Source organism: Leptodactylus fuscus, chromosome 4 (genome assembly GCF_031893055.1).
Source record: "Leptodactylus fuscus isolate aLepFus1 chromosome 4, aLepFus1.hap2, whole genome shotgun sequence".
NCBI lineage: Eukaryota > Metazoa > Chordata > Amphibia > Anura > Leptodactylidae > Leptodactylus > Leptodactylus fuscus.
In genome coordinates this window covers 49040929-49185107 of record NC_134268.1, presented here as the reverse complement: position 1 = coordinate 49185107, position 144179 = coordinate 49040929, and the positions used below count along the sequence as shown (strand labels likewise).

The following is a 144179-nucleotide window of genomic DNA, read 5'->3' as shown; positions in this document are numbered from 1 at the left end:
ACAGTATTTACTAAAAGAGATGCGTCAAAACAATTAACATGTCCTCTGTAATTGTATGAAAACCTCCAGATCTTCAGAGAACCAGGCTTTTTTAGGTCTAAGGAATCCGAAATCTAAACAGATTATTCCTCTTGTCCTGTTTAGCATTCAGATGCCAGAGATCCTCCCCTTGTTTTTTGTATTTTATCAGATTTAATTAAAATCCTGGAAATGGATGGAAATGCCTCGATTTGCCCACCACGGAAAGCCCCAGGAAAAATCGCATTTTACAGTAATGGCAAAATGGATGAGTCTCTAGCGACTATGCCCACTTTACAGTAAAAAGTACAGTGCAGACATGCCGTAATTTCCAAAACCGACACGGTTTTGGAAATCGCAGCATGTCAATTATACCTACAGAAACGCTAGCGGTTTCCCCATAGGTATAATTGTAACAAAAACTCTGTGAAGGAAAACTGCAATCTTTCTGTCTAAAGCGCTGCGGAAAGAATTGCGATGTCTTGCCACCGCAATGTTTCCTGCACAGTTTTTTTTTTGCTGCAGGATGTCCCGTGGGGCCTTAGCCTAATAGGTGTTTACCAACATTTAGCATATTCAACTGCCACAACTGCATCACAGTGATAAATAACAAATCTCTGTTAGGCCAAGGTCCCATGTAGTGGGATAAAAAAAACTGAAATCGCTGCATGTCTGCTGCGGATTTTTTTCTGCAATGTATGGGTGGGATTAGCCAGAATCTCATCCACTTTGCAGGTACTGTAAAACATAGCCATTTTTGCTCCAGCGTTTCCACTGCAGTACAATCGTGCCATTTACGTTATGTGGGGCCCCGGCTTTACAGGGATTTTCCCACCAGCATATCTTTGTTTAGATTTGTAGACAATTACAGGTTTAACATTTTTGCAAATATAAATTATTAAACGTTTAAAATTTTCTCTCTTTCTCTAAAATGCATGAAAAAAACCTTTCCTAATTTCTAAAGCAGGTTTTTATAACTGTCTATAATTTTGAACATGGTTACTTTCATAGGAAAACTCCTTTAAGTGTGTCACTTTTGTAGACTTGGGGAAAAACAACTTTTGCAGTTTTGATGCAAATGAGGGAGTTGGTGCCCTGGGGGTGGGACTTCAGCCCTGGGGGCACTGCTCTTGCTGTTCAAGTAGCAGGGTGGTGGTATAGCCATGTGAGGTTCAACATTCACTGCACAGAGTGGCACAGGCAGGAGGTGATAGGTGTCTGAGTGGTAAGGACAGTGCTCCAGTGAGATGAAGGCCCGCCCCCAACTGCTTCATTTGTATAAGCATTCAAAATTGTTTGTCTCCAAAATTGGCATACCCAACAAAGATATATTATTTATCAGTAATGTGCTCTGTAACTTGATGGTACACAGATCCATACATTTATATAAAATTGTGTTCATTGATGGTGCATTTTCCATGTTTTTAACTCTTTGTATTAATATGCACTACTGCGCCCATTACTGCTAAAATGAAAAATAAGCCTCTGGGCCCCATGCACTCAAACATAAAAAATGACTGCGTAACTTTATTAACTTCTGTTACACAACTAATTTTAGAACAATTGGAGTTAGTGTGCACATACACATTTCAATTGTTGCAAATAACCTTTTTAACAGAATATCAAAAAACAGGCCATATCCAATTTTGTCCATTTTCACGAATGGTTGGACCAATTCTTGTTTATTGGGTACAATTTTAAAAATGAATTAGTGGACTGGGTAAAAAAAAAAAGGTCAGTGAAGTTCGTCCGTTTTGATAACTGACAGATAAAAATGGATGACAAATTTATAATAATAATAATAATAATAATAATACATTTTATTTATATAGCGCCAACATATTCCGCAGCGCTGTACAATTTGTAGGGTTCAAATACAGACAGAAAGATACATTACAAAGAAATAGTGACTTCACACAATGGCACTGTAAGCCCTGCTCGCAAGAGCTTACAATCTATGAGGTAGAAGGGGTGACACAAGAGGTAGCAGGGGCGATATTGCTTATACCGTATTCAGACAATTTTGTAATAGAGGTTACTGTCATTACACAAACAAAACTTTGAGCCATCACTAGTGGTGTCCTGTAACATGTGGATGAAGCTTGGACAAATAAAGTTAGCCTGAAAAGACATCATATCATGTGGGGTAATGTGGGAGCGGGGACAGAGGAGGGTTAAGTTTCGGGGATTCTAATTATAGTACGGAAGGGTTTACATTAGAAATTGTGATAGGCCTGTCTGAAAAGATGTGTCTTTAGTTTGCGTTTGAAACTGTAGAAATTGGGAGTTAATCTGATTGTCCGGGGTAGAGCATTCCAGAGAAGTGGTGCAATTCGGGAGAAGTCTTGTATACGAGCGTGGGAGGTTCTGATAATAGAGGATGTAAGTGTTAGGTCATTGAGTGAACGGAGAACACGGGTTGGGCGGTACACAGAGATGAGGGAGGAAATGTATGGAGGTGCGGCATTATGGAGAGCCTTGTGGATGAGTGTGATAACTTTATATTTTATTTTATAATGAATAGGCAGCCAATGTAGCGACTGGCACAGACCCGAGGCATCGCTGTAGCGTCTAGCCTGATAGATGAGCCTGGCCGCTGCATTCAGAATAGATTGTAGAGGGGAGAGTTTAGTAAGGGGAAGACCGATTTAGTAAGGAGTTACAGTAGTCAAGGCGAGAATGAATCAGAGAGACAATAAGTGTCTTTAGTGTATCTCTGGTGAGGAAAGGGCGTATTCTGGAGATGTTTTTGAAGTGGAGGTGACATGAACGTGCGAGTGATTCAATATGAGGGGTGAAGGAAAGGTCTGCATCAAACATGACCCCGAGGCAGCGGGCATACTGCCTAGGAGTTATAGTAAGGTCTGAGACTGCAATGGATATATCAGGGACAAATCTATTAGATGGTGGAAACAGTAGTAGTTCAGTCTTGGAGAGATTTAGTTTCAGATAGAGCGAGGACATGATATTTGAGACAGCAGAGAGACAGTTGCTGGTGTTCTGTATGAGTGCAGGGGTGATGTCACAGGAAGATGTGTATAATTGGGTGTCATCAGCATAAAGATGGTACCTGAAGCCAAATCTGGCGATGGTTTGTCCAATGGGGGCTGTGTAGAGAGAAAAGAGCAGGGGGCCGAGGACCGAGCCCTGAGGAACCCCAACAGCAAGGGAAAGAGGGGAGGAAACAGAGCCCGCAAATGATACACTGAAAGTGCGGTCTGAGAGATAAGGGGAGAACCAGGAGAGCGCAGTGTCATTGAGGCCAACTGAGCGGAGCATGGTGAGGAGGAGTTGATGGTCAACAGTGTCAAAAACTGCAGAGAGGTCCAGAAGAATAAGAAGAGAGAAGTCACCATTGGATTTAGCCATTAGGAGATCATTGGAGACTTTTGTGAGAGTCGTTTCAGTAGAGTGCAGAAAAAGAGGCATTAAAATTGGAGAGACAACCTTAAAACTGGTAAAGATTAAGTGACACACTTATGGAAAAAAGACTTTAAAAACTGACAGTTTCATTCGTTTTTAATGTTGTTGTCCAGGCTAAACTTTTAGGCTGAGGCCCCATGTTTCGGAAATGCAGCTTCTTTTGTACTTCTCCCTTCTGCTCAATCCAATCCTGGCTTTGGCTCAAAAAAATAGAACAAAATCTGCAACAAAAGAAGCTGCATTTCCGCAACCTGGGGCCTTAGCCTTAAAGTTTAAATTTGCTAGGGGCAGTGTAAAAAAAAAAAAAAAAAAACCCCATAAACACCTGTCCCAGTTGCTCTGTTGTCATCCCATGCCTCCCGGTTCATTTGCTTTCCCAGGTCTCTTCTGGTGTTGTGCTGAAGCCGCTGATTGACCTCAGCAGTCACATGACTGAATTTTTTTTTTTTTGTTTTTGTCACTGCCCCCTGCTCATTTAAGCTTTAAAAGGGTTGTGCATTTTTGCCTGGACAACCCCTTTAATGTACAGACGTAGCAAAGTTCAACATTACATCGATAACACTTTTCACTGTGATATCTTGTCACAGACAACAACAAATATTATTGAAGCTATTGAAAGTTAACACTCCGTGTCACAATGTAGTTCATGCACTATTTGTATGGTTAAACTTTGCTACATCTGTACATAAATAATTGTGTAAATGCTTTTCTGATGAACTTTTTATGTTTTTACCTTTTAAAAATATAAAATCTAAATTCAGATTTTGCCAGTAATCCAGTAATCCACCATTCTTGGTTCTCATGGCTGCGGAGATATTTACATACCTCAATGTTCATGCCGATTCAACATGTTTGTCAGTGACTTTCTACATGATAACCTTAACATCACAAATATTTCTTGGTCACTTCTGCCACTATGTCAAGTGCTCCAAATTCCCATAACAACATTTGCATTAGGAGGGTTTTCTGCCCACTCAGGGGACTTTCACAACAGCTGAAAGCTTTTCATGAGAATGTATAAATGGCAGAAGATTCTCTCATGACCTCCGCGGTGGAAATACTTCACAGCCGTCCACTTAAGATGCATGTGGAGAATACAGAATTGTTATCATATATCATACTGCACTAACACCTCTAAATAGGAATTTTTTTTACCTATATATTTAATGGGGGAAGGAAAAACTAAAGAAAAATGTAATGACAAATGCTTCAGAAATAAAAGCAAACTGTCTTAGCCTTGAGGTTTGTCCTTACTACTATTAAGTCAGAGGTTACCCTGGATGTAGCTTTTGATATAACCTATTATGACTTATTTACATGACCATGACGGACCATGAAAATTGGAAGAATCAGTATATTTTTAACCTATTTTGCACCAATTTTCATGGTCCGTCATGGACGTGTAAATAAGTCATAATAGGTTAAATATATTCCAATATTCGGTCCATGTCCTTATGTCCAATTTTTGATGGCCAAGCGTTATCCGTTTTGAGTTCAATGTTTCATTGTTTCTTTGTTTTTGTTTTCCCAATCCACAAATCCTTTTTTAATGAATGTAACTTTGATGTCAATCTGTTTTCATGTCAGTTAAAAATGGGCAAAATGATTTCAATTGGGTCCATGTGTCTATTTCGTTAGGGATTGTAAAACGCTGTGGTTTACGCCATGTGGGGCCTTGCCTAAAATAATTTTAAGTTAGCAATGCAGCCATAATAATCTACTTAGCTCTATTTCAGACCTGTGTGATCCTTGATCACAGCATAAAACCAGCAATTTAAAAATGTGAAGAGAAGTTTTTTTTTTCCACATTTTTTCCCTTTTTCGGGTGGAAACCCGGTGGACCCTATTATGGTCTATGGAGGGGATAGGGAACCTTCGGCTCTCCAGCTGCTGTGAAACTACAATTCCCATCATGCTCCATTCACTTCCATGGGGGTTCCAAGAACAGCAGAGCAAGTATGCATGCTGGGAGTTGTAGTTTTGCAACAGTTTGAGCGCCGTACGTTCCCAACCCCTGGTCTATGGGGTCCGTGGGTTTCCACGAGTAACCACTTTTTTAAGTGGATTAGGTTTCCGTTCGAGGGTCCCTGAATGGAAATCCGAAAGCAGGTGGGAACCTAGCGTAATTTTTTGTTATACATTTTTCTGCATATAAAGACAAAAATACCAAAAAAAAGGAAAAAAATATGCAACAATAAAAATAACATAAAAATAAAGTCCTATTTTTAAAATAAAATAAAAGACACAAAAAGTGTTAGAAAAATACATTAGAAAGAAAAGCTATAGCCCTCAAAACCACATGCACCAAAATACCCAAAAATGTGTCTGGTCCTGACGTGGTTAATTTGCTTAATGTACATAACAGCCATAACAGACAACTATCTTTTGTTGGAAGTTGGAAAATGAATGACCATATAATTTCTTGTATTTATAGATTGCTTTACTGTCACATAATATGGCAGAATTGGTTAATAACAAATTTGTGCCAAAACACTTTCTCATGAGTCTAAAATAAGAATGAGCAAAAATGTTCATTTGTAGAAATTAATCTTATTACACAGCTGCGCTGCATGGATCAACCACAAATCTTAATTTATAAGATAAAAAAAAAACAAATATCTTTCCCTTCATCCTAATTACATAACTTTTGTTAAAGGAGTCTATTACTTCCCCCAAGCGTATTCAGATGTCACCACTGGGTTACAGAACCTATTACAGATATAAACAACATACTTTAGTTATGTATGTCACTTTTGTAGATTTAGAGAAAATAAAATATTAATTCTTATGCAAATGAGACGGTTGGTGTTGTGGGGGTAGGCCTTCAACTTTCTGGAGCATTGCTCTTGCCCAGTGGCGTAACTAGCAATGGCGGGGCCCCATGGCGAACTCCTCCGCATTTCTGCACGCTCTATTATGCCCCATATAGGCCCCTTCACACAGTATTTTGCCCCATAGTGGCCCCTGCACATAGTATTATCCCCCATAGTGTCCCCTGCACACAGTATTATGTCCCACTGTGGACACCCATAAACAATTATTATACTCTGAGGTCTTTACAGACCTAAGAATATAATAATCGGAGACCCGGGGGAAAAAACCATAAAAAACTACTGTTTCTTACCTGTCCCCCGGCTCCTACGCTGTCGGCCTCCGCTGCCGTCCTTCTTCAATGACGTTGTACGTCACATGACCCGGGACACAGGCCGTGTTCATGTGACGTCAGAGACGTCAGTCAACTAGGAAGGAGGCCTGGCAGGATCGTGGAGAGGTAAGTAACAGTGTTTTTTTATGTTTCTTACCTCTCCCGGTCCGCCAATCATTATACTCGGGGGTCCGAAAAGACCCCCAAGTATAATGATAGCAGCGGTAGCGGCTGTTACTGGGCCCCTAATGTCCCAGGCCCTGGGGCAGCTGCCTCTGCTGCTATGGCGGTAGTTACACCACTGCTCTTGCCTCTCACACCCCTATCATCTTCTTCCTGTGCCAGTTGGTCTTCCCACTGCTATAACTTCACTCAGAGGACCAGAAGAACATAAAAAAGGACACCGTTGGGTCTGTGAAATGACATATACGAACAAAGATTAACTGACCCAATTTATTATAATGGGGTCTGCTGGGCGTCCATTTTTTTTAAGTGAAACTGCTGGTCAAAAAAGTCAGATCTAAAGAGGACCTTTCATGCCCTCAGACACATGCAGTTTTATAGATCACTAGACAGCCAACAGTGCGCTTTCCCGTTATGTGCCCCAGGGCAAAAAATATCAGTGCATTTACCGATACCTCTTCACTGTCAGAAGGACGTTTCTGTCTAGCCGGGCTGTGAGGAAGGCCCCCCTGACTGCACTGTCCATAGCCCTGTAGTGTCAGAGGGGACCTTCCTTACAGCCCAGCCATGACGCTGAGCTGTGAGGAACGCCCCCTCTTCCTGACAGTACTCATCCATACACTATTACTGGGGGGCAATCCTCACAGCTCAGCAACATGACTGGGTGGTAAGGAACACCCCCTCTGACACTACAAGGCTATGGACAGTACAATCGGGGGTAGGGGGCTTTCCTCACTGCCCAACTAGACTGTCAAAAACACCCTACTGACAGTGAAGAAGTATCAGTAAATGCAATGATATCTCTTGCCCCGGGGTACATAACGGGAAAGCTGACAGTGTGCTGAATTCAGCGCACTGTTGGCTTTCTAGCAGTATATAAAACTGCATGTGTCTGAGGACATGAAAGGTCCTCTTTAAATCATACCTCCAATTATAAACAACTTTTCATGAGTGAATAGTCCATTTGAATATTGCTACTTTTCTAGTCATGTAGTCATGACCCTTGTGTCAAAGAATTATATTGGCGGCCCTGTAATTGGACCTTAGTGGTCCCCAGGGCCCCTGATGACAAAGACAAGGCCTTAGAAGATGACTGAAGGGGAACATGTACTGGACACCATGAATAAGCCCAGGAGAAGTGAGAAAAGGTGAGTACCCATGTTTATTATTTTACTCCACCTACCTTGGCTTTCTACCGAAGAGGCTCTGTAGCATAATAAAAGCACTTTCGGCTTAAACTGAACAAGTTTGCTCCAAATTGAAACTGGCAAATATTGGCAAAATGAATTTTGCAAGGTTTGGCTATCTCTAGAATGGAGACCTTTCTTCATGCCACAAATGTCAACAATCTAATCTAAGGTTTTCTTTTGACTTTCCACCGATGACCACAATCCATGTTCCTTTGTTCGTTGTGAGGCACAATAACACCAGAGGTTTTCTATCTATCACCACAGGATCACTAACAATAGAGAGCTGATCCGTCATTACCATCCAGGAATTCTGCTTTTTCTCCCACTTCTGATTAAAGTTTTTAGTCACCATGTTTGGGAGAAGTTAACTGTTATGCGATACCATAGTATTTGGCCATTATTGGATTTATTTCCTCAGGAGACAGTGAAGAGGTTTTCTTCATAGCACTGATGAGGTTGATGCCTTTGACAGATGTTGACCTTAGATAAAGTTTACATCTTTCAATTACTTACAGAACCGAGCTCTCAATTATTCTGCAGGTGCAAAGTATTTATCTTGACTTATGGACAAGAGTCCGAAGATACAAGGGAATAAGGGTTATCTCAGATAGTAACAAAACCTCTAACAACAGTTACTAAATATTTTGTCATGTGTTTCTTCTCCTAAACTTTATTGGCTTGTTAAAATCCCTAAGGCTCCCCATACACATTAAGCTGTTCTATGCAGTTTTTGAAGCTAAATCTAGGACAGGGTTAAAAAAGCCTATCTATTCTTAATACTTTCTCACCTTTTAAGGTTCACACCTGGTTTTGGCTTCAAAATTGCATAAAAAGCCTGAATATACTCTGATCAAAAACTTACTGTGTATAGACACTATTGTTGGGCAAATCTTATGATATTTGTCTCTCAAATTTTTCACAAGCCTCATCTGCCAGTTTCATTTTAGTTTGGTCCAACACAAAACTGTTGTTGGACTCTCTTAAGACCCCAAAGTATAATAAGCTGAAGCCCCGGAGAGGTGATTAAACTTAACAAGTGTCAGCATGAAAACTGAACTAGAGAAGAAGGCATTTCATAGATCCACCTTTCCTTATCCTCTTCCACCATTACACCCAGATTATTTTTGAGGAGGCCCACATTATCAGTTTTTAGTCTTTTTATTAGCGTAGTTGAAAACTAATTTTAGATTATATTTATTTTCCTTGTCAATTATTCTCTCTACCTCGATCTTTACTGCCTTTTGCTTGACTTTTGCGCAATTTATTTTTCTCTTTATAATTTTATAATGCCATCTATCACTGCTTTCCTGTTTTAGTAATTTTTTTTTTTTTGCCCTCTTTTTATCGCTTGTTGTTCCTTTTTCGTTATCCTTATTAGGTTTCTATGATTTCTAACAAACTTAATCCCACAAGGTATATTTTTCATAGGTCCTATTTAGTATGTTATTGAAAATGGCCAATTTTTTTTTGTGTTCCCTTCTAGAGATGAGCAAACAGTAAAATGTTCGAGGTTCGATATTCGTTTCCAGTAGTGGGGGGAAAATGCTCGTTTCAGGGGTAGGCAACATTCGATCAAATTATACTTACCAAGTCCACGAGTGAGGGTCAGGCTGGATCCTCCGAGAAGTCTTCTCCGTGCAGCATCCCCGCAGCATCTTCCGGCTCTGAATTCACTCTGCCAGGCATCGGGCCTGGGCAGAGCCGACTGTGCATGGCCGCACACTACAAGCGGAGATGCACAGTCGGCTCTGCCCAGGCCCGATGCCTGGCAGAGTGAATGAAGAGCCGGAAGACGCCGCGGGGAAGCTGCACGGAGAAGACTTCTAAAGGTAGGAGAAGAACCAGCGTCGATTGGCCGACTGTATAGCATTCGGCCAATCAATGCTGGTTCTGCATCGAACTTTTACATTCGAATAGCGAGTGGTACTCGATCAAGTACGAGTATTTCAAATACCGTAGTATTCGATTGAATACCTACTTGATCGAGTACTACTCGCTCATCTCTATTCCCTTCCCTTTGAGGAAGTTGTCTCAGTTTATGTCATTGACGTGCTTCATTAGTTGGTGAAAATTGGTCTATCTGAATTTTTTATTTTACCCCCTCTAAATAATTGTACATATTATATTGTGGTCACTATTACCTAGATGACCCATAAACTCCACTTTTCTGTCTTGGTCTAAAACTGCCTTGCCTTTTATTAGGTCCTTCACTAGTTGTGAAAAGTAATTGTCATTTTAGTGTTTGCAAAAAAGTTACAAAAACCACTATCATTACTAATTTTTCCATCTTGTAAGCCATGGTTCTGCCATTGGTATACATCTACTTTGTGTTTTTCCTTATCCCTACTTGCTCTTTTCCCTTCAAAGGGAATGTTCACATAGGGTTTGTTTCAGATTTTTGAGGTGGGCCTCAAAAAACGCAAATTTCAATATATCTAGCCAAGATGAAAAAATAAGGAAGCATACATCTATAGCTTACAACAGAGATCTGGCTCTTGGAGTTATATTGGAAGGAATAAAGAAGCGTTGGTAAGTGTTTGAGTTCTGTTGCAAGGTTCCCAGAATGAAGTTAAAGGGGTTTTCCGCAAAAAAAAAAAAAATAATTTTAAAAAAGGTCTGTTATTAAGTTAATAACAGACCTTTTTTAAAATTAAATGTAATAATATTAATATTAAATGTCATAATATTAACCCATTGATAGCACAAAGTGCACCCAAATATCTTTTGCAGTGTTTTGAGTGATTTCTGGCTTTCTGTGGTGTCCCCTGCATTTGTTTACATGGGTAGCTTCCTGCTGTCTTAACCTACAAATACCATGATGCACTGCAGTTCACTCAGATCCACCTTTTACTTCCTCCCTCACACCCCCCTCGATTCCCTAGCTAGCCCAGGGACTACTAGCTATACCTACTAGCTGGCTAACTAACTCAGTCCCCCAACCCCCTCCCCACCCCATCATACTTACCTGTCTTGTCATCCTGGAGATGACTTTGGAGAGTCATTGTCCCCTCTTCTGTCCACACCTGGGATCCAGAACTGGGGCCTGCAAATTTGAATGCCTTCAGAAACCACGCATGCACAATAGAACATTGCTTCTTTTTGCTTCTACAGATATTCTATTGCACAGGTATGCTCCAGCTCACTTGTGAAGGAAGTTTTAATTTTTTGTCACTTAACAAAATGAAATTAATGAAAAAATAGAAAAATCTTAATCCAATCTATATTTGGTGTGACCACCTATTGCCTTGAAACAACATCAATTCTTCTAGGTACACTTGCAGACAGTTTTTGGGAAGGTTGTTTCTAACATCTTGGAGAACTTAGCACAGATCTTCTGTGGATGTAGGCTTGCTCAAATCCTTCTGTCTCTTCATGTAATCCCAGACAGACTGGATGATTGTGAGGTCAGGGCTCTGGGGAGGCCATATCATCACTTCCAGGACTCCTCCTCCAAAGGGTAAAGGTCACACTAAATATCGATTTGATTTAGATTTCTCTTGTTCATTCAGTTCATATTGTTAATTGACAAAAATAAACTATTAACAATTCTATTTTTGAAATCGTTCTTACTTTCCAACTTTTTTTTACATGTTTGCCTAATACTTTTGCACAGTATGTCAAAATGTTAAAAACTGCCCTCGTGTTGCCCTAGACACAGTACGTAAATATAACAAATGTTCAAGGGGCATATCAAATGTGACAGAATGTTAAGTTTTTACTGCCTTGATTTTACTAAAAGATGGGCTCAAACGCAAAACTGGCAAATTTTGAAAGCATTCCCACAGTGAACTGTCGGCTATTGTCTATGATGGAATGCGCTCTACCCCAGCCTCCGGTAAATAGGCATCCATGATTGATTAGGAACACTTTTAGGCATTCTTTTCTCAGTACAGTAACATTCACTCCAGAAACATGTGTCCTTCATTTCAAGCAATCTCCATGAACAACAGCTCATCAGATCTACATTTTTTATAAACAATGGAACTTTGGGTCCGATGTAGAAAAAAAAAATCACAGATGTGCAATAAATGAGGAAGCAACCCCGCAGTTACTAATGTAAAGAGCTAATTTTAACAAACAGTTATATGTCATGTCCTTAGTTCACACTCCCACGAGGCTTTCAGACTAATTCTCTAAAACTCAATTTCATTTATACATATTCCATAGAGGCTTCCAAAATATTAAGATCGCATTTTTTAGAACATTTTATTTTTGGAAGAATTAAGATGTTGATTAAAATCTAAGTGAGCACTTCCATGACTTGGATAGCAATATCAACATTCGGTATGACTGACATGTCGTCGATGGGTTCAAGTTTACAAAAGAAATGTTAATTGCAGGAATAAAAGATAAAGGAAAATAATTCTCCCCAATTTTTCAGGCATAAACCTAGTCAATTCACAGGTGGTGCAAACTTGGAAAGATTTATCATCCAGCAACAGACATTGTGATTGGCTCATTTTATATCTGTCTAGTCTATCTAGTAAATCTGCCCCAGTGTTTTGATGCTAAATTCGAGTGGACCAATCATAAGTAAGGAAGGAAAAAAAGAAGTTCAGGAAGGAAATAATAATAATAATAATAATAATTATAACAATAATAAATTAATTTAAAAAAAAGTGCAAGAGCCCTAGAGGGGTCCCTGAACCCACTCCCTCTTACTGTTCTACTATGGCTTCATCATGGTTTTTGGTCAGACAGTAAGACTCATGTGCTCCTTTTTGTCACGCACCAGATGCTCGGATCTTGTCGACTCTATGGTGATGTGCGGAATCTCTTCCATAATGTCGGCCCTATGACCCCAATCTCGGATAACCCAGACTTCCCTGCCACACTTCACTCTCTTTCCTCTTCCATGCTGGAGGACAGTCTATCCCTAGATCCCATTAAGTTCTTTCAGCCTCCTCCCTTGATCTGAGTTTCTCGATATGATCCCAAACCCTGATTCCATTGCCTCCCACTGGCAGTACGCCTAGCTTACCCAATTTTATAATACTCTTAAGATGTCTCATAAACTGCACAGAGCATCATTACCTTTTGAGTGTTTGTGCCTTTCACCTAGTGCTCTGACCCATGCTATCTCACTTATTTATTTAATTTATGGCTTGTTCATGGAGGATTCCACCAACAGTCTACCAGGATTCATGGTTAGTTGGGAAAGGGAATTGGGAATCTCGTTCTCATCTTTCTGGTCTTTGGCTTTCCAAGCATGTCACAACTTCTCTCTATCTTGCAAAGGACTAGAGCTGAACTATAAGATCCTATCCATGAGATTTGGCCCTGCACTTCAGACCGATGTTGGAAGTGTAATATCGACTGTGGCTGTCAGGACATAGAGTCGCCGCGGTCTCCTTGCTGCGTGGCGCCTTCCCTAGAGACGTGTTAAGAGTTCTGTTGGTTGCGCTTAGGTCATTAAGGGTTAAATCTTTTCCCTACTCTCAGTACTCATGCCATTAGCCATCATAGGTTTTGGGTGTGTTTTTCTCTGCTGTTATTTAAACCCCACCCAGGCTTGTATCCTTGCCAGCCATTCACTTTGCGTTCCCTGGTCTCCTGCTCTGTCAGATATCCTGTCTGTGTATCTTTCATTCTGTGTATTAGTTGCAGTGCACCCGGCTCGTATTTGACTATTCTCTGTCTTCTGATTTGGCACTTCATTCTGATATCCTGTTTTAAGCCTCTGCTTGTCCAACCTCGCTTTCTCTATTGAGTTTTCGCTGGGACTTGTTGTCCTCCCTGGTTCCATGCTATTTTGTCTTTTGTTTTGCATTGCATTTTACACTGTGCTTTCTGCTTAGGCGTGACCCTTGTTACTCCAGCCCCTAGCACTTTCAGGGCTTCCTCTTCCTTCACCCTAGCCGCCTGGACAGTAGCATAGGAGTCACGGCAGGCGCACTTCAATTAGGGAGTGCATTGGTCTGCCTCACCTCAGATATAACAGCATAGTTCTAGCCGCAGGGCCTATGACCCCTTTTGTCATTAGTTGCACAGTTTTGCATCCCAGCTGTGTCATCTCGCACTGCCTGACCCTGACTCCAATCCTTACAGTGGCACAATAGTGGGGATGTAAGCTCCTGCATCCCTTTTGGTTGAATGTCTGCCATATTATTTAGATGGTCACTTGTATTGATTTGGAAGATGACCTTGGTCCCCTGCTCCTGTCACTCTTCTAGCATAAGTTTAAGAAGCACTTCCGCATACTACTAGGTCTTCTGTTGATAGCAGCAAGATCCGTTTTCCCTAGACTGTGGAAATCCCCTACGCCCCCCCTTTCTGAGGTTTCGGCTACACGAGATATTATGCATACGCAGCATGGAAAGTCTGCTCGCAGAATTGCAACATGACGATAGAGCCCATCAACAAACATGGCTCCTCTGGAATCACTTTTACAACTCTGCTGAATTCCAGTCTGCCTTTCCCTGTCTGTCCACTTGATTTTCCCTTTCCCCAACTGCTTCTTTTACCTTCCTCTTTTCTTTTAGAAACTGATGCGAAATTTTATTTACCATTGTTCTTGTTCCTGGTTTACATATTTGACTCTACTGCACCAGAGCTTTTGTTTCCCTTCTCCCCCCTGTGTTTCTCCCTGCTTCTCACCTCCCAATTCTTGTTCTCATTACCATCCTCTCCATTCCCTAACCCTCCCTCCATCAAGTATACCATTTTGTTTGTTGATACATTGTTTCACTTGTTCTCTGTGGTAGTACTAAAATTTCGATAAGATTCTTAATGTCAAAAAAGTACAAGAACAAGGGGGCAGAGTTTGAAATTAATTGAGGGAAATATGATTTTGGGACTTAGAATAATTTTCCAATAGATGCGGTTCGGAAGTAAGTGAATTTAGGCATGCTTGGAAAACAACATATCTATCCTAAAGTAAAATGGAAATAATATAAGGGCAGACTAGATAGACCATGTGACCTTTTCCTGCCATCAATCTTCTCAATCTTCTTTGTTTCTTTGTCAGTAAATTCTGCAAAAACCATACCCACCAATGGGCTCAGAGCCAGAGTCAGTTATATAATAGGGCATGTGGGGTTATTGTCTTGCCTTTTTTAGTTGCAACTAAAGGTAGGAGACCCCTTTGGGATTCCAAAGGGTTTACTTACTTTTTCTTGGAACTGTAGAACCCTCAAACGCATCTCCTGTCACAGAGACACTACAGTCAAGAAACAATAATGACAGTAATTTAATTCTGAGCATCTGGATAACCTGAAAAACTGTTATAAGACTTCTAGAAATGTCCTGTGGACTGATGCTTTAAATTTAATTCAAGCATTTTGATAGTCCAAAGCTAGTGTCCCTGGGGAAAATATAAGAAATTGCAGGACTTGGCTGACAACATAGAGCAGTAGAACTAGCTGGTTAAATTTTATACAGTGCTGAGAGGTAGATCCCAGACACTGAAACATTTTCAGGGCTCGATCACATCTGCGCCCTTACTCCGTTCTGCAGGTTTCCGTTTCCTGCACAAAACAAGGGCAGGAGATGGAAACCTGCCAGCATGTTTCAATCCTATCCATTTGAATGGGCTTTTCATTTGAAAAGTCTCCGGCCGTGTGCGCCGGTGAGTGTTTTATGCGCTCCATGACAAAACCGTTTTTTTAAAACTGGACACAGAGTCGGAAATGCAGTACTCTGTGTCCGGTTTAAAAAGAAACGGTTTCACCACGGAGTGCATAAAAAGCTCACCGGCGCTCATGGCCGGACTTGGCATGACAGGTTTCTGTCTTCTGCAGACAGAAGACGGAAACCTCAGAACGGAGACCAGACACTGGTGTGAACCCAGCCTCAGCAGTATCACCTGCAAAGCCAGATGAATTTGTGCCAAGTTTGGAGCTCAAGTTATCATTATAGAAACTGGTAAAATAAATAAACACTCCACAATCTGAAGTCAAACCAGAACCCACAATAAACTTACAAAGGTGATCAAAACCAGGAGGCTGAATCAGGAGAGTGAATGAATCCATGCTAACAATAAGTTTTAGGGGTAATGTTAGAGCCAGAATCAGGAGACAAGTGAATTTCCAATAACAAGCCAAAGGTCAGTTCTGAGAGATAACATCATAGCCAAAATCAGGAGTCAAAAGGATTTCCAGTACCAAAGGTATAAAGCAGTCCAGCAAGATATGGAAGCTACACTAGGTACATCCTAATAGCAGACAGATGGATGAACAGGAACAGGGTTTAAATATCCCTCCTCAGCTGCTTGGATCAGCATAGGAGAGTTCTGAAGGTTGTAGAAGCTTCACATGTTGGCACGGTAGCCCTAAAGCAATGGCAGCAAAACTGAGATTCCTGAAATCTAGACTTCTGTGTTATTACTTCAATCTGACCTGCATGATTATTAACTAAGTAAGTTCAGTGCACATTGCATATAAGTTATACATGTATGTATATGTAACTGACATATAATGTCTAATTAGAAAAATTCCCCATAGTAAGAGGGGCTTAATACCTGAAAGCCAGATGACCATGCAAAATGTTGTATACTGGTGCTTGTGGGTTTGGATAAATATGCACTTTTTGGGGGTGCCTTTTTATTTTATTTATTTTTTTACTTTTCATTGTTTTATTTTATTTTTTTTTTTTTTTTTGAGATCTTACTTACAATGTGTTCACATTAAACCAATTTCCAATTTGTTCAAAGATTCTAATTTGTCTCAACATATAACATAATAGCTATTTTGTTGTTAAACCTTTATAGCATGGCCTCCCAGTTAACACTCATTGTCTCTATGATGGTGATAATGTTGAGAAAGGTCAAATGGCCAAAATGTCCGACTAATGTATATCTACTAATACGGTATCTGCTTTTGATGCTTATATGCCGGATGACATGGGATATTTACTACTAGAGATGAGTGAGTAGTATTATTCGATCAATCGAATACTACGGTATTCAAAATATTCGTACTCGATCGAATACTACTAGCTATTCGCAGTAAATATTCAATTCAGAGCCAGCATTGATTGGTCGAATGCTATACAGTGTATAGCATTCGGCAAATCAACACTGGTTCTGCAGCAGGCTTGCTAGGAGAAGGCAGCTTGCTTTTATGAACGAGTTTACTTTTCCTCATAGGAATGAATTGACCACCGTTGATTGGCCAGTGTACAGCATTCGGCCAATCAACGCTGGTTCTGCCGGAGGCTGGTCTGTGAGGAGGCGGAGTCTAAGATTGGACCACAGCAGTCTCCATTGTGGTCCGATAATGTGCTGATTATTAGATTCTTTGTCTGGTCCATGTATCCACAAAAATAACACAAATGGCATTAGTTTCATTGCTATGCAATCATAGGAGGCATGATAAATTATTAGTAATAAAAAAAAAATATGCATTCATATTAATAATTCAACTCCTAACATTTAGATAGGATATAACGTCTCTGTTTAACTTCTGCTGCCCACAAAACCCTCTTCTAAGTGTCTGTGTGGCCTGACAGATGCATTACAGACCTCGGAAGCTCTGCACCGTTTAACATCATTGGCACAGTTTTTGGAGTATGTCATTTTGAAAATATTTTTTGTGAGTGAGAGAATGTAAAAAGTGTTATCTACTGTCCATGGATTTGCTGGGAAGTGGTGCGGCTGCCATCTCTAAAGCCAGTAGAAAAATTAGGCATATTTCATTATAAAAATATCTGCCTTATAATTTATACACACGGCAACTTAAAGTGGTGTTTGAAAGTTTTTGAACTCTTTAGAATTTTGCCTATTTTTGCATAAATTTGACCTAAAGCTATCTATTTTAGGATTTGTATAAAAATCTGATAGAAAGAAAACCAAAATTAAAAAAAAGTCAAAAATATTAATTTTGGAGACTTATTTATAGAAGATAATAATACAATATCACGAATGGCAAAAATATGTGAACTTTTAGGCTTAGCATATAATGTAAAGGTGAAAATAGAGCCAGGGTTTTCAGTCACTGGGATGACGATAAGGTGGGCACAGTGCCGCACCTCTCATGAGGCGACCTGAAGCGACATTAAGCCTGGACTGGCTTAATGTCACCATCACCGAGCAGTGAATTGGGGTGGCCCTGTGGATGCAGTGCTGCTCCAGCGGCCACCCCTTACGCTTAGCAGAGAGAAGGTCCTCTCCCTGCCTGCTCTCTGCCTGCTAATGCCACCCGCTCCGCCCCCTCCGCTTTGCCCCTTCTGCTCCCCCCCCCCTTCCCCCGCTCAGCTCCTGACGTCCGCCTCAGGAAGCACAAAGACTAGGTTCACCCCTGGGTGGGCAACCTGCTTTTCTAAAGAACAGGGATCTATCAAAGTCTAATATTTAAAAAACATTTGTTGAAATGTGTCATGGCCTAAACAAAGGAGATTTCTGAGGACCTCACAAGAAGAGTTATTGATGTTTATCAGGCTGGGAAAGGTTACAAAACTATCCCGGTAGAGTTTGGACTCTACTGGGGTTGAGCCGATCTTGACATTTCAGGATCGTTTTTAAAATCCAATTTCCAATCATTTATCAGCCGATCCTGATCCCAATTCCAATCCTAATGCAAGTCAATGGGATTTTTTTTTCTAAGATCATTTTCGAAAGCTATGAAAAGTTACCAAAAAATACATACAAGTTCTTAGAATGCATAGAAAGAGTAAGGGAACACTTAAATGGCCATAAAACATTGTTTTTTAATCACTATACAGAGATGTTGTGCTTGGCTACTCTTCTGCTTCATCCCTGCTTTACCATATACTCAGATCTGCTACATCTCCATTACTGTACATTGACTCTTCTGCTTTGTCCCTGCTTTACCGTATTTTATACGTGGTTCTCTAGCCCATTGTCAGGGTAACGGGAAAGCGAAGCGGCCTGGTTCTGGAGCTGAAGCCTAACAGGAGATGGGAGAGAAGCAATAAGGAGGCCAGAGGGTAATAAATATAGAGCGGGGACTATGACTGGGACATAACATGTCACTAGGGTTGAGCAATCAGGATTGGAATTCCTGCCTTTTTTAGGCGGGATCGGAACCCGATCGCGATCGTGGAATTTACTCGTTCGCTGATTGGGATCCTATCTTTGCTGATCCCGATCGCTCAACCCTAGACTCTACCAATCCACAGTCAGATTGAGTTAAAATGGAGGAAATTCAAGAGCGTTATTACTCTTCCCAGGAGTGGTCAACAAATTAAGATTAAGTCAAGATTAAGGCATAAAATAGCCAGTGATGTCACAAGTAAACCCAAGGTAACTTCTAAGTAACAAAATACCTTTCTCAAATTAGCAAATGATAATGTTCATGAGTCCACCATCAGGGGCACACTGAATAACAATGGTTGTATTGCAAGGAGAAAGCTACATTGTTGCCATTACTGACAGTCTGTAGTTTGATGCGACACCTATATAAGTATGTCTATTGGGGATGTAACCAGGCTTTTCTAGGTGATTGTATAGATACATATAAGGCATGTACATAGATAGAACTCTCCCTCCAGGAAGGTGGATGCCCAGGAGCATATGCCCCTTTTATATATGCCCCATGTTATTCACTATAACCAGTAAATAAAGCATTGTTCCAGGAATTTGACAAAACTGTCTTGGCAATTGAATATCAATCAAAAATGTACAGTCATTTTGATTTTGGTCATATAACCAGTAGCTAGAGAACTGTTTTGGTTCCCTTGTATTTGGTTATTATAAGGCAACTAGGCTGGGCAATTCCAAATGATACTCGAGGATCATAGAATTTTCATAGTATATTCATATACTAGAATTTTAAGCGATTCACAATCTGAAGCATCTTTCTCATGTGAGTGATTTCCACCTGTGTGTTGTCCATTTATGTCTATTCAGATGATTTTTTTCCACGGATCATAATTCTGTAGGAAAAAATGAAAGCATGTACTAATACCTTTCTCTGTTTTTTCCATTCAAGTTAATGGATTGGATCCATATGCTGCCCGTGATTTTCACAGGCCATTACTAGGAGGCCATACTAAAAATGTCATCTGTGCAATAATGCAATCTTTTATTGGAGTAATCCAAAATCCTCCTTCTTTTGCATATGTGAGAAATGGATGATATATGGAGGATAAATAAAAGACAGCAAAATGGACAAATAATGGACATTCTCACAGATGAAACAGACACAGATGTGTGAATACAGTTGAAGTAAGAAGTAATATGGAAACCCTGGATGTCTTATCTAAAGAGACGGAACTATTAGTCAATCAAATGAAGTGACTTATGTGTATGCTAATATAAATTTCCTTCTCCCTCTTCCCCTTGCCTATTCTGCCCAGGTATTTAACCAGGGAAGTTTTTAATCCTAATTTCGTTAGTGCTTTAGTTATAACAACAGCTCATCAGCGGCCTCAGGAAGAGTCCCCGGGACGTCACCGATTGTGACATCACATGCCTTTTGCTGAGGCCGCTGATTGGCCTCAGTGGTCAAGTGCGACAGGAACTTCCACCAGAAGACAACAACAGAATGCGAGGACCAGACCACGCTGGAAGGCGTGTATGATTTTAGATTTATTTTTGTCAACACAGGAATAGAAGTTGAGGGACTTCCATAGCGGAAATAGATGCCAGTCCTAGCTCTGGGACTTGCACAACTCAGATATTTATGGCATAGACTTTAGATTTTCAGTGGGAATATACTTTATACCAAAAGCTCTAATTTTAGCATCATATTTATCAGTATTTCAAATATCAGTATTTTTTTCACTGTTTTCACTTTTTCTCAGATCCTGCACTTTAACTCACTGGTGTTATTAACATATTATACTTAGGTAATAATTAGGGTTGAGCGATCGGGATCGTAAATAGAGATGAGCGAACAGTGTTCTATCGAACTCATGTTCGATCGGATATTAGGCTGTTCGGCATGTTCGAATCGAATCGAACACCGCGTGGTAAAGTGCGCCATTACTCGATTCCCCTCCCACCTTCCCTGGCGCCTTTTTTGCTCCAATAACAGCGCAGGGTAGGTGGGACAGGAACTACGACACCGGTGACGTTGAGAAAAGTAGGCAAAACCCATTGGCTGCCGAAAACATGTGACCTCTAATTTAAAAGAACAGCGCCGCCCAGGTTCGCGTCATTCTGAGCTTGCAATTCACCGAGGACGGAGGTTTCCGTCCAGCTAGCTAGGGCTTAGATTCTGGGTAGGCAGGGACAGGCTAGGATAGGAAGGAGAAGACAACCAACAGCTCTTATAAGAGCTAAATTCCAGGGAGAAGCTTGTCAGTGTAACGTGGCACTGACGGGCTCAATCGCCGCAACCCAGCTTTCCCAGGATCCTGAATGGAATACACTGTCAGTGTATTCCCGTATACCCGATATATACCCCGATACCCGTTCCAACGGTGTGCCCCCCCACCTTCACCCCAGAAATACCCTGCAAGTCCCCTAGCAATAGAATTGGGGCTATATACACCCACAATTTTTACTACTGGTATACAGTGCCATTGTCTGACTGGGAATTCAAAGAATATATTGGGGTTATAAATACCCTCATTTCTTGCTACTGCCATATAGTGCCAGTTTCTGACTGGTAATTCAAAGAATATATTGGGGTTACGTGCACCCACAATTTTTACTACTGGTATACAGTGCCATTGTCTGACTGGGAATTCAAAGAATATATTGGGAATACAAATACCCTCATTTCTTGCTACTGCCATATAGTGCCAGTTTCTGACTGGTAATTCAAAGAATATATTGGGGTTACGTGCACCCACAATTTTTACTACTGGTATACAGTGCCATTGTCTGACTGGGAATTCAAAGAATATATTGGGGTTATAAATACCCTCATTTCTTGCTACTGCCATATAGTGCCAGTTTCTGACTGGTAATTCAAAGAATATATTGGGGTTACGTGCACCCACAATTTTTACTACTGGTATACAGTGCCATTGTCTGACTGGGAATTCAAAGAATATATTGGGAATACAAATACCCTCATTTCTTGCTACTGCCATATAGTGCCAGTGTCTGACTGGGAATTCAAAGAATATATTGGGGTTACGTGCACCCACAATTTTTACTACTGGTATACAGTGCCATTGTCTGACTGGGAATTCAAAGAATATATTGGGAATACAAATACCCTCATTTCTTGCTACTGCCATATAGTGCCAGTGTCTGACTGGTAATTCAAAGAATATATTGGGGTTACGTGCACCCACAATTTTTACTACTGGTATACAGTGCCATTGTCTGACTGGGAATTCAAAGAATATATTGGGAATACAAATACCCTCATTTCTTGCTACTGCCATATAGTGCCAGTGTCTGACTGGGAATTCAAAGAATATATTGGGGTTACGTGCACCCACAATTTTTACTACTGGTATACAGTGCCATTGTCTGACTGGGAATTCAAAGAATATATTGGGGTTATAAATACCCTCATTTCTTGCTACTGCCATATAGTGCCAGTTTCTGACTGGTAATTCAAAGAATATATTATGGTTACGTGCACCCACAATTTTTACTACTGGTATACAGTGCCATTGTCTGACTGGGAATCCAAAGAATATATTGGGAATACAAATACCCTCATTTCTTGCTACTGCCATATAGTGCCAGTTTCTGACTGGTAATTCAAAGAATATATTGGGGTTACGTGCACCCACAATTTTTACTACTGGTATACAGTGCCATTGTCTGACTGGGAATTCAAAGAATATATTGGGAATACAAATACCCTCATTTCTTGCTACTGCCATATAGTGCCAGTTTCTGACTGGTAATTCAAAGAATATATTGGGGTTACGTGCACCCACAATTTTTACTACTGGTATACAGTGCCATTGTCTGACTGGGAATTCAAAGAATATATTGGGGTTATAAATACCCTCATTTCTTGCTACTGCCATATAGTGCCAGTTTCTGACTGGTAATTCAAAGAATATATTGGGGTTACGTGCACCCACAATTTTTACTACTGGTATACAGTGCCATTGTCTGACTGGGAATTCAAAGAATATATTGGGAATACAAATACCCTCATTTCTTGCTACTGCCATATAGTGCCAGTGTCTGACTGGGAATTCAAAGAATATATTGGGGTTACGTGCACCCACAATTTTTACTACTGGTATACAGTGCCATTGTCTGACTGGGAATTCAAAGAATATATTGGGAATACAAATACCCTCATTTCTTGTTACTGCCATATAGTGCCAGTTTCTGACTGGTAATTCAAAGAATATATTGGGGTTACGTGCACCCACAATTTTTACTACTGGTATACAGTGCCATTGTCTGACTGGGAATTCAAAGAATATATTGGGAATACAAATACCCTCATTTCTTGCTACTGCCATATAGTGCCAGTGTCTGACTGGGAATTCAAAGAATATATTGGGGTTACGTGCACCCACAATTTTTACTACTGGTATACAGTGCCATTGTCTGACTGGGAATTCAAAGAATATATTGGGAATACAAATACCCTCATTTCTTGCTACTGCCATATAGTGCCAGTGTCTGACTGGGAATTCAAAGAATATATTGGGGTTACGTGCACCCACAATTTTTACTACTGGTATACAGTGCCATTGTCTGACTGGGAATTCAAAGAATATATTGGGAATACAAATACCCTCATTTCTTGCTACTGCCATATAGTGCCAGTGTCTGACTGGGAATTCAAAGAATATATTGGGGTTACGTGCACCCACAATTTTTACTACTGGTATACAGTGCCATTGTCTGACTGGGAATTCAAAGAATATATTGGGAATACAAATACCCTCATTTCTTGCTACTGCCATATAGTGCCAGTTTCTGACTGGTAATTCAAAGAATATATTGGGGTTACGTGCACCCACAATTTTTACTACTGGTATACAGTGCCAATTTCTAACTAGGAATTCAAAATGCGCAAGGCTCCCGGAAAGGGACGTGGACGAGGCCGTGGGCGAGGTCGGGGGAATGGTTCTGGGGAGCAAGGTAGCAGTGAAGCCACAGGGCGTCCCGTGCCTACTCCTGTGGGGCAGCAAGCATTGCGCCACTCCACAGTGCCAGGGTTGCTTGCCACATTAACTAAACTGCAGGGTACAAACCTTAGTAGGCCCGAGAACCAGGAACAGGTCTTGCAATGGCTGTCAGAGAACGCTTACAGCACATTGTCCAGCAGCCAGTCAGACTCTGCCTCCTCTCCTCCTATTACCCAACAGTCTTGTCTTCCTTCCTCCCAAAATTCCGAAGCTTTACAGAACAATAACCCAAACTGTCCCTGCTCCCCAGAGCTGTTCTCCGCTACTTTCATTGTCCCTCAACCTGCCTCTCCACGTCACGATTCCACGAACCTAACAGAGGAGCATCTGTGTCCAGATGCTCAAACACTAGAGTCTCCTCCATCTCCGTTCGATTTGGTGGTGGATGACCAGCAACCCACCCTCATCGACGATGATGTGACGCAGTTGCCGTCAGGGCATCCAGTTGACCGGCGCATTGTGCGGGAGGAGGAGATGAGACAGGAGTTGGAAGAGGAAGTGGTGGATGATGAGGACACTGACCCGACCTGGACAGGGGGGATGTCAAGCGGGGAAAGTAGTGTGGATGTTGAGGCAGGTGCAGCACCAAAAAGGGTAGCTAGAGGCAGAGGCAGAGGTCAGCAGCTTAGGCGAAGCCAGGCCACACCCGGAATCTCCCAAGATGTTCCAGTTCGTACCCAGCCCCGAAAAACTCCCACCTCGAGGGCACGTTTCTCGAAGGTGTGGAGTTTTTTCAAGGAATGCGCCGAGGACAGATATAGTGTTGTCTGCACAATTTGCCTCTCGAAATTGATTAGGGGCTCTGAGAAGAGCAACCTGTCCACCACTTCAATGCGCCGTCATTTGGAATCCAAGCACTGGAATCAGTGGCAGGCAGCAACGGCAGGACAAAGGCCGCCTGCCGTTCACGCCACTGCCACTGCCTCTGCCACTGCCTCTGCCTCTGCCACTGCCACTGCTGACTGTGCTGGCGATGCACTCCAGAGGACGAGCCAGGACACCACTTCATCTGCCTCCGCCACTTTGTTGACTTCTACCTCATCCTCCCCTGGTCCTGTCTTATCTCCTTCTCCTGCACCATCAAAGGCACCATCAGGCGTTTCTTTACAACAACCCACCATCTCTCAGACATTGGAGCGGCGGCAGAAATACACTGCTAACCACCCACACGCGCAAGCCTTGAACGCCAACATCGCTAAACTGCTGGCCCAGGAGATGTTGGCGTTCCGGCTTGTTGAAACTCCCGCCTTCCTGGACCTGATGGCAACTGCGGCACCTCGCTATGCCGTCCCTAGCCGTCACTACTTCTCCCGGTGTGCCGTCCCCGTCTTGCACCAGCACGTGTCACTCAACATCAGGCGGGCCCTTAGTTCCGCGCTTTGCACAAAGGTCCACTTGACCACCGACGCGTGGACAAGTGCATGCGGACAGGGACGCTACATTTCACTGACGGCACACTGGGTGAATGTAGTTGAGGCTGGGACTGCTTCCCAAACTGGCCCGGTGTACCTCGTCTCCCCGCCTAACATTCCTGGCAGGGACACGAGAAGAACACCCCCCCTCCTCCTCCTCCGCCACCGCCTCCTCCTCCACCACCGCCTCCTCCTCCGCTGTTAGATTGACCCCAGCTACGAGTTGGAAACGTTGCAGCACTGGCGTTGGTAGACGTCAGCAGGCTGTGCTGAAGCTGATCAGCTTGGGGGACAGACAGCACACTGCCTCCGAGGTGAGGGATGCCCTCCTCGATGAGACGGCAATATGGTTTGAGCCGCTGCACCTGGGCCCAGGCATGGTCGTTTGTGATAACGGCCGGAACCTGGTAGCAGCTCTGGAGCTTGCCGGACTCCAACATGTTCCATGCCTGGCCCACGTCTTCAACCTAGTGGTGCAACGTTTCCTAAAGAGCTACCCCAATGTTCCAGAGCTACTGGTGAAAGTGCGGCGCATGTGCGCCCACTTTCGCAAGTCGACAGTAGCCGCTGCTAGCTTAAAATCTCTCCAGCAACGCCTGCATGTGCCACAACACCGGCTTTTGTGCGACGTCCCCACACGCTGGAACTCAACGTTTCAGATGTTGAATAGAGTGGTTGAGCAGCAGAGACCTTTGATGGAATACCAGCTACAAAACCCTAGGGTGCCACAAAGTCAGCTGCCTCAGTTTCACATCCATGAGTGGCCATGGATGAGAGACCTTTGTGACATCCTACGGGTCTTTGAGGAGTCCACAAGGAGGGTGAGCTCTGAGGATGCGATGGTGAGCCTTACAATCCCGCTCTTGTGTGTTCTGAGAGAATCCCTGATTGACATCAGGGATAACTCAGATCACACAGAGGAGTTAGGGATAGCATCCGATCCGTCACAGCTGGAGAGTAGGTCCACACATCTGTCCGCTTCACTGCGTTTAATGGAGGAGGAGGAGGAGGAGGAGGAAGAAGAGTTGTCCGATGATGTGATGGTGATACAGGAGGCTTCCGGGCAACTTCGAATCGTCCCATTGTTGCAGCGCGGATGGGTAGACATGGAGGATGAGGAGGAAATGGAGATTGAACTTTCCGGTGGGGCCAGAGGAGTCATGCCAACTAACACTGTGGCAGACATGGCTGAGTTCATGTTGGGGTGCTTTACAACCGACAAGCGTATTGTCAAAATCATGGAGGACAACCAGTACTGGATCTTTGCTATCCTTGACCCCCGGTATAAAAACAACATCTCGTCTTTTATTCCGGTAGAGGGGAGGGCCAATCGCATCAATGCTTGCCACAGGCAATTGGTGCAGAATATGATGGAGATGTTTCCAGCATGTGACGTTGGCGGCAGGGAGGGCAGTTCCTCCAGTAGGCAACCAAGTTCTCACCGGTCCACACAAACGAGGGGCACACTGTCTAAGGTCTGGGACACCTTGATGGCACCCCCTCGCCAAAGTGCCGCCACGGAGGGTCCTAGTGTCACCAGGCGTGAGAAGTATAGGCGCATGTTGCGGGAATACCTTTCCGACCACAGCCCTGTCCTCTCCGACCCCTCTGCGCCCTACACGTATTGGGTGTCGAAGTTGGACCTGTGGCTTGAACTTGCCCTATATGCCTTGGAGGTGCTGTCCTGTCCTGCCGCCAGCGTCCTATCTGAGAGGGTGTTCAGTGCAGCCGGTGGCATCATCACTGACAAGCGCACCCGTCTGTCAGCTGAGAGTGCCGACCGGCTCACTTTGATAAAAATGAACCACCACTGGGTAGAGCCGTCATTTTTGTGCCCACCTGTGTAAAGCACCCCAACATGAAACTCCATGTCTGTACTCAACCTCTCCAATTCCTCCGCATCCTCATACTCATCCACCATAAGCGTTGCACAATTCTGCTAATACTAGGCTCCCTCCACCCTGATTTCCCCCAACTCTGCTGGTTAGAGGCTCCCTCCACCCTGATTTCCACCAACTCTGCTGGTTAGAGGCTCCCTCCACCATGAATTTGCCCAAACTGGGCTGTTTAGAGGCTCCCTCCACCATGAATTGGTCCAAACTGGGGTTTTTAGAGGCTCCCTCCACCATGAATTGGTCCAAACTGGGCTGTTTAGCGGCTCCCTCCACCATTAATTGGTCCAAACTGGGCTGGTTAGAGGCTCCCTCCACCATGAATTTGCCCAAACTGGGCTGTTTAGAGGCTCCCTCCACCATGAATTTGCCCAAACTGGGCTGGTTAGAGGCTCCCTCCACCATGAATTGGTCCAAACTGGGGTTTTTAGAGGCTCCCTCCACCATGAATTGGTCCAAACTTGGCTGGTTAGAGGCTCCCTCCACCATGAATTTCCCAAAACTTGGCTGTTTAGAGGCTCCCTCCACCATTAATTGGTCCAAACTGGGCTGGTTAGAGGCTCCCTCCACCATGAATTTGCCCAAACTGGGCTGTTTAGAGGCTCCCTCCACCATGAATTGGTCCAAACTGGGTTTTTTAGAGGCTCCCTCCACCATGAATTGGTCCAAACTGGGTTTTTTAGAGGCTCCCTCCACCATGAATTGGTCCAAACTGGGCTGGTTAGAGGCTCCCTCCACCATGAATTGGTCCAAACTGGGCTGGTTAGAGGCTCCCTCCACCATGAATTGGTCCAAACTGGGTTTTTTAGAGGCTCCCTCCACCATGAATTGGTCCAAACCGGTCTGTTTAGAGGCTCCCTCCACCATGAATTTGCCCAAACTGGGCTGGTTAGAGGCTCCCTCCACCATGAATTGGTCCAAACTGGGCTGGTTAGAGGCTCCCTCCACCATGAATTTGCCCAAACTGGGCTGTTTAGCGGCTCCCTCCACCATTAATTGGTCCAAACTGGGCTGGTTAGAGGCTCCCTCCACCATGAATTTGCCCAAACTGGGCTGTTTAGAGGCTCCCTCCACCATGAATTTGCCCAAACTGGGCTGGTTAGAGGCTCCCTCCACCATGAATTGGTCCAAACTGGGCTGGTTAGAGGCTCCCTCCACCATGAATTTGCCCAAACTGGGCTGTTTAGAGGCTCCCTCCACCATGAATTGGTCCAAACTGGGTTTTTTAGAGGCTCCCTCCACCATGAATTGGTCCAAACTGGGCTGTTTAGAGGCTCCCTCCACCATGAATTTGCCCAAACTGGGCTGGTTAGAGGCTCCCTCCACCATGAATTGGTCCAAACTGGGCTGGTTAGAGGCTCCCTCCACCATGAATTTGCCCAAACTGGGCTGTTTAGCGGCTCCCTCCACCATTAATTGGTCCAAACTGGGCTGTTTAGAGGCTCCCTCCACCATGAATTTGCCCAAACTGGGCTGGTTAGAGGCTCCCTCCACCATGAATTGGTCCAAACTGGGGTTTTTAGAGGCTCCCTCCACCATGAATTGGTCCAAACTTGGCTGTTTAGAGGCTCCCTCCACCATGAATTGGTCCAAACTGGGGTTTTTAGAGGCTCCCTCCACCATGAATTGGTCCAAACTGGGTTGTTTAGCGGCTCCCTCCACCATTAATTGGTCCAAACTGGGCTGGTTAGAGGCTCCCTCCACCATGAATTTGCCCAAACTGGGCTGTTTAGAGGCTCCCTCCACCATGAATTGGTCCAAACTGGGGTTTTTAGAGGCTCCCTCCACCATGAATTGGTCCAAACTGGGCTGTTTAGCGGCTCCCTCCACCATTAATTGGTCCAAACTGGGCTGTTTAGAGGCTCCCTCCACCATGAATTTGCCCAAACTGGGCTGTTTAGAGGCTCCCTCCTCCATGAATTTGCCCAAACTGGGCTGGTTAGAGGCTCCCTCCACCATGAATTGGTCCAAACTGGGGTTTTTAGAGGCTCCCTCCACCATGAATTGGTCCAAACTTGGCTGTTTAGAGGCTCCCTCCACCATTAATTGGTCCAAACTGGGCTGGTTAGAGGCTCCCTCCACCATGAATTGGTCCAAACTGGGTTTTTTAGAGGCTCCCTCCACCATGAATTTGCCCAAACTGGGCTGTTTAGAGGCTCCCTCCACCATGAATTGGTCCAAACTGGGCTGGTTAGAGGCTCCCTCCACCATGAATTTCCCAAAACTTGGCTGTTTAGAGGCTCCCTCCACCATTAATTGGTCCAAACTGGGCTGGTTAGAGGCTCCCTCCACCATGAATTTGCCCAAACTGGGCTGTTTAGAGGCTCCCTCCACCATGAATTGGTCCAAACTGGGTTTTTTAGAGGCTCCCTCCACCATGAATTGGTCCAAACTGGGCTGTTTAGAGGCTCCCTCCACCATGAATTGGTCCAAACTGGGTTTTTTAGAGGCTCCCTCCACCATGAATTTGCCCAAACTGGGCTGGTTAGAGGCTCCCTCCACCATGAATTGGTCCAAACTGGGGTTTTTAGAGGCTCCCTCCACCATGAATTGGTCCAAACTTGGCTGTTTAGAGGCTCCCTCCACCATTAATTGGTCCAAACTGGGCTGGTTAGAGGCTCCCTCCACCATGAATTGGTCCAAACTGGGTTTTTTAGAGGCTCCCTCCACCATGAATTTGCCCAAACTGGGCTGTTTAGAGGCTCCCTCCACCATGAATTGGTCCAAACTGGGCTGGTTAGAGGCTCCCTCCACCATGAATTTCCCAAAACTTGGCTGTTTAGAGGCTCCCTCCACCATTAATTGGTCCAAACTGGGCTGGTTAGAGGCTCCCTCCACCATGAATTTGCCCAAACTGGGCTGTTTAGAGGCTCCCTCCACCATGAATTGGTCCAAACTGGGTTTTTTAGAGGCTCCCTCCACCATGAATTGGTCCAAACTGGGCTGTTTAGAGGCTCCCTCCACCATGAATTTGCCCAAACTGGGCTGGTTAGAGGCTCCCTCCACCATGAATTGGTCCAAACTGGGCTGGTTAGAGGCTCCCTCCACCATGAATTTGCCCAAACTGGGCTGTTTAGAGGCTCCCTCCACCATGAATTTGCCCAAACTGGGCTGTTTAGAGGCTCCCTCCACCATGAATTTGCCCAAACTGGGCTGGTTAGAGGCTCCCTCCACCATGAATTGGTCCAAACTGGGTTTTTTAGAGGCTCCCTCCACCATGAATTTGCCCAAACTGGGCTGGTTAGAGGCTCCCTCCACCATGAATTGGTCCAAACTGGGTTTTTTAGAGGCTCCCTCCACCATGAATTTGCCCAAACTGGGCTGGTTAGAGGCTCCCTCCACCATGAATTGGTCCAAACTGGGTTTTTTAGAGGCTCCCTCCACCATGAATTTGCCCACACTGGGCTGGTTAGAGGCTCCCTCCACCATGAATTGGTCCAAACTGGGGTTTTTAGAGGCTCCCTCCACCATGAATTTGCCCAAACTGGGGTGTTTAGAGGCTCCCTCCACCATGAATTTGCCCAAACTCTGCTGGTTAGAGGCTCAATCCACCCTGATTTTCAAAACAAATGTTGGTGCCAACCTCAACTTACTACAAGGGCCAAATTCACTGCTGGTGACAAGCTCTCCTCACTGCAAGTGCCAAATACACATGTTTCAAGGTGTTTTCCTACTGTCAGAGAGGTGGTATTGAGTGTGTAAAGTGTGTAGTTGTTAGGCTGTGATGTTGGGGTAATAGAGGGTCTTTGGTGTGTTAGATGCCCCCAGACATGCTTCCCCTGCTGTCCCAGTGTCATTCCAGAGGTGTTGGCATCATTTCCTGGGGTGTCATAGTGGACTTGGTGACCCTCCAGACACGGATTTGGGTTTCCCCCTTAACGAGTATCTGTTCCCCATAGACTATAATGGGGTTCGAAACCCATTCGAACACACGAACATTGAGCGGCTGTTCGAATCGAATTTCGAACCTCGAACATTTTAGTGTTCGCTCATCTCTAATCGTAAAAGATCGGCAAACAAATTTCATGATCGCGATCGGCTGGAAAATGATCAGAAATCGGATATTGAAATCTGAAGATTGGCTCAACCCTAAAAGTGACTTTTCCCATAGAGAATCATTGACTAGGGTAGAGCGATCAGGATCAGGAAAGATAGGAGCCTGATCAGTGATCGAGCAAATTTCATGATTGCAATCGGGATTGGCTGGAAGATGATCAGAAATCGGATTTTAAAATCGATCCTAAAATCTCACGATCAGCTCAACCCTAGTTATAATAACATAATGTTGATGTGGCAAAATTTTTACAATGTGGCAAAAATATCACAGAGTTTTACCATAATTTACCATGGTTTCAAAGTTTTAAATCACAACAACTGTGTTTGCTGCAAAACCATGGCAAATTTTGGTAACAATGCATGCGGTTTTTGTAGTGCATTGTTTGGCTCTTGGTAAAAACCATGGCACAACCACCCTAACGTTCCTAAAAGCAAATGTCCATACATGTCCGCTATAATTCTCTGGCAGAAAAATTTTAAAAGAAAACAACAATAAAAGTAGATGGAATCTACTAAAAAAATGGAAAAGAAAAAAGAAAATTGGGACCCATAACAATTGTAGACTACAAAAACTTTTTCTGTTCAAGCTTCACTCTTGCTTCAAATTTGACCAATCACTTGTTTTTTTTCCATGCCTCCCACTATAGGAAAACAGTGTTACATTTTTTTTTCATCTATCACAACTGGTGTTTCAGACTGTAACAATATTATTAATAGCGTGGAATACTTCCTGGTAAACATTTAGAATACTCTAAAGATGAAGCTGTCGATCTTCTCAAAAAAATGGTGACCACCACTAGAGTCCATATCCCTTAAAATGCATGAAGGCTACCAGGATCCATTTCATCCTAAGTATGGGGGCGTCCAAAGGGGCCCCAGACAAAGCTTAGAAAAGATAATACATTACGAAAACTGATATTTGAGAAAGTGACAAATTAAATTTATTTCTAGATAAGGGGGAGTTCACAGGGAGTAACGTGCCGTGTGATGTGGCACGTATACAGCGTGTGAGACTTTGCGGGCCGTATATGCTCCCATTGATTTAAATGGGAGCTGGGATCGTATACGCCGCGTTATTTTGCGGCCGTGATTTTGTGACCGCAAAATCACGGCCGCAAAATAACGCGGCGTATACGATCCCGGCTCTCATTGAAATCAATGGGAGCGTATACGGCCCGCAAAGTCTCACTAGCCGTATACGTGCCACATCACGCGGCACGTTACTCCCTGTGAACTCCCCCTAAAAAGTACAGCAATTTGGAAATAATAAAACCTAATTTTTATTCATAATTGATAAACTTGCACCAAAACACTAAAAAGCATAACACAATACACATAAAAATTAGATAAAGAAAAGTCCAAAGTTGACTCCAAACAATAAAACAAAATGTATAGAACACAATTGTCCCTAAATTGTCCTAACAAAGCAATATTACAGACGATATGGTCAGATTAAACAGCAATAAAGTAAGAAATGGTTTGATCTCACCACTTCCATTTTTCCTGATCCAGCAGATGCCCCAAGTATGTTCTCTCATGTGGAGCTCATGAGTGTCCGGATCATGGTCTCCATGTTACTGCTCCTTATCTAGAGATTGACCTTAGACCCCAAAGAGCTCTCGCCCTGACAAGGACAGCTCACAGCTACCCCTTAAATATTAAATATGATAAATGCCCATGCCGTTCTGGTCCCCTATGAAACCTTATTGGAGAAGGTCATCCCCTTTATCACCGATTTTTTGTGTATTGTGTTATGCTTTTTAGACCTTTCCCTTTAGGTCAGTATTCTCCTAAAAGGGAAACTCATTCTTACAGGGGTCCTCTGTTCAGTATCCTCATTAGTTGGTGTATGTCTAGATAGGACCTCTCCCGTCCTGCATTACAAAGACAACCCATTGATTTGCAATGAAACTGAATATTTACTGCCATGTTTCCCTAAAGGGTCCAGCTGTTCACTATGAGACTCAGCACAGTGATACTTTGCGATGAGTTTATTGTCAAGGGACTCTTTTAATGCATTCTACAATATGTAAAACCCTTTAAAAGTGATGGATCAAGATTGATTCGTTGGATAAGATTCCTTCTTCTGGGACGGTCGGAAAGATAATGGGAGAAAATGTGTTTTAATTTTTGAGTGCAATAAAATGAAATAAAAAAGATAAAGGAGATGTTTACAAATAGTAAATTTAACCTTTTTTTAAAGTAAAAAAAAATTGAACAGGAAAATTTTAATAAATTGTAATTTTAGTTTAGTTGTTGAGACTTTTTTGTAATTTTCTTTTAATACCTCCAATAATTTGCACTGATATAAAATAAATTAAAACATTATTAATGCTACTTCTACTTTAAACCAGAAATTACAAGTTTGACAACAGTTAATCTCAAATTCCCAAGCCTCCTAGCGATACGTACTTGGTCCAGAAACCCATGATCTATAATGCTATTTGGCAGGATCTTTGCACTTCTGAGCACTTTTGTAGTCCATGAGCCTTTAGAATTAATGGAGGAAGGTATACATGTATAACAACATAATGGTCATGGGATTAAAATACAGTTTTTTCATACTACCCTCCTTGGGAAAAGAAATGTACTGATGACCAAGTTGTTGACTCTATAAAGACGCCTACAGCAGTAATATAATGTATTTATATTATAATACGGACGCTGTATGACAGATCTCAGCTTCCTTAAGCACTAGGTGTGCAATTTTGGGAGAATTGAATTTACTACTGTCAAATTGACATTTCGATTCTTTGATTGGAATCATCTTAAGGCCCCAAGTTGCAGAAACACAGCTTTTTTTGCTGCAGATTTTGTTGTGGTTTTTTGAGCCAAAGCCAAGAGTGGATTGAACATAAGGTAGAAGTATAAGAACTTCCTATATATTTCCCATTCCATTTGTAGCCACTCTTGGCTTTGACTGAAAAAAAAAAAAACGTGTTTCCTCAAAGTGCGGCCATAGCCTTAAAGGGATTTTCTATGATTAGAATATTGATGGCCTATCACTAGGATAGACTATCAATATCACATCTTTCGTGGTCCAACTCTTCATACCCCCAGAGATGAACTGTTTAAAGGAGCCATGGTACTTGGCTAAGTGTTGTGGCCTGTTTATGGTTACATTGGTCTAACTACCTCCAAGCTCTCTACTTAGTAATGGTGGTGCGGGGTATTGCAGCTTCAGGCCACTTGAATGAATGTTGGTGATTTACATAGTTCCTTACCCAAGATTGACCTGCATAATTGTATGTTTACTTGTGCTTTGTCATATTATGTATTTTATCATGCACAATATTGTGTATTGCACTGAATGCTCTGAAGACTTGCACGCTATGATGTTACAATGTCACTTTAACTTGATTTTTCAGATGAATCAGCGCATCTACCTCAGTCTGATAGTTTCTAGAAAGACACTCCAAACAGGTATAATTTGGTTGTACCTATTGGTTGTACTTGGCTGCACTCAATGTATAGTCTTCATGTCACGTCAGGTGGGAAGGCTCTTGAATAAAAGGGAGGTTTCCCAGTGCGTCAGTCCTTCCATCTGAACCTTTATTGTGACTCGTCCTAGGTCCCTTCAGTGAGGTACAATTCTTGATCTTCTTCAATGTTCATCTTGATCCATTCATTCACTCCGTGGACTTTGAGGAAATTTTAGTGGCAGTGTGAGCACCCGGCGGGCGTCAGCTCACACTATTTAAAGGGAAGTCCCCGCCCAATAGGGGCGGTGGTGATGACCTCACCACTCATGCTCAATAGGGGAGAAATGGCACTTAGCTTGTGAGTAGCACCAATAGGGCTGAGCATACTTAGTAAGGTGACAGCTGGATGGTTAGACTGACCCGCAGGTGGCGCTGTGCACTATGATAGCAACCTGCGGGACCCAATCCTAACACACGGTGACTCAGTAGTTAGCACTGCAGCCTTGCATTGCTGGATTCCTGGGTTTAAATCTCACCAGGAACAACATCTGCAAGGAGTTTGTATGTTCTCCTTGTGTTTGCGTGGATTTCCTCCCATTCTACAAAAACATACTGATAGGAAAGAAAAATAAAAATGTACATTGTGATCCCTATACAGGTAGTCCTCGGGTTACGACGGTCTCGGGTTATGATGTTTCAAGGTTACGACTAGAGATGAGTGAGTAGGACCTTGCTAGTTGGGAGTGCTGGCAGCTTGCATTTATGTGGGAGCTGACTTTTTCTCATAGAAATGCATTGGCCAGCATTGATTGGCCAGTGTACAGCATTCGGCCAATCAACGCTGGTTCTGCCGGAGGCTCGTCTGTGAAGAGGCGGAATCTAAAATTGGACCACAATGCAGACTACTGTGGTCCGATCTTAGACTCCGCCTCGTCACAGACGAGCCCTTCGCAGAACCAGCATTGATTGGCCAAATGCTGTACACTGGCCAATCAACGCTGTTCAATTCATTCCTATGAGAAAAAGTAAGGTCCCTCGTAACAGCAAGCTGCCAGCTCTCTTCCGACTAGCAAAGACGAGCCTGCTGCAGAACTAGCGTTGATTTGCTGCAGGCTCGTCTTTACTAGCTGGGAGAGCTTGCAGCTGCCAGTTCTCCCTGTACGCTACGGGATTTAGTGTGCAGCGGTTCGGAACCGAGGAAGACTGTACTGTACTGTATATGGTACAATCTTCCTCGGTTCCGAGCCGCTGCACACTAAATCACGTTGATCCGTTCCTACGCAGTGTCGTATGGTACATGTTTCCGACTTACGTCGAAATTCGGTTTACTGCGCCACGTAAGAACGGATCAACGTCGTAAGTCGAGGACTACCTGTATCGGGCTCACAAACTACATTAAAAAAAAAAGTGGAATCCAGTTGCCTTGTCTTTGGGTAGGTTAAAGAAAGGGGAGGTATGCCTGGCCCGGTGGAACCATTAGTTGGTATAGTCGGAGTTGGCCTTCAGACCCCTGACCCCTATATCTACATGGGCTTTCTTTAGGTACTTGGGCTTTCTCACACACTTCTACAGTATGTAATAGGGATACTAGAGTGTACTGGAACATATCCGTCTCTGAACAAAGTTGTATAATATGTTGAAGACATAAATAAATATAAGAAAATAGAATATAGATGACACAATTGATTCTTATTAAAGGTATCATAATTCATACAGAAAACAGGATAGAAATGTGTGTATACTGAAAGGACGCGAGAGCTCCCTGAAATAACCAGCATTGTAGCCCAGTTCTACAGAAGAGCTAATATCTATTGCAGTGTTCGGCGGGGATGGAGACATGGCAGTGAATTCTTAACATTAATTGACACTAATGCAGTGCAAACTATTTGCTGAAAGATTTTTTTAATGGCTGAAATCCTATAACACAGGACTTAGATTGCAGGTGCAGAAATGATATTCTACACTCCCGGGAGAACTAAATTGTTCTTACTGTGAAATATCAATTAAAATTTATAGTCGCCTGTGCCGGTTCAGTGTCCTTTTCATGGGAAGTTTTAACTCTGTGTTTTAACTTTTGATTCAGCTTCAGAATGTATTATCCAGGCATTTGCAGTCACCACGGCGTGCCGTGCATCTACTTTATAAGCATAATGAAAGATGGTTGGGGTTTTTTTTTTTTTTGGTTTTTATGAGGTCATTGAAGTGACTTTTAAATGGGGCACCGGGCCAAACCTGATTCACACATCAGTTCATTAATTCACACAGCTGTCTAGAAAATCGCCATAATAACATGTGCTGCAAGGAGTAGAGAGGGGTGAAACTCTTAAGACAATATTTCAATCAGCAGCCCTTGCTGACATCAGAAACAAGGAGCGGACAACTTAAACTTATTGTGAACAGCAGCAACGTGCAGGGCTACAATAACATTACAGCCTTCATTATTTACTCAAGGCATGCAACGCTTTAGGTTCAATCTGGTAAGAAGAGGCACATTCATAAACAATTGGAATTTTCCACCAGGTTTGTGACAGTGGAAATAGAGGGGATTTGATGGGATTTGCTCCATATTTACTGAAATAGATGCACAGATTCATTTTACTATATCTGTATGCAGCCACCAAAAACACCTAGGACAGAATAGGCTATCAATGAGTGATCATTGGGAGGTTGCCACCAAGTGGTGCCTGGTTGGTATTGAACTGTATTACAAGTCTTGTAAGCAGTTTAGGAAAGAAGGGGCTGCAAAATTTACTTTCTGCTTATTGTGTTCTGCTCTCCCAAGTATATTCAGCTGCTACCACCATATTGCAGAGCACATTACAGTGATAAACACCTTACCTTTGTTATGTATGTCACTTTTTTGGATTTGGAGAAAAATACATCTTTGAAGCGATATGCAAATGACCCTTTGATGCACTGGGGGCGGGCCTTAAGCTCCTGGAGCATTGTTCTCACTACTCTAGTAGAATGGGTGATGTCATAGCCATGGGAAGATTATACTCCCACTGTATGGGTTGGTGTAGGCTGGAGGTGGTAAGGATCTGAGCAGCAAGAAGGCCCGCCCCCAGTACACCAACTACCTAATTTGCATAAGACTTCAAAGTTGTTGCTTATTACTATAATGTGCTCTGTAACACAGTTATTACAGATGACTATGTTTGGGAGAGGTGACAGACTCCCAAGGAGGATAAAACTTCACCAGGGTTGAACTGGCAAAAGGTTGACCCAATATCGACCTTCTACAATAATTGACAGAACCTCGAAGGCCCATAAGAAGACAAAATAACATTTACAGTACTGTGTTAATCATCTACACCTACGTCTAAGCCTACATTTACATTACACATTGGGTCAAATGGCCATGAAAAATGGATATCCATTTTCACGAATGCTTTATAGATTTGAGTCTATGGAGAGATCCATGAAAACGGGTAAAAATAGAACATGACCAATTTTTTGATGGTCCATTAAAACGGCCATGTGAGTAGCCACCTTCACATGAATGGATTTTAATGCAGTTTAATGACAGCTGTTAAAAAATCTAGATCTAGTTTATGATTACAAGAGGTAGATTAGATAATATAGATAAAGTTATTTAGATAGACATGAAATATAGATATTACAGAGCTTATCAAGACTTGTGGGACGTTGGAGACATAGAGAGTTGACTCTTTCAGAGAGTTTTTCAATGCCTTTTGTTATTTTCTGAGATAGGATATCACGGCACTGAAAGAGTTCCCCAAGTCTTATTGTCCTAGTAAGTAATTCCCAAAACTAAGTTGAGGTTTTAGTATTTAGTCATTTCCAGGCTAGTAGCTCGGTATAACAGTCCTTCAAGGTAGACAGAGGTCCGACAGTAATGTACTAACTACAGAAGTACATCAGCTACTGCTCAGGTAATACTTGTAGTAAATGATCTTGTGTAGGTGAACTTTACAAAGGTCATTCCTATGGTAAATCTTGCCTATTATCATATGTGGAAAGTAATTGAAATAGCAGATTGATGTATTTAATTACATTTAATTACAATAGGTGACGAACCACAAAAACAATGCTCATTAACTTCACACCAACTGTTAATATGCCTCCCAGGAACTATAAACCCCAGTATATGTAGTGTAGATGTGTATGGTTTCAGTACGGTGTGACCCTATGATACTGTATACTATGAGCTCATAATTACTCCTTGGAGAAGTTAACTAAGGAGCGCTCGGGTTGTGAGCAGGAAGTACTTACAGAAGGGATGTGAACAAAGACACATGTCTGACCTACCATCAGCACAAGATATACTAAGATTTGCTTACTGATGGGCTTTAGTTGTTTTGCATGATATGATATGATCTGTAGGCCTTGATTATGTATTATTATATATATATTATATTGTTATGTATACCTTTGCAGTGTTTTTGCTCTGTATAGCTATATTGTTCATACATTATAAGCATGCATATCATTGGGGCCAAGTCCTACTGAGTATGTAAAGCGATATCTTAATGCAGAATATATGGACATTTCCTATCTCGAATCCAAAAAAGTCATGATAGTCCACATGAGGGCAGTTAGGATGAGAAATATGCTTTTTACTCCTTACCTCTAGAGGAAATGATACTGCTTGTAATTATAGAAACCGGAAAACTTAACGAGAGCAAGATCATTTTCTCTAGATTTCTACTTGCGGTCATTGGAATAAAGTGTACGGCTTTATCGGGCCCCTGTACAGGAACAGTGTGTGGGATCTTCTCTCTCCATAGTAGTTAATTTGCCAAGAATACAAGGCGCCATAAAATTATAACAAAGAGTATATTACATGAATGATGACTTCAGATGTTCTAAAAATAAGTTGAGGAAACCTGTCAGCAGGAATTCACACCCTAAAGCAGCCCCGGTACCTTATAAAGCAGCTGGAGAGTGTAAAAATTATCCCTTTCTTACGGCCCAGCATTACTATAATGTGTAGAAAAGATGTTTTATTCAATATACTAATAACTTGCAAGTCAACAAGGTGGAGAGTCTGAAAATAGTCACACATTCCATGTAGTTTGATTGACATCCCAAGAACAGGGTTATGACTACACAGCTATACGAAAATCCTGCGCATGCACTGTGTTAATGTTCCTGATGGCATGTACTTCTGATTCTGGCACATGCGCTGTCCACTCAGGTGTTCATCTAATGGTTCCTTTTGCTTGCTGCACATGCGACAGGAGAATCAGGAGCAACAGCCATGACGCGCATGCGCAGGAGTTCAGTAAAGTCATGCCTGCACTCAAACCAAAGGAAGTGTAAAGACCTTGACATTATCGGTTGACTCTCCCTCACCCCAGCTTCATAGAAATGATTAACATATTCAATAACAACATATTTTACCACACTTTGCAGAAAGACTGGGCTATGAAAAGTTGTTTTCTCACTTTCCAGCTGATGGGTTCTCTTTATGGTTAGTATTAGAGATGAGCGAACACTAAAATGTCCGAGGTTCGAAATCTGATTCGAACAGCCGCACACTGTTCGACTGTTCGAACGGATTTCGAACCCCATTATAGTCTATGGGGGGGAAATGCTCGTTTCAGGGGTAGGCATCATTCGATAAAATCATACTTACCAAGTCCACGAGTGACGGTCGGCTCTGCCTAGGCCGGATGCCTAGGCAGAGTGAATTCCACCCGGAAGAAGACGCGGGGACGCAGTGCGGAAAAGACTTCGGAAACTTCAAACAGCTAGTAGTGTTCGATCGAGTACGAGTATTTCGAATACTGTAGTATTCGATCGAACACCTACTCGATCGAACAATACTCGCTCATCTCTAGTTAGTATACTGTAGATCTCCTTTACAAAATATGCATTGATTATGACTTTATAATCTACATTAATTCAAAAATTCAGATGTAGCAAACTATAACTTGACACTAGTGTATTAAATGAACAGTTCAGCAAACAATAGCTTGACTATTTTATTGGCTTTTGTTGTGTAATATCACGCTGCAGAAAGTTATCAGATTCAAGTTAAAGACTGCTGTATCTGTATCCCTGTTGAAGAAATCTCTGCATCCTCATAGGTCACACAATGGTCTTAGAGGATAAATTCTTAGGTCTCTGCAGTAATCGGAGATATTTGCTAAGGACACTATTTAATTAGGAAGATAAGTCATTGGTTTTGTGGTTGTATTCTATGTCTGGATGGAAAGTTTCAGTGACCTCTTGCTGGAATATGTGAAATAGCTGCCGTCACTCTGTGTCACTGAGGTCTACAGTATATTATACAGGCAAATACTGTAAATGTTGCGGGAGAATTTGTCATAAGGACATTTTTAGAGTCAGTTTTGCTGGATTGGTGTAATTTGTGATAAAGCTATGAAGTCTTGCATGTTGTTTGATAAATTTGGTGCATATTGAAGTCAAACATTTCTGTCCTGAGATGTCACTCCACTTTCTATGACTCCGCTTTCCTTACAATTTTTATGATTTTTTAGAGTTTCATCTGATAAATCTGGTAGACAGACAGCTTGGCAGTAGATTGCACATTTCATTTTGTGAATATTCTTGAGGTTCTTCCACCTGTTCAAACTTTAACACAAGTAGTGTCATAACATCAGTGTGACCCCCCCATTGGATACTGAGGTCTTAGCGGTCCTCGGGGGCTAGAAGAGGACCCTGAGGGAGTTTCAGATGCCATGAGGGAGCCCAGAAGAGTCGAGGGAAGGTGAGTATAGGTGTTTCTTAGATTTTTGCACCTCCCCTTGGCCTCCTTGTTTTATATTCTGGGATGGGCATAATAATGGTTCGTGATTCGTAGGATGGGAATCCCAAATGTTTTGGAAAATTCAGGTCAAATCAGGTTCATTTTGAACGAGTCGGATCCCTACTCAGCATGCTAAGCATGTCTGCTTACCCATATACGTATTTCAGAAGTGCAGTGAGTAGTGTAAAAATGCAAATATATTGAAAGTGTCACAAACATGTACTTTACAACTACAGTTCCCAATACTGTTTTAGGAGATGTTATAAGATAGCAGAAAGACAAGCCAAGTCATTCAGTTTACAATTTCACTCTTCAGTCCTAAATTTCATTTTATCCTCAAAATTTCCAAGTTCCTATTTATAATATACTGTAAATTCAACATTTTCTGCCATCCTCTCCACTCATGTACATGTTTCAATGCATGGCCTCCTGATCACCCTATCTGTAGGTACAGTTGTGCTAAAAAGTTTACATACCCTGGTAGATTTTTTTTGTGTTTTTGTCCTTTTTCCAGAGAATATGAATGATAACACAAAAACCCTTTCTCCACTCATGGTTAGTGGTTGGGTGAAGCCATTTATTATCAAACGTCTGGGTATTCTCTTTTTAAATGATAATGACAACCAAAAACATCAAAATGACCCTGTTCAAAAGTTTACATGCCCTGGAGATTTTGGCCTAATAACATGCACAGAGGTTGACACAGTTGTCCACAGTTCTACGGGAAAAGGTAGTTAAACTGCATAAAACAGGAAAGGGATAGAAAAAGATATCCAAGGAATTGCTAATGTCAGTCAGTAGTGTTCATACTGTGATTAACAAATGGAAACTCAGGGGCTCTGTAAATACCAAACCATGGTCAGGTAGACTAACCAACATTTTGACCACAACGACCTGGAAAATTGTTCGGGATGCAAATAAATACCCAGAAATAACATAATCTGAAATACAGAACTCTTTGAGGACTATCAGCGTGGCTGTTTCAAGATGCACAACAAGGAGGCACTTGAAGAAAAATGGGCTGCATGGTCGAGTTGCCAGTAGAAAGCCATTACTGTGCAAATATCACAAAGAATCTCATCTTCAAAACGCCAAATCGCACAGAGACAAGTCTCAAAACTGCTGGAACAAGGTAGTTTGGAGCGATGAGACAAAAATCGAACTTTCTGGTCACAACTATAAACATTATATTTTTGAGAGGCGTCAACAAGGCCTATGATGAAAGGAATACCATTCCTACTGTAAAGCACGGAGGTGGATCACTGATGATGGGGGGATGTGTGAGCTTCAAAGGCATAGGAAACTTGGTCAAAGTAGAAGAAAAGATGAACACAGCACATTATCAGCAAATACTGGAGACTAGAGATGAGCGAACAGAAATGAATGGAAGCGGCCGGCACGTGGGGGGTTAAACGACCGGCCGCCGGCAAAGTCGGCGTGCCGGCTGCTTCCATTCATTTCTATGAGAGCGTGCTATTCGGAATGGCTGTTTCGAATAGTGTTCGCTCATCTCTGCTGGAGACAAATATGGACTCATCAGCCAGGAAGCTGCACATGGGACGTACTTGGACATTCCAACATGACAACGATCCAAAGCACAAGGCTGAGTTGACCTGTTATTGGCTACAGCAGAAGAAAGTGAAGGTTCTTGAGTGGCCATCTCAGTCTCCTGACCTCAATATCATTGTGCCTCTCTGGGGAGATCTCAAGAGCGCAGGACATGCAAGACAGCCCAGGAATCTACAGTCATGGCCAAAAGTTTTGAGAATGACACAAATCTTCTATTGTCACATGATCTGCTGCCCTCTGGTTTTTATGTGTGTTTGTCAGATGTTTTTATCACATACAGAAATAGAATTGCAATCATATTATGAGTAACAAAAGCTTATATTGACAGTTAGAATGAGTTAATGCAGCGTTGCAATATTTGCAGTGTTGACCCTTCTTCTCCAGGACCTCTGCAATTCTCCCTGGCATGCTCTCAATCAACTTCTGGACCAAATCCTGACTGATAGCAGTCCATTCTTGCACAATCAATGCTTGCATTTTGTCAGAATTTGTAGGTTTTTGTTTGTCCACCCGTCTCTTGATGATTGACCACAAGTTCTCAATGGGATTAAGATCTGGGGAGTTTCCAGGCCATGGACCCAAAATCTCTATGTTTTGGTCCCTGAGCCATTTAGTTATCACCTTTGCTTTATGGCAAGGTGCTCCATCATGCTGGAAAAGGCATTGTTGATCGCCAAACTGCTCTTGGACGGTTGGGAGAAGTTGATCTTGGAGGACATTCTGGTACCATTCTTTATTCATGGCTGTGTTTTTAGGCAAGACTGTGAGAGAGTCAATTCCCTTGGCTGAGAAGCAACCCCACACATGAATGGTTTCAGGATGCTTTACAGTTGGCAAGAGACAAGACTGGTGGTAGCGCTCACCTCGTCTTCTCCGAATAAGCTGTTTTCCAGATGTCCCAAACAATTGAAAAGGGGATTCATCAGAGAAAATGACTTTACCCCAGTCCTCAGCCGTCCACTCCCTGTACCTTTTGCAGAATATCAGTCTGTCCCTGATGTTTTTTTCTGGAGAGAAGTGGCTTCTTTGCTGCCCTCCTTGAGACCAGGCCTTGCTGCAAGGGTCTCCGCCTCACAGTGCATGCAGATGCACTCTACCTGCCTGCTGCTATTCCTGAGCAAGCTCTGCACTGCTGGGACCCGATCCCGCAGCTGAAACACTTTTAAGAGACGGTCCTGGCACTTGCTGGTCTTTCTTGGGCGCCCTGGAGCCTTTTTGCCAACAATGGAACCTCTCTCCTTGAAGTTCTTGATGATGCGATAGATTGTTGACTGAGGTGCAATCTTTCTAGCTGCGATACTCTTCCCTGTTAGGCCATTTTTGTGCAGTGCAATGATGACTGCATGTGTTTCTTTAGAGATAACCATGGTTAACAGAAGAGAAACAATGATGTCAAGCACCAGCCTCCTTTTAAAGTGTCCAGTGGTGTCATTCTTACTTAATCATGACAGATTGATCTCCAGCCCTGTCCTCATCAACACCCACACCTGTGTTAATGGAGCAATCACTGAAACGATGTTAGCTGGTCCTTTTAAAGCAGGGCTGCGATGATGTTGAAATGTGTTTTGGGGGATAAAGTTCATTTTCTAGGCAAATATTGACTTTGCAAGTAATTACTGTTAAGCTGATCACTCTTTATAACGTTCTGGAGAATATGCAAATTGCCATTAGAAAAACTGAAGCAGTAGACTTTGTAAAAATTAATATTTGTATCATTCTCAAAACTTTTGGCCATGACTGTACAGGAACAAGAAGAAAGGGCAGCTATACCATCGGAGAAAATAAAGAGCCTCATCCAAAACTACCACAAAAGATTTCAAGATGTCATTAATGTTAGAGGGGGCAATACACGGTATTAAGAACTGAGGTATGTGAACTTTTGAACAGGGTCATTTTGATGTTTTTGGTTGTCATTATGATTTAAAAAGAGAAAACACAGAAGTTTCACAAAAAATGGCTTCATCAAACCAAATGGCTTCACCCAACCACTAACCATGAGTGGAGAAAAGGTTTTGTGTTATCAGTCATATTCTCTGAAAAAAGGCCAAAAAAACTCCAAAAAATCGACCCTGGGTATGTAAACTTTGTAGCACAACTGTAAGTCCCATTACTTTGTCAGCAATTCTCCTGGCTATGTCCCTTCCTTGTACCCCTACTTTATTTGGGTATCCCTTGTCCTGCTTCTGAGAACATAGGGCACATGTATTCTTTCCTAAAAAGAGGTATATGATAAAATTAAATGATATAGATTTGGCAGCATTTGTTCCAACATATACCCCTGATGGAAAGCCAAAATACTTTGTGAACATATCCATAGGTTATTTCTAAATATCAAGAACGTCTTATGGCACCCTAGGAAACACTATATATATATATATATATATATATATATATATATATATATATATATATATATATATATATGTCTATGGATAATTCAGCCTTAATACTAAGTTATCACAAAGATCTATAAAACTTATTTTCTCATGAGCATAGATTTATATACAGAACAGTAAATGCTCAGATTCATGACTGCAGCAGAATCTGTGGGAGAGATTGGGAAAAACCCAGTGAACTCCATCCTAAGGTTAAGAAAGCAGAATGACATGCATTCACTTACAGGTCAGGGTTTAAGAAAGCAGCATTTCCTAAGTTTCTACCAAGGGAAAGTGATAAATACACAATTTACTGTATATTCACACACTGCAGCTTCTTCCCTGCTGCTTGTGTAAATGACTGGTGCAAATCCCATAGGTGAATTGTATGACCATGGCACGTCCACTGACTGCACTATATTCCTGTAATACATCTATGACTGTGAGTTACAGAATATACCAGACTGAATCATGTTAAGACAACATACAGTAGAGATGAGTGAGTAGTATTCGGTCAAGTAGGTATTCGATTGAATACTACGTTAGTCGAGTGAATATTACGGTAAAGGCGTGGTATTCCAATACCTACTTGACCGACTACTACTCGCTCATCTCTAACATATAGTATATTATAATTTCTGGAACAGTTCCCGGAAATATAGTTATAAAGGGAAACAATTACAGATATTGGGGAGATTTAGTTATTGCCGTCAGACTTCTTATGTTTGGCCCTTTATTCTTATAGCTGTAGCATATAAAGCAGCGCTGTACACAGATTAACATTATCCCTTTAGACCATTTCTCATATACATACGTCAGATTCTGTAAGATTGTCTCTGGGCCCTGTCCTGTTAATCTCAAGTCCCCATCAAGCCAGTGTCTGCCTGTCCAATCTAGTACCAAAGCATCATCTGATACAACAATGGGCACCACAGTAATGGGCCGCAAAGATTCAAAAGGGAGAAGGCACATTTGGAGCTGATTTGGAAGCCAGTCCGATTTTTACCGATGCAATGACTCAACAGCAAATACATAAGTAAAAAAAAAAAGTGTAACCTAATACAGTGTGATAAGTTTTCAGTATATTCACCAAACTATACATCATAAAATGCACAATGAGACACACATCAAACAAATAAATGTCCACAACAATTACACAAGCCAATCCTTGGTAAGGATCTGAGAAAATCGCCACCTAAGGTCAGTTTTGGAAGGTGGTGACTCCTACTACCTTACAATCCAAAAGGTCCTGTAGGACTTGACGTTTTTATTCTTTAATTGTTTGGGCATTTATTTTTACTTCTGTTTATTTCTCTATGTGATCTAGGGACATTGGCTAAATTTAACTTTTAGGTTTTTTTTTTGGGGGGGGTTTATACTTACTTTTATGATCAGACCCCCTAGTGTAAATAGTAAAATCCCTTGACTTTTATTACACACTGCTATGGTGCTGGCTGTTACATACAGCCGGCATCTGCCATGTATGGAGAGAGCTCAGTTCCTAAACCGTCTTCAAACAGGCGACCAAGGACTTGACAGTAATTAATAGTAAATTAGTAGGGTCACCGCTGTTCTATATCTCTATTACTGCATGTTATGTGGAGTTCTCTCCCATTCCTTTGTGTGTCATATTGTGTCTGCAGGGAATCCAGCCAGTCCTGTTTGGAAATTGGACCCACCATTACAAAAGAGGAGTATGCTGCATATGTACTGAAAAGTTGTGTTTACATGTCTGTGAAGTGTGGCTCTAAGATTGAACCAGATTGTGTCCCAAGGCAAGTGTAGTGAGCCTAGCGGGTGTGCCTGTGAAGTCGAACTCATAGGAGTTGGTCAGTCACTGTGTGTTGTGATCACTGCTGCCACTGATAAAGGTTGCTGAGAGTTCACAGAATTTACTAACAAGTTGTACTGCTGGGGTCAGGTAGGTAGCAGCAATAGCAGCTGCCACAGGCCCCGGGACATTAGAAGGCCCAGCGGGCCCCTGATGGGTTTTTTTTTGTTTGTTTTTTTTTAAAAAATAGGCCATTACATGCTGTAGTAATCCCAGCAGGTAATGGGCCCTATTTACTTACTGATCCCTACACCTGCTCACGGCTGCCTGCGCTTCCCCTTCTGTGCGGCTGTGAGCAGGAGCGGGAATTGATAAGTGAGGCCGTGAGCCAGTGAACCCCACAAACACTGCTATCATTATACTCTGGGGTCTTTTCATAACGGTTGAAAGCCCAGGGAAGGTGAGGGAACATAAAAAACACTGTTACTTACATCTCAGATGTCACAAAGGGCCGGCCCTGCGTCATTACGCGTCGCAATGCAGGCCTGGCTCACGTGACATCTGTACAAACATTGAAGTTGGTCAAAATCAGCGTGGAGTGCACCGGAGCCAGGGAGAGATAAGTAATAGAGATGAGCGAATAGTATTCGATCGAGTAGGTATTCGATCGAATACTACGGTATTCAAAATATTGGTACTCGATTGAATACTACTAGCTACTCGCAGTAAATATTCGATTCGGAGCCAGCGTTGATTGGCCGAATGCTATACAGTATATAGCATTCGGCAAATCAACACTGGTTCTTCAGCAGGCTCGTCCTTGCTAGGCAGGAGAGCTGGCAGCTTGCGGTTACGAGGGAGCTTACTTTTTATCAGCGCAACTGCAAGCGCTGTGCAGTTAAAGCGCACGGACCCCATAGACTATAATGGGGTCCGTGCGCTTTAACTGCACAGCACTCCTCCTAAACACTCTCCTCCTGCTATTTGTGGACTTGGTGACTCTCCTTTAGTCAAATAGTGGTTTCCCCTGAAACAAGCATTTTTTCCCATATACTATAATGGGATTCGATATTCGATCGAGTAGTCGAATATTGAGGCTCTACTCAAAACGAATATCGAATCTCGAATATTTCACTATTCACTCATTTCTAATAAGTAACATTGTTTTTTATGTTTGTATCCTCCCCTGGGTCTCTGATCATTATACTCTGGAGTCGGAAAAGACCCCGGAGTATAATAATTGTTCATGGTTGGGCCACAGTGGGGCATAATACTGTGTGCAGGGGCCACTATGGGGCATAAAACTTTGTGCAGGGGCCGCTATGGAGCATAATAGTGTATGAAGGGGCCCACTATGAAGCATAATAGTGTGTGTAGGGGCCACTATGGGCCATAATAGTGTGTGCAGGAATGCGTTTTGTGTGGAGTGGGATCAGTTGGGGTCGAGGGGGCATGTCAAATGGCATGTCGCTGACTGTGGTTGATCTCTACTGCAACTGAGCAACTGTCTTGAACTACTTTGTGACAGAGCAACTTGTACCTCAGTAAGCCCCAGTAACAATGAACAGCACTGCCAACGTGAGTGTGTTTTATTTGGCCTCATCTCTACCAATATCCAAGTAATGGGGGTCCTTGTCCTAGGGTAGATCAGTATAAGGGGCATACTTGGCCTTGCACGATGTGTTGGTATAATCGATTAGGGCCCTAGACCCTTAAAGTTATATCCCCCTAAACTTCAGACCAGATAGCTTAACTAATACTGACCCCAAACTAACCCAATTCTGCCACCAGACCCCAAAACTGATTGAAGTCCTACAGAGAACCACAGAATCTTTCCATATATTAAACCTTATAGATATCTAGAAATTATGATCTTGGATGTATTGGATGTATGCCTAGCTAGGCATAGTAAGTGTTCTTATGTGTCTGGAAGACATCAGCAGTTTGTATTGGATGAATTGGTGAGGATTCTTTGTTGGTGCAAATTTCTAGACTAATATTATTTAACCTCTTCTCTCTACATGTTAGTTATACTATTGCTATAGGTTGTGCCTGCTCAAAATACATCAGTTTTCTGTATGTATGTGGCTTTAATCCAATAAATACTCAATTTTTATTGGATCAAAGGTATGCTGCACTTTCCTCATGTTATCACTATTCCTTGTGCTGCTGGCACTTTCTTAAACCCAGCCGACCCTGTTTGGTCACTACACCTTCAATCTGCGGTGAGCTGAACAAGACTAGAGCTCTATGTACTGTTCAACATAAAAAAGAAGTTTTCATAACTAGGTTCATAGGAAGAATGAAAAAATATTCTCAAGGATGAACTGAATTAGATAGCTGTAGGAAATAGAGATGAGTGAGTAGTACTCGATCGAGTAGGTACTCGATTCGGTACACTCGCTATTCGAATGTAAAAGTTCGATGCAGAACCAACATTGATTGGCCGAATGCTATACAGTCGGCCAATCAACGCTGGTTCTTCTCCTACCTTTGGAAGTCTTCTCCGTGCAGCTTCCCCGTGGTGTCTTCCGGCTCTGAATTCACTCTGCCAGGCATCGGGCCTGGGCAGAGCCGACTGCGCATGTCCGCTTGTAGTGCAGGCATGCGCAGTCGGCTCGGCCCAGGCCCGATGCCTGGCAGAGTGAATGAAGAGCCGGAAGACGCCACGGGGACGCTGCAAGGAGAAGACTTCTCGGAGGATCCAGCCCGACCCTCACTCGTGGACTTGGTAAGTGTAATTTGATCGAATGTTGCCTACCCCTGAAACGAACATTTTCCCCCCATAGACTATAATAGGGTTTGATATTCGATTCGAGTAGTCGAATATTGAGGGGCTACTCGAAACGAATATTGAACCTCGAACATTTTACTGTTCGCTCATCTCTAGTAGGAAACCCTTCCCTATTAAAGTGTCTAGACCCCAAGGTCAAGGGGGATATTGCTTTATAGTTCTTTAATGTCTATGCTCTCCAGGATATCCCCTTGTTCTAATGTTAGCTGTTTCCGATGTTCGGTAAGTTGTGAGGAATCTCTTAAATAAGTTGGTAGAGTCATGACAAATTTCTATAACAGGAAATGAATAAAGTGCCAAAGTCGCATGGTTGTGGAATTTATTAATAGGGAAACCTAGTGGCTTTTTAGGGTTCTTCTTAGGCAAGTTATAAAAAAGTAACTGTAGGTCAAAACTGAAAATAAACCCTTTGTCATTTATATTCAAGGTGACCCCTGGAGAGACTAGTGGTAGAAGTCGGTCACATTTTTTATGATTTCATCTCATAGTATCCTCATATACTATATAGTGATTAAAAAGAGTTGATCCAGAATTTTGGATGAAATCCTTTTCTTGGTAAAAGATATACTAACTTTCTATTTTTAAAATATTGGTTGGATAACATTACAAGGATATTCCAATCTTATGATTTATGGGAAATTTACAGGATTACTGAGGGTCAGGTGACCTCCATTTTACTAAATCCCAGCCACCATATTATCTATTGAGTTCAATATTGAGGAACATACTGATGCAGCATTGGTAAAGGAGTTAAATTGGTGTTCCTCTGTGACCTTCACCTATCAGCTACAACAAGGGTCTGGTGCCTCCATTTGCTAATTTCTTGGCCACAACAGTCTCCATCACACATTTCAGTGGATGGGTAGGTGAATGTTTGCCATGTATGAAAAGAGTAGCATATAGGTAGAAAAGAGGAAGGGCATAGTCTGGTGGCTCAGTGGTTAGCAGTTGAGTCTTGGAAACAACTCAGGACATCCCCTACATGATGTTTGTATGTTTTCCCCATGTCCATATGGATTTTCTCTGGGTACTCACTCTTCTGTCATATGCCTAAAACATATTGGGGGGATATCGTCACTCCATAAGGAGAGACCACCATTTAGGTGTGTGGAGTCTTATTAAGCCATTAGCGCTCCACTGTGCAAAAGAACATGGGAAGAATATGCAAATCTGACTTCCATTATGTAATTAGGAAGCCAGTGCCTCAATCATGCAGCCCAATAGAGGGCGCTGACTGAGGATGTTCAAGTCTATCTTCCATAGGAAGACAGAGATTCAGTCATGCAGCCCAATAGGTGGCACTCCCTTTAACATCATGTCCAGCCTTCTCAGAGGCCTTTGTTTGCAATGATGTTAGGACTACCTGGTAAAATCCCACACATTCTCATTGAGCGCCCTCTATTGGTGTGCATGACTGAGGCACTGACTTCCTAATTACATCATGGAAGTCAGATTTGCATAATCTTCCCATAAAACATATTGATAAGTTTATTGATTTCTGCTGTCATTGACCACAGTATGTGTTTCAGATATGGATATTATTTTGTTCCTTTCTCGATGGGAGCAGAGAGTCTCATGAATAGTGATGATGATGACAGAACATGCTGATGTAATTCAAGTAAGAGAAATAAATGCAAGATGTAAGCTACAAAAATAATTACTTAATATATTATACATTGTGAGCTAAATCCACTCTTGCAATATTACAATGTTACATACAATGTGTGTATGACTATCATGCCAGAGAAGTCTTTAAATTCTTTCTCTATTACTTGTGAAATTTAGTCTAAATACGTATGCAAAAAATAATAAATGCATAATATGGCCGCCCTCCAAAATCAAATAAAAAATCAAGGTAATAACTTTATACATTTATACATACATCCAACATGTTTCTGCTCTATGGGAACTTTCTCAAACGTTACGATGTTGGGAGAATAAATTTATCTCTTTTAATTTGGATTTTTGTATTCCGTGGACTTTTTCAGTGTTTGCATCTATTATCACCACATTCTATATCCTTGTTTTATACATATATCTATTATATTAGAAGTATAAGTTATCTCTGCCCTCTATAATTGTTCATTCTGTCATTCTTGGTTTAGAGCTACAATCACTGACATCCAATATCTCAGCCATATACTATATTTGTGTGTTATGTTGCCCCCTAGTGTTTAATTATGAAATATTTTCCTAAAGCATTTCAGTTATATATTCTCAATTTTTAACTTTGCACACTATTATATTGTTAATATAACTAAATAATTACTCAGAAGCCACCATACAGCCACATCTCAAAAACGCTACTATATGTTGAGTTGCTAAACATTGCAGGGTATGTCTGCATTAATTTCATCTATTAATAGCTGAACACATCTCTCATAACACATCTCTGTATGACCTCTACCAGCCCTATACTTAGAGGATAGCTTTTCCATGTTATCAGATTATTTTATTTTAGATTATTAATATTCTTGTAGCGTACCCAAAAAAATTTTTTTATCATATAAACTCAGAGTAGGGGAGTATAACCTACCCAAAATGGGACGTATTAAAATATAGCCTTTATTGGTTCAGTTAAAATACCCAAAGGAACAAACAAACAAAAAATTCCCCATTAAAAAAGAAAGAAAGGAAAGGAGAATGGACAGAGTAGTGTGTCTCTGAAATTGCTATGTCAATTGGACAGCATTCACACCTAGCAGCTACTAGAGAACCACAGTGAGCAATCTGATTTACTTGTATGGAATCTCACAACACTCCTGCACTTGTGTCCATATCATTAACACTTTGCTGTTCACTGGTATCGGTGTACTGCTAGGCTAGTCTTTGCTTTCTGATAGCTAATTCCTCCTTCTTAACCACTATTGTATTAACCCTTTTCTCATGCTAATAGTGCACTAAGTAACTTATTTGTATAGCTGAGTAGGGAGAAGTTTACTGACTCATATCAGGGAATCATTCAACTAACAATAGGGCAAGCTAAACACTTATCTCGCCCATTCTACCACCTCAATCTGTCACCTGACCGGTTTCAATGTCCCTTTACTATCGGACACATCATCAGAGCCGCGCGAGTGAACTAGGAGCCCAGTCTTTTAAAGCCCAGGGACCGCCCCTCATCCAAGCTCTAACCAATCAGGGAGCTTGAAGGTCCAGCTTGATCTCTGCCTCACCTGAGGCTTAATCCCATGAGCATTTGCCGACCGGTGGCCAATAGAGAGAGGCCATACGGCCAAACCTCTCCAAGTCCCGCCCACACTGGCGAGTAACAACAAACAAACCAGCATGGCTATCGATTACAGGTAAGAATATTCCAGCAATGTCTAAGAACGGCGTTCTATCTCCTCAGGAGCCTTTCATAAGCGAGGGAGAGTGTCTCAGCATATATCACAAATCACTCCGTGATCTCCTATCTCAGTGTATACCTATCCATGTTGTTTCAGAGTAATATTATTACCATTTGTCCGCAACCTCCCTTTCATACTGTATTCCAGGACACCCATAATGATGCATTGCCATCCCTCTCGATACGTTATATCGCTCTTATCCCTCAGTGACAAGAATGCTCAACTTTATGCATCAAGATCACTCCGTTTAACTTGACAGATCCTATTTATTGTGGAGTGCCTATTAACTCCTAGATAAAACACGCGTACGAGATGTTCTCATTTAACCCCTTAGGTTGCACCGTATCTAATGTAAAAATCCATCTCGCTTCTTTTTGTAGGAGTTTTTTGTCAAGGTCACCTCCCCTAGAGGAGGGGAATACCCTCTCACAATGCCTTGAAAGGTTAGATGGGACACTTCCCCCCCATGGTTTTCAATAATATGTCTCACAACTGTGGTGTCATCACCCCTGCTCACCCCTGTAACATGCTCTCTAACCCGCCTGCGGAGCTCTCTGGTGGTTTTTCCCACATATTGTACTCCGCAGGAGCAGGTGATCAAATACACAACACCCGCTGTCTTACAATTTATGAAAGACCTATTCTGAAATTGACGTCCATTAGCCGTACTTTCATAGCTCTTACTGCGATTCATAAACGGGCACGCACTGCAGGAGCCACATCGATAAGTTCCTACAAGGTCCCCTGCCTTTTTATCCAACCAAGTTGTTGTATCAGTAGGTGCCAGGTGGCTGTGCACCAACTTGTCCCTTAAATTTGTCCCCCGTCTATAAGTGATCAATGGTCGGGGGCTTAACTGGGGGCCTATATCTGGGTCAACCAAAAGAATTTCCCAGGCCTCCTGGATCACATTTCGTACCATGTGGTGTGCCTCATCAAAAGTGCCAATAATTTGCATTTGACCGTCATCTTTTTTCACCTTGTTTATTAATAGGTCATTACGTGTTCGGGATAGGGCATGTTGGTGGGCTTTTTTCAAGACCCCATCAGGGTAACCCCTACGATGGAATCTTTGCCTAAGGTCTACAGCTGCAGTCTGATAGTCTGCCAATGTAGAGCAGTTTCTGCGTAAACGCAGAAACTGCCCTTTAGGAATCCCTTTTCTCAATGCATGCGGATGCCAACTGTCCCACTCCAAAAGGGCATTCGTCGCTGTTGGCTTGCGAAAAATGGATGTGGACAACTGGCCAGAGGGAGATTTCCTAATCTTTAGGTCCAGGAATGTAATAACCTCCTCATGAATTTCGGACGTAAAAAATAGACCCATAGAATTAACGTTTAATAATTCGACAAATTCAAAAAAGGAAGCTTTTGTACCTCCCCATAGTATTAGTACATCGTCGATAAAACGGATCCATAAAATGATACTGGATCCCCAGTGTTCCATAGCGTCCGAGAAGACCACCTGCTTCTCCCACCAGCCCAAGTAGATATTGGCAAACGTAGGGGCACAGGGGCTCCCCATCGCCACGCCTTGCAGCTGGTGGAAGAAGAGGCGGTCGTACATGAAGGTATTGTGCGTGAGGACAAAATTCAAAAGATCCATAACAAATTTATTGTGTTGGGAAAAGAAGGTACCTCTTGTCTCCAGGTAACCCCCTACAGCCCCACACCCCTGGGAATGGGGTATGGAGCTGTAGAGGGCCTCCATGTCCAATGACGCCAAAAAAGCATCCCCAGGGACCACCACGTCCTCCAACCTTCTCAGGACATCAGTGGTGTCCTTTACGTAGGAAGGCAGGGCCGTGACAAATGGACGAAGGATTTCATCAATATATAAAGACACATTCTGGGTTAAACTGTTGATACCCGCCACGATGGGACGTCCTTTTAAAGGCGAAATGCCTTTATGGACCTTCGGCAGGGCATAAAAAGTAGGTCGTACAGGGTTTGTTGGTAGCATGAATAAATATTCACTTTCACTTATCAGATTATTCTCTTTAGCTGAATTCAATATCTGTTTTAGTTCCGAGATGTATTGGTCAGTAGGGTCTGAACGTAAAATTTCGTAACAGGAGGGGTTGTCTAGAATCGTGCGGCACATTTTCACATAATCTTCTCTTTTCATGATCACTAAATTCCCCCCCTTGTCAGAAGGTTTTATGACAATTCCCTGATCTTTCACCAAACCCTCCAGCAGGGTAAGTTCTTGTCTAGTGAGGTTCGATTGACCTCTAAAGTTTCTACCATCAATCCGTTTTAACCTCTCAGTCACCACCCTACAGAAAGTATCAATGGCCCCATCATCTGACAGGGGGGGAAAACGTCTAGATGGCAAATGGAGATCTGTGAAAGGGCCGTCACATATTTCCCGTTGTCCCTCTTCCCATAAACCTCCCAAAATTTTTAGGGAGGGCAAATCCTCCAGCTGTATCCCCAATTCTTCACATTTCCTTTTATCATTCATCGCAAAAAAACTTCCGCCACTTTAGTTTTCTGCAGAATAGATTGAGGTCCTTCACCCAGTTGAAGGCACTAAACCTAGGTGTAGGGACAAATGAAAGACCCTTTTTCAATAAAGATTCCTCCTCCGGTAAAAGGACTCTATCTGACAGATTTATAATTTGCATCTCATCCTTTTTACACATACTCGGCCACTTCACTTGCGATTTCGTAGAAAGTAATCTGAAATCGGTGGGTCTTGAGCTAAAAAAACCCCTTTATTTCCAGTTTTTCCACCCCTACTCCGACCCTGTCGAGAACTATTCACACTTGATTCAAACTGAGCCTGTTGATTGAATCCCCGTCCTCCCTGGCGTTGTCTACCCCTCCGACCTCTGGACCTTGAACGTTCACTCTCAGATCCCTCACACTCAGAGGAAGATGGTTCAATTTCCTGATCTTTCCTACCTGCTCCCTTAGATGTATAATCAAAAATTCTACCTTCCTTAAAATCCTCCAAATCCCTTTTGAACTGATAATGTTTTCTCTCTTTGATGTATACAATGAACCGTTCCACTGTCTGTTGCAGTTGGCTCTCCCTCCTTTCAAAATCACTGTTACTCGCAAACTTCCTGATACTCTCAATTTGCTCCTTCAAATCCTTAGCTGTTTTTTCGTACACATTTTTTTCCTCTTCAAGAAGGATGTTCATGAGTCTAAGGGAGGAAGTAACTGACTCCTTTTCCCATTTTTTAAGGAAGGTCTGGGATCTAAGTCGTGGGGCTGGGAGTAGATTCAATCTCAAGCCCCTCGGTACAATACTGTTCTTAATATAGTTCTCCAGAGTATGTATTTCCCAGAATGATCTTAAGTTGTCTTTATATATACGGGTCAAATTCCTAAATGCCGCTGATATACTGAGATTTTGTGTCTGTGCAGGCAACTCCCCCTCAGAGAAGGCTTCCTTAGTGTCCACTAGCCATTTCTCTACATTCACAGAACTGGACAGAAAACCTGCCATAGCCACCAAAACTCCTCAAGAAATTATTTTATTTTAGATTATTAATATTCTTGTAGCGTACCCAAAAAAAATTTTTATCATATAAACTCAGAGTAGGGGAGTATAACCTACCCAAAATGGGACGTATTAAAATATAGCCTTTATTGGTTCAGTTAAAATACCCAAAGGAACAAACAAAAAATTCCCCATTAAAAAAGAAAGAAAGGAAAGGAGAATGGACAGAGTAGTGTGTCTCTGAAATTGCTATGTCAATTGGACAGCATTCACACCTAGCAGCTACTAGAGAACCACAGTGAGCAATCTGATATACTTGTATGGAATCTCACAACACTCCTGCACTTGTGTCCATATCATTAACACTTTGCTGTTCACTGGTTTCGGTGTACTGCTAGGCTAGTCTTTGCTTTCTGATAGCTAATTCCTCCTTCTTAACCACTATTGTATTAACCCTTTTCTCATGCTAATAGTGCACTAAGTAACTTATTTGTATAGCTGATTAGGGAGAAGTTTACTGACTCACATATATCAGGGAATCATTCAACTAACAATAGGGCAAGCTAGACACTTATCTCGCCCATTCTACCACCTCAATCTGTCACCTGACCGGTTTCAATGTCCCTTTACTATCGGACACATCATCAGAGCCGCGCGAGTGAACTAGGAGCCCAGTCTTTTAAAGCCCAGGGACCGCCCCTCATCCAAGCTCTAACCAATCAGGGAGCTTGAAGGTCCAGCTTGATCTCTGCCTCACCTGAGGCTTAATCCCATGAGCATTTGCCGACCGGTGGCCAATAGAGAGAGGCCATACGGCCAAACCTCTCCAAGTCCCGCCCACACTGGCGAGTAACAACAAACAAACCAGCATGGCTATCGATTACAGGTAAGAATATTCCAGCAATGTCTAAGAACGGCGTTCTATCTCCTCAGGAGCCTTTCATAAGCGAGGGAGAGTGTCTCAGCATATATCACAAATCACTCCGTGATCTCCTATCTCAGTGTATACCTATCCATGTTGTTTCAGAGTAATATTATTACCATTTGTCCGCAACCTCCCTTTCATACTGTATTCCAGGACACCCATAATGATGCATTGCCATCCCTCTCGATACGTTATATCGCTCTTATCCCTCAGTGACAAGAATGCTCAACTTTATGCATCAAGATCACTCCGTTTAACTTGACAGATCCTATTTATTGTGGAGTGCCTATTAACTCCTAGATAAAACACGCGTACGAGATGTTCTCATTTAACCCCTTAGGTTGCACCGTATCTAATGTAAAAATCCATCTCGCTTCTTTTTGTAGGAGTTTTTTGTCAAGGTCACCTCCCCTAGAGGAGGGGAATACCCTCTCACAATGCCTTGAAAGGTTAGATGGGACACTTCCCCCCCATGGTTTTCAATAATATGTCTCACAACTGTGGTGTCATCACCCCTGCTCACCCCTGTAACATGCTCTCTAACCCGCCTGCGGAGCTCTCTGGTGGTTTTTCCCACATATTGTACTCCGCAGGAGCAGGTGATCAAATACACAACACCCGCTGTCTTACAATTTATGAAAGACCTATTCTGAAATTGACGTCCATTAGCCGTACTTTCATAGCTCTTACTGCGATTCATAAACGGGCACGCACTGCAGGAGCCACATCGATAAGTTCCTACAAGGTCCCCTGCCTTTTTATCCAACCAAGTTGTTGTATCAGTAGGTGCCAGGTGGCTGTGCACCAACTTGTCCCTTAAATTTGTCCCCCGTCTATAAGTGATCAATGGTCGGGGGCTTAACTGGGGGCCTATATCTGGGTCAACCAAAAGAATTTCCCAGGCCTCCTGGATCACATTTCGTACCATGTGGTGTGCCTCATCAAAAGTGCCAATAATTTGCATTTGACCGTCATCTTTTTTCACCTTGTTTATTAATAGGTCATTACGTGTTCGGGATAGGGCATGTTGGTGGGCTTTTTTCAAGACCCCATCAGGGTAACCCCTACGATGGAATCTTTGCCTAAGGTCTACAGCTGCAGTCTGATAGTCTGCCAATGTAGAGCAGTTTCTGCGTAAACGCAGAAACTGCCCTTTAGGAATCCCTTTTCTCAATGCATGCGGATGCCAACTGTCCCACTCCAAAAGGGCATTCGTCGCTGTTGGCTTGCGAAAAATGGATGTGGACAACTGGCCAGAGGGAGATTTCCTAATCTTTAGGTCCAGGAATGTAATAACCTCCTCATGAATTTCGGACGTAAAAAATAGACCCATAGAATTAACGTTTAATAATTCGACAAATTCAAAAAAGGAAGCTTTTGTACCTCCCCATAGTATTAGTACATCGTCGATAAAACGGATCCATAAAATGATACTGGATCCCCAGTGTTCCATAGCGTCCGAGAAGACCACCTGCTTCTCCCACCAGCCCAAGTAGATATTGGCAAACGTAGGGGCACAGGGGCTCCCCATCGCCACGCCTTGCAGCTGGTGGAAGAAGAGGCGGTCGTACATGAAGGTATTGTGCGTGAGGACAAAATTCAAAAGATCCATAACAAATTTATTGTGTTGGGAAAAGAAGGTACCTCTTGTCTCCAGGTAACCCCCTACAGCCCCACACCCCTGGGAATGGGGTATGGAGCTGTAGAGGGCCTCCATGTCCAATGACGCCAAAAAAGCATCCCCAGGGACCACCACGTCCTCCAACCTTCTCAGGACATCAGTGGTGTCCTTTACGTAGGAAGGCAGGGCCGTGACAAATGGACGAAGGATTTCATCAATATATAAAGACACATTCTGGGTTAAACTGTTGATACCCGCCACGATGGGACGTCCTTTTAAAGGCGAAATGCCTTTATGGACCTTCGGCAGGGCATAAAAAGTAGGTCGTACAGGGTTTGTTGGTAGCATGAATAAATATTCACTTTCACTTATCAGATTATTCTCTTTAGCTGAATTCAATATCTGTTTTAGTTCCGAGATGTATTGGTCAGTAGGGTCTGAACGTAAAATTTCGTAACAGGAGGGGTTGTCTAGAATCGTGCGGCACATTTTCACATAATCTTCTCTTTTCATGATCACTAAATTCCCCCCCTTGTCAGAAGGTTTTATGACAATTCCCTGATCTTTCACCAAACCCTCCAGCAGGGTAAGTTCTTGTCTAGTGAGGTTCGATTGACCTCTAAAGTTTCTACCATCAATCCGTTTTAACCTCTCAGTCACCACCCTACAGAAAGTATCAATGGCCCCATCATCTGACAGGGGGGGAAAACGTCTAGATGGCAAATGGAGATCTGTGAAAGGGCCGTCACATATTTCCCGTTGTCCCTCTTCCCATAAACCTCCCAAAATTTTTAGGGAGGGCAAATCCTCCAGCTGTATCCCCAATTCTTCACATTTCCTTTTATCATTCATCGCAAAAAAACTTCCGCCACTTTAGTTTTCTGCAGAATAGATTGAGGTCCTTCACCCAGTTGAAGGCACTAAACCTAGGTGTAGGGACAAATGAAAGACCCTTTTTCAATAAAGATTCCTCCTCCGGTAAAAGGACTCTATCTGACAGATTTATAATTTGCATCTCATCCTTTTTACACATACTCGGCCACTTCACTTGCGATTTCGTAGAAAGTAATCTGAAATCGGTGGGTCTTGAGCTAAAAAAACCCCTTTATTTCCAGTTTTTCCACCCCTACTCCGACCCTGTCGAGAACTATTCACACTTGATTCAAACTGAGCCTGTTGATTGAATCCCCGTCCTCCCTGGCGTTGTCTACCCCTCCGACCTCTGGACCTTGAACGTTCACTCTCAGATCCCTCACACTCAGAGGAAGATGGTTCAATTTCCTGATCTTTCCTACCTGCTCCCTTAGATGTATAATCAAAAATTCTACCTTCCTTAAAATCCTCCAAATCCCTTTTGAACTGATAATGTTTTCTCTCTTTGATGTATACAATGAACCGTTCCACTGTCTGTTGCAGTTGGCTCTCCCTCCTTTCAAAATCACTGTTACTCGCAAACTTCCTGATACTCTCAATTTGCTCCTTCAAATCCTTAGCTGTTTTTTCGTACACATTTTTTTCCTCTTCAAGAAGGATGTTCATGAGTCTAAGGGAGGAAGTAACTGACTCCTTTTCCCATTTTTTAAGGAAGGTCTGGGATCTAAGTCGTGGGGCTGGGAGTAGATTCAATCTCAAGCCCCTCGGTACAATACTGTTCTTAATATAGTTCTCCAGAGTATGTATTTCCCAGAATGATCTTAAGTTGTCTTTATATATACGGGTCAAATTCCTAAATGCCGCTGATATACTGAGATTTTGTGTCTGTGCAGGCAACTCCCCCTCAGAGAAGGCTTCCTTAGTGTCCACTAGCCATTTCTCTACATTCACAGAACTGGACAGAAAACCTGCCATAGCCACCAAAACTCCTCAAGAAATTATTTTATTTTAGATTATTAATATTCTTGTAGCGTACCCAAAAAAAATTTTTATCATATAAACTCAGAGTAGGGGAGTATAACCTACCCAAAATGGGACGTATTAAAATATAGCCTTTATTGGTTCAGTTAAAATACCCAAAGGAACAAACAAACAAAAAATTCCCCATTAAAAAAGAAAGAAAGGAAAGGAGAATGGACAGAGTAGTGTGTCTCTGAAATTGCTATGTCAATTGGACAGCATTCACACCTAGCAGCTACTAGAGAACCACAGTGAGCAATCTGATATACTTGTATGGAATCTCACAACACTCCTGCACTTGTGTCCATATCATTAACACTTTGCTGTTCACTGGTTTCGGTGTACTGCTAGGCTAGTCTTTGCTTTCTGATAGCTAATTCCTCCTTCTTAACCACTATTGTATTAACCCTTTTCTCATGCTAATAGTGCACTAAGTAACTTATTTGTATAGCTGATTAGGGAGAAGTTTACTGACTCACATATATCAGGGAATCATTCAACTAACAATAGGGCAAGCTAGACACTTATCTCGCCCATTCTACCACCTCAATCTGTCACCTGACCGGTTTCAATGTCCCTTTACTATCGGACACATCATCAGAGCCGCGCGAGTGAACTAGGAGCCCAGTCTTTTAAAGCCCAGGGACCGCCCCTCATCCAAGCTCTAACCAATCAGGGAGCTTGAAGGTCCAGCTTGATCTCTGCCTCACCTGAGGCTTAATCCCATGAGCATGTGCCGACCGGTGGCCAATAGAGAGAGGCCATACGACCAAACCTCTCCAAGTCCCGCCCACACTGGCGAGTAACAACAAACAAACCAGCATGGCTATCGATTACAGGTAAGAATATTCCAGCAATGTCTAAGAAGATGAGGCACACCACATGGTACGAAATGTGATCCAGGAGGCCTGGGAAATTCTTTTGGTTGACCCAGATATAGGCCCCCAGTTAAGCCCCCGACCATTGATCACTTATAGACGGGGGACAAGTTGGTGCACAGCCACCTGGCACCTACTGATACAACAACTTGGTTGGATAAAAAGGCAGGGGACCTTGTAGGAACTTATCGATGTGGCTCCTGCAGTGCGTGCCCGTTTATGAATCGCAGTAAGAGCTATGAAAGTACGGCTAATGGACGTCAATTTCAGAATAGGTCTTTCATAAATTGTAAGACAGCGGGTGTTGTGTATTTGATCACCTGCTCCTGCGGAGTACAATATGTGGGAAAAACCACCAGAGAGCTCCGCAGGAGGGTTAGAGAGCATGTTACAGGGGTGAGCAGGGGTGATGACACCACAGTTGTGAGACATATTATTGAAAACCATGGGGGGGAAGTGTCCCATCTAACCTTTCAAGGCATTGAGAGGGTATTCCCCTCCTCTAGGGGAGGTGACCTTGACAAAAAACTCCTACAAAAAGAAGCGAGATGGATTTTCACATTAGATACGGTGCAACCTAAGGGGTTAAATGAGAACATCTCGTACGCGTGTTTTATCTAGGAGTTAATAGGCACTCCACAATAAATAGGATCTGTCAAGTTAAACGGAGTGATCTTGATGCATAAAGTTGAGCATTCTTGTCACTGAGGGATAAGAGCGATATAACGTATCGAGAGGGATGGCAATGCATCATTATGGGTGTCCTGGAATACAGTATGAAAGGGAGGTTGCGGACAAATGGTAATAATATTACTCTGAAACAACATGGATAGGTGTACACTGAGATAGGAGATCACGGAGTGATTTGTGATATATGCTGAGACACTCTCCCTCGCTTATGGAAGGCTCCTGAGGAGATAGAACGCCGTTCTTAGGCATTGCTGGAATATTCTTACCTGTAATCGATAGCCATGCTGGTTTGTTTGTTGTTACTCGCCAGTGTGGGCGGGACTTGGAGAGGTTTGGCCGTATGGCCTCTCTCTATTGGCCACCGGTCGGCACATGCTCATGGGATTAAGCCTCAGGTGAGGCAGAGATCAAGCTGGACCTTCAAGCTCCCTGATTGGTTAGAGCTTGGATGAGGGGCGGTCCCTGGGCTTTAAAAGACTGGGCTCCTAGTTCACTCGCGCGGCTGTTATCAATGCTGACGGGGGCTGGGGGCTATATTGAATATACAAAGCATACTCCAGTGTCAGAAAGAAATAATAGAAATGACACCTCTGATGATGTGTCCGATAGTAAAGGGACATTGAAACCGGTCAGGTGACAGATTGAGGTGGTAGAATGGGCGAGATAAGTGTCTAGCTTGCCCTTTTGTTAGTTGAATGATTCCATGTTATCAGATACAATAGTGCTGCATGCTGTGATATTCTTTCCATAACATTTGTTGGAATCTGCAAAGATCCTGGCATGACAAAAGGCATATAGGATGTTCTGTATGACTCACAACCCTCTCTAGATTTTATTGTGCCTCTTACCATGACTGATAGAAGGATCTTTGAGATTCTGTCACCCAAAGGCCCATCAGAACCTGGAGTTTGCCCTGGTTCCGATCTTTTTTCCCTGAAATGGGGCAATTTGCATAAGCCTCATGGGTCGAGACGATTTTGAGATTTCAGGATCATTTTTATAATCCGATTTCTGATCATTTTCCATCCGAACCCAATCCCAACCCCAATTCCGATACTAATGCAAGTCAATGGGATTTTTTAATTATTGAAAATCGGATTTTAAAAATGATCCAATTCCCTACACAGCGTGGAGTCCAAAAATTGAAGGCTTCAAGTTTTGGAATCCATGCTGTGTAGTGATTAAAAAATCTGCCGGCCACTTAGTTCCCCCTGCTGTCCGGTTACCTGCACAGAACTGCTGCCTCTCCCAGGAGCTCTGGGCTGTTGTTCCCTGTCCTCTCCTCTCTCACTCTGATGCTGGCAGAGCACCGTGCGCACCCCCACCTGCCTAGGCTAGTGTTACTGATGCTGGGAGTAGGCGGGACTTGGAATGGCTTAGGAGAGTGTAGATGGGTACAGGGTGGGGAGACGTGAGTGCCCCCGCCTCCCTAGGCTAGAGTTACTGATGCTGGGAGTAGGTGGGGCTTGTTGTGCCTATTCCCAGCATCAGTAACACTAGCCTAGGGAGGTGGAGGCATGCACGGCGCTCTGCTGGCGTCTGAATGAGAGAGGAGAGGACAGAGAACAATGGCCCGGCAGCGGTTCTGTGCAGGTAACTCGGGTTGAGCAATCGGGATCTGAATTCCGTTCCCAATCTTTTTTAGGTGGGATCGGAACCTGATCACAAACGTGAAATTTACTCGATCGCCGATCGGGATCTGAAAAGATCGTGGGATAAGCCGACATAAGAGTCACAATACAACCCTACTCATGGTTTTTTTTTTCCTTCCTCTGGATCAACACTGTAGGGGATTGTAGGGTTATAGGTTGGACTTGATGGACTATGTACTGTAAGTAACTGCATATCCTAACAACAAGACATGCCACCAAATATATATATACACAATTATTTGTTACACAAAGCACACGGTTTTTAGCCAAAACTGACCATTTATTTGCATTTCACGTTACTTTTAACAATATATTGATTTGTCTTGTACAGCAGTTTATATAGGCTATCTTACCATAGCTGTAATGTTGTAGTAATGATAGCAAGTAACATACCGTATAATATAAATATGACAAGTATAGATCTTTACAATCTTACATTATGGAACGTTTACAGAATGAGGGGTGTATATGTAACATTAAAACCTGATGAACAGATACAGAAAGAGACGATGCTGAACAATATAATATACAAGGTCAATGGCTGGCAATAAACTGGAATCACGAAGAAGCAATTTTAGAGGACATTTGACAACCCTCACATCTATAACTTTTTATAAGAGGATACACTGATTCTGGCAAAACTGGATTGTTTTATCTAACCTAACCCCCCAGTTCTCAAGAGATCATTTTTGTTACTTTTAGCACCTAATATGTTATGTAGTCTCTCTGTCAGCTGGGTGGTCCATCTCTGTCTTCTCCAACACAGGACTGCCCACCTAACAGTAGAGAGCCTTTTAACATAATAGGTACTGAAGCAAACAGCACCAACTGTGAGGAACAGAGAAAAAATCCAATTTTGCTGAAATCCATGAAGTAGCACTGATGGATGGATGCAAAAAGTTAAAATAGATGAAGGTGGTGAAAGGTCCCCTTTAAATTGTCTATTGGGATTTAAAGGGGTTCTCCCATCTCAGCCTTTCAGCCAGACTGTAGCAGTGTCTGCTTCTAACTTCCTGTATTTGTCTCCCTCCCCCTCCCTCCTGCTGAATGGGACAAACAACACTTCTGCAGGTCAAATAATCTGCAGATTCTTGTACAGAATGGACTCCATGTTATCTGTGTGTTTACATAGAGATAACAGACTTGGCTTTATTAGAAAAGTGCAATTATCTGAGCTCATTGCCCTGCCAACACTGAGTTAGTGACATCACTTGTCCTATCTCCCAGGTCTGTGGTTATAGCAATGCAGTGAAAACAAGGGGAGGAATAAGGTCACATTGCAGGCAAACAAAGCAGAATTTCTAAAGCAATATATTTAGAAAAAGGTTTCAGTTTACATAAGCTACCAGTATAGATAGGATCCTTGAGATGGGACAACCCCTTTAAAGGGAAATTAACTGTTCCAGAATCAATTTATTTTACCATAGACATCTGGACAAAATGACCTATTGACTTCTAGAGGAAAACATGAGAATGTTTAGTGTCATGTGCAGTATTTACTGTGCTATGAGAGGGTGGAAGGAGGAGGAGCTGAACTTCTTCCATTGCATACAGTATTGTCTTTGATGTGATCCTGCATTGTAATGGAGATATTACCCTTCATGGTAATTCTGCTGTGATGACAATAAGGTGACTGCTGATCTTACCCCCAGTGTACACAGCACAAGAAAAGTAATCTGAACACAACAGGAAATGTCAATCCATGGTAAGTGCTCATTGGCCAAGACATTCAGCTCATTCTCATTGATACATTACCGAATTATACTTAGACCCACTGCAATTGTATTGAATCTAATATTGACATCAATGCCAATAATGTTATTATCTAAAGTTTATTTCTAGTGCACGTATACGGCGTGTGAGACTTTGAGCGCCGTAAACGCTCCCATTGATTTCAATGGGAGGTAGGATCGTATACGCCGCATTATTTTGCGGCCGTAAAATCACGGCCGCAAAATAACGCGGCGTATACAATCCAGGCTCCCATTGAAATCAATGGGAGCGTTTACAGCGCTCAAAGTCTCACACGCCGTATACGTGCCACATACGCGGCACGTTACTCCGTGTGAACTCCCCCTAAGGATTCTGTCATTTTTAAGGACTTCAATCAGTTTTGAGTGACAACAGTTTTTCCTCAGTATACACAATTCCTATAGCTTTACTTTCTCACATGAATATATCCAGTCATGACACAATAATCACAATTTATAATACTGAAAAGACAAATAAGAAATAAGAAAACATTTGTTATTAAATATACACAGAATAATTTATATTACAAACGGAACTGGCGTTTATTCTCGAGATCGAAGCTAACCAAGAAGATCCTCACACATTTTCTTCCTCTATAAGATTATCTTTTTGATGTGGCAAACAAAGATATTAAAGGGATGTCGCAAGATGTCATTTATTCACAGGATATCTGGTTATTGTCTTGTTGGAAGTGTTCTGATCACCGGGCCCTCCATGATCATGAGAATAGAAGTCCCATGCCCCCTGTTTGAATGAAATGGTGATCAAATATGTGTATTACCAATCCATTCTAATTTTTTTGGTACTCACAGAGATAGCTGAATGTATTTGGCTATCTTTGATAATCCCATAGACTCTGAATGAAGCAGCATATCACAAAACGTTACCAAAATCCTTGAAAAGCTGAAATTCATACCCTAATCCTGCGCCACCACATCCGGAGTGGTAACACACAGACACAAATGAACAGATAGCTTATCCTTTGGTGTTAACTTATCATGTTACTTTTGGAAAATCCACTTATCTTCTGATTTACATATATTGATATGTCCCGCCAAGAGGATGAGTATGGAAGGATACATCTGTATGTTGGGGCATCATGTTAGCACACTAGCTCATCATAGCCTGCTGCAGTAATGTATCCACCAGAGTGATGTCACAACAGCAGAGTGATGTCACTACTGCAGGCCATAACTGGTCCACTGATGTCACTGGTGTCATACTTATGGATAAGTCACCACCACAAGTTTAAACTGAGATTCACCAGATGATCTGATGACTGGCAGTCTATGAATGATGAAGAATTCTAAAGCATGTAACTTTGTCACTTTCACATCCTGCCCGATTTTATTTTTAAAACCCTGAAACCTAATATAAATCTGTTTCAACCCAATGAAAGAAAATACCAAATGTATGGCAGCAATTTCTAGTCCAGATGGAGGTCACTTGCAACAAACTGAAACAAACTGTTCTGTAATGTGTTATAACTTAATACTAAGTTCATACTGGGTTTATGCAAATGAGAAAAATAGTCTGTGCACAAAGCCTGAAAAGCAGTACATGGAGGTCTTAAGGCTACATAATAGAAAGACATACAACCTCCGTATGTTGCCGTAGACGGAGATATTCTCTACTAGATATAATTCCTCATATCTGGCAAAAAAAAAAAAACCCTGCTATGCCTTTTGTACCCACAGGATAGGAGATATGTATCACATAACTGGAGCTCTGACTGATGGAGTCCCCAGAGATAAGGAGAAAGGGTAACCGAAAGTCCCCAATGTCTACTCCTTATGAATGAAGAACCAGTCTGCCTCCTTGAGCAGCACCCCATTCACCAATTTGGGGCTTCTTGCCTTCTTGAAATGTAATCTCCAGCAACCTAGCAAGTTCACATGGAGTCGGCATGGAGGACTTTTCGTTCCCTGTTCTCCTCATCACTGGGATACCTGTCAATCAGAATCCAGACATTTAACACTCCTGTGGATAGGGGACAGCGTCTTTAATGGGACAACTCTTTTATTATATACCTGTTTAACTAGGCTTGGGTCCTGCAGACCTGTGGTGTTTCTTGGAACCTTGTAAGAAATTCCCCAAAAAGAAACACAAGTTTTAAAGCAGAGAGCTACTTGGTATGTGTTTGCTCAAAATTTTTTAGCTTCGGACCAGCCAAAGCACCCAACAAATCTTGATCTTTGAGAAGAGAGTAGAAAGTTTCCTGTTGGAGAGACACGTTTCTATAGATTCCCCACTGGTCTAGAAGTGCACCCTTGAGAGATGCTATTTACCATGAAGATTTCCTAATGTAAATTATAGCTGTAGACCTGATTAGGTATGGTCCAAAGATAAGATATTAACCATGATAAACATATTTCTATACAGTAAACTCTATCAGTCCCTGAAATATGCTTTATGGTAAAAAACATACAGGGGAACCATCACATCAATTTAACTTTTACATTTTACAGCTTTCACCACACAATCCCATTTGCTTTCTTTGCGTTCCATCTTTTGTTTCTTCGGTTTGTTGTGTTGGAAGAAGTCCTGCTGGTCTTCATCATCTGCCTCTGATACGATCTCCATTTTCTGAATGATTAGTTTGATAAGTTCATGCTGCTTCTGCATGATTGAGGACAGATCCTTCAACCTAGAATTGTGCACATATGAAAATCAATTTTCATTTACACATAGTTTGGCACATCACACCTCATTAAGGATGGATTCACATATATGTCACTATGGAGATCACCTCCAGTAATGGCACAAACAAGCAGGAATAATGCTGGTTGTGGCATGTGGTGCATCAGTTGTTGATGATGATGATGTATGGAACCAGTAGGGACAAAGTGATATACATCAGACTGAACAAAAAGTGCAAATCTCTGACAAACATCATATGAGTAAGTTTAATACATATTTGCATTGATCAACATTTAATACAAGGCAGAATCATGAAGAAATAGAAAACTAAAGCAAATACCAACCTATTCTTCTGCTTCCAAAGTTCTACCTCCACTGTGCCATTGTTGTCGGGAACGTCAGCTCTAAACTCATCACAAGTGAGGAAATAACTTAACATACTCTATAAAAATACAAAAGATATAAGTCTGAATAATACTCATAAAAAGTACAATGCACATTCTTGTCACATTAAAAGTGGTAACAGTACAAATAATTTGCTGTCTGAATGTATTTCATTACACCTTAAAGGCAATTTGTGCCTCAACTGCAGAAATATTCATTTATTTTAGGATTTGCAGTCAGCAGTCTGGAGTACCAAGGACAGCTAGATTTCAGCATAGCTCCCTGGCCCTGTCACTGACTGCAGCATACAAGGGGTTAAATGGCAACTATGCTTCTGACTAATGAGGGAGGGGGGGGGGGCGATGATATGAACACATATCCATGGTACTCGATTCCCCTGGGGTTGTCCGAAGTGACACAGGAGAGGAGATGAGTTCATTATTCTCCTGTCTATCAGCTGCTCATGTTCTCCTGCATACTGGTTAAAGTGCAAGTGCGAGTATAAGCATCTCCGCTTTAACCAGTGGCATCTCTAAATCTATGGAAGCTACAGACATAATCTTTGTAGTTTAAAGTTACAGTGTCTCTGAACGTTTTCTACTTGGGGTGAACTGTCATACTCTCTTCTCAAGCCCCAAGTCATTCTGTCCAAAATACAAGGGGTTAATACAGGGTCATTAGATGATATTTGTTTTCTACAATTGTGTTACTTTTTGGGACTCATGTCTCAATTTTCACACAAATTGATGGGAGTTAAGGTGGCAATGCTTAGGTTTCCATTGATATGTTACTGTATGTGTTGCATGTTAAATTTTTACAAATTGTTTCCGTGCCATTTGCTATTCCTTTGACTTCTTTTTTAAAAAGTCAATCTATTTTGTCCAGTTTTGGTAGATATACATGCTCGGTAGTACAGTTCGACTATCCACTCTCGTACACATGGAGCAGTGTAATTCCCATTGTTGTACTATGTAGCCGTAAAAGATCCTCGCTGATAGGAACTGGCTTCACATCACCAACACTGGGCAAGCTGAACATCATGAGCCATCCATATAGAAAAGCTTCAACTCCATAAGAAATACAAAAATCTACATTAGTGTGCTAAAGCAAAGACAAACCAACAACTACAAAGCATAGCCTCTGAGCCAACTAGCAACTGGGATGGAAAGGGTTACACTGAATATGGATACAGTAAATGTATGCTGAATGTACATTTTCTGATAGAACCCATTGATTTAGAGTAAATCCAATGGAACATGTAATAGATTTTAGAGTAATGCAGAAGCTCAGGTTATATCCATGGAAATTTGATAGAACAGAACCATGAAGCTAGTGTGAACACAGCCATAATTACACTGTATAGAAAAAGGAAACTGCTTCCACTTTGCATGATATCAAAACAGAACAATACTCACTGATTTGATGGCAACTCCCCAAATTCTTGGCCGATTGGGATAAACAATAACAGTTTCATGATCCACCCGTTTCAAGAACCAATATGGCAGTTTCTTCTCTAAATTTGTATGGAGATGCACCTAAATATAGCAGAAATTACACAGATGAATGGGGAGAGGTGATAGCTTGGCCTTGCCAGGTAACTTGCTATAACACACAGCCGTCATGTTTTATGTCTATTATAACATTACGGGGCAAAACTTGTACACAAAAAAAAAAAAAAGATAAAAAAAACTAAAAGATACTACTAACCCCACATCATAGGTTCTAACTGTGCCCCTAGTGACACAAAACTATGTTCACCTACATAAATATTACAGAAATCTTTAAAATTACTTTAAAAGTTGTTTTCTTCAAATAGTATTTTGTGGTATTCAAAAACATGAAAAATGTAAAAAAATATGTTTCCCTATAAATCATCTAAGAAAGATGCAAACATTTTTTGAATAAGCTTAATGAAAAAATGGCGGTCAAAACCACATGTACAAAAAAACTAAATTAACCAGGGAAAATGGCCTAGTGTGGACAAAAAGTGGTTAAAGATGGACCTTTGGGCCCCCTCAACGTCTTGGGCCCAGTAGCAAATGCTACCAGTGAATGTGATCCCAATAGCTATGACCTTGTCTAGTACATACAAAGTGAGAGCAGAATCTAACAAGGATTATCCAGACTCTTACGGTCCTCTTCAATGACCATTCTCACTTTTTCATTTTCTATATTTAGCTTCAGTCCATCATATACTATAAGATATTACATTATTATATTCATTTTATATTTGATTTCTAAATGTAATTTTTTTATTATTTGTTACTGACCTGCATCGCAATCCTTTTAAGAGCTGCATTCCGTTGTACTTCTGCAATGTCACCTACAGCCAGACCAATCTATAGGTTTAATAAAAAGACAATCACAATTGTGTATACAATAGAATGATGAAGACATATACATGTATTGTTTTCTTTTCTGGTCATTCCTTTCTAATGTATTCATCCAACTGTCTTTAATAAAATAACAAGACACTGTGACCAAATTTGTTTCATAACTGAGTTTCATGGGCTAAGTTATTTCACCCCCCTCATACTGTAGGTCCCCTAATACAATGCTAATATTGTGTATACAATACTTTGTCTTTACTTATTCCTGTTTTTCTAAATGTCTCCTTGTCACAGTTGTTGGAATTAAAGTGGAGACCCCAAACAAATTATAGTAGTTCCATTAATTATATGTATATAAGTAGTTTTTTTAAAAATAAATTCTGGGGTGGCCATATGGGAGGAACACACATACCTCCTTTGATGCCTGTATATACGCTGCAGCAGGGTATATGTGCTTTATGGAAACTATTGTAAATGGACATTTTATTGTCAGAGTAATGTCTATAGACTAATATAGTCTCTAGGGAGGGAGGTGGTACGGCATCCCCCCCCCCAATCATTTAGTAATGGGAAATATGTATCTAGAGCTTTAGATGTGTGTATGATTTATAGTGGATCTAATAACAATGAGATGAATCTGCTTACTCTGATCCAGGCTACACAGCAAAGATGACAAATAAGGCTGCACAAAACATCAAATAGTTTTCTGCTCTGCCATGTTTACTCATCTACCATGTTGGAAACATTTTATATCAGACCAGATGCAACAAAATGTGCTAACATGCTCCAAAATACACCAAAGTATACAACATAATTTAGTTGGAAATACAACAGCAAATTGCCTTCAGCTTGCACAACAAGAATTTGCAGCGATGTGAGATCTATCTATCTATCTATCTATCTATCTATCTATCTATCTATCTATCTATCTATACTATGTGAACAAAAGTATCCAGACACCCCCAAAAACATGTTTTTCATAATAGGTGCATTGTGCTGCCACCTACTGCCACGTATTCCATATCAGCGACCTCAGTAGACAATAGTCATCGTGAGAGAGCAGAATGGGGCGCTCCGCAGAACTCACAGACTTCGAATGTGGTCAGGTAATTGGGTGCCACACATCAAGCAGGTCATTGCCAAATGGCGCCTCGCTTGGTGTAAGGAGCGTAAACATTGGAAGATTGAACAGTGGAAAAACATTGTGTGGAGTGACGAATCATGGTACACAATGTGGCGATCCGATGGCAGGGTATGGATATGGCAAATGCCCAGTGAACGTCATCTGCCAGCGTGTGTAGTGCCAACAGTAAAATTCGGAGGCGGTGGTGTTATGGTGTGGTCGTTTTTTTCATGGCTGGGGCTTGTACCCCTTGTTATTTTGCGTGGCACTATCACAGCACAAGCCTACATTGATGCTTTAAACACCTTCTTGCTTCCCACTGTTGAAGAGCAATTCGGGGATGGCGATTGCATCTTTCAACACGATCGAGCACCTGTTCATACTGCACGGCCTGTGGCGGAGCGGTTACACGACAATAACGTCTCTGTAATGGACTGGTCTGCACAGAGTCCAGGCTTGAATCCTATAGAACACCTTTGGGATGTTTTGGAACGCTGACTTCGTGCCAGGCCTCACCGAGCTACATCGATACCTCTCCTCAGTGCCATTCCCCAAGAAACCTTCCAGCACCTGATTGACCGTCTGCCTGCGAGAGTGGAAGCTGTCATCAAGGCTAAGGGTGGGCCAACACCATATTGAATTCCAGCATTACCGATGGAGGGCGCCACAAACTTGTAAGTCATTTTCAGCCAAGTGTCCAGATACTTTTGATCACATAGTGTATCTATCATCGCTGTGTGATATCTTTTTACAACAAACCCAATGAAAAGCCATTGAAAAAACATTGGCAATGACTTTTTGTCATAAATTATCATCAACATTTTTCAGGGCTGTATTAAGAGTAACTTACAAGCAAATTCATCAGAAGGATTGGGATTAATAAAGTGAATACAATCAGATGAACAAATGTAGGAATCGGATATTCAATTTGATCTTCCATCAGTGGTTCAAGAAAACTATCACGATAGCTAATATCACCAAGCATCATGGTAAAGGTCTGCATAAGGGAAATGATAGGGGTCCTGAACGCTATCTGAAAAGATGAAGAAAAACAAAGAAATAAATTACATGATATAATTTTGCAGTAAAAACATTAAAATCAATAATAATACAACATATGTAGTAATAGATGAGGTTGGATAAAGACATGAGTTCATCAAGTCCAACCTATAACCCTACAATCCCCTACAATGTTGATCCGGAGGAAGGCAAAAAACAATGCCATATTGAAGCACTAACAAAGCAAAAAGTGTCTCCTCGATTAGTGGAAAACTGAAAACTCACTGAAAACCCAATAATTATATAACCTATGTATGATCTAGAGAGCTGAGATAGTAAACAAAATATAAAGCTAAGGCCCCATGTAGTGAGCCACAGCAAAAAAGCGCTGCGGGAACAACTGTGGCAACAACACATTGGGATTCTTTGCTTTGCACTGAAAGTTTGCAGAGTTTTCCTCTGTGGACTTTCTGCTTCCATTGACATGTTGCGATTTTCAAAACTGCCATGTATGGAAACCATGTTAGGATGAGAAATGTGGTCAAACCGCATGTTTATGCCATGTGGAGCCCCAGCCTGAAAGTGATTAAGAAACCCAGAAAATATGGGGATTCTTCATGGAATTATTTCGAAAATGCCGGACAATCCGGGCCCACTCAGAAGAGCGGTCATCTCCAAGCATTTCCTGTGTGGGTTAGACACTAGGAAGTGGACTGCAGCAGTGTTTGGCTGATGTAGCAGGGCATCAGGTAGAGGGGAGCTATGTTAGAAATTTGTTGTGTTAGAGATCACATGGTCAAGTTTTTTAATTTCCATGAAAAACCCACATTGAGGAAAAGCTGCTTTTTTGTTGCATGTTTTGATGTGGGTTTTTTTTTTTCCAGCCCAAGTCAGGAGGGGATATAACAGAAGGGAGAAGTGTAAGTACTTCACTTATGTTCTTATATTCTGAACGAATACATTGAAGATCAATTGGACAGTGTGCTGGCCGTGAGGAACAAGGTAATACTGCTCTCTGCGCTTTAGCCAATGCAAAGCATCAAAATATAGAGTAACCTAAAAATCTGACATACCTGTGGAGTGAGGGCTACGTAAAAACTTAATGCAAATCCGAGAATCAGGAAAAAGAAGATGACCACAATTCGCACCAGTGTTCTCAGGATCTCCCAAAACATTACTATATAAATTCCACAGGATTCAAACCTAAAAGGAGTTTTTAATAAACAAACACGTTAGTCGCTATTATTGTCATTGAGTATCATTCACTTGGTATTTCTATAGTAATATAATCTAATGGGGCCGTTCACGTGCTGGAATTTGATGACGATTTGGGGAACAGATTCCACCCCTAAATCAGCAGGACATTCCACTCAGATTCTGCCTCTTATTGTTTTCAATCACATGCAGAGATCACAGCAGGATGATGAAAAAATAAGTGTCTTGCTTGTTCTTGCCATGGAGTCTGCGACTTGAAACTTCCTACTGATTAGGTCCCATCTGGATCAGCGGTGGAACGCCTATGCAGATCATCAGCATTTCGTCACATGGAGTCAACGGAAAATCATTGTCCGCCGTGTACACAGCCCCTGAGGATAAGTTCAGACGGAGTTTTTTGTCAGGATTTTGAGGCCGTATTTGTCTCAAAATCCTGACCAAAAAGACAGCTCCCATTAAAATCAGTGGGAGCCACTCAGGAGTTTTTCCCGGGAGATGGCTTGTTCTGGCTCCCGGAAAAAAAAAACCGAGATGCTCATTCTTCAAGCCATTTCGCCTCGCGATTCAACCTAAAGACACTCCCTCCTCCGGACTAGGCCCATTCATTGGGCCTAATCTGGAGCGGAGTGTGCGGCTGGATGCACCATCTTGGCTACCCGGTTTTTGGACCGGAACCTGAGCTGGCCTCTGCCTCAGGTTCTGGTCCAAAAAAATCCATCCGAACTTACCCTAATAGTTATTCAGTGCAAACTTGAGAATAGATAGTCTTTAGCAAAGTTTCCGAAGTTCCGTGATAAATCAGACTGTCTAGTTTAACTTACCACCTATTACTTAGTTTACTCCCAGAAAATTGGGGACACTTAGATCACTCCCACTTTCAGTGATACTGATACCACTTTCCTGCACAACTTCACCCCTTTTTCCTACAAATCATAAACATGTCTAGAGATGAGCATATCAAAGCTGACAAAGTGGAATTCAAACCGAATTTCAGGAAATATTCTATTCGCATTGAATCCAGATTTCCTCAGACTATGTGGTAATGACTCACACATCTCCAATGGGTTTTTTAACCTCCCTGATGCCGCAGTAAAACACGCCCATGGTCTCCAAGGGGTTCCGCCATGCTACATGCCCCCTCGGTACCCCCTGTGGTGATTAAAAATGATAAAATATTGATACTCACCTGTCCTGAGCTCAGCATCCACTTCAGAGCTCTTGCAGTGGTAAATGAGGTCCTGTTTTCCAAGCCTCACTGCTGGGGCCTGTGATTGGGCCCCAGCGGTCACAGCGAGCAGTCACAGGCCCCAGCAGTGAGGCCTGAGGAGAAAGGCCTCAGTCACTCCCGGAATACATCTGGAATGGATGCTGAGCCCAGAATAGGTGAGTATCAGTATTTATTTATTTTTAATCACTACAGCAACCCTCGAAAACATCACGGGGGAGGAACAATCAGGACCACAATGTATAATAAAACCCCAGAGATGCCATGGTCATGTGTGACCAAGGCATCTCTGGGGTTAACACTCACAATCGAAGCTCACCTCAGCGCTAGCACCCACAAAGCAAGGTGCGCACACAATTTCCAACAGTGCTATACTATTAGAGTGGATGCCAGTAAGGGGTTAAAGCAATTTGAATTAATTGAATTGAATTAATTCAGATCAGAACGAATAGTATCGGAAAATTCGGTGAAGCTGCCGAATCAAATTTTTGCAAAATTTGTTAATCTCTAAAGGTATCTAAGGGCGCGTTCACATCTGCACCAGGTCTCCTGTCTGGTGGGTTTTCGTCTTCTGCCCTGAGAAACTGGACAGGAAATGGAAATCCGGTGGCCAGTTTTCAAACCCATTCAATTGAATGGGTTTGCAAAGTGACCACCCGTGAGCGTCTTCTGCCTCTTCACAGTGAAGACCGACAAAAAAAAAACGGTTTTGCCGCGGAGAGCCAGATGACGCACATGGGTGGTCACTCTGTAAACCCATTTAAGTAAAAGGGTTTGAAAACTGACCACCGGGTTTCCGTCCCCTGTTCAGAAGACAGAAACCCGCTGGATTGGCTAAAGCGGAGACTGAGTGTAGGTGTGAACCCGCCCTTAAAAGTGTCTAAGACACTTAATAATTGTTGCTTAGGAAATCCCTCCTCCCCACAGATATTTATATTCTATACATTCCCCAAGAAGTCCTGCAAGTAAATCCGCTTGGGATAAGACAGACCTGTTTACGCCTATGTTTTAAAGCCCCTATGTTTTACAGCCCTGTGTACCCCTAAGGACACTAGTTTACTGGTGAAGGGGGAAGGGGTTGTATAGTTACTGAATTACATCCGTCAGTGGTAGTATTATTATAGTCTTAAGACAGTCTATATCTGTTACATATACAGTCCTATGAAAAAGTTTGGGCACCCCTATTAATCTTAATCATTTTTAGTTCTAAATATTTTGGTATTTGCAACAGCCATTTCAGTTTGATATATCTAATAACTGATGGACACAGTAATATTTCAGGATTGAAATGAGGTTTATTGTACTAACAGAAAATGTGCAATATGCATTAAACCAAAATTTGACCGGTGCAAAAGTATGGGCACCTCAACAGAAAAGTGACTAATATTTAGTAGATCCTCCTTTTGCAAAGATAACAGCCTCTAGTCGCTTCCTGTAGCTATTAATCAGTTCCTGGATCCTGGATAAAGGTATTTTGGACAAACAATTCAAGTTCAGTTAAGTTAGATGGTCGCCGAGCATGGACAGCCCGCTTCAAATCATCCCACAGATGTTCAATGATATTCAGGTCTGGGGACTGGGATGGCCATTCCAGAACATTGTAATTGTTCCTCTGCATGAATGCCTGAGGATTTGGAGCGGTGTTTTGGATCATTGTCTTGCTGAAATATCCATCCCCGGCGTAACTTCAACTTCGTCACTGATTCTTGAACATTATTCTCAAGAATCTGCTGATACTGAGTGGAATCCATGCGACCCTCAACTTTAACAAGATTCCCGATGCCGGCATTGGCCACACAGCCCCAAAGCATGATGGAACCTCCACCAAATTTTACAGTGGGTAGCATGTGTTTTTCTTGGAATGCTGTTTCTTTTTGGACGCCATGCATAACGCCTTTTTTTTATAACCAAACAACTCAATTTTTGTTTCCAAAATGAAGCTGCCTTGTCCAAATGTGCTTTTTCATACCTCAGGCAACTCTATTTGTGGCGTACGTGCAGAAACGGCTTCTTTCTCATCACTCTCCCATACAGCTTCTATTTGTGCAAAGTGCGCTGTATAGTTGACCGATGCACAGTGACACCATCTGCAGCAAGATGATGCTGCAGCTCTTTGGAGGTGGTCTGTGGATTGTCCTTGACTGTTCTCACTATTCTTCTTCTCTGCCTTTCTGATATTTTTCTTGTCCTGCCACTTCTGGGCTTAACCAGAACTGTCCCTGTGGTCTTCCATTTCCTTACTATGTTCCTCACAGTGGAAACTGACAGGTTAAATCTCTGAGACAACGTTTTGTATCCTTCCCCTGAACAACTATGTTGAACAATCTTTGTTTTCAGATCATTTGAGAGCGGGCTGTCCATGTTCGGCGACCATCAAACTTAACTGAACTTGAATTGTTTTGTAGAAAGAAATGGTCCAAAATACCTTCATCCAGGATCCAGGAACTGATTAAAAGCTACAGGAAGCGACTAGAGGCTGTTATCTTTGCAAAAGGAGGATGTACTAAATATTAATGTCACTTTTCTGTTGAGGTGCTCATATTTTTGCACCGGTCAAATTTTGGTTTAATGCATATTGCACATTTTCTGTTAGTACAATAAACCTCATTTCAATCCTGAAATATTACTGTGTCCATCAGTTATTAGATATATCAAACTGAAATGGCTGTTGCAAACACCAAAATATTTAGAACTAAAAATGATTAAGATTAATAGGGGTGCCCAAACTTTTTCATAGGACTGTACAATATGGATTAAACTGGAACTGTCCGTTTATTGCTGGAATATGTACTGCATGGATTATTGTATAATACTCTACCCAGGAGGACAATAGAATAATGGAGTGCAGATGATTCGCCTTAGGATCTAGAATGATAATTGACTGAAGGGAACAATTGCCGAGTTTTACTTCATATCTTGTATATACCTGTCTATATTTCATATTGTATATAGGGATATGGGTAATGGACCTTCTCTTGCCTGTAAGACAAATCGTATATAAATAAGGATGTATCCTTGGTCTACTCTATAGCATACTCCCTGGTCCTGTATCTTGGCTAGGAGTAAATTTACCCAGAATTATAGAGAAGTCTTTTTGGCTGCTTGAAGTCTGCCAGAGGTCAGCCCCAAGCAGGGGTGAACCTGCCCCTTTCGCCGCCCGAGGCGAACGACAGAAAGCCGCCCCCCCCCCCCCCCGGGAGGAGAGGGGGTGGGGTGAAGGGGCGGGGCTTAGCGGCGTTCGCAGGCAGAGAGCAGGCAGAGAGAGGACCTGCTCTCTGCCTGAGCGTGAGGGGAGGCCGCTGGAGCAGCGCTGCTCCAGCGGCCTCCCCAATCCACCGGTCGGTGACACTAAGCCAGTCCAGGACAGCTTGTCCTGGACTGGTTTAGGTAAGCAAATATGCCGCCCTCCCTGGGGCCCTGGCATAGCGCCACCTGAAGTGGTTGCTTCAGGTCGCCTCATGGGAGGTGTGGCGCTGGCCCCAAGCAGTTGATCTCTATCATATTTCTAGGTCCTAGTAGGACATGAGGCCTTCCATTCTATGGCATCTGTTTTTTTAACTATTCATTTCAGTGGTTTCCAGCTACTTTTTTCTGGTGCAACTTTTTAAGAAAATAGGTGGAGCTGGATGAAGATCAAGACAGACCAGAAAGGAGAGAGGGGCCACACGGTGGCTCAGTGGTTAGCACTGCAGCCTTGTGGCACTGGAGTCCTGGTGTTCAAATCCCACCAAGGGCAAAAAACATCTGCAAGGAGTTTGTATTTTCTCTCTGTGTTTGCATGGATTTCCATCCCATATTCCAAAAAGACATACTGATAGGGAAAAAATGTACATTGTGAGCTCTATGTGGGGCTCACAACCTACATTTTAATTAAAAAAAATCAGAATGGGGATATCTTAGCCAGACAAATTTAGTATAACTCAGCAGAGTTATACCTGAAATCTACACCAGTGCCTGATACATGGGACCTCGCCAGATGCACCAGAATTGTTAAGAGTTTGGAGCCTAAAAATAATTCAGATGCCTCTTGCTCCAGCTGGAGAATGAATTCAGACTAATGGAGGAAACACCAGTCTTAATAAATCCCCCCGATTACAGCACCTTAGGAAATCTACGCTATAGATTTTTCACACCTCCTGACTTGTCTACTTTAGTAAATACTCATATTCCCCATGAGATAACTGATATATCATAACCTTTAACTCCAATGGATGACTTCTTACCTTTGAAGATAAATCAAAAAGTTGACCCAAGATGTAAACACAGCAGCGGCTGCACATTGCCATTTCCAACTAGGTACATCAAGAGGATTCGTACAGACAGATGAGGCAAAAAGAATGCTGGTGACATGAATTGTCCAGTCTATAATATTACTGGTGTCCATTAGATACTTGGCTTTCTAAAATGCAAAATCATGGACCACGTAAATAATATGATATCAAACAGGTCAATTATGATTTTTGGTGTAGTGAAGAGACCCCATCGTTCCTCGATGGAAAAGAGAGGTTAACTGGAATATATTGTATGAAAACACTTTTGTTAGAAGAAAAATATATTGCAAAAGTACTAAACTAGGCTTTATACCAGACTCAGAAAGGGCTGTTTTGTGATTTTTTTTTTGCTAGTTTTTTTTTTTTTGTTCTTTTGGACATAATAAGAAGTAAATGTTGAATTTGCTCTTAGTTATGGCTTGGAATTTAATTAGAAACTGTATTGCATGAAATATGGCCTACGAATCAATATTAGATCTGTGAGGGTCCTAGAGCCAGGAACCCTGTCGATTACCAGTACTGTGGGATCGCTGGAGATCCTAGGCAAGTGCAGGTACTGCAGCACTGCTCCATTGAAGCGGTTCTCCTCCTCTTTATCTTCAATCTGACTGCTTGGTTACATTAGATTGGTCTTTATATTCAACCTCACACTCAGAACTCTATGGAGAAGGGAGGGATAGAGTAGGGGGCTACTGCCGGCTGGTTAATTAATTTATTGCCTCATTCTCTGCTTCAGGGACCATTAGTTTCAAGCTACATACAGATTTACTGTTTAACTAATCTCCAGTTTAGTTGAGGATTCCGAATTGTTGGGAAACCAGTTTAGTACAATGTAATGCTAAAAAATACTTGAAAGGCTGCAATTCACCCTCATCCTCGTATTTAGTCACACATATGATAGTTAGCATATCACTTTCTGATAACTTGTCACAAAACCATGTTGTGTTTAAAAAAGCAGCTTAACGTGTGATATACATACAGTATATGGAAATGTCCGGCCAAGAGGTCACGTAACAGATTACACATCTATATCTGGCAGGTAGGTCATTTTTAATAACACTGAGAATTATTACAGATGGAGTAAGTTATCTCTTACTTATATAACATACCTGTTGAAAGATCTGAATAATTTCTTTTACAATCCCAAAGATGCTCATGATCATTACAAGGGACAGGCAAATACGTGTGAAATACGTGTCCTGCAAGTAAACAAGATGCTCTCAATAAACAAGGCACCGTCAAATACATCTCATCCTTAAAGGGGTTTCCCAGCAAAAAATATTGATTCTATATGCTAAGGATAGGTCAGATCGGATCAGTTGGGTGTTACACCCAGTCCCCCCATTGATACACAGAAAATGGAGCAGGAAGAAGACAGCTCTGTTCTCTGTGTAGTGGTAAAAGCAAGTTACTGCAGATCAGTTTAGATTCACTTGAATGGGAGCTAAACTACAGTGATTTGGTTCAGCCACTACCAGAACAGAGCTGTCTGCTTTCTGCTCTATTCTCTGTACATCAGCTTTTGAAAATAGCAGATCATTGAGAATGTCAGCTGTCCCCCACGATCAGAAATTGATGACCTATTTTTACCCCAGAAATCCCCTTTAAGGTGTACCTAAATTTTCAACAATCTTTGTGTAAATATGTTATAGTGTGTATATCAGGAATAATAGTATTCCTGCCCATTAAGTGATTTGTATTCTTCAATTTAGCAGTTCTAGACAGCAGGCTCTCTCCTCTAGTCAATTTTCAGTTCTTCATGAGCTGATAAGTGGAGACTGGCTAATATGATGTCTCCAATACACTGCACACAAAAAATAAATGAGGATCTCTTTCTTTGTCATTTAGATTTATTAGCAAGATCATATAGGAGGTTATATAGAAAAGTGATCAGCAGTAAACTCAATAAAGCATTTCAGGTGACATAGAAACTTCCAATTTAGCTGCAAAAGCCTTTGCTAGTACCTATGCCTCACCCAGCTACAGCTTACTCCTCCCTTTCCCCCCTCACCTATATAATCTGATACTACCATGAGATTTCAGAGTGAAAGTCAGTTTAGGAGGGAAAAGGACCAGGAAAAGCGTAAGGCAAACAAAGAAAGAAGTCTATTATTCTGTTAACATTTATTACAGGATTTTTAATCTTCGCTTTTTCTATTTATTTAGGCAAAGTTTGTTGAATTGTTAGTGATCATTTATGGGGATTTTTTTCACAATGTCTTTCACAAGAAACCAACATATCAACCAGTCTGCCAGATAGGTTAGGTCACATGAATCTAATATTATTTTGCCCTTGTACATAGCTGCCTCTCTTGCTGAGATATTCCATTCTTGTCGATATGAAAATAAGCTCAACAACACCCTTATTGCTCAAAAGAGCTAATATGCATATTGGAAATAAATGGTGGTAACCCTGCAACAGAGGCAGGGGAAAAAAATCCTCAAAATCCACTGCCAAAAACGTCTCCCATTGACTTCAATGGGAGTCACTCGCTTCTTTTTTCCGCTAGCTAGTAGCCAAAAAAAGAAGTGACATGCCCTATCTTGCCGCAGATTCCGCAGCTGCATTGGCATTTTGTCGCGGCGAGCAGCACGAAATGTTCACATGGTGGAAAAGGTTTCCGTGATCTTTTCTTCCGTGTGAACATACCCTTAGAGTATCAAGGCAGAAATTATGCCAACGTGGGGCAACACAGTGGCTCATTGGTTAGCACTGCAGCCTTGCAGAGCTGGAGTCCTGGGTTCGAATCCCCCCCAGGAGCAACATCTGCAAGGAAACTCCTTGCATGTTGTATGCATGTTGTCTATTCTCCCCATGTTTGCGTGGACTTCCTCCCATTCTACAAAGACATATTTAAATGAAAAGACTAAAAAAAAAAAATGTACATCGTGATCCCTATATGGTGCTCACAATCTACATTTAAGAAAAAAAAAAAAAGAAAGAAATTATGCCAACACAAGTAAAAGCTGGCTGTAGTTGAAACCCAATATTACACCATAGAACATAATTTTCATACTGTATATACAGTATATAGTAATTTAATAATAACACAGCATTAGTAGTCAATGTATAATAATAACAATATAATAATAATAATAATAATATACCTCAAGTCCTAAAGGTTTAGTTTCCACCGTTGAATTATTTCTGATGGCTGGCTTAGCATTTACTATCAGAAGTGTCAGTGGAATGAGTCCCAATGAGTAAACGGCCAAGTTGAGAAGATGCGCTTTAAATCCATATGCTCGCCTGTAGATACAAGCAAAAAATGGCAAACAGCAAAATTAATAGAGCACAATATATGTACAGTAACAAAACGTATTCCAGCCACTTTCTTTATGGCATAGATTCTCAGCCTGGGTTCTAAATCCAGATGTGATGGTTCATATGAAACATTGATGTATTATTGAACGGGCTGTCTGACTATCCATTTCCCTCCCTGTGTCATAATACTGATATGTCCACCCATAGGCTAAGGCCACTGGCAGCAAAAAGTGAGTTTTTGTTGTATTTTTTCCTCCACTATTAAATATATAAGTAAATAGCTCGCAATTCTACAGCTACAATTAACAGGTTGAATTTTCAAAAATTCTGCTATTTTTCAACTCTTTTTTTTTTTTCTGCAATTTGCGGATTTGATTAATGAAATCTCATTCACTTTGCTGGGACTGTAAAATGCAGCCGCCAAAAACACTGTATATCAGGTACGTGGGGCCTTAGGCTCAGTTCACATCTGTGCCTGGTCTCTGTACGGGGATTCTGTTTGCCTCGCCGCATGAAAAACAGGGCTGTGCTTGTGCCGTCGCTTGCAGGTTTGCAGCCATGTTGAAGAGGTGATACCGACTTCAACACAAGGATTGGACATAACTCCAAGCCTGGTCCCTAGCTCCTTAGATACAGGGGTCAATGCTGATAGCAGTGCTCCCTCTCTAGCTGTATTGTCCCATGATTCCCCCTGGAAGTTATGACAGTCAGAGCCTCCAGGCTTGCCATGTATGGAGGTGTATTAGGGTCTGCCGAATTTCCAGCATCCCTGTAATAAACGTCTATACAGTAGCGATAGAGGATTGAATGTCCAAGTCCCTTCTATTATTAAAAAAAAGTAATAATTTAATAAAATAAAAAAATGTTTAAGTGAAAAACAACAGCAAAAAAAAAATCATAAGTAGCCAAAAAATGCACCCAATTAAAAAGAAATGTAACAAATGTTATGGTTCTATGAGTACCAGCAAAAAAAAAAAATTTAAAAAAATAAAAGGTTTTTAATGTGCAAAAGTAGAAAAATGTTTTAAAAATTAAATAAAGTCAGTATGGCTGCGATAATAACTACCCATATAGCAGGTAATTTTTACCACATGGTGTAGACCCCCAAAATTATATAAAACTGGAATTTAAAAATAGATCTCATGCCGCTAAAAACAAGTCCTTATATGCCATTGTAATCAGAAAACTGTAAAAAAAAAATCATGGCTTTAGATATGTGGAAATGAAAAAAAAAAATCCAAAAAGTTGAATCCTTAAAAGAATACTCCAAAAGGAAAAATGTTAAACCAGTAGGTGGTCTCAGGTTATTAAGATGCGAAACCCTGGTCTCCTAATATGGGGCAGTGGGACCTTATTGGTTCCCTTAGATGTAACTATAGTCTGTTCTGCAAAAGCAATCCTGCTCAAATACATGGACCATAGGGTGGCAATACAATGTGTACTTTTTCTCCATAAAAATTCCCCAGAGGCTTCAATGGAAAAAATGTAAGACATTCTATTGTTAGGGTTACTCCATTACCCAATGGCATACTCAGAAGTACAGAGGTAACCAAGTGTAACATTACCCACCTGTTATATACCCTGCGGCTCCAGGAGTCCCTGCAGGTCCAAGTTAGTCTTGGCTTATTTTTTCTACAGTGATGATGTTCCATGTGATCTCTGCAGCCAGTCACAACGTCAATGGTGGTTGCAGGATTCACATGAATGTACAAGCACAACATCGCTGCAGCAAAGTAGACAAAGACCAGCGACGGCCCCTGGAGCCACAGAATAGTCATGATAAGAACATATTGGTCATTTTTATATTTTAGCATAAGATAAAAAATAAAACTTCAATAAAACATAACATGCAGTCACCTCTTCTACATACCATTTCATGAGCAAATATTCTTTACAGACAGGATGAGACAGGAGTTCCACACGGTTGTGTTTGACCATGTCCTACAAGAATGTACAGTGGGAAAATGTTTTATTTTCCAGAATACATCTTTATAATATCACATTCATATGACATGAAATACAATGCTTTAGACTAGAGCAGAGCTATGTCACTTCAGCACTATAGGTATAGATCCACAGGCAGCTAGCTCCCCCTGGTGGTCAATGAATGCAAAGTAAAATGTTTTAAAGGGATTGTACCATGACAAATCCTGCCATTTACAAAAACATAATGGTTTTTGAAATCTCAGTATTTCCAATGGGGATATTTTTCTGCAATGTGTGGATGAAATTAGCCAGAATCCCTCCACTTTGCAGATACTGTAAAATGCCAGAGTTTCCATAGCGTTTCCACCACGGCCAAATCGCAGCATTTTGCAATGTGGAGCGTCGACCTTACATAATTTCAGTAAAAAGTGACTTTACTAATAATTGCATATTTATTTCCATAGCTCATCCTAGAGAATAAAACTGTGACCCTATAAAATTACTGAATGAGACATATAGCAAAGAAAACTGAGAAGTCTTACATTTAATGTCACAAGAGGCTCATAATAGATTTTACTGTCGAAGAGTTTTTTCTTCTTAAATGAGAGAGGACATTGAAGATATCGGAAGTTGTACTCAACCTAATGGAGAAGAAAAGAATGAGATAAGAGAGAAGAGTGAGGTTATCTGATCAGAGTCCACTATATCTGTTCACACACATTCACAAAATAATTCACATTTTTGCATTTTGCTCATATATGCGGTAATATTTCACTTAAAAAATTGTGTTTTTGTAGACCAAAGGCCCCACTTAGTGGGCAACAACAAAAAAGTGCTGCAGAAAGTCTGCAGAAGTTTCCTCTGGTCTTTACTCATCATTGTGTAATTGGAATTCCGACATATTCTTTTACACAAACATGGTTTCCTCAAAAACTAAGACAATATTGGTTGTTGTGGCCTCTTCACTAAGGTTGAGCCGATAATTGAGATTTCAGGATCAATTTTAAAATCTGATTTCCGATCATTTTCCAGCCGATCGCGATCGTGAAATTTGCTCGATCGCCGATCGGGATCCGATCTTTCCTGATTCCGATCACTCAACCCTAATAGTATATTATGTATACTGTAGGGTTGAGCCGATCTTGAGATTTCAAAATCCAATTTCAGATCATTTTCCAGCTGATACCAATCGCAATTGTGAAATTTGCTCGATTGCTGATCGGGATCCGATCTTTCTCAATCCTGATTGCTCAGCCCTGCTCTTCACTACTCATCAAGTACAGCGCTATAAACTTTTTAGTGGTTATGATAGGTACTACAGCTCATCCACATTCATTTGACTGGAACGGAGATGCAGCATTAGAATAAATTTGTCGGACACATTTGAAAATTGATAAGAGAAGAGAAAGAAAGCCAAAAAATTTAAACATTTTGCTAAAAAAAGAACTTGTATATCAGACAATGGCACAAAACCATTAAGAAATTCCCCACTACATGTGAGGGATAACTTTTATATATCGTAGTTAAGGCTAGGTTCACACTACCATTGGGTTTCCACATGGGGACCCAAAAGACAGAAACCCTGTCTGCTTAAAAAGCGGTTATATGCAGAACCTGCACACCCTGTAGGCTATGGTGGTGTCCATCAGGTTTCTGTTTGGTTTACATTGATTTTATACAGAAACCTTACAGGACTTTTCTCTCAGCAGATTTTAAGCAGAATATGGAGCAGAGTCTCCTACAAAGACTTCAATTCTAGTATGAACCCGGAGTAAGGCTGAGGCCCCACTTTGCAGAAATCCAGATTTTTTTGTTGCAGAATTTGTTGCGTTTTTTTTTAACCAAAGCCAGGAGTGAATTGGGCAGAAGGGAGAAGTATAAGAACTCCCTATATGTAATGTCCCGGTACTGTTCGTCCCATTCCCTTTAATAGTCCTTGCAGACCGAGATGGTATGGACATTTGCATATAAGGCATCCCCCTTCATTTCTATTTTACCAGAGCCAGCACGCAGGGGGTCTATTAATGTGCCATCTTGTGGATGTTTTTGTGAACTACACCTGCCTATACTTTGCCATTGTAATTTGAGTTGTCAGTGTGAAGGTGTGTCCATTATAATCAGGTGACCTTCAGGACCAATCAAGCTCCCTTGATTGGCTTGGAAGAGGAGTTGAGTTACAGCCCCCTCTAGGGGGGTTGGGGACCTTTTGCTTTGGTCCTTTGTGTGAAGACAGAAGACACAGCACATGGAGAGCTGAAAATGGCAGCCAACTCTCAGATCACTTCCAACAGAGATGTCTTTTCCTCTGTACTCAAGATTCTCCTCAGAGAGTGTTTTCCTCTGAAGTTCCAAGCCTGCAATCACTGAAAGCTTACGGACCTGCCTATCCATACATCTGGGAATCCCACACATATCTCTCTATTCAAGTAAGTCTTTGGGACAAATCTATATTTAAGAAGCCCATAGCTAGTCTGGCAGAAATTGAGGGTCTCCCGCTCCTGACAAATTGCATTTGCTATTCTACATACGTGTACCCAGTTTGTTGTGAACTAACCCCCTGGATACAGGCCATCTTTACAAGTATATACAAGTTTAACTACCCAAGCAACTACTGATTAATCTATCCAAAGCATTCTGCCTCCATCACCTGCTAACTGGACACTACCTACAAAGATCACTGTATTGTATGTGAAGAATCCCTCCATATGTACATTTGTATTACTTTGTCCTGCTAGTAAAAAGAGCAACGGCTACCCCCGAAGCCTGGTTGTCTGTTGTCATTGTCAGATATCAGAGTGGGGGTGGGTAGTTGGGGACATCAAAAAGGAGATTTCGTGCACATTTGGGACCCAGGGACCCCCTGAAATCCGGCCACATCTGATATATTACCCGTGATACCAATCCTGGCCTTCCTGAGTGTTACATATATATTTCTTATTCCTTATGTAGCCATTCTTGGCTTTGGCTCAAAAAACTGCAGAAAACCTATTACAATGTGCACTGCAGGAAACTCACAAAATAATCCCAGTTCTTCTTGTCTCCTTGCGATTCCATCATACATCTATCCAATAGATTCTGAAATACAAAGAGAAAAGCACATTTTTTATTAAGGGTGAGTTCAGATACAACAGATTCTGCTGAAAACTTTGCCACGAATTTGCCTTTCATGTGTTTTCTGCAAATTTTGATGGTGAATTGCCCTCAGATTTCACCTTGTCATCTGCAAAATAATAGCCAGAATTGCCAACAACATCTGCATCACTCATTGAATTCATTCCAATGTTTTTGCCTAAATGGAGAACCCCCATGTGCATATATTGTACTGTCATTTGTCATTGTTTCTTTTGCACAGAATCCACACAATACAAAAAACGCCACTTTGTAATATATCTTAATATAATGTCTATGTCATTTTTGAGTCTTCTTTGACTGCTGGATTACTTGTCTCCTCTGTAGACAGGTTTGGTAGATTATTATACTGTATTCATACAATATAATATAATATTTATGGTCATTGAGGCCTTAAGCATACAACCGAATGTGCAGTTTGAGGAGGATTCTGATGCTTCTTTCTTTATGCTAATTATGGAGCATGTCCAATCCAACTTCATGAAAATGGAAGGGAACCACTCCATTGAAATTGATGTAACGTGAAAGGCACTCAGATGTCATCCAAGTGTCATCTGAGTGCCTTGTGTTAAAAAAATCAGAAAGCCATCATGCTGCACACTCAGTTTTGTGCACGAGACCTAACATTTCAGACAGTTTGGCCTCATTATGGGGATAATGTCCATCTTTAGGGAGAGACCACCTTTTCAGGTGTGTGGAGACTTATACAGCCATAGATGCTCCACTGCAAGGGAACATGGGAAGAATATGCAAATCTGTCTCCCAAGGTTTGCATATTCTTCCCATGTTCCCTTGCAGTTTGGCCTCATGTAATAGACTATGTCATTCTGGACCAGAATATAATGCATGTTAATTAAAAATGATGCTGTTTTCTGCCGGAAAAACCTCTGTAATGTTCCTGCTAATAGGTGTCTCCCTTCTTGCTGTTTTAGCTGTTCCCTCCATGTTACTAGGGAAGGGTTGTCTTGAGAAACCAACATGCTCAAGACAGAACACAGGGAGTGAAAGAGAAGGGCAGATATCTTTTCACAACCTCTCCATGTCTGCACAGAGAGCTGATCTGTGTTCCCTGCCTATACATGGCAAGGAGAAAAGCCTGTAGCTCACAGTGAGTGTAAGAAGAGTTTACCTACTTCTGACTAGCTGCTTATGTTATTGCTGATGGGATGTTAGAAGAGGTATAACTTAAAAAACTTGCTATGCCCCAAACAAAATCTGTAATGGGGCGCTACCTGCCTTGTTCCACTTAGAGTATTGCTATATTTTATGTGGCAAAGTGACCTGCAGTGACTATATTATGGTCACTTGGCTTTTCTCAGCTATTTATTTGCTATTTTACAATTACTTCTTGCAAAATTACACATAAAAAAACAGTAGTAGTAATAATAGACAGGGAGGGGCAGATTGCTTTATATTTTATACACTTTTATACACATTTTATACCTTGTGCAGAGAGAAATATAAAATGTGCTGCAGCCATAATGATGCTATTATCTGTACTTTAATGCATATTTTCCATTAAAGAAATAGTTACTTGTCACTTGTCATTTGCATCTTACAATGAGACAATGGTACATACCATAGCAGGGGCGAGAGGAGTATTTGCAGTTATCAAAAGTAGAGTTCATTGGGATACAATTTGGACTTTTTAAAATGGACATAAGAACAATATAAAATACTCTAAAACGTATCCCAAATATGTTGTAATAAATACTTCATGAAAATTCCAAATAAAGCTTTCTATTTTATTTGCTATGATAGAAAAAAAATAAATTTTCACCTTGAGGCCTTCTGGGAGATGATTGACCATTTCCAGAATGGGACACTTAAAACTTGTAGAAGTGTCTGAAAATGTGACAAGCACTTCGTCCCACCTACAACAAATATAAAGTGTATCAATAAGTATCTATTGAACATATATAGTACACTGTCTTCAAATTGACATTGACAATTTTCTGCAGAAAAACAACTAGGTACAAGTGCTGTGGCACGGTGTAGTTACTGTGTTAAGTGTCAAGTTAAAGACTCATGTCTGTAGCTGAATGAGGCGGCCAGAATTACGGAAACAGATAAGTTGGCTGTTGCTGTATGTTCCATAGGACTTACTGAAACTGTATATTTTATTGGCTTGTATGACGATTTACAGACATTGATGGTCACTATCCCATATGGGGCTCACAATGAAAATTCCTTTGCATGGATGTCCCCACAGAGAGAGTGTACAAACTCCATGCAGGTGTAGCACTTGGTGGGATTTGAATGTATTGGCTCCTCAGGGCACATGTGAACAAAAACATGAATTTTCTACAAGGATTTTAATGCAGAAAACCTGCACTGTAATCCATTGCACATGATGCAGATTTTTTACATGTGGAAACTGGAAACAGATTTTAAAATCCACAGCATATACATTTTTTTCTTTTTTTTCTGGGCCATATTCCAAGAGAATGGCTTCAAAATCCACACTTAGGGTTGGTTCACACTAACGCTTGTATTCCGTCCGCAAGGGGACCGCATGGAGACCCCCCCCGGACGGAATGCAATCGCAATTGCAAGCGATGTGGAGCCCATAGAGTATAATAGGCTCCGTGTGCTTGCTGCGGGCAGTGCACGGCAAGCACACGGAGCCCATTATAGTCTATGGGCTCCGTGTGCTTAACTGCACAGCGCTTGCATTAGCGTTGGTATTCCGTCTGGGGGGGGGTCTCCATGCAGACGGAATACAAGCGCTAATGTGAACCAACCCTTAGATGTACATATACACACATGAAATTGTGCATTAAGTCTACGCCAGTTGGTGGGGATTTTATTTGTGTACTTCTTGTGCAGTCCTTGCAGATTTTAGTGCAGATTTTCTGCATGTAAATACTACTTGTGCACCCTCAGGCAGTTGTAGAATTGGGTAAGAGATTGTAATACCCATTTAAACTTTGCTCCACCTTTTGCTCCACTTTTATTCAATGGCAAATCTACAATCAACTTTCCCCAAAATACAGCACAACTTTTCCATTCATTATCTACTTGGATGAAGTGGCCATCATACCAAGTGGAGCAGGGGTTAGGAGAACCTAATTCTCCAGATAGCTGATGCCTCAGAAGTGGGACATTTATGGCTAGTCATGTGACTAGTTATGGTAGTAATCTATATCCATCCCCCTGACAGTATTCAATGATACCCTATACAAGATTCTACAGCCCATTTCAAGGAAAGTAGAGATTCCTCACATATAAGACAAAATCAGACTTGTACCTTTCATGCTGGATTGCAGTAAAGACCACGTCCTTTCTTCCTGCACGTATTGCCTCATGTATGAAAGACGCCTCCATTGCATTCAATGTTATCGCTGCCCCACTTTCCAGCAGAAGATCTACAGCTTTGGCTTGTCCCTCGCGGCCGGCTAAATGAAGAGCTGTGTTCTACATTGGTGAACAGATATCAGGTTAGTAAATGATACCATATGACTGAACCATATCTTTTATTTTATGGTCAATTATATATATATATATATATATATATAATTAGGAGAGGGCAGGGGTGAACCTGGGCTTTCTGCCGCCTGAAGCGGCATCAGAAAGCCGCCCCCCCCCCCCCCGAGGAGGGGCGGAGCTGCGGGGCAGGGTCACAAGAAAGGGGCGTGGCCGAGCGGAAGGGGGCGGGTCGAGCGGAAAGGGGGGTTGGCCGAGCGGCATTCGCAGGCAGAGAGCAGGCAGGGAGAGGACCTGCTCTCTGCCTGAGTGTGAGGGGCGGCCACTGGAGCAGCACTGCGTCCAGCAGGGCCGCCCCAATACACCGCTGGCATCCCGTGTCGGGCTGCAGACACGGTGACGCTAAGCCAGTCCAGGACAGCTTGTCCTGGACTGGCTTAGGTCAGCAAAAATGCCGCCCTCCCGAGGCCCTGGCATAGCGCCGCCTGAAGCGGTCGCTTCAGGTCGCCTCATGGGAGGTGCGGCGCTGGGTGAGGGTTAGGTAATATTTAAATAGCAGTACAGTAGACTCCCAGAATTACATTCCTGTTTTTACTTATCTGTATGCCCCTGTCCAGGTCATTTCAGCCTCTTGTGGTTCCACAACCCAGTATGTCTGCTTTATAATAGCAATTTTCTTATAGGTTGGGGTCGGGAAAGGTACTTGAGGAGGTGTGGACTGGCACACAGGAGAACCAAAGAAAGTGTGGCACATTGGATTTCTGTAGAAGTAGTTTAATACACCGGAGAGCTGAGGATGGTGTGCTCAGAAGAGCTGGTGAAGACAAAGTCTAGCACACAGTAGAGCTAAGTCATATATGGACCTGAACTTGGAAAACAGAGTTATGACTTTGGTGTAATGACGTGAAATGCTTTCTCAGTTTAACCGTTTACTAAGCAGAACACAGTATGAAAGTTACATCTATCACAAACAGGAAGCGATAGGCACCATGCGGTCACCCCATCTTCAGTGGTATGTCTGTAGGGAGGTATCCTCCCTCTCCTCCCACACATAGTCTATGGAGATTGAATTGGTAACCAATCCGGGCCTAAGTACACTTATAAGCTTTAGCGTACTCAAAGTCACAAAGTAACATGAATACTGAACCAGCGCTGTCCATTGCTGGGAATCTGTTCCTTTTGGAATAGAAATACTAATTTGGCAATTTAATCCGCATCAAGTTAGTAGGCTTAGTAACTGAGTCATGCATGATGTTAATGAAGCTGCCCTCTAGAGGGCAGCATTCAGAGGCACTGTTCTCCTAATTACATCCTGGAGAATAGATTTGCATATTTTTTTACCCAGAATCCCTAGCAGAACAGGAATGACTTGTAAGTCTCCGTATGCCTAAGTAGACACACACTCTCCCTAATGTGTATGATTATCCCCTGGCCTCTATTAAACAGTCCATAACTTGCAATAACAACACACTGCCTTCAGTAAGCGGATGATTCTAACAAGAATGCAAACTTAAGTTGACAATAACTCTAAATGAAAGACTGCTGAGTGATAGTATTTCCCAGGACCAAGTTCCACTCCCTGCATTTGTTAGATGGTATCTCCTCCTGCCATATGCTCTCTTTCCCATTGTAGCTCTATGTCTGATAAAGGTGCAACTAAGCCAACTCTCTGCTGTGCTGGCCTGTGTGGCCACCCCATTTTGTGCCCAGAATGAGGTCTATGCTCTGGCCGTCACTGAAATAGAGAAACATGGAATATTTCCTCTCCTGAGGCTATTCATCCCAGTTTGGACAATTGTGGCTCTCCTCATGATGTGTATACAAGGCTGCCATGAACCAAGGGATTGTCGGATTGTCTCCCTCTTGTGGAAAGGGGAAAATCTTTCTGTACTACATTGGCATAAATAAATAGGGGACATAGAAATAGTGATTAGTAAAATGCAAAGTTATTGCTATAAGCTAAATGAAAAGCAAAGGTGGGAGTAAAGATGGCGCACAGGCATTGTAGATATGCGGATTAATAATCATATCACTCTGGAATATGATTTAGGAAAGGTCTATATACTGTAACTACAGCAGTATAGCCTTAAGTGATGATGTACTTGTAACTAGGCATTATCCTAAAAACTCCTCTATAGTTATTCTATAGCTAGATGATACCTTCATGTGTGCGTCTTGATGTACTAGTTAATATGAAGACATGGGAATGGATCCCCATCACTCTACCTTTTCTTTGTCCTGTTTATCAATAAGTGCAATAGATGTATCCAGAAGAACCTTGATGGTACGAGTATAGCCTCCTATAGCAGCATAGTGTAAGGCCGTCCATCCACGATAATCACTTTAAACAAATGAAACAAAAGCAGAATTTTATAGATAAAACACCAGTCACATACACTACGTATACAGTAAGGGAAACATTAAAGTTCAAATTCATTAGATATAAAATAGTTTTGTTGTCCAGTCTAATTTTTTTTCTGTTCTCTCAACTTGGTTCAGTCCTGCCACTCATTTGTCTTCTTTTGCCAGAAGTCCTTGTCGTCTGTGACCTCCTGTGACCTTCTGCTGAGGTCACTGACAGCATTTCTGTAGGTATAATTGACATGCTGCGACTTCCAGATTTTGGAAATGACAGTGTGTCTATTGCATGTATTTTTCCGCAAGGTGTGGATGGGATTTTCTAGAACCCCGTCCACTTTGTAGTGACTGTAAAACACTGTGTTTTATTCTGTGCAGTTTACGCTACATGGGGCCCCGGCCTTAAAGCTAAACAGGACAATCCTTGTAGAAGAAATAGAAATTATTTCAAGAAACTAATGATATAATCTTGCAGATATGGAACTTTAAGGTTTGCATGTTTGGGTGAGTGCTAGATCAGGGCAGAGCCAGTATTCCTGATGGAATTCAGAGGACTTTTACTGACTATTGGTTTTATATTTTTTTCCTTCACAAATTATCAAGAAGACACAAATCTTTGTCACAAGATAATTTGAAATATTGCTTTAAGAAACTTGCACCATACCATCATGACAGGTGAAAAGGTTTGATCCACGCGAGTCTGGATGCCTAGACCTCCACCAATCACTGAAATGAAGGGGCAGAAGAGCTCAGCTGAGTATTGGGCCCCTTTGGCTGTGATTGGCATTGCTTGGCTGATCCCGGGAGAGGTCAGCTTAGCTGTATAAGAGCCATGTACTTCTCATAAATCCTACACTGCTCAACTTGGCTGTTCTAGAAAAGTTTAAAGAGGACCTTTCACCACTTTTGGGCACATGCAGTGTTATATACTGCCAGAAAGCCGACAGTGCGCTGAATTCAGCGCACTGTCGGCTTTCCCGATCTGTGCCCGCTGTAAAGAGCTTACGGTGCCGGTACCGTAGTGCTCTATGGTCAGAAGGGCGTTTCTGACCATTAGCCAGAGACGTCCTTCTGCCTCGCGGTGCCTATCGCGCTGTGCTGTGGAGCGGGGAGGAACTCCCCCCTCCCTCTCCTGATAATGCTGGTCTATGGACGAGCTGTGTGAGCAGAGGGAAGGGGGCGTTCCTCCCCGCTCCACAGCACAGCGAGATAGGCGCCACGAGGCAGAAGGATGTCTCTGGCTAATGATCAGAAACGCCCTTCTGACCATAGAGCACTACGGTACCGGCACCGTAAGCTCTTTACAGCGGGCACAGATCGGGAAAGCCAACAGTGCGCTGAATTCAGCGCACTGTCGGCTTTCTGGCAGTATATAACACTGCATGTGCCCAAAAGTGGTGAAAGGTCCTCTTTAACAAAGCTGATCGGTACCGAAAGGACTCAACTTATTGTGTTCCAGAAATAACAGGAACAATCTACGTGTGGCATATCATTTGCAGAGGTTGGCACCCTCATAGTGCTATTTTTATTTCAAAACAATGGCCATCTGCCATGACAATTGGTTTTCCTGGGTTTGGGTGGGATCTGCTAAAGAGCATCTTCCAGGTCATTGGTGCTGATGGCACTTTATTATCAGAAGCCACATAGCAAATGGTAACATAGAGTACGTTTTTCCTTTACCTTGTAAGGTTGCAAATGTACAGTAGAACACCCCTCAACCCATCATGACACTTTTCTTGGTATTTGGACTCCCTGAGACTAACTTCAGTCTACGACATGTCTTTGACTACCGTACAGTGATGCTGCTTCTTTCTAGGTATATACCTCCATATCAGTCCTTCCTTCCTATCCCTATTGTCATACTACATGGAAATACCAAAACTGCCCAATTCCACAACTGCTTCTTCTCCCTCCATACTATTACTGACAGTATATATCCATCCCCGTGCTGAATAAGTACCACTGAAGTACTGTATATTACAAGAAGGTGAAATAAGGACAGTATACTTGCAGAAGTGACTCAGACATTTACATATCTAGAAGAAATATTGCAAGTTATTGTCCATACCTTAAAAGGAGAGCTCCCTTCTTAAGTAAAAGAAACACTATCCGGTCATGTCCATTTTCTGCAGCCAAATGCAGGGGTGTCATTCCCTTTTCATCTGCATCATTGAGAAGTGTAGCATCTGGCACAAATCTTAAGAGCCGTTCACATGTGTTGTAGCGACCGTACCTTTATTAAGAAACAGAAATGTTAAGAGCCCAACCACTATAAATATAAGTATAACTCTACTTATACACTATTCCCTGTGGGAACCCAGTCTTGAAATATCCATTTTGTAGATTTTAAGACCTGAAAAAATTCTTTAAAGCAAATGGAACGTAGTTCTGGGATCGAATTTTCATCCAGGGACTTAGCGCAGTTGCCATATTTGCAGTTGGGAAGGAATTATTTCCTCTAATGGGGCAATCAACATCAGACTTGTGGGGTTTTTTGCTTTCCTCTAGATCAATTTGGTAGGTTTATAGGTTGGACTTGATGAATTTGTTTCTTCATCCAATCTAATCTAATATGTTACTATGAAATTCACTTGGGATATTGTGTACAGTTTTGGTCTCCTGTGCACAAGAAAGACAAAAATGAGATAAGAGGGCTCAACGATGGCTAACCACAGTAATACATGGGATGGGTGGACTACAGTACAGTAGCCACAGAGATTGCCAAGCTACTTAATTTGGATAAAAGACAACGTGTTGCCTTAATAACTATAGGGGTATGTTCACACAATGGAATTCGGTGCTGATTTTGAGGTAGATTCCATAACAAAATCAGTGCCGAATTCCACCCTGAATACAATGTGAGGCAGAGATCGAAGCAGGATCGAATAAGCATCCTGTTCTGATCTTGTTCTGTGGCTGATTCCGCTGCAGAACGCGTGAAGTGATTTTCCCCATTCATCTGAGCCTTATCAATGAGTGACAGCCATGGTGGAAAGCTGAAGCTCTACTTTGCCTTTATGTCACAGGTAACTGGTGGGGTGGAAGTAGAGAGGAATAGGAGGTGGAAGCCCACTTCAAGCTCCTTTTCCATTCCCACCGTGTGACCATACTCTAAGATTTTCCATATATGATTGCAGATACACTTATTACAAGTTCCTGTACAATAGCATAAAACCTACAAAGCAGCAAAGTGCAGAGCCGATCTTTTATTCTTGCTCTTGGAATACAGCGACACTTTAAGTCCAAGAAGATTGTTCACAGAATTTGGCACACCATGGCGGCAGGCGTAATGTAGAGGAGTGCAGCCATCTAAATCTTCATCACTCACAAGGTTCTTGATATCTTCCCGCTATTATAAAGGTTGTAGAAAAATATACTGTAGATATTAACTTTGATAAAATCCACAAGAATCTCTAATAATAAATATAAATTTATAGAAACTGGTAAAATGTATCTTAAATAGTCAATGTAGAGTATGCTGCCGATAAGGGCAGGATTTTAAGGATATGGACATGTTTGGCGACTAACTTTTACAACCCCTCCTGTCTGCAATGGCTAATGGTTTTATGATTTTGATGGAAGTAATGGGGGACATTGACCACTGAGAGTGGGTAGGATTACCCACATAGAGTTAGTTGTAATATGTGTCCATACCAATAAAACGATACATTAGAAAAATACATCCTTTTGCTTGTATATGGACTAACACAGTTATTAGTACAGTATTTTTATATATATATAGCTGCTATAATGTCTCAAGAACTCTATGTATTTTGCTTAAAGGGGCTCTATCAGCAAAATCATGCTGATAGAGCCCCACATGTGTGTGAATAGCCTTTAAAAAGGCTATTCAGGCACCGCTAAGGTTATATTAAACTACCCCCCAGTTTTAAAATAAAATCCTAAAAAAAGAATATTATCTACTTACGCATCGTGCACGCTGGGTGGGCATTCAGGGTGCATTGTCTTCTTCATCCACGCCTCCTCTTCCTGCGATGTCCTCCGGTCCCATCCTCCTCCGGCGCTCGCGAACTGACACTGATAAAAAAAAATGGCCTGGGCGCATGCACAGTAGCCGTAGTAGAAGCCGCATGCTACTTTTATATTAGTGTCCGCTCGCGAGCGCCGGAGGAGGACGGGACCCGAGGACATCAGAGGAAGAGGACGCATGGATGAAGAAGAAGACACACCCTGAATGCCCGCCCAGCGTGCACGATGCGTAAGTAGCTCACATTCTTTTTGAGGGTTTTATTTTAAAACTGGGGGGTAGTTTAATATAACCTTAGCGGTGCCTGAATAGCCTTTTTTAAAAAAAAAATAAAAAAAAATAATCTGGTTAAATAAAAATGGCCACCGTCCATGCAACCCTGGGCCCTGTATTGATATTTATAATGATATAATACAAGTAAACCTATAGCTATATTCACAGTACAGAAAATATACCTGTAGAATTTCCTCTTTGATGTTCTTTAACCCTCCTGGCTGCAATACTGTCAGATGAAGAAAATTCCTCCCATAGTTATCTGTCAGCTTCACATCAGCCCCTAAAATAGAATGATATCAGTGCACGTACAAACCATGGCCATGTGACTAATGGATGTGATGTCACTGCCTCAAAAGAGGAATTGCAACTCTACTTCAAAGAATGCAGTCGTGTTTTCTAATAAGATACAGTCTGAAATCACAGGGCTCATTAAATGATCTAATGTCTAAGACTCCATCCTCGATTCCGCTTAAATTATGTGGAGAGAAGGGTCCTGAAATAGGACTTTTCTCTCCAACGATTTTGGACGGAACCTGGGCCGAAACCCCATGGACCCCACTGTAGTCTAATGGGGTCCATGGGTTTTCATGGGTAACCCAAAGCAGCGAAGAACGGAAACCCGAACATTAGTGTAAACCCAATGTAATAATGGAATATAACAAATGTAAATTGTTGTGTGACCCAGGGCTTATCTATGGCTGCAGGAACTACATGTCAAACATGTTTATCGGGGGGTTGTGGGGTTTTATCTCAGACTTAAAATACTGTACCTGCATAATCTTTAGATTTAGTCTAATATTGCTCAATGAGTATTAAGTGTTTGATCTTTACCTTTTTCAAGAAGTAAATTTACAATCTTCCAAGAAGAACATGAAGTAGCCAAGAGAAGAGGCGTGCGTAACTCATTATCCACACTGTCAATATTTGCTCCCTGTAAATAGGAGAACAATGTGAGCACACATTGGAGGAAGCACGAGATCAAATCTGTAAGACCAATAATAACTGTACAGATAGTCAGTGGAAAGACTCTCACCTGTGGTCACTAATGGACTAATGGCTGCCTATTGCACTGGCATAATTCCGTATATTTGCAAGGTCACACAGTAAGGAACGTAAATGTCAGAATTAGCTGATGAGGGTCACTTAACTGGTTAATATATGAAAAGTAAATATTTTTTAAAAGTTTAAGGTCTACTATAATACTGTGTGTGAGGAGATGTCCATTCAGCCTCGAAATACATTATAATGTGTGAATTACAATTGCCAGGTCTTGATTCTAAGTGCAATTTTTTATTTATATCTTTTAGCTATGACATCATTTAAGTTAATGTGCGCTGATCTGCAGTAACCTGGTCTGGCCACTACATAGAGAATGGAGCTGTCTGCTTCCTGCTTCACTCTCTTCACTGTATATCAGAGATCAGCTAATCAGAGGAGGTTCAGGGTGTTAGACCCACACTGATATAATATTAGGGATCTATTTTTAGGACTGGTCATCAATATTTTAGACTGGAAAAACCCTTTAATGATCATTGAATGGAAGGCGATACTGTACTGTATAAACACAGAACTTTTTCATGTTTTTGCCACAATTTTTATAAACACAATAAAATGTAATTACAAAAATAACAGCAAAAAGCAACTTTTTTTTTTACTTCAAACATTGAAACATTGAACTGTCCCCTTGAAGCAAAAACTGTAGTGCAAAATACCCTTATACTGTAATACAGCACGTGATTCTGAATCCATTTATAGTCAGAGACCCATGTAGCTCCATTTGGGGTGTATAGTCATAGCAGGCCATAGGCATCATATGCATAAAACAGCTATAGAAACGTGCTGTGTCATTGAGGCCTTAAAGGAGGTTTCCCCGCCAAAAACTTTTATGGTATATTAAAAGAGTAAATAACAAATCAGACTTGCATGACATAAGCAGTGGATGTCTCATAAAGGTTGTGATGGGAAAATCTAACAAGACAATGGAGTACACCGGTTACATAGTGAATAGAGATGAGCGAGTACTGTTCGGATCAGCCGATCCGAAGAGCACGCTCCATAGAAATGAATGGATGCACCTGGTACTTCCGCTTGGACGTAGCCGGCGCGCTTAACCCCCCGCGTGCCGGCTATGTCCATTCATTTCTATGCGAGCGTGCTGTTCGGATCGGCTGATCCGAACAGTACTCGCTCATCTCTAATAGTGAAGCATGGGGGGAAGGTTACCCATAACTAATACTTATCTTTCACAGGAAAGATAGCAATTGTCCTTCTTAAAGGGATGTGTACTAACCAATAATTATAACCTGTTCAAGATATAGGTGAGTAGGGTTGAGCGATCGTGTTCGGAAAAGATCGGATTCCAATTGGCGATCGAGAAAATTTCACAATTGCAATCGGAATTCCGAACACGATCTTTTTAGGTGGGATCGAGATCGGTACTATTTCCCACAATGCTTTGCTTAGCCTTCACACTGAGTATACGCTCCGCTCATTCTGAGTGGAGTGTATACTCAGTGTGAAGGCTCCACTGCGGTTCCACAGGAATGAATGGAAGCAGCCGGCACACAGCCTTAACCCTCAGCGCGCCGGCTGTCTTCATTCATTCTAATGGGAGACTAAACTAACATCTCTAGTAGCTACTTACCTGCAGAGATGGCTGCTCCGGTTCCCGGTGTTTTCCTTCTTCTTCGCCTCGCTGCCGCTCCACGCTGTTCTTCATGCCTCACTGCCCCACCTCCCAGGTTAGTGTTTAAAGCGCTAGGTAGGCGGGGCTTGTGGCCTAGGAGAGTGTGGGCGGGTACAGGGCAGGGAGATGTGACGTTTCCCCTCCCAGTACCTGCCCACACTCTCCTAACCTGGCAGGGAGGGGGCAGCGAGGCGAGAAGATCAGCGTGGAGCGGCAGCGAGGCGAAGAAGAAGGAGAACACCGGGCACCGGAGCAGCCATCTCTGCAGGTAAGTGGACACCACGGGGGACTAAGTAGCCAGAGGATTAAAAAAAAAAATCCTCTGGCTACTTAGTGATTCATTACACAGCATGGATTCTAACAATTAAAGCGTTCAGTTGTTAGATTCCATGTTGTATAGTGAATAGGATTGCTTTTAAAATCCGATCTCCGATTAATAAAAAAAAATCCCATTGACTAGCATTGGGATCGGAATTGGGATCGAGATCGAATGAAAAATTAATCGGAAATCGGATTTTAAAATCGATCCTGAAAAGTCAAGATCGGCTCAACCCTAGTGATCAGTATTGGTTAGTGCACAACCCTTTGTAAAATAAGGAACCTTATTACTAGATGGCACTGGGAGGACACTGGATAATACTACAGTAATTGAAAAATGTCTGGATTGCAAATATCCAGATGAGTAATTCCTAGACTTTACTTTTAGTTCAGCACATGTTAAGACAAAGGAAGATAATGAGTTTTTTTAAAAAAGAAAAACATCATCATTTTGTGATACTGTGTCTTGAGATGTCGTTTGTAATTGTCTGAGTGTAGCCACCTATTGGTTGTGATAAGAATTGCAGTGTGTCAAGGTTGCTATTGGATTGGATTGGTTTAATAAGAAAATACAGTTCTTAACCAAATTGGAGTCGATGTTGATGATCCATATATATGTGTATATATATATATATATATATATATATATATATATATATATTTATGTATGTATATATTGTATATGGATCTAGTGGTCACTTGAGCCCTTACCCACCTACAAAGCTATTTTTGTTAATTGGAAATGTGTGACTCGTTGTTAGGCAGTGATATTGAGAAAAGAAACGTGATTATAATTATCCCGCCATATGATTCAGAAATGGATAATGTACTATAGATTGTATTATCAGCTGGGACTAGACTTACTGCTATAACTGAAGTCATTATAGATTAACGGTTTAGTATTCCTTAGTGAGTTGACAATGTTAATTATTATAACAGATACCGCATAGCATTTCATGTGTGGATACAAGTAATTAGAAATGTAATTACCATTGATATTAAATACTCTGCCAGGTCCACATGGTCAAACAGGCAGGATCTGTGAAGGAAAGATTTTAGGAAAAAGGTTAATATAGACACAAAAGTAGCAGTTAAATGGTTAAAGACAATAATTTTTGTTTTAGTATAGCACACATGCGAAGGGAGTCTATCATCAGAGAGAAGCTTATTAAACCAGCAACACAGTTAGATAGGTCAGGCTCACCTGAATTTTATACATTTTCCCCCTTGAAAACTCCTTATGCCATTGCCAAGATATTCATTTATTAAAAACTGGAGTTTTTTCCATTGCCATTTCATCCTATAAATTTTGCACTATTCACTAATTCACTAGGTGGATAAATAACCTGATAAATGTATTCATTGGGTTAATACAATTAAATTGATACTAAATTTGTGTGTATATATATATATATATATATATATATATATATATATATATATATATATTTTTTTTTTTTATTTTATTTTTTTTTGCTAAGGGAGCGTTCACACTACCGTCTGTGTCCGACAGGCAGTGTCTGCTCCTAGTGTCTGTTCAAAATCTGGCACGGACATTAGAAGTGGACCCTAGCTGTGTCCGTGACACCTGTCATTTATTTAAATGGTGATCGGGTGCGTTCTTTTGCACTCCGTGCCCTTCCTTCACTGTCCGCAAGTAAAGATGTCCGACTTTTCAAGCGGACAGAAAAACCCTGCATGTCGGGTTTTTCTGTCCTCTTGAAAAGTCGGACATCTTTACATGTGGACAATGAAGGAAGGGCACGGAGTGCAAAAGAACGCACCCGATCGCCATTTAAATAAATGACAGGTGTCACGGACAATATGCTCGTTTTCCCAAATCCTAGACTCAAATCCATAAGGGATCAGTGAAAAAGAGGGCCCCACAAATGCAAAATGTCCCTTTTTACAGCTTATTTTGAGCTTTAGTTAGCAGCATATAAGATCCAAGAATCACACCTCCTTGTCTGACTCCACCCACTTGACAATAGAGAGTCTAATTAGCATGTCAGACACCAAAACTAACTGCGCTGATTGCTCAGGAATGGTGAGATCTAGAGAAGAAATTCTAACTTTGCTCAGAATCAGTGGAGTGGAGCCTAGTAAATGATCACTGGTAAATGTTATCTTCTATCTAAAGCCACCTGAAGGCTCTGAGTGTAGGTGTTAATATGCAAAACATCAGGTAAGAACAAATGAGTCACCATCGGTCATACTTTATGTATCCTCACTGACAAATATTATTTATGGTCTGGCATCATTGTACTATAAATCACATCCTTGAGCGGGTAAATGTTACTAATCCACAAAATACCAGATGGTAATCTTAACCTACGCCTTAACGGTAAATAGCAGGATATCGAATATAAAACAACATAACAGCATATGTTCTATGGAAACTGCAGTGGATATTCGGCTTATACAATTTTCAATCATATTTTATCAGTTCTTTAAAGGGATTCTACCATTAAAAAACTATTTTTTTTCTAGGTAACACGTCGGAATAGCCTTTAGAAAGGCTATTCGTCTCTAACCTTTGGAAGTGCTCTCCGCCACGCCGTTCGTTCGAAATACCGGCTTGTACTGGTATGCTAATTAGTTCTCTCGCAGCGATGGGGGCGTCCCGCAGCGCAGGAGATGCGATGGGGGTGTCCCCATTGCTGCTCGAAAACCGTCTGCAGCGCCGCCTCTATGTTCTTCTGTATCTTCCCCTTCCTTCTTCGGCTTGATGTCCAACGCCTGCGCAGTACACTCTGTTCGTGCCCGCAGCCATAGTGCCGACACCGCAATTTCGCACATGCACAGTACGTTCCTCGAAGTCTTCGCCGAACAGAGCGTACTGCGCAGGCGTCCGACATCAAGCCGAAGAAGGAAGGGGAAGATACAGAAGAACATAGAGGCGGCGCTGCAGCCGGCTTTCGAGCAGCAATGGTGACGCCCCCATCACATCTCCTGCGCTGGGGGACGCCCCCATCGCTGCGAGAGAACTAATTAGCATACCGGTTCAAACCGGTATTTCGAACGAATGGCGCAGCGGAGATCACTTCCAAAGGTAGGAGACTAATAGCCTTTCTAAAGGCTATTCCGATGTGTTACCTAGAAAAAATAGTTTTTTAATGGTAGAATCCCTTTAAGCTTGCAGTCATTCAAAAGGATTATGTATATCTTTGCCTTAAAGGGCTCCTCCCATTATAAACCCACTTGTCATGAATAGTAAATATGAAAATAAGAAACTTTGTAATATTTTTTTTATTAAAAAAATAGGTTTCCTTTTTCACTTACTCTGCTCATCTTCACTCAGTTTGTTTATTTATATAGAATCAGTCTCTGTACTTTTTTCACATACAGACATCTATGGAGAGGGCATGGGGAGAAGGAGGTTGTTAATTGATTTATTGCTTCATTCTGTGTAGTGGTAGTGAAGTCTTATCTTGAAAGACAGCAGTGTCAGAAGAGCCCTCTCACTCACAGTGTAGCAGCTGCAGTTATTTGTATGTCTTTTGCAGCAGTTTCCTATATAGTCTCCTCTATAGACTTTGTAAAAAGTAATTCAGCCCGATAAGTGGATAAGGAAACATATTTCTTTAATAAGATAAGATTGTATAAGAGTTGTCAGGAAGCAATCTATAAATACTGTATACTGGAAAGTTATACAAAGAAAAAACAATTTGTAGAGATGAGCGAGTAGTGAAATATTTGATATTCGTTTCAAGTAGCCCCTCAATATTCGACCGAATATCGAATCCCATTATAGTCTATGGTGAAAAAATGCTCGTTTTAGGGGAAACCACAATTCGACTAAGGAGAGTCACCAACTATGACACCTCAGCAAATGATGCCAACACCTCTGGAATGCAACTGGGACAGCAGGGGAAGCATGTCTGGGGGCATCTAACCGCCCAAGTCACAGGATTACCCCACTATCACAGACTAACAACTACACACTTTCCACACTCAATAGAACCTCTATGAAAGTGGAAAAATACCCGGAAACCTTCTTTCCTCCACAATAGTATGGACAGAAACACACATTTAAAGCTAAAGAAACATTAGCATGCACCCCTTTTAAATCACGTTGCCCATGACAACCACAGATGGAATAGGCAATGGGAAATCCAACAACCCCCACCCTTAACTGTCAATGTTTATGTGTATGTGATGTGGTAAGACCTTCAAAAATTCACTTTTCTGACCCTTAACGTGAGCCCTTCCAAATTAAGTTAAAGGCCCTTAAGCTGAGCTACCAGCAGAGATGGAGGCCCTTGAGGTGACTTGAGCCTTTTATCAGCACAGTTTTAGGCCCTTTAAGTTAGTTCAGCCTTGCACCAGCAGAGTGTTAGCCCCTTTAAAATTGTTAGCCCCTAAAACAGTGGTTCCAAAACCATCACTCTCATTTTGTGGGATTGATGCAGTGGATTGGAGTGAGGACCCAGACATTGACCTTGATTTTGATTGTGAAATTGATAACATTTTGGCATCAAGTCCTGGGGGTAACTTTTATTTAGAGGACCTCAAAGGTGGAGAATTGGCTGCAACCACTACATCCGGTAATGGTCCTCTAATATGGGACTCTACATTACCTCTACAGGGTTCTGATCAGGGCTCGTTCACATCTGCGCCCGGCACTCCGTTATGCAGGTTTCCATCTCCTGCATGGGTGAGAAAGCTGTCCGGCCGTGAGCGGCGGTGAGCGTTTTATGCTCTCCGCTGCGAAACCGGGTTTTTTAATCCAGACACATAGTCGGACATGCAGTACTCCGTGTCCGGATTTTAAAAAACGGTTTCGCGGTGGAGAGCATAAAACGCTCACCGCCGCTCTCGGCCAGACCCGGTCTGTGCTTTCCGTCTTCTTGCATGCAGAAGAAGGAAACCACAGAACGGAGACCCGAACACAGGTGTGAACCTAGCGTCAGGTGTTAATTGTTCAAACAACATGCTCCAGTACTTTAGATGTAGATCAGAAACCACTTTCCCTTCCAACACCAGATTTAACCAAGGTTCATCATCATCCTGCTGAGATGGAGCCACTACAGGAAACCTTGCCTTCCAAGGCATGTTCTGTAGCTGAGACTGAGCCAAATCTAAACACAGAGTCATTTGGAACTGAACAAAATTTAAAGTGTCAAAAGATTTTAGAGACTGTTGAAAGTAATGGGATCCAGAATGAGGAGTTCACCACAAGGCTGACAGACCCAACTCCAAACGCTGCTGTAGCAGTCAGTAATAGCCCCTATTGTCTTAATAGTGTTGTTTTGCTGCCATCTACTGGTGTAAAGAAATATAGCCTGGGGCTGCACCAATGTGAGAGACAATAAGCACCCTGTTTTGCCTGCTAAATGGTGCAGTCTGGAGGAAGTGACGTGAGCAGGAAGCACAGAGCTGCGTGGTTTTGGGTGCAGAGTGTGTGCTGTGAGGACCTGTGAGAGGCCATTGCTGCTGTAGGCCATAGTAGAAGGCCTGAAACACTGCAGAGACTGACTGGAGAAAGCGGCAGTGTTGTGGAGATTGTTCTGGAGACTAAAGCCGGACTGTGCCTTGGACTTTGTTCAGACCTTCACCCAAGACAGAAGCAAGCCAAAGTCTGCTGAGTTCCTGGACAGGCCTGCATCGAGGGAGCACCACAGAGAGCTGAGAGAGACTGTAAAAACCCGGTACCGTACAAGTATCTCAGGGACAGCTAGGGCCAGTTTATAGCGTGCGTTATCCTCATACTGTTATATGTAACTTAGTTTCTTTTGTTTATTCCTTCCCATTTTCCATAAGTAAAGTGTGTTATATACCTGCTAGTGTGCGTCTGTCTCCTAGTCGCGGATCCTTGTTACCTGCTGGCCCGTACTTACATTTTGGCGTAGTCGGCAGGATCCGTAGCTCAGGAGACATGTCGGACAGGGAAGAGGGAACCTCTGCCGGGTCAAGCTCAGGCGCCCCAGCTGATAGTCCCAATGTAGCTGTTTTACCAGGAAGGAGAATGGTGCCGCCGGGCTCAGTGATGAGCCAAGTGACAAAATTTGATGGATGTAATATGACGGTAGCTGAATGGGCAGATCAGATACGAGGCTTACAGCAGATATATGACATTGCACCAGATGTGATAGTACAGTTAGCCACACTGACGCTGACAGGGGACGCCAAGACGACTGTCAGGCTACAACCAGCTAATGAGAAAAAGACATTTGATGAAGTAGTGACTTTGTTAGAGACCATTTATGGAGAGACAGCATCCTTAGGTTCCCTAAAGGTCAGGTTCTTTCAGCGAACCCAGTCAGAAACTGAAACTCTCCCTCAGTATGCCAATGCCTTACAAGAACTACTCAATGAAGTTAGGGAAAAAAGGGGGATCAACGCTATAGCCGACTATGACCGTACTCTCCGAGACCAGTTTGTCATAGGAATTCGTGACAAGATAATAGCAGAGGCAATGCAAGATGAGATAAGGAGACGGCCACAATCTACCTTCGGTGACATACGGGTGGAGGCAATTTACCGTGCGAATAGTAAAGTGACAGAGCCACAGGTGAGACAGAGTGTCACACTAAGTCAAGGGGCCGAAGCAGCAGCTATAGGAAAAGCTGGAGACCTGGAGTCCATTATTCAGAAACTACAGGTACAAGAAGAATACCTAACAAAGCGCTGCGAAGATTATGCACAGCAGGCCAAGAGAGGCTATGAAGGAGGAAGAGTGAATAAAGTACCTGAGAGTGGAGTGTCAGGGGCCTACCGAGGGGGCCAAGAACAGGACCGAGAACGTTGGGTCTACCGAGGGGGCCCAGAGAGACGACCACCTCGGCGAGAGATCCAGTGCTGGGTGTGTGGAAGACTGGGACATGTCGCTGCAAAATGCCCAGACAAGTTCCCAAGACAGCTGCCTTTAAACTAGAAGGTTCCAGCGTTGGAAGGGAACAAAAGAGTGAAGGAAGTTAAGAGCCCTGATGATACACTGATTGCAGCAAGCCCGGTGTTGCAGGTCAAGATGAATGATGTCCTCGTTACTGGAATGATAGATACGGGATCACAGGTTACCACTATGGGAAGAGAATGTTATGAACGGTACTTCCAACAGTCTGCCCAGTATGACCCTGAGAAGTTTGTGAGTGTGGTGGCAGCCAATAACCTACCTGTCCCGGTATGCGGAGTGGTCTGGATGGACGTGAACATATGCGGCCGAGACTTAGGCAGAAGAGGTATTATCGTAGTCCAGGAGAGCTATGATAAACAGATCCCCGTAATTTTAGGGATGAATATTGTGAAGGACATGGACCACCTGCTGTTTGCTAGGGATGGGCACAATTATTGGAGAGAAGCTACTGCTCACCAACCCACTCGGGCTGCCTTACAGCGATTAATAAGGATGTGTGGACTGCAGAGAGCCACCGGTGGAGAACAGCCCGTGGGCTGTATTACTGTTCCTCATCACACCAAGGTAACACTACCAGCTGAAAGAGAGACTATTATATCGCTACCACTGGGCACCACTCGGAAATTAGAAGGCCTCTCCGTCATGATTGACCCATTATCTAACCAGAACGGGTGCACTAATGTGCTGGTGGCTCGCTCCTTGTCTGTGGTAACCCAGGGGAGAGTGTTGGTGCGGTGTGTCAATACCCATAACCAGAGTTTAGATCTGACTCCAGGTAGCCTCCTTGCCAAGGTCTATGCTGTCCCAGCTGAAATACGAAAGGCGACACCTTTAGAACTGACCCCGTCCAGGAAGGGGGAATGGTCAGTGACCGTGTCTACAGAAGGAGAAAGGCTCATTGTCTCCCATGAAGAAGGGCGGTTGCTGCGGGAACGGATGAAGTTAAACCTTTCTCGATATACCACTGATCAAGTCAGAAAGATAGACCAGTTACTAGGAGAACACGAGGCCTCATTTGCACGACATGAGAATGACTTTGGCTGTGCACAGGGAATCTATCACGAAATACCCACTGGAGATGCGGCTCCCATCAGAGAGAGATATCGGCAGATACCACCCCAACAGTACCAGGAAGTGAAAGATCTGCTGAATTCAATGCTGGAGAATGGAGTTGTTAGAGAGAGTCAAAGCCCTTGGGCTGCACCAGTGGTGTTAGTCAAAAAGAAGGACGGATCTTTAAGGTTCTGCGTGGATTATCGTAGACTGAACTCCTGCACGGTACGTGACTCTTACCCGCTCCCCCGTATTGAAGAATCGCTTACAGCCTTAGGCAAGGCCCGTTACTTCTCGTCCCTGGATTTAGCAAGTGGCTACTGGCAGGTCCCCATGAGTGAGAAGGACAAAGGGAAGACGGCTTTCATCCTCCCAATGGGTCTATATGAGTTCAACCGTATGCCTTTTGGTCTGACCAATGCCCCGGGTACATTCCAACGGCTCATGGAGAAATGTCTGGGCGATTTCAATTTCGAATTCACTCTGATTTACCTCGATGACATCATTGTCTACTCCGCTACATTCGAAGATCATCTTCAGAAGCTGGGGCAGGTTTTTAGGAGACAGAGAGCACGGTTTGAAGTTGAAGCCCAGTAAGTGTCGCCTGTTACAGGAAGAAATTGAATATTTGGGACATCGAATATCAGGACGTGGAGTGCAGCCATCCAGTGAGAAGATTGCGGCTGTGCGAGACTGGCCCACTCCTACCACCCTACGAGAGGTCCGTGCCTTCTTAGGGCTTGCTGGATATTACAGGCGATTTGTGAAAGACTTTGCACACAAAGCTGAACCACTGAATGCGCTATTGAGGAATACCGCTAGGGGTCCGAAGGCTCAATGCGTGCCTTGGGGTATCGAACAAGAGAGAGCATTTCAAACTTTGAAAGATGCTTTGACCAACCCTCCAATTCTGGCATATGCTGATTACCATCTACCCTTTCAGCTTTATACAGATGCCAGCCAATATGGTCTTGGGGCAGTACTCTCCCAAATCCAGAATGGAGAAGAAAGAGTGATCGCATATGGCAGCCGGTCATTACGAGACTCTGAAAGAAACCCTGCTAATTACAGCTCCTTCTGCTTGGAGTTATTAGCCCTTGTGTGGGCAATGACTGAGAAGTTTGCGGGGTATCTCACCGGGGCAGAAGTACAAGTGTTGACGGATAACAATCCACTGGCACATTTGGATAATGCGAAGCTAGGTGCCCTGGAGCAACGGTGGATGGCCCGACTTTCTAAGTACCGCTACAGTGTGAAATATCGCTCCAAAAATGAGAATCAGAATGCCGATGCATTGTCCCGAGTCACTACCCAACCACCGGTCGGGGACATAGATCAAGAATTAGAATCAACAGAGGTACCTGATTTCACCCAGTTTTCCCAGAAGGTGGTGACTGCTTGACAGAGCGAAATACTGGGAACTCAAGTAGCTCCCTTCCTGGGCCCATCCCACCAAGAATGGATTGGGCTTCAGCAACGTGATCCAAGCCTGGCACTGCTATGCCGTTGTGTTAAAAAGGGGTGCAAGCCTACTATTGACGAAAGAGACCAGCTGTCACCCGAAGTATTAGCGGTACTGGGGCAGTGGAACCGATTGGAGATGAAAGACGGGATCTTACGACGGTGTGTATACTTGCCAACCGAGATTGACGCCTGTTATCAAATTGTAGTGACTACTGACCTGGCCTGTCCACTAGCCGCTGAGGTACATCGTAGGAATGGCCACTTTGGAGCTGAGAAGACCTTTAGGTGGCTCCAACGATTGATCTTCTGTCCGAGTCTCCGCTTCATTGTTGAAGAAGTATGTCGTGATTGCAGAGCATGCGAAATCAACAAAGCAGTTGAACAGAGGGCTCCAACACAGACCATAGTGACGAAAGAGCCACTTGAAGTATTGATGATTGACTATCTCGCCGTGGGATATTCTGCAAGTGGGCATCAGTATTGCTTAGTTATGGTAGATCACTTTACCAAATTTGCTGTAGCTGTTGCAACAAAGGACCAGACTGCTGAGTCGGCTGCTGAGGCCCTGTGTCACCACTTCATACGAGTATACGGCTGCCCTCAACGCATTCACTCCGACCAAGGCGCCTGTTTCGAGGGGCGAGTCATGCAAGAAGTGCAACGTATTTATGGAATGAAAAAGTCACGCACCACCCCATACCATCCACAGGGGAACGGGGCATGTGAACGATTTAACCGCACATTACTTCAGATGATCCGCACCTTGGAAGCCGACAAGAAGCGACAATGGCCGCAGTACCTGCCTGAATTGCTGTGGGCCTATAATAATCAAGTCCACTCTGTCACAGGGTACGCCCCATATGTTCTCTTCTTTGGGCGACCCGGAAAAGGTGTGGGAGACCTCAACCTCGAAGACACCGATGAATTTCCTTATCGAGGTCTGCCCACTTGGATTCAGGCTCACCGTCAGAGATTAGAGACTGTCCACCGGATAGTACGTGAGAGACTACACAAGCAAGTTCACCCTAATCATCGGCTGGTGCAGGACACCCCTCTTAAAGTGGGCGACTTAGTCTTGGTACGAGTAAAGAAGCCACTAGGGAAATTGGACAGTAGGTGGGAACCTGACCCTTACTGCATTGTGGCCCACCCTCATGTTGATAGTCCCGTTTACCAAGTCCAAAATACCCTGACTAAGCAGACGCGGACACTACACCGTGACATGTTACGCCCATGTCAGTCTCAGGGGCCAGTTCAGGACGACAGAGAGGAAGTGACTATGACACACCCCTCCACAAGTGAGCCCTGGTTGTGGGATGACGATGATGATAACGGGGGTGTTGTGGAAGCTGTGACCACCCCGACAGTAACTGGGCCTGCAACAGTAGTGACACCCCCGACTGCCATATCTGACCGTCCTAATGAGAGACCAACCTCTACACTTGCTGACGATATGACAAGCTTGCGGCGGACTAGTCGCTCCACAGCGGGTGTACCGCCAGTGCGTTATGCCCAGAATGAGTTTGTTTGGCCAGCGGCCCATCGTTACATCACAACATTGCGATTACAGAAATGTATTGATGGGGCTATTGTTGTCAGGGACTGCCAACATTCGACTGGGGGGGTATGTAGCAGTCAGTAATAGCCCCTATTGTCTTAATAGTGTTGTTTTGCTGCCATCTACTGGTGTAAAGAAATATAGCCTGGGGCTGCACCAATGTGAGAGACAATAAGCACCCTGTTTTGCCTGCTAAATGGTGCAGTCTGGAGGAAGTGACGTGAGCAAGAAGCACAGAGCAGCGTGGTTTTGGGTGCAGAGTGTGTGCTGTGAGGACCTGTGAGAGGCCATTGCTGCTGTAGGCCATAGTAGAAGGCCTGAAACACTGCAGAGACTGACTGGAGAAAGCGGCAGTGTTGTGGAGATTGTTCTGGAGACTAAAGCCGGACTGTGCCTTGGACTTTGTTCAGACCTTCACCCAAGACAGAAGCAAGACAGATTCTGCTGAGTTCCTGGACAGGCCTGCATCGAGGGAGCACCACAGAGAGCTGAGAGAGACTGTAAAAACCCGGTACTGTACAAGTATCTCAGGGACAGCTAGGGCCAGTTTATAGCGGGCGTTATCCTCATACTGTTATATGTAACTTAGTTTCTTTTGTTTATTCCTTCCCATTTTCCATAAGTAAAGTGTGTTATATACCTGCTAGTGTGCGTCTGTCTCCTAGTCGCGGATCCTTGTTACCTGCTGGCCCGTACTTACACTGCAGCACAAGCAACCAGCAGTCAGACTAAGATTGTCTCTTCTTCAAGTAAGACAGAAGATTTTTTGGAACCAGAACAGGAAAACCCAGTGATTGCCATTGCAGCAGTGCCTAGGCCGTCTTTCAGAGCAGTTCATTCAGAGATTGAATTGGAGAAAAATAAGAACATTTACTGTAATCGAGTCTTCATGCACATTAGTGGGCATGGACAACCTAACGTAGAAGATCCTCATGCTGAGCTGGCCTCATAACTGAACAAGATCAACCAAGATAATCAGGGCTGGAAACAGCCATCAGATCTTACTAAAAGGAATCACCCTCGGTTTGGAAAGAGGCCATCTAAACGTTGCACCATTAATTGAGTTGAGCCTTGCACCAGAAGAGTTTTTGTCACTTATGGTGAGTTGAGCCTTTAACCAGCAGAATGTTAGGCCCTTTAGGTGAGTTGAGCCTTTAACTAGTAGAATGTTAGGCCCTTTGGGTGAGTTGACCCTCTAACCAGCATAGTTTTTGGCCCTTTGGTTGAATTGAGCCCCTAACCAGCATAGTTGTTGGCCCTTTGGGTGAATTGAACCCCTAACCAGCATAGTTTTTGGCCCTTTGGGTAAATTGAGCCCCTAACCAGCTTAGTTTTTGTCCCTTATGGTGAGTTGAGACTTTAACCAGCAGAATGTTATGCCCTTTTGCAGAGTTGAGCCTCTAACTAGCTTAGTTTTTGTCCCTTATGGTGAGTTGAGCCTTTAACCAGCAGAATGTTAGGCCCTTTGGGTGAGTTGAGCCTCTAACCAGCATAGTTTTTGGCCCTTTGGGTGGATTGAGCCTCTATCCAGCAGAGTTTGGGGCACTTTGGGTGGATTGAGCCTCTAACCAGCAGAGTTTGGGGCACTTTGGGTGTTTTGAGCCTCTAACCAGCAGAGTTTGGAGCACTTTGGGTAAAATGAGCCTACAGTAGTAGGAGCAGAATTGTGCAACGCTGATGGTGGAGGAGGATGAGGAGGAGAAGTAACTGGAGAGGTTGAGCACACACATTTAACTTCATGTTGGGTGCTTCACACTTGTGGACATGTAAATGATGGTTCAATCCAGTGGCTGTTCATGTTGATGAGAGTCAGCCAGTCAGCTGACAGCCAGCTGTGCTTATTCGTGATGATGCCACCGGCTGCGCTTAAGACCATTTCCGACAATACACTGGTGGCAGGGCAGGAAAGGACCTCCAAGGCGTAAAGCAAAAGTTCCAGCCACAAATCCAACTTGGAGACCCAATAAGTGTAGGGCGCAGAGTTATTGGAGAGGACAGGGCTGTGGTCGGCCAGGTACTACCGCAACATACACCTATACTTGTCCCTCCTGGAGACACTAGGCCCCTCAGTGGCGGTAGTTTGGCAAGGGGGTGCCATTAACGTGTCCCAGACCTTGGAGAGTGTACCCCTGGTGGGTGTGGACCGGAGGGCAGTTGTTAGCCTCTTGGAGGAACACTCCTCTCTGCTGCCAGCGAGACTTGATGGATACATTTCCATCATATTCTTCACCAGTTGCTTGTGGCAATCATTAATGCGCTTTTTTTTCGATGCCTATGTTTTCCTGCTTCCTGTCCTACCTCCCCTGCACAGGTATTGGTGCAAAAAAAGCACCAGGGAAGGTGAGATGGGATACAAATTTTTACTGTGTTTACCGCGTGGTATTCAATTGAAATAGAAAATGTCGAATACCCTGATATTCGATCGAATACCTACTTGATCGAACGGTATTCGCTCATCTCTAATAATTTGCAGAAAATCTAATACCTCTTCAAGTCTACGACTCCAACTCATAGCATCCTTGAATAGATGTCGCTCTACTCATTCTGCCAAAGTTGGAATTTTTCTCTAGCCCTCACTGTTCCAGATAATTCCAACACAATTTAATGGGCTTTTTCTAAAACATTTTTCCCTATAGATCGAGAATTTTTTCCTTATAGATTTAATAGGGGAAGGAAAATAGCAGAGACAAATTCAGCAAAAACTCAATGAAAAAGCGTTACGCTGAGAAGTGGCCCCCTTGTGCCCAGTGGGAACAAGCATCAGCCCAGGTTAGTCAGATCCTGATCCTCAGGATTGGCGTCAACAATAACAGATCATTATGGGTCAGACAGGCAGGATCCCTTCTGATCAGCCACATGAAAAGGGGCCGCGACATTTGTGCGGGCCCAGTGACATCTTCACGGTTTACTTTGCATGCTGTTTACTTCCTAGCAGCTCTGCCTTATACTTACAGACTTGTCCCATAAAAGTTAATGAGATATGGCTGGAGTCACACAGTCTCTATGAAAAAGACGGCATGGGATGTAAAAAGTGACTACTTCAAACAGCTGATCAGTGAGGGCCCCTGGTGTAAGACCCCCACTGATCTGTCATTGATAAGTTATTTTGAGATCAATAAAAATGAGCTTGAATACCCCTTAAAACAGTAAGGCTCTGTCATCTAGAACCTGATACTCTAGAAGTCAAATGCCATGAATTATTGTTAGGGCGGGTGAGGGGCTGCTCCATGTATGAACAGAAGAAGCAGATGGTGAACAGGAAGGGATAATCTAAACTCATCTCTGGACATTGTTAAACCATAAAGATAATGAGTTAATATCATTTACAAGCGGTCCTTACACTGTAGACGTATCTGGGCAGAGTTTTTCTTAGTATTCCATACTTAATGTGCATTATTTTATCTGTAACCGTTTTCCATTATTGTGTCCTGTTCTTGTATAGTATAGCAATAAGAAAGATGTGAATGGAGTTGTCTCAACATAAACATCCCCTTCATTTGGGTGCCACCAAAACCCATTGTGTGCAGGGATAACGGTGCCATTGGAGTTACTTATAGACAGTAATTTCCCGTCCGGGGGCTGCTGTAGGGTAAATATAACATTACCTGGCACAATGAATGGTTTAGATGATTGGTTATTAATGTAAAGGTCCACCAGAGCAGGAGACAGCTATTCACTGGTCCATAGCAGGGGCTCATCTGTATGATGTTCATGGACCTTAATTGGTGTCCCTGTTACAAGCGGACTTTTTACCACTCCCGCCAACTCTTTGCATCCTTCAATAGGTGCTGTTCCACCAATTCTCTGGCTGCATTAATTGGTGCTGTTAGTTTCAAAATCCAAAATACTAATTAGGTGCTCTACTGCCAGGTGGGATGTCCCAGGTGGTCTGCTCCAACCAAGGACCACCCACCAGACAGTGGAAAGCCTAATTAGCATACTGGGTGAAACTCATAGTACACAGCAATTGTGGGGGCTAGAGAAACAAATCCATCTGCATCAGGAAACATCTATTGAAGTTGGAATTGGTGGAAGTGGAGAAAAGTCATTGTATAGTTCAACAATATTACAGTTTTTTTGCTTACAGAATATATACGTAGCTAGTGGCTGTTATTAGTTTTATGATTTGTTCATATTGTAACTATACAATTGTTCCAGTCAACTCCCAGTTGGATTTTAACTAAATTAGACATTGCTAAGAAAAAAACACAGCAAAAAATTCTGAAACATTTGTAGCAATTTATGTCATTGTTTTCACATATAGAAATTAGATTATTTACTATAATTAGATTATTAGATATTTTAGAACCTGTCAAACCCTACTGTAAATATAGGGATATATTCTTTATTGAAAATGGAACAGAATTATGGCACAATTAGCATAAAAAAAACTGGCGGACTTGCCTAACACTACATTTATCAATTTAGACATATTAGGGGGATCTACTATCCCATCTGTGCCTTGAAATTTTCTTTGGGGAATAATGGTAATTTGTGCCAAACATAAACCCCTATGTTGGTTCTTTGCTCCTCTTAACACTTTTTACGTATGTAAAGCAAGGTGGGGACTAAGGCGAGGGAGGTGGATATTAGTTACTATGTCCGGGGGTGCTGGTCTGAAGCTCTGAGATCTATAGGTGGTAATCTGCTTCTCGCTCCTTCCTGGTTGGTGTGGCATTAGGCCAGTAGCCTCGGGGAGGAGGGGGAAGCACCCACCTTCTTTTACTCTACGTATCCCAGAGTGACAGATACATATTCAGTGCCAGTATACACCCGGGCATATTTCAGTACTTTGGATATGGAGATAGGGTAATAGTTGATAGGGACAAAGTAAAGGTTCTCTAACTTTATCCCTTCCCTATCCTCTGGTCGCATATGTGCATGATCAAACTATTATTGCACATTACCTTGTAACTGGCAATACTACCCCTGTAGTACCTCCTACTATATGGTTTTACCTCTATACAGGTTTTATATCGTATATTAATAAAGGTTAAGTTCTATCCAATTTTTTCTATTTATACCTATTCTGGGATAATGTGATCCCTTCAGTGAATTATTGTTAATAGGATAGGACCTTACATCCACTTTCAGTGATTGTTTGGTTTTAATATACGCCAGTTCCTGACTCATGCAGATAGTTTACTAGCGCATGGGATCTCCAGCGGTGCCCCTTAAATTATTAAGTGGTGAAAGTTTCTTAATAACTCAGACACTTCTTACACCAATGTGTAAAACACCTGCCTTTGAACTCCTGAAAGTGGAGTGGGATGTTCTTAGGCCCCGTTCACAGCGGTGTTCGATTTCCGTTCGGGGAGTCCACTTGAGGACCCCCGAACGAAAACTTAGATGCATTAAAAAGTGGTTACCTTTAGGAAACCTGCAGACCCCATATAGTATAATGGGATCCATGTGGTTTCCACTTGGTCTCCGCACAAAACATGTGAAGAGAAAAATGCTGCTTGCTAGACTTTTCACTCTGTTTCATGCGGACACCACACGGACCCCATTAGTCTATGGGGTTCGTGAGTTTCCTTAGGTAACTGCTTTTTAATGTATAGAGGTTTCCAAATGGAAACCCAAATACAGATGTGAATAGGGCCTTAAATAGGCCTAACACATTTTTGGTGGATATTTTTCAGAAACAAAACCAACTAATAAGTGTTGTAAAGTTAGGCTACAATCTTAAGATGCACTGGATTTATTACTCTGTATTAGACGCAGTATTACATCTAGTGCAGATGAAGACTGTCTAGTCTAAGTTTGCACCATCTTACTTTTAGATGGTTTTAGTGAATTTGCCCCATGCTGTAGTTTTTATATAAATGTTCTTACTTATGGAGTGGCGTTTCATTATTTCCATCTGGCAAATCCACAATCTTCTTTTCACCGGTGTAGGATGACACCATAAATTTCACAATTTCAGTTGCTCCTTGTGAGGCGGCAAAGTGGAGAGGGGTGGCATTATCAATCTGCAAAAGAAAACTACAGGTTACAATTGTATTAATAAAGAGAGCATGGACAATAACCACATCGAGATCTGTCATGTCTTTAAGGGTCCCTCATACACATAATAGAAAAGTCAGCTCTACCCGCTGGTTTTGCAGATACAAGCTGACTATCGTATATATATATATGGGGGCTCCCGATAGATGATGCTTTGGGAAGGAAGGATCATGCATGTAGAATTTTATCATGCTAAAACCTTTGTGGGAGATAAGCAACCGCCAGAGGTATATAGCAGCAGTTTACTCCCTATCCCCACTGACAACACATGCACACTTGGCCAAACTCAGCGTGCATGAATATAAGGCAGGAGGAATAGCTATTGGCTACCTTTATATTTCTGCTCCGCACCGCCGTTCTGTTGATACACCGTTTTTTCCCAGTATGCAAAAGAGTCCCCAGACAGCACAGAGGGTGTTCCCCTTCGCTCATACAGCACATGGGGCATCTCCAGTGCTGCCTGAAGACTCTTCAGCGATGCCTCTATCTTCTACAGTCGCGCCTCTCCGCCGCATCCTTTGTGTAGTTTTCTTCCAGTGAGCTTGCGTTCGTAGTCTAAGTTCCGCACATGTGCAGTCGGCTCTTCCATCGGGCTTTGAGCAGAGCCGTCTGCGCATGTTAGTTCAGCCATTTTACTGGGGCCGCTTACAGGAACAGTACGCTCATGTAAGCAGCTACAGTAAAACGAGCGAACAAACAAGTGCAGTCGGCTCTTCCCGAAGACTGATGATAGAGCCGACTGCGCATGCGTGGAATTTAGATTATGAATGCAGGCTCACTGGAAGAAAACTACACGAAGGATGTGGTGACGAGGCACGACTATAGAAGATGGAGACATCACTGAAGAGTCTTCAGGCAGCACAGAATCCCTTTAAGGTGTATGGGTGCTGTAAGGGAACCTGTCACCAATATATTGTAAAATAATGCACTTATGGAGGAATATCTTATTGGCAGTGTCAGCCAGGACCTCAAGAGAATTATCAGGGGGTCCTAATATCTAACAGCTTTAAAAGAAGTCAGCAGTGCAGCCAGGCAGCAGGGAAAGCACGTTGTATATACAGCTACATAGCTAGAGGTACAACTAATAAAAAGAGAGGAATAGTAATCCTGCTGGCGAGACCACATCGGAAATACTGTGTCCAGTTCTGGAGACCTCACCTACAAAAAGACAAGATAGAATAGGTCCAAAGAGAGACTACAAAAATGGTGGGGGGTCTTAAACATAAAACATATCAGGAGAGACTTAAAGAGCTTAACCTATATAGAGCTGAAAAAGTAGACAAGGGAGGGTATTATATGAATGGACTACAGGCAAGTCTTGGCTTTATTTTAAGTAAATTCTTTATTTATAAGAAAAAAGATGTGGACCATGTGGCCTTCTTCTGCCATTAATCTTCTGTGTTTCTATGTACCAGACAATAGTCTTTTATTAGTAATGAGCGATGTTATGTTGCAGCACAGGGATATTCTTGTTTAAAGAATCTACAGTAAAGAGGTTCTCCAGGGAGATTCTGAATACTTACTTCCTCTGGGGATTTTAGGTGGCAACCCATGGGTTCCAGGCTGGGTCCAATCATGGTACATAGTATGTAACTAGCTGGGAAAATGGGAGGTAACAGAGGAGGAGGAACACCTCGGAGGCTGGGTGCTGGTTCCGGGGTTGGAACCTGGCATGCCTAGGTTTACCACTATACCCCAGAGGTTGTAAGTATTCAGAGACTTCCTGGGAAGCCCCTTTTATGTGTATTAAAGAAAGGGACATGATCAACGCCTTTATATATGACAAAGGTGCAAACAAGATCCAGGAAGGAATTATTTATATTGAGACATATATTGGACAACACCTGGAGTCACTTGGTGGGGGAGGTCAGAATCAATGGCAGTAAATAACATTTAACAGACAGAGTAGTTGAGACTTAGAACAAACTTCCAGCAGATGTGGTTGGGAAATCTACAGTAAGTGACTGGAAAAAAGGAAATAATATAAGGCAGACTAGATGGACCAGGGGGTCTTTTTTCTACACATTATTTAGCAGCGTATTGACAATCAAATAATGCGTGCCATTTAGTATGGTGTAGTTGGTGACAGGTTCTCTTTAAGATATGAACTTTAGATTAAGATTTTTGCTACATTTAGATATGGCGGACTTGTTGCAGATTGCACTGAAATGTCAGTAAAAATGTAGACCAACACATTTCGGATTTTAGTCCTTGGCAATGCACATAAAATATACAGTAAAATCTGGGGCAAAAATTCTACTGTATCTAGATATAAGCAATTGTGTTAGCAAGGTAGCTAGTGAGTACTAGTGCTCCAATATGTTATAAATTCATCACTTCTGAGGGACTGCTGACATAAAATCACAGAACCAAGTTGAAAGTCTGGTTCCGCAATTTATTATACGCAATTCTTGCAGTCTACTGGCCAAAATGTAAAATGTAGAACGTATAGAGACCTCTACTCAGTTGATGCGTTAATGCAGACCAGATAAAAGAATTACCAAATGAAGGAAGTTACCGTGCTCTCTTTATGAAGCAATTACAATCTGGTATGATAGCAACTACCTGTTTAAGGTCAATTTTCGCTCCATATCCTATACATGCTTTCACAATCTCCAGACGCCCATTTTGTACGGCCACGTGGAGCGGACTGCTTTTTTCATTATCTGTGAAATTGATGTGGTCCTCGATGCTAAAGCCAAATTCTTCACCTGAAAGGCAAAATCTCTCAAAATAAATAAATGGCGTCTGACCACTGCTTGGTTCTTAGCAATGATAGTAATACTAAGGATACCTTTCTTTAGAACCAGGTCCATGCACTTTAATGACCCTGCAAATGCAGTCATGTGTATGGGATAGCAGCCAATCTTGTTTCTTTTACACAACTTTGCTTCACGCTTAAACTGGGAGACAAAAAAAAGATTAATGACATGATAAAATGTCTCTGTCGGCAGTAAAACTCAAGTGGAAGAACCACACAATGAGGTCTGTATGCCCTTGTACATACTGTAGGCCAAGAGTAGAGATGGGCAAATGTTTCATAAGGATTGGGTTTTGTTACAAATCTTCCAAAAATATTGGGTTCAGCTGACTCTGAGATTTTTGGGGTTCACCATGCAAACAATTATACTCTCAGGTCTTCAGACCCACAAGCATAATAATCGGAGAAATATGAAGCGGAACTGCTGTTATTATATTGTAAGGTTTCATCAGGCGTCAATGAGATCCCTGTCTTCTTCAGGCCTTTTTAAACTTCTGACTGACTGACGTCAGGGACCACTATGGTTGGTAGGGTTGTCACAATGTATAGACACATGCGCCATGACACAATGTGACTGAGGTCACTGCTGAGGCCCAATCACAGGGCTCAATGGTCCCTGATATGATTCAGCAGGCCAGAAGAGGCAAGAGGTAGACGAGAACTTCCGGTGTAGCTCGGGGGAGGCAAGTAATGCTGATTTTTATGTTTGCTCATCTCCCATGGGACTCCACTAAGTATATTCTGGGATCTGAAGAGACGCCATTGTATAATGATAGCAGTTCTGAACAAAACTACATACTCACCTCCTGTAGACTCCCACACAACACAACAATAATCAACTGTATCCTAAGATTATAATGGGAGCAAATAGGTATTTACTTGCCGTTGGGCCCTGGGCTACAACCCATTTAACCCTTATTATATTCTGCCTCTGGGGGTGAGGGTTTTAAAAGGGGGAATGGCTTAAAATAATCATCAGTAATCGTAATTGAGGTAAAATGCCTAATTCATTTTGATTTAGGCCATAATCCCCAACCTATTGGAAACCCAGACAACATGCAAAAAAGTAGCAAACCACTTATACTCAGATTTCTTCACACTTCTTATATTCCACAACAGCGTTTGGTCTTCATCTCCCTGGCTTTTTTGGCTCTCTCTGGTGGTCCCAGGTCACTGCTGACTCCTGTCATGACGTCTACAGCCTGTATTTGACCCAGGGCTGATGATATCATAGGGGAGAGCCAAAAAAGCTGGGGACGCTGATAGAAGTAGGTCTGATGCTGCGGCAAAACCCAGGATGGCCCACTTTTTCTGGGCCATCCTATGGGATCTGAAGAGTTCCTAGAGTATAATAATAACACTTGTGGGCAATGAGACAACTTCTGTATGACAATATAGTGTCAATTACAAAGTCCCCATAGAAGTCCTTGTGTTTTTTTGCCTCATAACTATTGTTCAGCTTCTTGCAGGTAGGGGTGTTCTTTCTGAATAATTTATATGTACTATGGTTCTTTGTTATTATAAATGTGTATTGTCACACTGAATGCTATTCTAGGATCAATGTACACAAAGAAGTCCTGTAGTCTTTAATTTATATAAGTGAATGAACAAATAGATGTAATGAGGCTGTATATAATATTATCTGTATACTTACCAGCATTACTAAGGCTTCTGAATTCTCCTTATAGCATGCCTGCATAACTGGTGTATTCCCAAGATCACCTTCTAGATTTACATTTGTACAACTATTTTCAAGTAATGCCTGCAAAGGAACATATGACATTTCAGCTTCGGATACAACCCCCTCCCCTCTTTAATAGAAGCCATAACCAGGTGCCAGGGGAAAAAAAGTACAGGTCAAAGTGGCATCTCACCCATTTGGCTTATACAGTGGCTTGCAAAAGTATTCATATCTAGAGATGAGCAAGTAGTGAAATATTCGAGATTCGATATTCGTTTCGAGTAGAGCCGCAATATTCGACTACTCGATCAAATATCGAATCCCATTATAGTCTATGGGAAAAAATGCTCCTTTCAGGGGAAACCACTATTCGACTAAAGGAGAGTCACCAAGTCCACGAGTAGCAGGAGGAGAGTGTTTAGGAGGAGCGAAGTGCAGTTAAAGCACACAGACTCTATAGACTATAACGGGGTCCGTGTGCTTGCAGCGCACTGCCCGCATGAATGATTTGTGCGGGCAGTGCATGGCAAGCATACGGACCCCATTATAGTCTATGGGGTCCGTGCGCTTTAACTGCACAGCGCTTGCAGTTGCGCTGATATTCTGGGAGGCAAGCGCTAATGTGAACCGGCCCTAAAAGCAAAGTGGAAGGTGTAGGACACGGTGCGGGGAGAATGATAGACCTGCAGGATAGTATTGCAGCATCCCTCCTGCAGAACCAGCATTGATTTGCCGAATGATGTACACTGTATCAACACTGGTTCTGAATCAAATCTTTACTGCAAATAGGAGTAGTATTCAATCGAGTGCGAGTATTTCGAATACCGTAGTATTCGTTCGATTACCTACTCGATCGAATACTACTCGCTCATCTCTATTCCCTTGACCTTTTTCACATTTTATCGCCTTATAACCACAAACTTAAATGTATTTTCTTGAGATTATAAGTGATAGACCAAGTGGTGAGGCCAATGATAACCTATCATATCACAAACACAATTATTGTCTTAAGGAAAGTTGTAGAATGATCAAGGCAAACCTAATTGGTTGATATGGACATTTGATGTAAGAATTGGTGAAATTGACCATGATGACTACCTCTACAATACTGTTATAGTGAAAATGAATAGCCAAGTGAAGAGGAGACATCCTGTAGTAGTTCAGTAAGTTCGGGTCCGCTCCACGGCTCAGGAGGACTTTCACACTATCTATCTGGTTCTTCTGAACAGACCAATGTAGAGGTGTGTTACCCTTATTATCCACTGCATTGAGGGCTAAGAACAAGAAAAAGACAAACACAATAGTTAGTTAGTTACTGCCATGGTATGTGTAATGTTGGCAGGTAGGGATCATGAACACATCATGCTACCAAACTGGTTTGACTTGGCGCCGACCTTATATTTTTCTATTATATATTATTCTGTTTTTAAGCCATGAAGTCACTTTTAGATATAAGACTTTTATTATATTCTCTCTGCTTTAAACACTTATGTTTTAAAATTTCTCATTGATCTATTCTTAGAAAGCATTAAGGGCGTAAACGTTAGAAGTTGACATTTTTTGACCTGACATTTAGGAGTCTCTTTTGTCAGTGCAGTTACAATTAAAGAAATATATTGTTTTTATGTAACAACTTTCTCAATTAGGTTTACTCTGTTTTGCCCCAGGGAACCCACATAATAAAGATGGAGGACGAGTTATGAATAGAGAGCAGAGAGATCATGAAGAAACGCAACGTGGGGTATTAGCTTTAAACCCCCTTAATCCTTATGTAGATTTCTGGAGTTCCACAATTTTGGATGACCATTGAACTGTTTATTTGAGAAATATTTAATACATTTAATACAGATTGTTAAGCCTAGGTCCTCCACGAGTTGAGTCAAGTAGAAAATAGACAATTTTTTTTCTATCATTAATAAACTTTATACATTTGCCTGGATATATATACTACATTTAATGACTAAAGACCAGCCATAAAAATACTTCACAAGCATGACATCTGTTGACTTCCTTCCATAAGAGCCTTGTTATCTATAATTGAAACAGGAAGGCAAATAGTTTCTTATCTTCATTCTCAAGGTCAAGCGGCTTTCTATAAAATAACTATAATTACTAATTTAGAGAATTCATGTGACTTTGCTTACTATGATACCACACTTACTGTGATTCAGCAGATCAATTCCTTTTAGGATTTATTTATATGTGCAAGTTTTTACAAAATTACATGAAAATAAAATTTTGAATATTTACACAATTTTACACAATTGATGACAGAACAATGTCACAAAAAAATAACACGTCAATACACCCAAGGGTATGTTCATTGACTTATTTGGGAGAAAATGTCTCTTTAATGGTATACTAATCCGACCTCTCTCATCTGAACAAAAACTTTAAAAGATTGGATATGTCCAATTTTATAATGCACAATCGTTTGTTCCCATAAGATAAGCCAAGGTCAGAAGCGTCTGGCAGCCGATTACTCCTCTCTATCCAACCGATTACTTCCCTCTATCCAGCGATTACTCGTCTCTATCCAACCGATTACTTCCCTCTATCCAACCAATTACTTCCCTCTATCCAACTGATTACTCCTATCTATCCAGCCGATTACTCCTTGCTATCCAGCTGATGATTCCCCTCTATCCAGCCAATTACTCCCCTCAAACCAGCTGATTACTTCCCTCTATCTAACTGATTACTCCTCTCTATCCAGCCGATTACTTCTTTCTATCCAACCTATTACTCCTCTCTATCCAGTCGATTACTTCCCTCTATCCAGACGATTACTCCCCTCTATCCAGCCGATTACTCCTCTCTATGCAGCCAATTAGCCAATTATTCCCCTCTATCCAGCCAATTACTCCCCTCAAACCAGCCGATTACTCCCCTCTATCCAGCTTATTACTCCTCTCTATCCAACTGATTATTCCCCTCTATCCAGCCGATTACTCCTCTCTATGCAGCCAATTATTCCCCTCTATCCAGCCAATTACTCCCCTCAAACCAGCCGATTACTCCCCTCTATCCAGCCGATTACTCCCCTCTATCCAGCCGATTACTCCTCTCTATCCAGCCGATTACTCATCTCCATCCAACCGATTATTCCCCTCTATCCAGCTGATTACTTCTCTCTATGTAGCCAATAAATAATCTCTATCCAGCCAAGTACTCCTTTCTATCCAGCCGATTACTCCTCTCTATGTACCCAATTACTCCTCTCTGTTCAGCTGATTACTCCCCTATATCCAGCTGATTACTCCCCTCTATCCAGCCGATTAGTCCCCTCTATTCAGATGATTACTTCTCTCTATGTAGCCAATAAATCATCTCTACCCAGCCAAGTACTCCCCTCTATCCAGCCGATTACTCCTCTCTATCCGGCAGATTACTCCTCTCTGTCCATCCAATTACTCTTATCTTTCTCTCGCCCCCTCTCTTGGTTGAATCAAGCTGAGTTATGTATGGGGAATGGAAGGAAAAGCTTTTGACTAAAAGCACCTTGAGAGGTTACATTACCTTCTTCAGCAGTCTCATTGATAATCATGAGCATTATTTCTAAGTGTGCAAATTTTGAAGCCAAGTGAAGTGGTGTAGCCTCAAGTTCATTTCTAGCCATCAGACTTGAAGGGTTTTTCAATACGTAGCTCCGGATGCGACACATGTTGCCCTCTTGAACAAGCTGAATTATAATAGAATAATTATAATAATAGAATATACAATGTTAATGGATTTCATATATAGTATATATAGATGCAAGTACAGTGACTTGTGAAAGCATTCAGGCCCCTTGAGCTTTTCAACCTTTTGCCACTTTTCAGGCTTCAAATATAAAGATATCAAGTTTTAATTTTTTGGGGAAGAAACAACAAGTGGGACACAATTGTGAAGTGGAACGAAATTTATTGGATATTTTAAACTTTTTTAACAACTAAAAAACTGAAAAGTGGGGCGTGCAAAATTAATTGGCCCATTTACTTTCAGTTCAGCAAACTCACTCCATTCAGTTCAGTGAGGATCTCTGAATGATCCAATGTTGTCCTAAATGACTGATGATGATAAATAGAATCCACCTTTGTGTAACCAAGTCTCCGTATAAATGCACCTGCTCTGTGATAGTCTCAGGGTTCTGTTTAAAGCGCAGAGAGCATCATGAAGACCAAGGAACACACCAGGCAGGTCCGAGATACTGTTGTAGAGAAGTTTAAAGCCTGATTTGGATACAAAAATCCCAAGCTTTAAACATCCCAATGAGCAATGTGCAAGCAATCATATTGAAATGGAAGGAGTATCAGACCAAAATCTACCAAGACCCAGCTGTCTCTCTAAACTTTCATCTCAAACAAGGAGAAGACTGATCAGAGATGCAGCCAAAAGGTCAATGATCACTCTGGATGAACTGCAGAGTTCTACAGCTGAGGTGGGAGAATCTGTCCATAGGACAACAATCAGTCGTACACTGCACAAATCTGGCCTTTATGGAAGAGCGGCAAGAAGAAAGCCATTTCTCAAAGATATCCATAGAAAAGTCTTGTTTAAAGTTTGCCAAAAGCCACCAGGAGACACCAAACATGTGGAAGAAGGTGCTCTGGTCAGATGAAACCAAAATCCAAATTTTTTGTCACAATGCAAAACGATATGTTTGGCGTAAAAGCAACACAGCTCATCACCCTGAACACACCATCCCCACTGTCAAACATGGTGGTGGCAGCATCATGGTTTGGGCCTGCTTTTCTTCATTAGGGATCGGGAAGATGGTTAAAATTGATGGGAAGATGGATGGAGCCAAATACAGGACCATTCTGGAAGAAAACCTGTTGGAGTCTGCAAAAGACCTGAGACTGGGATGCAGATTTATCTTCCAACAAGACAATGATCCAAAACATAAAGGAAAGTCTACAATGGAATGGTTCACAAATAAACGTATCCAGGTGTTAGAATGGCCAAGTCACAGTCCAGACCTGAATCCAATCGAGAATCTGAAAACTGCTGTTCACAAACGCTCTCCATCCAACCTCACTGAGCTCCAGCTGTTTTACAAGGAAGAATGGGCAAGAATTTCAGTCTCTCGATGTGCAAAACTGATAGAGACAAAACCCAAGCGACTTGTAGCTGTAATCGCAGCAACAGGTGGCGCTACAAAGTATTAACGCAAGGGGGCCAAATAATTTTGCACACCTCACTTTTCAGTTTTTTATTTCTTAAAAAAGTTTAAAATATCCAATAAATTGTGTCCCACTTGTTGTTGATTCTTTTCCAAAAAATTTAAATTTGATATCTTTATGTTTGAAGCCTGAAATGTAGCAAAAGGTTGAAAAGTTCAAAGGGGCCGAATACTTTCGCAAGGCACTGCACATCTCATTCACATAAAAGTTTCAAACCAAGAATTCTTAGAATAACATAACAAGAAGTACAGTAACTGCTGAGTCATTCTTACTTCTGATATTGAAATCTTGGCTGGTGCTATTGTAGTTTCAATAAAGTTACATTATGTTTAGATTACAAAATACAATATTAGGACTCATTTGCAATAATGTATTATATATACTGAAATGTAATATGTGGCCATAGACATCTATGGAGCTCTACTATATGAATTCAGTAGAAAAAAAATACAGCAGGCTCCATTGTTGTATTTATGTGGACAGCTATCTCCTAAAAGATTATGTGATCTGTACTAGGGAGCACAATGTCCCACAATGTCCCTTTCAATGTTTTCCATTTCATAGTGCATTAGAGATTATTTATACATGATATTAAACAAATAAAGTTCTTTAATTTGATTTAACTTTTAATTTAATTAAGTAGGAATTGGGTCTGAAGGTATCGCTCCGATCATCAGTGGCCATTACTACAGCCTGTACAACGGCAGAAAGAATAAAACACGTGGTGAACAAGTGAGTCACATTGGAACTCATTCAAAAAGCGCTGCAAACAGAGATCTGATTGAAAACAACCCAGTACTCGGGAGCAGAGTCGCACAAGTTTAGCTTTGCAGGATAAAACTTGTACTTTTTGCAGTGTAATGTATGCAGAATTATTTATTATGGACTTATTTTACTCATTGACATAATGTGTGTATATAGAGACTGTGCTTCACAACTGCCCCCGCACATATTTTCTTCTACTTAAAGGGGTAATCCAACAGTAATCATTTGATATCCATCTACAGCATAGGTGATATATGTCTGGTTGGCTGGGGGCTTACTACTAGGACCCCTATGGTTACTAGAATGGCTACCCCATTCATCCATACTTCCTGAATGGACCATGTGCCTTGTCGCTCTATTCAATATCTATGGGGCCAATGGAAATAGACAAACGCAGTGACTGGATCAATCCTATGGCCAATGAATGGAAAGTCAGGGGCTTCATAGTCTCAGTCAGTAACTATGCCTGTGCCATATTTCCACCAGAAAGAGATATCATCACCAGCAATTGCAGTATTAAAACTGCTCAAACTGGATGCACATAAGGTCATATGCGGTGAAGACATTTTTCAGTGTATACTTTGCAGAATTCCGCAACAGATATACAGCAAAATCTAGAACATATACGCCATACATATGTACACGTACATACAGTGCATACTGCATATCTGAAAATCTAAAATGTATGCAGATTTTCTCTGCAACCTGTAAACATAAAACCCTATTTACTTGTACTGTACTGTTGTAAGTTCTTACTATAATATTTTTGCAATATTTTAATTATACAGCCCATTTACTATAATCTTTTGCAAATATTTCTGTTGCAAAATCTTAGTGAACCCCCCCCCCATCCCCCACCCTTTTGGACAAATTAAACATACATTAGTGTATGACTTATCAAACAATATTAGATGAGTCTATGGTAACCTATACGTATATTTTTTGGTATTTTTTGCCATTCCTGACATACGTGCTGTATGAGAGGGCGGTATCTAATAATAGAGCAGGGCTATGGCATGCAAATAACATTTGCCTCTAGGCTACGCACACTGCAGGTGCTGCGATGTAATGGTGTTGGCTACTATGCAGATTTGCCATCATGTTTCAGTCGTGTAAGTTGCTTTATAGAATTTTGACCAAGTATCTACTAAGAATATCATGTTCTTTGCGACTTAGTAGTGATCCAACTATTCTTTCGTTTTTTGGGGGGCAGTGTCTTGCATGTACTGGCACTTATTTGCTAAATAAAAACCTATTTAGATTTACTTTTTGGACAAAAACTTAAAAACAAGCATGTATGTATAGTCCTATAAAGTCACAAACCTTGAATATAAGCTGCGGGTCCTCCTCAATGGAGGTGGAGGAGTCCGAGTGCAGGATGACCCCATCGTATGGCCCGCTGTCCTTATCCCCTGCGGGCTGGAACATTCTCCTGATGGACTTCTTCATTTTCTGGGGCCCCCTATGTTATTCTCTCCGTCCTATAGATAAAAGAGTTGCAGTCACCATAGGTATTAGGCAGGATGGTGCACAAGTCAAGGGTCTCTTTATGAAGGATTTATTGGTATTCCTTGCAAGTTTTTTCAACTTAACCTCCAATGTGTCAGGAGAAATATAAAGTTGTGATGTGTAGAGCATGCTGTTGTGTTTCATGGAAGTAAATGGAAGGCTGCAGTACAGAAACTCCCACACCAAGTCCCGCCTAGACATCTGAAGCCAATCTCGCAGCAAGTCCTAACAGGCTATGTGTGTAAGACTTCTGCACAGTTACTTAACCATGTCTGTGAAGTTTAGGTACCTTTATGGTGCAAGTAACGTCAGGTATACTGCCATGTACAGACCCTTAGGTGACATGCTGCAATAGCTAGGCAATACAAGCCTGTATATGAATCTAGTGTACTGATAGTAGCAGTTATAAGCACAGGAAGAATCTGGCATATTCCACTCTATTATGTACCGGAGTCTGTACGGAGTCTGTAACGTTTTATTTAACCCATTCTAGACATGTTGTACCAGATACGATATAATGTGATACAATGGTGCTGTCAGTAAGCTTCAGCTTGTGATATATGAGGCATGAGCTCCCTGACATCAATGACAGCATTTATACAATATACAAGACAGAATATTAAATAGCAAATAATTCAGTTATATACGGTATTATATACTAGAGGAATACCTGCGACTTCGGTCGTGGAAAACATGTTAAATTATTGGTCATGCTTAAGTAAAATTTTAAGTATCACACATAAATTGACATTTTCAGAGCGCTACAGTAAATCTTTTTTTCCACTTTAAATTTTTATTATTTTGGCATTTTACTAATTTGCCGTAACACTGACGTGAACAACTTTTCTTTTCGTTTCAACATTTTTATTGATTTTAAATATTCAATACATATTATGTAGTATAAACTATTACAACTGTTTTTTGAACTATTTTTTATCCAAAATTAAAATTTATGCACCTTATACAAACATATAAAACATTTACACCAGGGGTGTAACTACTGGGGTAGCAGCGGTGGCGGTTGCCACAGGGCCCAGGACATTAGGGGGCCCGGCGACAGCCACTACCGCTGCGTTTTTTTAAATTCTATTTTTTTTTTAATAGGCCTTTACTGGCTGAAGTTACTCCAGGCGGTAACATGTCCTACTTACTTACCAATCCTGGCAAGGGCCCCACAAACAGTATTATTATACTCAAGGGTCTGAAAAGACCCCCCAAGTATAATGACTGGAGGCCCAGGAGAAGTAAGGGAACACAAAAAACTGTGTTACTTACCTCTTTGGGCAAGCTTCAGGCCTACTTGTGTGACGTCTCTGACTTCAAATGACCGGGGTCTGCGTCCTTTGCGTTGCAACCCAGGCCCCCCAGGTCACGTGACATCTTAGACGTCATTGAAGATGGCCGCCATCAGCAGAAAGTACAGTAAAGCCATGGATAGGTAAGTAACAGTTATTTTTATGTTTGTATCCCTCCTGGGTCTCCGATTATTATACTCTGGGGTGTGAAAAGCCCCCAGAGTATAATAATTGTTCATGGTTGTTCACAATGGGGCATAATGCTGGGTGAAGGGGCCACAATGGGGCATAATGCTGGGTGAAGGGGCCACTATGAGGTATAATGCTGTGTGCAGGGGCCACTATGGGGTATAATACTGTGTGTAGGGGCCACTATGGGGTATAATACTGTGTGTAGGGGCCACTATGGGGTATAATAGTGGTTGCAGGAATGCGGGGGGGGGGGTGGTGGTCAGAGTCTTCAGTGTCAGGGGGGAGGCCCATGTCAAAAGCTCGCCACGGGCCCTGCCATTCCTAGTTATGCCACTGATTTACACCCAATTAACAACATAGTGGAACCCTTCCCCCTCCCTCCAGTGTAATTTATAAGTAGTTCGTGGACAAGAGAGTAAAATTGGTTTCCAGTTACACAACTATCTATTGTAGTGCTTCAGTGATGAAAGCTCCCTGTATAGTATGCAATAATGACAATCTTACTTTGAGGCAGTTTTCGCCTGACCAATATTGCTGCTCAGTAAGGCTGCTTGACCACTACAGTAACACTACAGCCGGGCTGAGGATTCTACAGCTTCATAGACTTCTATGGAGCCTGCAAAATTCACAGCTTTGTGCACAAAGAAGTCTATGAAACCGCCAAATCCATGGCCCAGAGGCCCGTGAAAAATACTATAGTGTGCAAGTAGCCACTAAGGATACCAGACATGATTTGTCAGTGCATGCGTGCAAGTACATGTGTGTGATCCATGTGTATGTATGCGTGTGTATGGTCCGTGTATATGTATGTTCTTGTATATTGATATTGATAACCTGTTTCCTGTCAAGTCATCAATATTTAAAGCCTGGAAAATTTGAAGTCCTTGATAACTCAGACTGGCAGACTAGGGATCTGCACCGTACATGTAACAGGCAGGAGATATTTGAGATCAGGCTCATAGCAGGAAAGAACAAGAATTAAACGTCCAGGGTTGACACTGGACATGGCAGCATTCAAAATGCTCATTGAGGATCCACATTGCCATTATTGCACTTGAGGTTCATTTGCAAATTTGCTGTTTTCTCATTAAACAAGCATTAATATGCAATTATATAGATATTGTATTTGTGAGAGGGTGCACTAAAAGGGACTAAGACTTTTGGTAAAAAAAAAAAATTCTAATGAAAGAGTCCTTGTAAAGAGGACTCATCGATTAAGGTAACAATTCTGGTGCATCTTCTTCTATAAGGGTGCATGCACACTACGTAACGCCGGGCGTGTATGAGAGCCGTACACGCCGGCGTTACAGCAGGGCTGCCGAACACTTCCCATTCACTTCAATGGGAGCGCTCGTAAACGCCGCTGTTACGAGCGCTCCCATTGAAGTGAATGGGAAGTGTTCGGCAGTCTGCTGTAATGCCGGCGTGTACGGCTCTCATACACGCCCGGCGTTACGTAGTGTGCATGCACCCTTACTCTGCATTGTCCTATCCCTCTGTTAATCCTCCTGGAAACTTATGAAGACATTGACAATTAGGTGTTCCCAGTCTCAAAACACTGACACTGTCCAATCAGTTCTGACCATGCCAAATTGTTAGAGAAACACCCCTTTGACAAGGAAAATGACAGCACTCAGTTGTCAATTTATTCATACATTTCTAGGAGGAATAACAGAGGAATACAATAATCTACTGTGTCAGCAAGGCTGGCGGATTCTATTTATAGTTAACCCTGATAACAGTCTTAGTTTCGCATTGTAATTATTTATTTGGGAACACTTCCAATATCCTTAAGAATAATTTCTACAGATCTCAGATTGCTAAGCAGCACCTAAGTAGGTTTGGCTAGAAAAAGGCCCTGGCTTCAGAGGTGTGCACAATGGATTTACAAACTCCATATGATCTATAGGTGAGTTTAAGGCACGAATTACTAACATAACACTGACCGACACTATTCAGAGAAGGTGACTACCCACCGGGACTAGCAGCGGGGCATTAGTTATCACATATGGACAATGAGTCTTGTAAGGCAACAACGTCTGGTATAGCTGCAAATATATCACTACAAAATCTAATAAGGGTGAGATCAATTAGCTCATACACGTCCGGGTGCTTGGCTGTAATATGTCATCCTTGGGGAAATTAGGAGCTCCAGGTCTAGCCCAGTACTGTAAATCCTCATAAGAAGGAAGAGAGAGTTTCCTCATTGGGAGTATTAATAGGCTTATAGTCTTTCTACTTGCAGAGGAAGGATAGTCACCTTGTAACCAATTATACATGATCTAGTATGGATCATTTACTTGATCTTGGTCTACTACTGCATTACTAATATATTCTTCTTATTCTCTTATATTCTTGCTTCCTCCAACAGTGGATAGTTAAAATATATGGCTGGAACTCTGTCGCTATTCAAGTGAATGGGAGCAGAGCTGCAGTTCCCCAGCACCATCTATATAGTGTACAGTACTATATACAGCTTTTGACTCCTGTAGGGAAGGTAGCTTGGTAGAAGCAGTGGTGCGGACCCGACCAGTCAGAGACAGGGATACAAATCTTGTAGCAAAACGGTTTACTTACGTAAAACAGCAAAATAAATAAAGCTTTATGTCAGGCACAAAAATGAGCAAAATAAAATACAGCCTTAACCTCAGGCAAAATAACATCAAACAAAACCCTGCTTGTCCGAGCGCTAACTAAACAGAAAATACTAGCTGTACATGTGGCTTACTACCTGCCAAGGTTTTCAGTGTCAGGACAGACCCAGACACCTCCTCTCCTCTCAGGATCTGCCCTGAAGTGCAGGCTCTGCAGTCTTTTATGGCCTAGTAATGAGCCTATAACTCATACCTAGGGCTGAAGCCTACTCCAGACTCTGGACCACACATATTTCAGGAACCTGGGGCTGATATACCGTGACTCCAGCACTTTGTCTGTCACCTTCTCATACTCCGTACACTGTAGCATTGGAGTTACAGAACTATCGCTCTGCTATCATTCACTTGCATAAAAGCGGAGTTACTTTGGGACATATACCTTATATAGAGTTCCAGCAGCTGAATCAGCTGATCGGCATGTGGTCCAGATATCGGAACCCCACTGATCTTATATTGATGACCTATCCTATTGTTTCACTATCTGGTTTCTAGAGATGAGCGAGTAGTATTCGATCAAATACCTCCCCTGCATAGATATTGGTATAAAAAAGTGCCAGGGAAGGTGGGAGGGGCATCGAATTTTTACTGCGTTTATGGCGTGGTATTTGCCCGATTACAAAAATAAATATGCAGGGGAGGTATTTGATCGAATACTACTCGCTCATCTCTAGTAAATACTAAATTTAGTAATAAAGAGGTGACCTCTTGTGGTTCACTTGCAGTCCTAGATCTATTCTCCCTAAAATGTACACACTAGAGTTAAAAACTACCCCACCTGGCAGACAAATAGTGAAAAATTGTTAATAAAGCTGTATTAAAAAAAATTAGCATATCAGCCAGCATACAAGGAAAAAAAAATACCCCCTGATGTCCGTAACCTCCAGCAATTGTCCTCATACAGATTACAGGTAATCTCCAGGGCTCCTGCCTTGTATTTAATGATCTGATATAAATGGACTATTTAAAGTAGACACTAAAAATAACACATATGACTAAAAGACAAATATACATAAAAAAACATGTAACACTGTTCATTGTGTTACTCGATATGCATATTTATATAAGGAAAGCCACATGTTATACCTGAAGATTGACATTTCATTTTACAAGATATTGTAATGTCCCAGGATTATTCAGCATTGTATTTTACTCCTTGTTACACTTTGGTTACATTATTACATTTGCCAATTTAATTTGTTATATGATATCGTGAGAAGATTGGTAGAAGGAAGGTATCTCGCTCCGGCTGTTGTTAAATGTGTAATTTCCTGTTACCCTGACATTTGTATTGGTATATTGTATTGTCCTGGCAGACACTATTACATTACAGATATTGCAGACAGTAACGGTAACATTACCTTCTGTTTCACAAGCATTACATTATTGCCAAGATCCTAAATGGGCACTAAATTAGTACATTATTTAAAGGGAAATAAAGCATTTATATAAGAGATATTGGTTGTACTTGTACATAATAGATGGTCCCTTAAAGACCACAGAGACTGGTGGTAATAGAGCGTGCGGCTTTAGTAAATAGCGATCACTTGCAATATCTTCCATCTCTAAAGACTGCTACTTCTCTACAAACACTTACAAGTATACAGTATATAGAACTAGCTTTCCCTGTTCTACAGGTGCCACTTTAAAGGGGGGCAATAGTTGCACATCCATTTAAAGAGGTTATCCTGGATTTGAACCCAAGGCTGCTTTCTTACAAAAACAACACCATCACATCCATTGGTCACATTGCAACATCACAGTTCAGTCCCATATAATTTAAAGGCCATGTGAGCAATGGACAAGATTAGAGATGAGCGAGTAGTATTTGATCAAGTAGGTATTTGAACTAATACTATGGTATTCAAAATACTCATACTTGTTTGAATACTATCGCTATTCGCAGTAAAGATTCGATTCAGAACCAGCGTTGATTTGCCGAATGCTATAGCATTCGGCAAATCAATGCTGGTTCTGCAGCAGGCTCGTCCTTGTTAGTCGGGAGAGCTGTCAGCTTGCGGTTACACAGGATCTGATTTTTTCTCATAGGAATGCATTGACCAGCGTTGATTGGCCAAATGCTATACAGTGTACAGCATTCGGCCAATCAACGCTGGTTCTGCCGGAGGCTCGTCTGTGAGGAGGCGGATTCTAAGATCGGACCACAATGGAGACTGCTGTGATCCGATCTTAGACTCCACCTCTTCACAGACGAGCCTCCAGCATAACCAGCGTTGATTGACCGAATGCTGTACACTGTATAGCATTCGGCCAATCAACACTGGTCAGTGCATTCCTATGAGAGAAAGTCAGCTCTCGCATAAACGCAAGCTGACAGCTCTCTCGACTAGCAAGGACGAGCCTGCTGCAGAACCAGCGTTGATTTGCAGAATGCTATACACTGTATAGCATTCAACCAATCAATGCTGGTTCTGAAGGACAAGTAAGTTCACATTAGCGCTTGCCTCCCATCCGGAAGGAGTCTGCAGGAGGACCCCCCGAACGGAATATCAGCGCAACTGCAAGCGCTGTGCAGTTAAAGCGCACGGACCCCATAGACTATAATGAGGTCCATGCACTTTAACTGCACAGCGCTCCCCCTAAACACTCTCCTCCTGCTACTCGGACTTGGTGACTCTCCTTTAGTCGAATAGTGGTTTCCCCTGAAACTAGCATTTTTTCCCATAGACTATAATGGGATCCGATATTCGATTGAGTAGTTGAATATTGAGGCAGTAATCGAAACGAATATCGAATCTCGAATATTTCACTACTTCATCTCTAGGCATGATGTCACTTCCTAGAAGCAGCCATGTTTTTTTTAATCTTGGATAACACTTTTAAGAGGAAGTATAGCTGGGCTTTCTTTAATAAGACCTATATCTAAATACCCTCACCATGGCATAGTGATTTGTTACAACCCCTAAACTGCCCTAACCCACAGTATTACCAACCCACAATAGTTCCCTCATAACTCCCCTTCCTCTAAATTTAAAGGGAATCTGGTTGATTGCTGCTAGATGAGGTGTGAAGAATTTAGGACATACCTAGATGACTGGTGATACTGGATGAGACACCAGGATAAAAGGGCTTTTAATCTATTTTGCACTATTGTCACAATGGTCCCTGTTTATTCTATTATTTTGAAGTGTCTTGAGCTGTCGACACTTTAGTGTCCTACGCTGAACCCCTCACTCTCCTGCTGAGTGACAACTCTCTCTGTCTTTGGCTATGGCCCGGAACCAGAGGGGAAGGGTTACGGGGCATTCAATATAAAAAGCCCAGGAGACTACATTTTCATTATGTCAAGTTCCCTTGAGGCTAAGGCCACACGTTGTGGAAACATCGCTTTTATGTTGCAGTTTTTGTTGAGTTTTTTTGAGCCAAAGTCACGAATGGCTACAAAAGAAATGGAAAATATATAAGAAGCTCTTATACTTCTATCTTCTGCTCAACCCACTTCTGGCTTTGGCTCAAAAAAAATCACGCTACAAAATCTGCAACAAAAAGGCTGAATTTTCCGTTTAGCCTTAATGAGGTTTCATATTTTTTAATACTTGAAGTACAATACTTGGAGCATATTATACTGTATAGTACAGAAACGTATTTCATGGAGTACTAGGGGATATCACATGAAAAATATAAGAGGTTAAAACTTAAACTTTATTATTAATTGCTTAAAAAGCCCCCGCATTGTCTGTTATATCAACATAATCAAAGAGGACCTTTCATGTCCTCAAGCACATGCGGTTTTATATACTGCTAGAAAGCCGACAGTGCACTGAGTTCAATGCAGTCGGCTTTCTTGTTATGTGCCCCGGGGCTGGAGATATCAGTGCCAATCAGTTACCAATCTATACCCACTGTCAGAAGGGCGTTCTTGGCAGTCTACCTGGGCTGTGAAGAACGTCCCCCCCGACTGTACTTGTTCATAGACTAGTACTGGGGGGCGTTCTTCACAGCTTAGCATCATCGCTAGGAATGTCCCCTCTGACAGTACAAGGCTATGGACAGTACTGTCAGGGGGGCGTTCCTCACAGTCCAGCTAGACTGTCAGGAACACCCGCCTGACAGTGGGCAGAGATTGGTAATAACACTGGTATCTCCAGCCCCAGGGCACATGACGGGAAAGCCAACAGTGCTCTGAATTCACAGTCCATTTAGCAGGGTGTTTTATCCTGGTGGGTAGAGATGTGCCCCTGCTCCCATTCACCTTAACAGGAGCGACAGGGATAACCAAAGAACAGCAAACAGCTATTTTCAGCGCTCGCCTTGAAGTGAGTGGAGTGGGGAGTGGGGGTACATTTCCATCCACCAAGGGGTTTGGCCATTTTTGATAGGTGGGGTGCTCAGAGCCGAACCTCCACCAATCTGATATGGATAGACTATCCTAAGGACAGACCATCAATATCCTGAATATCCCTGAAGACCCCTTTGGTAACTGAAATCTTGAAGATTTTTTAATTAAAGAAAATTGCATATTGGAAACTCAGATGGGAGATCCACAAGTAATACTATAAGGATAAAAGGAGCTAAATCACTGTCTGGCCCAAACAAAGACATCAGAATTTAACACTGCTAGGTATATCAATGGAGAATGAAATAAAATAGCTTGGAATCAATGCAAAAACAGTAATACTACTTTAAAATTTTGTTTAAAGTTGGAGATTCACTTTTTTACTCTAACTAATGAAACAATATATCAATGACTGGATATTGTCCACATTGGATCTTTCAGAGAAACTACATATGAAAAATGTATTCAGTGACCGCTAATCTAATGTAAATCCACCAATACCTTAGATAATGTCATTCAAGCGGGGATCATATGAATGGATCATCACTGATCGAGCAATAGATATTGGATAACTTGTTGTAATCTGAATTTCCCTAAAATAAGGAGAGATAGGAATGAAAAGGGTAAAATATGGACATCTGAGATAGGCCAGGAAGAACAAAAAATGGACCTAAAAAATAGTGGACACAATCGGAGCCTATAATGGGGTTTGGAGGATATCCATTCTTTTTAACTAAAGTCTTCAGATGACGTTGGCTTGCAGCACTTTGATTTATTATGGATTTGCACCAGACAGACACATAGCGCAGATGTTTTTCCTCAGCCTTAGTGTTATGTTCCTCAACATTACTATCCTACTTCACTTGGTCTACTAGTTACAGCTCTAACTAGCTGATAGTAGCCATTATAGCAGAAGAGCCATCTACGGTTTGCAGCACGTTACACTGACTTGGAGCCAGTAAGAAACAACTGACTTACTATGGCCTAGTGACACCATGAGCTTTATCAGAAAATGTTTCTCTTCTGACACATAAGACCCCCACATAACCAGTGATCAGACACTTTCCACCTGTCTACAAAACATGTCATAGGTGTTGATTTTGGGATAAGCTTGAGAATTAAATCCATAGTGGTTCTTATGCTATGTTCACTCTGTCTTCTATGTTCAGGTTGCCTCATATGTTCACACTACCTTCTTTGTTAACAATTGTCTGCAATTGTCATTCCGTAGGTTTTTCAGTCTATTGTTCTGATCTTATGATGGATCAGAACAATGGTCAGAATGGTAATGTAACATTAGCCTAACCTGATAATGTGAGTAGGATGGAGGGGAGTGGTGAAAAAAAATTATAGGCATCATAGACATAATTATATGTAGAAAAAAAAAGAAGAAGTCACTTATAGGGGCAACTTCTGGGCCGAATGCAAAGTCCAGTCCTCAACTTGGGCTTTTAAATGCATACACACAAACGCACGTATGTGTGCACGCAAGCGCATGTGTGCGTGTGTGTGTGTGTGTGTGTAAGCATGTATGCATAAACACACAGTACTGGGCAAAAATTTTAGACAGCTTTTCCATATATCCCGGAGAACTAAGCACAGATCTTCTCTGGATATAGGTTTGCTCAAATCATTCTAACTCATCATGTAATCGCAGATAGACTGGATTATGTTGAGATCAGGGCTCCGTATAAACCATATAATCAGTCCCAGGACTCCTCACACCAAATATTGATTTCTCTTTTGTTCATTCATTTTGTATTTTGTAATTGACAAAAATAAATGACTAATAATTCTATGTTTGAATGCTTTCTTACCCTGCAACATTCTTTCCACGCCTGCCTAAAATATTTACACTGCACTTGTTTTGTGGAAAAAAAAGATTCAGTATAATCTGTACTTTAATCATTTGTATCATTGCTCATATAGTTATATCTAGTCACGAGGGCGATGCTATCAGTGTATAACAGCTATCTCTATGTGTACAGTCCTACGGTACACGGAAGGCTGTCCATCACTGATAGGATCATCCCCACGACTAGATGACTAAGCAACGAAAGACCAACAATGTTAATAAACAAATGACAAGTTATGCTGAATCTCTTTCCAAAAACTAACAGAACTACAAGGTTATTTTCACACGAACAGGATACAGTCATTATCATAACACATTGGGGGAGATTTATTAAGCAAAATGTGGCAGAATTCTGGTGTAACTTGCACCATAAAACTTCCTAGTATGCTGCACAAGTGTCTTACACACATTTTAGACAGGTTTCCAACTTGAACCAAAAAAAAAGCATGGTTACGTGAAAAAGGGCTGTGACCTAAGTTGCATCTGTGTATGCCAAAAAGAACTTTTAGGGTTAAAGTACCCAGTTCTTCCCGCAGCGCTTTGAACAGAAAGTTCATAGAGTTTTCCTCTGCGGACTTTCTGTTACCATTATATCTACAGGAAAGCCACTGGCAAAAGGAAAGGGAAATATATAGGAAGTTTTTATACTTCTACCTTCTGCCCAATCCACTCCTGGCTTTGACTCAAAAAACTGCAACAAAATCAGCAACAAAAAAAGCTAAGTTTTGGCAATGTGGGGCCTCAGCCTTAAGACAACTAATAGAAGGTGTAAATTTACATCTGCATTTGGTATTCCATCCGGGGGAATCCGCATGGGGACCCCCCGGAATGGAATACCAAATGCAACTGCAAGCGCTGTGCAGTAAAATAACACGGACCCCACAGACTATAATGGGGTTCATGTGCTTGCTGCGCGCTGCCCGCACGAATTATGCAGACAGAAAAGTAGATTGTGAACTACTTTCCTGTCTGCATGATCCCTGCGGACATCTGGCATCAAGCGCACAAACCTCATTATAGTCTATGGGGATCCGTGTGCTTTCAGTGGTACACCGCTTGCAGTTGCGTTTGGTATTCCGTTAGGGGGGGATCCTCATGTGGACTCCCCCAGACGGAATACAAGCACTGATGTGAACGAGGCCCTAGACTAAACAGTCTAATAAGACACCCTATATATCAAACAGCATTAGACACTGATAAATCTGGTGCGGTTTAAGACTGTCTAGTCTAAGTTTTCACTTTCTAGCTTTAGACAGTATTAATAACTTTGCCCTAGTGATTTCAATGTTGCAATTCACGTTTACACTTTTTGACAATTCTATTAATAGCCCACATACAAACTGATATCTATAAGGAATTTGTGAAAACGGGAAAACAACTGAGAACATAAGGGCCATTTCATCCATTTTTCACAGCCGTTTCGGCCCATAGTCATATGAATACAGCCTAGATCTATCTACTCAGCTCCTCTTGTTCTATACTACGCTGCCTGGAGAGGACAACGCATTTTTGTAGCGACAGGTTCCCTGTAACTAAATACATTTATATTGACATAGGATTTAGCTAACCATATAAATCCTTTTCAGAATCTGTAGTAGTCATATGTAACAATATTACTGCTGTTATATAAGCAGTGACTAACCCAATGAATTACTGAAACAGCCAAAGATAGGAAGGATCTGCTGTACTCACTTCATAGCACCTCTATTGTGAGATTTCTAGATTTCTTATAAGTTATTTGGTTCTTATTTGTTGCTGATTATTAAAAGGGTTGTTCCACAACAAACCCTATGATAAGTGTCACAAGTAAGACAGTCCTGTGCCCTCTGGTTGAATGGAGTGTCAATGTCATATCATGGTTCAGTCAATACAATCTGTGTCATATTATTAATAAAATTAATTTTATCCCATTAAATATTAACAATAAACCATCAGATTGATTAAATGATGCACAACTTAATGCTGCCATATAATTTTATTGCCATCAATGAACTGATATTGTTGCTGCCATAAATAAAATGTTACAGAGCCTGTAAATATTAATTCTGTGCGGTGTCTCCGTTGTTTCTGGTCATTACGCTGGTTATGTAAGAGATATGGGGCAGATTTATGATGCAACCTTTGCCCGATTTGTACTACATTTAATATCATTTAAGCCAGTTTACTGGTGCAAATGATCATTGAAATCTATGCCAGTTACAAGATGGAGTAGAGTTCAGTACAGGTAGAGGAGTCACCGCATTTACAAAGAGTTGTGTGCCTCATCATAAAGGAGACAGCTCTTCCACCAGCACCAGGAATATGAAGACTGGCATTGATCCCCTCGTTTTTAGCCAGGAGTAACATCCTTTTGTCAGTGGGGAGATTATCCAGTAGTTACAGTAAGAGGAGGGCTGTTTAGCTTTTCCTAGAGAACCTTAGATTCATAATTTCAGAAGAAGATAGTAGTCCTGCAGGGACCACTGACGTGGTGGCACAGAGGTGGTGGGTGAATGATATTGCCCATTCCCATACTAAAGGGCATCTTGGTAATAGTGAGACAGTTTTCTTCCTTCTGTAGTAAAGTTACAGCATTAAAAAGAAGGATAGAGAGTCAAGCAATGGTTCTCCCTCTCCATTACAGGTCTTGTTAGGATCTGCACAGTCACATGATCCGATCCGTGCAGGTTCTGAAGCTCCTGGGTGAGGAGGACAGTATGAACCCCCAAACCTACTATTTAAGTGTATGGGGTACATATTTTTTTAGAGGTCTTATCTGTGTTTTGAGGTCTGGTCTGGAGGCTTACATTCGGGAAGATCTGTATTTAGTGTGTCTTGTTTCAGGGGACTTAGCTTTGGTGGTCTGCATTTAAAGGGTCTTCTATTTAGAAGGCCTTGTATGGGTGTTTGTATTTAGGGGTCTTTTCTGCGGTCTGTACTTAGTAAGTATTTATTTAGGGGTCTTGTCTCAGAGGTCAGTGCTTAGAAAAGTCTATATTTAGGGCTTATTTTCTGGTGCTCAGTATTAGGGGGTTTGTATTTATTTTGAGGCCCAGTTTTGGACTCTTTCTCATTTAGAGTGTCTGTATTTATTCCAGGGTACACTCATGAAAACATTGCACTGGGCCCACCAAGAAGTTCCAGCTGGTAAAACAGTTTTTGTCTTTCTCAAAGAGAGTTTAATCTATATTAACTTACAATATTTGAGAGAATTCAGTAAAAAATGAATGCATTTACTATATAAGGCTCGGTTCACATTTGTGCATGGGTTTCCATTTAGGGAGCCCATTTTGGGACCCCCTGAACAGAAACCTAATCCGCATAAAAAAGTGATTAATTTAGGAAACCTGTGAACCCCTT

At 42.0% G+C, this 144179-nt stretch overlaps 1 protein-coding gene across 1 annotated transcript; it reads right to left on the bottom strand.

The window, feature by feature from the left end:
* Nucleotides 1-68359: 68359 nt before the first annotated feature.
* Nucleotides 68360-130699, bottom strand: TRPA1 (transient receptor potential cation channel subfamily A member 1). The gene is made up of 28 exons (XM_075270405.1): nucleotides 130635-130699; nucleotides 130365-130522; nucleotides 126631-126793; nucleotides 124210-124385; nucleotides 123085-123192; nucleotides 121464-121572; nucleotides 121235-121380; nucleotides 118499-118635; nucleotides 102723-102771; nucleotides 99560-99659; nucleotides 98908-99008; nucleotides 97644-97813; nucleotides 96533-96697; nucleotides 94333-94447; nucleotides 91931-92097; nucleotides 90461-90554; nucleotides 88567-88626; nucleotides 86094-86192; nucleotides 85496-85566; nucleotides 83469-83610; nucleotides 81470-81559; nucleotides 80313-80488; nucleotides 74723-74852; nucleotides 73501-73683; nucleotides 71468-71536; nucleotides 70613-70732; nucleotides 69158-69255; nucleotides 68360-68820 (listed from the first exon to the last, which is right to left on the bottom strand). The coding sequence occupies exons 2-28, from the start codon at nucleotides 130488-130490 to the stop codon at nucleotides 68622-68624; spliced, it is 3363 nt and encodes a 1120-aa protein (XP_075126506.1). The 5' UTR covers nucleotides 130491-130522; nucleotides 130635-130699; the 3' UTR covers nucleotides 68360-68621.
* Nucleotides 130700-144179: the final 13480 nt, after the last annotated feature.

Coding starts and splice junctions, on each gene's coding strand:
- TRPA1 (XM_075270405.1), bottom strand. CDS start 130,490: ATGAAGAAGTCCATCAGGAGAATGTTCCAGCCCGCAGGGGATAAGGAC. Junction 99,009..99,559: donor AAATTTACTTCTTGAAAAAG/GTAAAGATCAAA, acceptor ATTCTATTTTAG/GGGCTGATGTGAAGCTGACA. Junction 68,821..69,157: donor CTTTGGAAGCAGAAGAATAG/GTTGGTATTTGC, acceptor GCACAATTCTAG/GTTGAAGGATCTGTCCTCAA.